The 106,722-nt window shown below is 39.6% G+C and overlaps 2 protein-coding genes across 5 annotated transcripts; one reads left to right on the top strand and one right to left on the bottom strand.

The window, feature by feature from the left end:
* The first annotated feature begins 38,354 nt into the window (after nt 1–38,354).
* Nox1 (NADPH oxidase 1) lies at nt 38,355–64,538 on the top strand. The gene is made up of 13 exons (XM_051141315.1): nt 38,355–38,438; nt 42,037–42,132; nt 49,658–49,768; nt 49,982–50,066; nt 50,385–50,536; nt 50,639–50,820; nt 50,909–51,041; nt 54,515–54,607; nt 55,961–56,196; nt 56,402–56,564; nt 58,426–58,572; nt 58,759–58,883; nt 64,221–64,538. The coding sequence occupies exons 1-13, from the start codon at nt 38,394–38,396 to the stop codon at nt 64,345–64,347; spliced, it is 1,695 nt and encodes a 564-aa protein (XP_050997272.1). The 5' UTR covers nt 38,355–38,393; the 3' UTR covers nt 64,348–64,538.
* A 2,251-nt stretch (nt 64,539–66,789) lies between these two features.
* Cstf2 (cleavage stimulation factor subunit 2) lies at nt 66,790–96,775 on the bottom strand. 4 transcript variants are annotated; one of them, XM_051140993.1, is made up of 16 exons: nt 96,488–96,775; nt 95,248–95,326; nt 94,802–94,971; nt 94,079–94,215; nt 93,440–93,559; nt 93,193–93,330; nt 89,307–89,430; nt 85,437–85,499; nt 82,088–82,147; nt 81,746–81,847; nt 81,250–81,391; nt 80,212–80,396; nt 79,726–80,018; nt 71,493–71,603; nt 70,628–70,753; nt 66,790–67,409 (listed from the first exon to the last, which is right to left on the bottom strand). In XM_051140993.1, the coding sequence occupies exons 1-15, from the start codon at nt 96,543–96,545 to the stop codon at nt 70,631–70,633; spliced, it is 1,905 nt and encodes a 634-aa protein (XP_050996950.1). In that variant the 5' UTR covers nt 96,546–96,775; the 3' UTR covers nt 66,790–67,409; nt 70,628–70,630. The 4 variants fall into 4 exon arrangements, with proteins under 4 accessions (XP_050996950.1, XP_050996949.1, XP_050996947.1 ...); XM_051140992.1 differs by lacking the exon at nt 81,746–81,847 and adding an exon at nt 96,031–96,220 and having other exon boundaries at nt 96,488–96,773; XM_051140990.1 differs by lacking the exon at nt 81,746–81,847 and having other exon boundaries at nt 96,488–96,774.
* Nucleotides 96,776–106,722: the final 9,947 nt, after the last annotated feature.

The raw sequence follows: 106,722 nt of genomic DNA, 5'->3' as shown, positions 1-106,722 counted from the left end.
GGGATGGGGGTAGGTTTGATCATTTGCTTCTACACCCGTTCAAGTTGAATGGGAAATTGAAAACTATGGATTAGTTGTGGCTCCCATGTTTCAAGAGCTTATAAACAATCTGATGTGAGCTCTTGCTAACACTGTCCAATTTTACCAAAGCTTTGCTTTTGAATTGCCTCCCTGCTTACTCTTATGTTGGGAGAACTCCATCTTCTAAGTAATGAACTGTTACCAGTTACTCTATTTCCTCACATGTCTAGTGTGATTTTACTAACTTCAACTGCTTTGGGAGCTAAAAACATTGGCTATTTAGTTCAGGAGAAGAACATAGTAATTTTGAGACAGCAGCAGCTTCTTTTTACAGCCTAAACTCCTTCATACCATTTTATCACGACAGAGTCTCAGGTTGTCATATAAGACTGACGGACTTCAGTTAATTAGAGAGAATGTGAAGGACATTATTAATTCCAAAAGAAGATCGACTCTTTAGATCCCAAGCAAAAAATTTTTTTGCCTAGTGATTTGTGCCCTCAGTTAGAAGCAGGGATGGCATTTGGAATAATAATTTGGTGTATAAAAACATGTGAATCAGCTACTTAAAGGGAGAAACTATGGGAACAGAGGGACACAGGGTAGAAAAGAGTGCCTCGATGCCAAATCAGGCAAGTGTTTCCGCCAGGTCTCCTCCCAGCCATGGTGACTTAATATCCTAGGAATGAAGAGAGTTTAGGGATGGGGTGTGGAGTAATTCCTAACCTGAAAAACCTGCTGCCTTCACCCAGAGAAGGGAGAAGAGCTGTGACTGATACATTATAGAAATGAACCCTCAGATGCTCCTCTGTGGTAGTCTTTCTGTTGCATAGCTACCTTTCAGATACATAGAGGAAGTGGAGAATATGAGAGGGCGGGCAGGGGGCAAATGCCCACTTCCATTTGCAAACACATCTGTATACACTCTCTTTTTGCCTTATGAAGTTCTTTTTTTTTTTTTTTTTTAACTTGGGCCTTGCACCTGTTAGACATGTGGTATACCACTAAGCTACAGACCAATTCCTTTTTGATTTTTTTTCTGAAATAAGGTCTTGGTAAGTTGCTAAGGCTGGTCTTGAACTCACTGTGTAGCCTAGGTAGACCTTGAGTGTTCATTCCTTATGTCTCAGACTCCCTAGTAGCTATGGTTAGCAGACCTGCACTACCAGGCCCAACTATATCCTCTGAAATCTTAAAGAAGTGCAAGGTACAGTATATATGGACAAGTCTTGCTTAGTGAAAGAGGATACACAGATTAGACCAACAATGGGATTCTGGGAAAGGAAGACAGAACTATGAGGTTTGGGGAAAAGGACTACTATAGCAATAATTTCATTCTAGTAGTCAACATGCTCTCTACAACCATTCTCACAGTACCGGTAATTTTGGTAGATAAGTTTGGGAAAGTCAGCATAGAGGAAGGTATAGTAAATAAATCTAATCTAATATAAACATTAAAATATTCTTATATTTTTATAATATATTTATATGTTCAATCCTCACAACTCTTTCAATACAGTAAGGTATTTGCTATTATAGAAAGTCTACTTTACAAGCAGAGTTTAAGTGTTTAATTGTTTCACAAGTATTTTAAAGAGTATGGACTCACAACTGTGAGGTACTGTGAAAAATGGAAATAATAGCTTATATATTTATGAATATGATATATATATATATATATATATATATAGCATGGGACCAAGTGCTTTAACTAGAGATAGGGTATCACTCTACTCCCTGGATGGCCTGTAATTTTCTATGTAGATCAGGCTGGCCTTGAACTCACAGAGCTCTCTCTGCCTCTGTCTCCCTGTTAAGTACTTGGGTTAAAGGTATGCACCACCACACTCTGACCAAAAGATTTGTGTATATTCTATATTCTATTGTATTTATATGTTTAGTCCTCACATCTATCTCAATAATGTAAGATATTTGCTATTATACCAAGCCTACATTAAAGGAGAATTTAAGGCACAGCAAGGCTAAATGAGTCACACTCAATGTTGAAGCCAGTATCAAAGCCAGGGTTCAATCAGGACCTAGGCCTCTATACTTGATGAAGTGTCTGTGAAAGTATCTTATAAGTTTCAGGATTATTTTCTAGAATATATTTAGGTCCATGACAAGCATTCTTGTAGACCAACATGTCTTACCAGAAGACAACATTCAATTCTATCTACAAAGATCCTGAGATGAAAACTGAATGTGTGTTCCCAAAAACCTGCAGGTTTGTACAAAGGTGTGGGCGAATGGCTGGTAAAAAAGCTCAGTCTCTTCTTAGTTTCAAAGCTTTGTCTCACTTACGGGTTTTACTTGTTTGTTTTGATTTTATTTTAAAATATGATCGTGCTCCATAGCCTATGCTGGACTCTATGTCACTATGTAGCTAAGGCTAGTCTTAACCTCCCAATCATCCTGATACTGTCTCACAAATGCTGGGATTATTGACATCATGATAATAGGGAAGACTATGCAGGCATGGGAGCAGTGATTATACTGAAAATCTATTTATGGATGTATTGTGTATGTGTGTGCATATGTGCCTCACTGTACCTGTAGAGGTCAGGGGACAACTTTTGGGACTCAGTTCTTTCCTTCTACCATGGGTTTCGGATTTAAACTTGGGTTATGAAGCATACGCAACAAATGCTTTTATCTGTTGAGTCATTTTCCTGGCCCAGTACTGGAACTCTATGTATTGTCATCTCAATTTTGCTGTGAGACTAAAACTTTTCAAAAAATAAAGTCCTTTAAAAATCCTGGAGCACAATGTTGAGAGTAACAGTCAGCTGTGGTAATATGACAATTGAAGTGACACAACAGCTTTCACTCTAAAATAGTCTTTAGAAAACTGATTCTATATATTAAACTATATGCTAAATAATCCTAAAATGAGCTGTTTGGGTTCTTACCCACCTGTAGCACACTAAGCAGCCTGGATTCTAACTTATCATCATTATTTGTAAGTACTTTTTATTCGCTATCCTACTGGTTTCCTTTTCATTAAGTTAAAGAAAACTTTACATATATTATTCTTATGAAACTTTTCCTTTTCCATCCTCCCTTCTTTCCTCTTTCCTCACTCCCTTGTTTTGCATTCTGAGAATCATACTTGAACAATAACTCCATTTAGTGAGTAACAACAAAAATGTGGGTGGAATGAGTTGTTACATACTCTTTTTTTTTTTTTTTAAATCAATTCTTAGTTTGGAAAGAGACTAGGGAGATTATTGGATATTTCTCCTTTTATTAACTAGTTTTGGATATTTGGATTTTTATAACACTTCCTATGATATTTATAATTAAAAGACTATACTTCTTAAGAAGTAAAAAATAAAAACACATAAAAATTGATTCACACACAGCCTGCTTCCACAATAGCTTCAAGGTTTGGATGAAGAGAGGCATATACTTCATAGAATGAACTAGAAATAGGAGGCAAATTGATAGGTGCCTTTGAAGTCCTTACTAGATACCAAGGTCCATGTTGAATCATTTATAGACTTCCATTTTATTATCACGGTGCTCTTATGAGGTAGATGTTCTCTATCTCTGTTTTTCCTTTTTCCTTATTTTTTTCTTGGTTTTTTGAGATAGGGTCTCTCTGTGTAGTTTTGGCTGTCCTGGACTTGCTTTGTAGACCAGGTTGGCCTTGAACTCACAGCGATCCATCTGCCTCTGCCTCCGTAGTACTGGGATTACAGGCGTGCACCACCACACCCAGCTTATCTCTGCTTTTCGATAAAGACACTGAAGTCAAGAATGACTTGTCCAAGGCCATATGGTTTCATCTTCTACATTTTTGACTCCATGATTCAAGTTCTTCCTATTGTACCACACTGCCTCTCATAGATGATGATTGTCATGATCTGGACTGTGTAGGACTGAAGGCAGTGAGCATTTTATACTCAGCTTTGGATCTTTAAATGGGATGAGCTCATTCACATACTACATAGAAAAGAACAGAGGAAGGGTCGCTTTTCAATAATTCCATGTAGGGGCCCTGACTGGGTGCAGATGCTCATAGCATGGGAAGAAAATGCCTACTGTAGGTTTCTCCATCCAGATGTTTATGGCCCAAAGATTGATCCTGTACAGAGACTGCTATTAGCTAAACCTACCCCTTGACTCAACTGTATACCATAAACTGCCTTCTTGATTCAGTTGTTTGCATAACCCTGCCTTTCTGTCCAACTACATATAGCAAATATGCTCCGCTTCTGGGTGAAAGGGATTGTGGCTTCTCCATCAGAGATCACAGTCCACCCTACCCCACCTTCATTATCTTTTCTCCCCACTCAGGTCAATACCTAGAGCTATGCTGGACACAGCAGTCCACGTTTGTTTAACTCAGTATATAAACCTTCCTCCTGTCTCAAGTTGTAGGGGTTCCTATCTTTCCAAAGATGATCTTTTGCTTTAAGTCCTTAATGTATCATATTTTGTACAACCTGGAGTTTCCTTTTCTTGGATATCTTGGTGTCTTCCACTATGGACAGTTGGTTTTTGTGCACATGAGACTTCCGTGAAAACTTACCCAAACCAGCTTGTGGCTTAGCTTGCTCTAGATGCTTTCCTCCCTCTACATCCTCCTTGCTTTCTTGACCCAATTGGCTCTACATCTTTGCCTTAACCAACATCTCTGCTTGACTCACTTGTTTCCTCAACTTACTTTTTCTCACCAGATTGGCCCACTTTCAAGTGAGACATTCTTCACATCAGCATCAACCGCAAAGTGTCCACACTGGCTAGACAAGCTTCTCTAGCTAGACATGAAGGGATGCCTGAACAGGGATAGTCAGAATACTCATCTTCTCTCGGAAGGATATGTAGGAAGCCACGTGCATGTGGGGCGGGACCAGAATCCAACACCAGAGCAGAAATGCGATAATTTAATTAAGAATGAAATTGAAAGTTGAAATTGTAAGAAAGGACAATAAGTAACAGGGCAAATTTGAAGTCTCTAGGCCTAGCCTCACCTAGAAACCAGTGGGACTCTGGGCACTGACCCAGCAGCAGAAGGAATGTACATTCTTGGCTGTAGTGGATACATCTGAAGGAACTATGAGGTTTTATTTGATAGTCACAGGAGTAGTATCAGTCAATGAGATAGAAGCCAATGAGTAGAAGGGAGCACAACAGAAAGAATGATTCAGTTTTGACTGAGGAGATGAGGACGGGTTCATGGGAGATATGAAGTTTTAACCATGCCTTGAAATATAAATAGGATTTTCTTTGGTGATGCTGGATGGAGACGTATTTTAGCAGAGTGAACAAGTGACACCACAGAGGTGTCATGGTTCATCCCAGATGTGTTCATTGACCATCAAGTGCTTTCCATATGCAGTGTTTTAGGGATGAGGCATAGAGATTAGGTGGCAAAAGCACACTTGGAAATAGGAGAAATGCAGAGGGTCCTAAGATATGAACTAAAAAGACTTATTCTGAGTCAGGCGTGGTGGCACATACCTTTAATCTCAGCACTCAGGAGGCTGAGGCTGACAGATCTCTATGAGTTCAAGGCCAGCCTGGTCTACAGAGTGAGTTCCAGGACAGCCAGGGCTACACAGAAAAGCCCTGTCTCAAAAACAAAACAAAACAAATAAAAACAACAACAATTAAGAACAAACTTCTGAAGTGGAAGAATAAGTGAAAGCTTTAAAATTCACATACAGAAATTCACATTTTGTAACAACACATAGTCCTGTGACTTATCACTTGGGTACATGTCCCCATCACCCCAATCAATCATAGAACAACACGTAGAACTGATCTGTTCTCTGTTCCTACAGTTTGTCATTTTGAAAATGATGACAAAACACATAAGCTCTCAAATTGAAGGCGGCCTTTGAGGAAAGGAGTGACTGTGTGAGGGCTCTTTCACAAATGCGGCTTTGGTTTTTGTGTAAAGGATGGCTGGGGGAGGGCAAAATGAGACACTAGAAGACCAGCTGCAAGAGTTCAAACCAGAGAAGATTGTTGCTGCATGTGGAACATATTCATTAGAGGGAGGCTTTTAGCTAGTGAAACAGCTGTGGGAAGAAAATGAAATGAAACTCAGTCATGTTAACATCTCTATACTGCTTTCATATATTTTTGTATGATTACCAAGAGCATATAATAACACACACACACACGCGTGCGCGCGCGCGCACGCACACACACCCTGTAAGTGGGCTGCAAAAGAACACATGCGTCATACTCCACATTCTATTTTCTGAAAACTATGTATATGTTGTTTTCCCCAGAAAAATGCCTACAAGGTGTGGAAATTGTTACTGCTGCATCGTGGACCTAAAGGCGACGGTTTTCTTTTCTAACATTCTACACTTTAAACAGCTCCATTTGCTCGCCTGCCTTTCCTGGTCCCCAACCCCGATGCTTCAAGAGTAAGCAGCAGAACAGGCAAAGCAGGCACACTCTTTCATCCCTGGATCCCTGGCCATATGGTTGCCACAGCACATTTTAACAACCGGCTATTATTTCTTTGTTACTGAGGAGAGAGCTGTGGTATTGTGATTTCAGCCAGATTCTACAGCTAATTAAGGGTAATTCAAAGAATGGAGTCCAGAGCTTATAGCCCTGAGCTCACATTTATTTTCATCAACTTTTTAATCATCAAAAATGATCAAGCAGACATGAAGGAATAATACAGTAGACTTCCATGTACCATCCCTTGGCTTCAACAATAGCTTTTCCAAAATTTCCCTTTCATTAAAATTTTTTCCAGGGCCTTGTGAATGCTAGGCAAGCAGGCTACCAATGAGCTACACTCCAATTCCATTTTGTAAATATTATTTCACTTAGACACCAATTACTATTTCATTTCCACATACTTACTTAGAAGATTTAGATAAAATTTAAAAAATGATTTTAGCATACATCTGTAAGTAAAGATTTTGTTGTTATTTAAAAAGGAACTACTATGCCATGAACAGGCCAATGGAAATTAATAATAGTTACTTTATTCTCTGTCAATAATCCAAATTTTTTAGCTGCTTTCAAGCTCTCTTTGCACACTGAGCTAATTTACACCAGGGTCCAAACTAGGTCTACCAACTGAACTTGGTTAATGAAGTCTCAATTCAATTTTATTCTATAAAACTCTCTTTCCTTCGCTTTTCTTTTGGTTTCAGAGACAAATTCTCACTGTGTAAACGAAGTCTTAATTTACTCTCTCTTCCCTTTTCTTTTGTTTTGGCTTTTTGGAGACAGGGTTCCACTGTTGTTCTGGAACTTATTATGTAGACTAGGCAGCTCTCGAACTCACAGACATTTGCCTGCCTCTGCCTCCTGAGTGCTAGAATTAAAGGCATGTGCCACCACTACCAGCTTCTCTTCCCTTTTCGATATCACTGATATATTTTGAAAGATCTGGGTCCCTTATTTTTTGAAGTAGAGTTGGGATTTATGAAAAGACATGTTTAAAAATTAATTTTTTACATATACATTTATATTATTACACATATGTAAATAAACTACATACAGCAAGAAGAACCACGAAACAATCAGGAATTATATATATGTTACATTCATAGTGTTTTGGCTATTTGCATTTGGCAAACAAGTAAACATCTTTCCTATCTTGGGGACATTTTAAAATATAGATTGTAAGCACAAGAATCAACAAAGAAGCTCTTGGAAAGAGAGTGAAGGGTGATATAGACTAAGTAAATTGATATGGGAAGATCCAATCTAAATGTGGCCGGGGCCATTCCATAGCTTAGAGTCCTTTGCAAAATTAAAAGGAGGAAGCAAGTGGAGCTTCAGCATTCCTTTCTCTCTCTCTCTCTTACTCTCTCTGTCTCTCTGACTCTCTCTCTGTTTGTCTCTGTCTATCTCTCTGTCTCTGTCTCTGTTTGTCTCTGTCTGTCTCTCTGTCTCTCTCTGTTTTTCTCTCTCTCTCTGACTCTCTCTGTCTCTCTGTCTCTGTCTGTCTCTGTCTCTGTCTCTCTCCCTCTCCCTCTCTTTCTCTCTCCTGTCTCACATTCCAGCTACCATGCCTTACCTGCTTGAATGGACTGTACCCTCAAATTGTGAGAACAAATAATAAACCTTTTATCCTGAAGTTTCTTTTGCCAAGTATTTGATTTCAGCAAGAATAACTAATACAGGTTCCCAAGAGATAGTGCTATGGACTTCCTCCTTTAGTGCATGGTAGCATATTATGTCAACCTCCTTGTTTTTTTAAACAATGTTTCATTAAAAATTTAATATATACATTTATATTATTACACATATATATAATAAGCTATCTATAGCAAGAAAAACCATGAAACAATCAGGAATTATATAAATGTTACATTCATAGTGTTTTGGCTATTTGTATTTGGAAGCCTTGAAGAAAGCATCTTTCCTATCTTGGTGCATCTAAAATTCTGAATGTAAATCAATCTCCATCACATCTTGTCATTATCAACTTAGAACATCTATCTAGACATAAAAACATCTTAACCCCTAAACAACTAAGCTTCATTATAAAACCAAGCTACCTGGTTTTCAACCTTAATTTTGATTAATAATACTGTTCATCAGTGGATGGGAGATACTGGCCCAACTCCTCATTGTAGAGATCCTTATTAGGGATGTAGCTCAGTTCATAGAGTGCCTGCTTAGCATGTGTGAAGCACTGGCTTGGATCCCAGCACTGCATAAATTGAGTGGTTGGGGCTGAAAGCCTGCAACCTCTGCACTTAGGAAGTAGAAGCAGGATGATTAGAAGTTCATGCTTGGCTGGACCAGGCCTGGGATACCAACCTGGCACGCATGAGAGCCTGCCTCAAAACAAACAAACAAACAAACAAACAAAATTCCTATCAACTTACCTAATTAATCATTGCCTAGACCCACTGTTTCATTAGGGAATTGCAACATGGTGATTTTTTTTCTAATGCCAATGTTTTTTTTTTTTTTTTCCTGTTGGGATTCTTCTATAAATATAGGTACTTTCCCTCACCAGCTATCTCCTTACTCTGAGGCACAATGTATTACATAGAAGGTAACATGAGTGCTTCCTTTTTCCCAGTATGCCGTTGCAATAGCTCCGGGAAAGTAATAAGTACCTTTTTAATTTGTACTAGTTATTGGCAAATTTGCTTCTTACAGTTTTGTTCCAGTTTGTATTCCCACTACAGACCTCTTAAGAACTCTCTATAGACACAGTATGACTCAAAGCGGTAATCTGGGACTTTTTGCTTCACTCATTTCACAGACATATTTAGAGTTTATGTCTCTTATTTTCCCTGTGACATACCTTGCATTAAAAACAAATGAGTTGCCTGGTTGCAGTAAGGAAACATTGGTGGCAAGCTTTGTCTTGTTGTGACCCACTTACCAAACTGCCTCCCTGGGGCTGGAGAACATTCCGGAACATATTAAACAGCCTTGACTGACAAGAGTCCACATTGTCTGTGTCTCCACCAGCCATGCAGGTTTATTCCTGCACTTTGTGTAAAGAAGGAAACATAATACATGCATCTTTACATCTCCCTTGAGTAACTGTTTTCTGGTCATCATTATCAATTGAAATAAGCCCATTGAAGACTCTCCAATCACAAACCTTTTTTTTTTTTTTTCTGTTCATCTTGTGCCTGGACGGTTGCACTTACTCACTTCCTCATGGTCTCGCTCAGAGTTTCCTTGGAGCTTTCGCCATCTTGTGGCAGGACAGCAAGTATGAGAACTCTTCTGAGTTCTAAGTAAAGAACACAAGGTCAATATTCGTTACCGCATTATGTTCGTATATGTGTGGTCTTTTACATTGTCTATAATTTAGTTCAAAGTACTTCAGTTTCAGTGGTGTATCATATCTTAATTTATTTAAGATGTATATTTTTCACACTTATCACCTTTGAATCTGGTGTGAATTTTGCCATTAATATGTCATAGTTTAATTGACAGCACTATTTTTTTTCTAGTTTGGTGCACTGATGAGTAATGAATCTTATAAACCCATGATATCTGCCTCAAAGAATCAATTCTTTAATAAAATATTGCATTTACCTACAAAACCATCATTTGAACGTCTATCTTGGGTTGAGGTGGTGGAGGTAGGAAGAAGGGGTACATTTGGAATATATTTTGAAAGTGAGGGAAGACTATCTATATTTATTTATATTGATGAACCATTTTGTAGCTCACTTTATTTTTATTATATTTTATTCACATTACATTCCGATTATAATACCCTTGCTCTTATCTTACCGTTCCCACCCTTCCTCCCTCTTCCACCCTATTCCCCTCCCCTAGACCTCTGACAGGTGGCATCCTCCTCCCCCCACCATCTGACCACAGCCTATCAGGTCTCATCTGTATAACCTGCATCCCCTTCCTATGTGTTCCCACAGGGCCTCTCCACCAAGGGACTAGAGATCAACTCGTGGGCACCAGAGTCTGTGTCAGAGGCAGTCCTCCGCTCTCCTCTCCCCTTCCACACGTGGAGAATGAGCTGTCCATTCTCCTATATCTGAATGGGGGTGGGTCTAGGTTCTCTTCTTGCAGTTTCCTTGGCTGTTGCTACAGTTTGTGCAGGCCACTCTGGGTTGTAGTTCACTTTAAATTTGTTTTAATCCATAGTCAGGAAACGACTAGTCACTATTTGATTTGTCTTAATCAAAAATATACTCTAAGAAGTGGTTCCTTAGTATTTAAAGTATCCCACCCAGGTGTTCACTCCACCAGTGTAGCTACACCTCACAATATTTAGAGTCTTCTATTTGAAGCCTACACTGAATCAAAAGGTCTTAAATTTTTTGTGTGACCTGTATCCCTTTGTCCAAGTGATGAACGTTTTCTTTTTGTTTTGTTTTGCTTGAGATAAGGTCTCACTATGTGGGTCTTGCTGTCTTGGAACTCTATACAGAAATCCACTTGCCTCTGCTTCTCAAGAGTGTAGGGACAAAAAAGAGTGTAGGGACTAAAGGTGTGTACTAGCATGCGTAGCCATTCATCAAAATATTAAAAATACAATTGATGACATATTAATGTGTGATTCTTCCCCTTAGCAATAACACAATATAATTGACATAATATAATATTTCAAGAGTATAGGAACTGTTTTTACATAATTTATTCATCACAAAATGATCAATTCAAGCTAATTAACTTATCCATTACCTCACATAGTTATTGTTTATTCTGAGAACACTGAAGCTCTACTTCTTAACAAGTTTCAAGTATATCATACATTAACGTGATCTATAAGTTGTAATGTGATATGGTAGATCCTTAGTTTTCTCCCTATGTGTCTTTCCAACCCCCTTTTAAAAGACTCTTTTGAAGTAAACAACAGAATTCCATTCCTTTTAAAGGCTATATGGATTCCATTGTGTGTATTATTTTCATAAGATTCCCTTCTTTTCAAAGGCTATATAGTATCCATGTTGTATATTCTTCATCTAATCATCAGTTGAGGAACAATTGTTTTTTACTCCCTGGCCATTATGAATAATGCTGCAATACACAGAGGAGTGATGATATCTCTTCAATATATTGATTTCATTGTCTTTAGGGCAATGAATATATATATATGTATATATGTGTGTATGTATATATATAATGCATACAGCAGCTTTGATTTTATTTTTTTGAGGAATTTCCATACTGCTTTCCATAATGACTATACTAATTTACATTCTTAAAATAGTGTGCAGGATTCCTTTTTTTCTCCATCCACACCAGGATTTCATATCATCTATATATTTAAAAATAATAATCATTGTTACTGGAGTACAGTGACATCATACTATAGTTGTGATTTGCATTGCTTTGTAATTTGATAAATGTTTGAATGTCTTTTAAGAAATGTTTATTAATGTTGCTGAGCATTTAAAACTAGTTATTTGATTTCTTGTTATTGGGTTTCTTTACATATTTTGATTATTAACTCTTTATCTGATATACTGTCTGCAAATATTTTCTCCCATTATGTAGATGTCTCTTTCACTGAGAAGAGATATTTTAGTTTGATATAATGGCATTCATCTCTTTTCACTTGTGTGTCCTGTACATTTTGAGTTAAATGAAAAAATGAATGTCATGGAGCTTTTCCTTTATGCTTTTTTCTAATTCTTTTGCAGTTGTAGATAATAGATTTAAGTATTCAATTTTTGAGTTGAAATGTTATACCGTGTCACAACTGTCCTCCTAATTCATTTTATATGTAGGATACAATTTTTGTCAATACCATTTATTAAAGCAATTGTCCTTTCCTCATTTTGTGTTCTTGGTTCCTATATTGAAGAACAATTAACTATAAATAGGTGAACTCATTTTCATGGTCTCTCTTATGTTGTATTTGTCTGGGTGTCTGTTTTTATACTTGTACCATACTGTTTTTAATAATCATACCTTTATAGAATATTTCAAATGCAGATATATGCAACTTTGTATTTTTAAGTCAAACTTTATCTATCTATTCAGGAACTTTTGTGGTTCTATGTAAATTTTAGGATTTTTTTTCTATTTCTGTCAAAATACCTAATTGGAATTCTGATAGGGGTTTCTGTGGTACTGTGAGTCTTAAAACAAAACAAGACGCACTTTATACGTGGATACCATTATCAAAGACCAAATTCAGTACAGGTTTATATATAAAAGTTGTGTGGGTTTGTGTGTGTGTGTGTGTGTGTGTGTGTGAGAGAGAGAGGGGGGGGGGGTCAAGGGAGGGAAAGAGAATGTGGTTTTGAATTAGGGCGCCCTCTATGGATGGCTAATGTTCATCCCAGAAGCCATAGGTTATTAAACAAAAATCCCAGTGCCCGGTATGGGTCACTTCCCTATGAATTGTTGGTCAGGGAGGTCCCAGAGGACCACCAAAAGTATAGGATGTTGTCAATGCCCTTAATGCACACCAGAACTGGGTTGTAAGACCATATTTGCTGAAGATACCACACGTTTTGGTTACAAGACATAGAGAAATCAAGCTGGAACCGAACTGGAAACCTTCTCCCTGCTGGCAAGCTTTCCTAGTGCTGGAAGGTGCTATGTGAGCTGCTGGCGGCAAAAGTTCATCAACAGCGTCACTAAGCTGTGAATCTTGCAAACTACAACTGTGGTCTGCCAGGAAAGACGTTATCCTCTGGTGCAGTATTGGCATGTCTGTTTATAGGGGTAATGAACTACTTTCTGATTATATTGGCTCTATAAATTTGATCAAGAGCCCCTGGTCATGAATATCATACACACTAGGGCGAAATCCACTACTATTGTTTTGGTAAACGGTCATGTTTAACTGCCTTCTAAATACAATTTATTTTAGTACTATGTTTGGCCTTTATCAGAAAGCTTCTAATTGCAGTAGATGGCAGTTAATGGAGAAGCTTATAACTAGCCCAGGTACCAAGAATAAATGATGCTGAAGTACTTAGTCTACGAGGGACATCTATATCATACTCTCTAAGATTCTGAGGACATCAGGGAAGAGGGAGAGAAAAGAATGTAAAAGCCAGAGTATAAAGAGATTTGCAGTAAAACAATGCCTTCTTGGCTTTTTGGCCTCAGTAGCAGAAGCAAGATGACAAAAGGAATGTCATCCTTTGGAAAGCTTTGCAATAAGATGCACATGTTGTGCCACTGCTATGACCCTAAGGCCTACCACCTTCAGAAGTCACCCTGCCAAGCATATGAGAAAGTATAACTGGAGTGCCAAGGCTAAGAGATGAAACACAATCTGGACTAGGTGGATGAAACACCTAAAAATTGTCTACTGCAGGTGGATTCCATGAAGGAACAACACCTAAGCCCAAGAGGACAACTGTTGCAGCATCCAGTTTATCTTGAGGATTTCAGTCAGTCATAAAATAAATGCTCTGGTTTCAAAAAAACAAAAACAAAAACAAAACCAAAAACAAATAACAAATAAAACCAAGATGTCTTCTGGATACTACATAGCCATTTGCACTCATGAACTCACCTCAGCTGTGGCTATTTGTATAAGACAAAGACAAGATTTGGCCCATCAACATATTATGAGTTGAAGAAGGGCCCATGAAGCCATATTCCTCCCTGAGGAAATTTGCAGTGCAGTTAATTGTTGCTGAGGAGTTGTCATTTTCTTTAACAGCATAGTCACTAATAAGTTGTCCTTGCTCCACTAAATAACCACCCAGCCACGCTTTACTAGCAACTCATAATTAAAGTTAGTTGGTTGTACACAGAAAGACAGCATGAAAGTAGAAGGGGCTTGTTAGGAAGAAGAAAAGGTTCAGCAGGAGAGGGAGAGAAAAGAGAGAGGGCAAAAGGACAAAAAATGACTCAAATTCAGTGTATGCATGGATAAATCTATCAAAGATTCAAAAATTGAGAGGAAAGCTGGAATTTCCCTAATTGGCTTTCATAGTAATAAATTTGGCATTTCCAGGAAGGAAGGAAGGAAGGAAAGAGGAAAGGAGGAGAAGGAAGGGAAGGGAAAGGAAGGGAGCCAGTTACAGCAATGAACTGGAAATGGATACTAGAGGATCCCTAGGGATTGCTTGCCAGCCAGTCTAGCTGAATCTGTGAGTTTCCACTTTAGTGAGAGACCCTGTCTCAAAAAATAAGGTGGCCAGGCATGGTAAAGAATGCTTATAAATCTAGCCCTTGGGAGGCAGAGGCAGGCACATGTCTATGAGTGAATCTGCTTGCCCCCTTTGGCATTCTGGCTCTAAGCATCACCCTGACCTTTACTTTTACTTTTTGTGTGACTGTGTTCGCATTCTCCTTTTAGTAAGGGCACTAGATTTAGTAATAGACTCCAGAATAGGAGCCTAGACTCCTCCCCATCTCGTCTTAACTAATTGCATCTACAGTTATCCTATTTCCAAATGAGTTTCCACATTAGAAGGGGTAAAAATCCAGAGACCACTAGGACGACCAAAGTTAGAATTGAGAGTCTGTTATAAGCTGGCCTGCCATAGCCTAGAGAGAACTGCTTCTCACAGAGCAGTCCCAAAGGCATATTATAGGGAATTTTTAAAGACAAAGAACACAGAAAAACTACATCCTGGTTGGCAGTTGCTGGGGGAAGCAAATAAACAGTTTAACAAGAACATGTGGTTAGTTGGGGCATTTAGCTCTTTAAAAAAAAATTGTTCACTTTACATCCTGATTGTAGCCATCTCCCTTGTTGCCTCCCAGTGCCCCCTTCCACCCTCATATCCCCTCCCTCCCTCCCCTAGTCCTCAAAAAGGGGAGCCCTCCACCCCTAAAATCTGACCTCAGCCTATGAAGTTTCATTTGTACTCCCTGCATCTGTTTCCTCTATGGTCTGGAAAGGCAGCCCAGTCAGGGGTAAGTAATCAATGAGTGGGAACCAGAGTCCATGTCAGAGGAAGCCCCTACTCCTGATATTACGGGACCCACAAGGAGACTGTGCTGCCTATAGTCTACATCTGAGCAGAGGGTCTAGGTCCTCACCATGCATGGTTCTTGCATCAGTCGCTGCAGCATTCCCTCCTCTGCCCAGATTTGATGGCTCCATTGGTCTCCTTGTGGAGCTCCTGGCCCCTCCAGGTCCTTCTATTCCTTGAGAACAGGATTGGGTGCTTTCCCATTGGACTTCTCAGAGCTGGGGTAGACTCCAAGAGACAGGATGGAGAACCCTTTGTGCTGTCACACTAGTATATCGGAGTTATGTCTTTAACTCTGAGTTCTGGGAAGATGCACACCTGCCTGACACTGACCTTGCTGTTTCTTCAGCACATTGTGTTGATTTTCATCTCAGGTCCTTTGTATATGCTGGTCCTCCTGTCTAGAATCCTAAAGAAATGTGACAGTTTCCATTGCGGCCTACAGAGGAAATTCTTCCATATGTAAACTCCTCTACAGAAGCTGTTCTTGATCACCCTGTCTAAAACAACCCCTCTACTACATACAAATCATTATTGACTCCATTTCCTGTTTAAACTTTCCTTATAGCACTCATAATTGCCCCAAATGATATGTTTATTTGTCCCACCTAGAATGTAAGTTCCATGGTAACAGAAAGCTTTCCCATCTCATTGACTTCCATATCAGCCCTTTGCACAGTGCCGTTCTGATAGCGATTTTTAAGTAAATGTTTATGTATCAATAAAATTTTATCATATATAATTATGTGTCAATAAAATTAATAGACATAAATTAGATCACCTAAGCTTTATAAGCATTTATATACTATAGACTTTAAATTATATATTTGAATTTATTTTTTTTTGCATTTCTTTTTTAAAATTTTTTTAATTTTATTAATTTATTCTTGTTACATCTCAATGTTTATCTCATCCCTTGTGCCCTCCCATTCTTCCCTCCCTCCCATTTTCCCATTATTCTTCTCCCTTATGACTGTTCCTGAGGGGGATTACCTCCCCCTGTATATGCTCATAAGGTATCAAGTCTCTTATTGGCAACCTGCTGTCCTTCCTCTGAGTGCCACCAGGTCTCCCCCTCCAGGGGACATGGTCAAATGTGAGGCACCAGAGTACGTGAGAAAGTCATATCCCACTCTCCACTCAACTGTGGAGAATGTTCTGACCATTGGCTAGATCTGGGTAGGGGTTTAAAGTTTACCTCCTGTATTGTCCTTGGCTGGTGCCTTAGTTTGAGCGGGACCCCTGGGCCCAAATCTGCCTATCATAATGTTCTACTTGTAGGTTTCTAGGACCCTCTGGATCCTTCTACTTTGCTATTCTCCCATGCTTCTCTCGTTTAGATTCCCAATAGGATGTCCTCCCCTCTGTCCCATTTTCCTGGTAAGTGAAGGCTTTTGTGGGACATGCCCCTTGGGCTAGTATGCAGATATAAGTGAGTATATACCATTTGATTCTTTCTGCTTCTGGGTTAACTCACTCATTATGATCATTTCCAGCTCAATCTATTTATCTACAAATTTTGGGAATTCCTTGTTTTTAATAGCTGAGTAGTATTCCATAGTGTCTATGTACCACAGTTTCTTTATCCATTCTTCTACTGAGGGACACTTAGGCTGTTTCCATATTCTGGCTATTATGAATAAGGCTGCTATGAACATGGTTGAGCAAATTTTCTTGTTGTGTGCTGGAGCATCTTCTGGGTATATTCCAAGGAGTGGAATAGCTGGGTCTTAAGGAAGCCCTATTCCCAGTTTTCTGAGATAGCAGCAGATAGATTTCCAAAGTGGCTGTACTAGTTTGCATTCCCACCAGCAATGAAGGAGTGTTCCTCTCTCCCCACATCCTCGCCAGCATGTGGTGTCGCTTGAATTTTTGATCTTAGCCATTCTGATGGGTGTAAGATGGAATCTCAGAGTTGTTTTGATTTGCATTTCCCTGATGACTAAGGAGGTTGAGCTTTTCTCTAAGTGTTTCTCAGCCATTTGATATTCCTCTGTTGAGAATTCTCTGTTTAGTTCCAAGCCCCATTTCTCAATTGGGTTATTTGGTTTGGTGGTGTTTAATTTCTTGAGTTCTTTATATATTTTGGATATTGGACCATTATTTATTTTATAATACAATCATTTTAGAAAAATTTTTACTCCATTGGGAAAATTTTTATATATTGAATGAACATCAGATAAGTGATTTGTTCTCTGAGTCTCTGGAAAGTACAGTAGAGCAAAGTTTTCTCTGAGGAAAATCAGGCTTATCTCAAACTCTTAAAGCCACTTATTTCTCACATTTGAAACAATGTAATCTTGTCATGGGACCAATTATAAAACAATAAAGTAAATATAGTTCTCTCTCCCAAAGCTCCCCAGTTTTTACTTCCTCATGCTACCAGTAAACCACCTGATGGCAGTAGAAAGCAGAGCCAACTGAAAAGAGGTCAGTCTCAAGACTCATTTGCATGCTGTACTCAGGTGGGAGTGGCTCTCTGGCTCGCTTCAACCTTCCAAGCTCTTTCTGGAGACTAACTAAGCACATGTCTTGATGGGCCCCAGCAGACTACATATTATGAAAATGAGAATTCCTTCCAGTAGATCAACTGGCTCAGGAAAAGCTAAGGAAGTTCAGCTTTCTAAATGTTTCTAAATGTTAAGACCTAAAGCACTGGTTTTTATACTGTTCCTCAGATTTGTCAGTGGAGAATTGGTCCCCATATGTCCTGAGCTTCCTGAAGCAGACCAAAGAGCCCAGTGGTTTCCCATCCTACCTTCCTTCTCCAGGATGTAGAACCAATGACAGGTACGAAGAGAAATTGAAAAGACTCTACAAAGACTTCTGGGGGTTTCCAGTTGTTTTTGAATTTCCCTAACGATTGGAAGAGGACTCTGGTCGGCATCTTTGAACTTTATCTAACTGAAATTGGGCTTTTCCTGCAATAAAAAGGGAGGAGTCATTTGTAGTGTGCTTTGCAAAGACTCAAGGAAATTCAGGAAAGAAATTTGATTTTAAAAACTATTTCCTACCAGAAAAATCTTTAAATGAAAGAAAGAAGGAACTGAACCTATTTTGTGAGATCAAGTCCCAACCGGTTTGCATTCAGTATTTTCCCCAACCTACTTATACAGTGGCTTTTAAAACTTTGTGGATTATAAATATTTTGAGCAGCACATCTTAATGTACACATGAATCAACTACTGTTAATATGAGAATTCGTATTCTGTAGATCTGTGGAGGCTACAGTGCAGTTGACCCAGTGTGTTATTTGACCATTTATTTGACCTCTGGCCCATCCAGCTGTGTAATGCCCTTAATTATTTCTCCATCCTTCACTGAATTACCCCAAGTTAAAAATTGCTTCTTGCCAGATCCCTCTGTTCTCATACTACCCTCAGAATTCCTTCTCCTGGGTTCCTTTAGTGGGAAACCAATGACGCCCTGAGTGAATGTGTGTTCATGTCAAGGACCATGCCTCAGACACATGGGTCAGGTTCAGAAGGATGGCAAAGCTTTCCTCTGGTCCAAGTGTAAATGTTGATCATGCCTGTAAAAACTAGCAATGGTAGCTTTCTCCTCTTGAGACTGCTCACTTACAAATACCTATTCCACAGAGTGGTGGACTTCTCCTCCCTGTGCTGTATGTAATAAGGGCATGCACTGCGATTCTGGATTGCTGTATATAATTGGTGTCCTCCATCAGAGTGAGCACAGTCCACGCAACCCTAGCAGTTTCGTATCAGTGTCTCCCTGTGTGTCCTTTCTTGATTATCTCACTGCCCAAGTCAGATTCCTAGGACCAAGCCACACTGGATGTGATATTCTTTCTCTTTGAACTTGCTCTCTTTGAAAATTTGAGTAACAGGAAAAAAAGAAAATATGAATACCAGAAACATGGCAGTGGGTAGATGAGTCATCACCCACCACTTTCTTGGTCTACTACTACCACCACCAGCATCAGCTGAGAATGAAATCTAACCATTGAGAGCAGAGGTTTTGTTTTCTTCTTCTTTTTCTTTCCATTTTATTATTTTATTCATAGTACATCTCGATTGTTAGCCCTTCCCCTGTTTCCTCCCATTCTTCCCTCCCTCCCACTTCCCCCCTTCTCCCCTCCCCTATGTCTGTGATTGAGGGAGACCTCCTCCCCCTATATATGCTCTCAGAATATCAAGTCTCTTCTTGGTAACTTGCTATCTTTCCTCTGAGTGCCGCCAGGCCTCCCCATCCAGGGGACGTGGTCAGAAAAGGGGCACCAGAGTTCGTGTGAGAGTCAGATCTCACTCTCCATTCAACGGTGGAGAATATCATGTTCATCAGCTAGGTCTTGGTAGGGGTTCGAAGTTTAATGCCTATATTCTCCTTGGCTGGTGCCTTAGTTTGAAGAGGACCCCAGGACCCAGATCTGCCTGTCATAAAGTTCTTCTTGTAGGTTTCCAGGACCCTGTGGGTCCTACTATTTCCTTATTCTTCCATGTTACTCTCGCCTAAAGTCTCAATAGGATGTCCTCTCCTCTGACCCACTTTCTTGGTAAGTAAAGTTTTTCATGGTACGTACCTCTTGGACTAGTGTTTTGATATAAGTGAGTATATTTGTCTATTTTTGCTTCTGGGTGAACTCACTCATTATAATAATTTCTAGATCAATCCATTTGTCCACAAATTTTGGGAATTCCTTGTTTTTAATAGCTGAGTAGTATTCCATCGTGTAAATGTACCACAGTTTCTTAGTCCATTCTTCTACAGAGGGACACTTATCTCAAGCTGTACTACAGAGCAACAGTAATAAAAACAGCATGATACTGGCAAAGCAATAGGCTGGTGGATCAATGGAACTGAATTGAAGACCCAGAGATGAATCCACACACATTTAGTCACTTGATTTTTGACAAAGAAGCCAAATCTATTCAATGGAAAAATGATAGCATCTTTGACAAATGGTGCTGGTCTAACTGGATGTCTACATGTAGAAAAATGCAATTAGACCCTTATTTGTCACCATGCACAAAACTCAAGTCCAAGTGGATTAAAGACCTCAACTTAAAACCAGAGACATTAATTCAGTTAGAGGAAAAAGTGGGGAAGAGCCTGGGACACATAGGCACAGGAGACAACTTCCTGAACAGTACACTAACGGCCCAGGCCTTAATGTCAACAATTAATAAATGGGACCTCATGAGGCGGAGAAGCTTCTGTAAGGCAGGAGACACTGTTTTCTTCTTCTTAAAGGACTAACAATGGTGGGAATTTCATACATCCTAGGAAGACTGAGAGAAAAGGCTATTTTGGAAGGGGAAAAGGGAGAATAAAACTTCAAATTTCTCAACAACAAATGGATATAATTTAGGGGACTTCTCATCTGACCTACTTAACTCCTTGAGCTACCTCTCATCTGCTTTGATCTTATTTATTTATTAAAGCATAATTGTCTTAATTTATAAGTGAAATCTTGCAACTTTCAAATAGTTATTTCATAGTTTTATCCAAATGCATGTCAATTCTAAAGCAATGGAAGCAGCAGAGATCGGACTAATAGTTTCCTTAAAGATAATAGTACGTTATATAATATTAAATGAAGCTTTAAATATTCTGACACTATTGGATCCATATTTGCTTAGTAATTCTCTTATAACTCAGCTTTGTAGATCTAAAAGTATCCATAGTTTTTTCAGCCTGCAATTCACCCAAGAAAGAGTTTCATAAGAGATGAGTTTGCCATACAAGAGATGTAAAGGTCTGCCTAGTCCACCATATACTATACTCCAAAGGTTTTCACAACCCTTTGCTGCCTCATTGAACATAGACTTCACTGATAATCATGTTAACTTGTTAAGCCAAAGGATACTCACATTACTCAGTGATGGCAACTCCATCAAATAGGCCAGCTTGTAATCACATCTGGCTTGCAGCAAAAGAAAGTCTAGACTGATCAAATGCTATTAGTAGGAATAGGAAGTGGCCAGTAGAGTAGGGGTCAGGACAAGAAAGGCTATGACAGACCCAAAACAATATAGAGATGAATGGGAATTGAATCCATAGCAATAATGGAGAAGATATACAAGAAAATACAGCTTCCCACTTCTTGCAGTCCTTGCATTACAAAGATGAGAAAATAAGTTATAATGAAGGAAAATACATTGGAGCCTGTAGTTTGGTAGATTCTTTTAATAATTATTTTCTGCGTATGGATATTTTATCTGCATGTTTCCACAGGCACTAATTTTATGTCAGGTACCTTCAGAGGCCAAAACAGGGCACCAAATCTCCTGGGACTGGAGTTCCTGGCTGTGAACTAACACAGGTCTTCTGCAAGAGCAACAAGTGCTCTTAGCTGCCAAGTGATGTCTCTAGCTCATTTGGGAGATTCTTTTTTTTTTAATTTTTATTTTTATTAATTATTCTTGTTACATCTCAATGGTTATCCCATCCCTTGTATCCTCCCATTCTTCCCTCCCTCCCATTTTCCCCTTACTCCCCTCCCCTATGACTGTGCCTGAGGGGGACCTCCTCCCCCTGTATATGCTCATAGGGTATCAAGTCTCTTCTTGGTAGCCTGCTGTCCTTCCTCTGAGTGCCACCAGGTCTCCCCCTCCAGGGGACATGGTCAAATGTGAGGCACCATCATTTGGGAAATTCTTAACCTTTTAATCATCTAGGACTTTTCCCTTAAATTTTGGTCATAGGCTTTATTTTTTTAATGCTATTAATATATTTTTAAAATAAAATTGCCATGAACCTAAACAATTTTCAAATTGCGGAGTACAAAAGAATGTCCAACAGCATTATTAGAATCAAGGAGACTGACTTAGATTCCAGAATAAAAACAAACATATCAGTCAAATTTTGTACACATAACAAACATAAAAAAATAAAACAAAACATGATCATTACAAATGTCCAGCAGCTGGGTGTGGTGGCACACACCTTTAATCCCAGCACTTGGGAGACAAAAGCTGGCAGATCTCTAAGTTTGAGGCCAGCCTGGGATATAGAGTTCCAGGGTAGCTAGGCTTACACAGAGAAACCCTGTATTGAAAAAGCAATAAAATAAAATAAAATATGTCTTGAAATAATAAGTATGAGCTATTAGGAATAAGTCTATAGCAAAAATAGACCATAGGTAGTTAAATAGCCCTTCATGGAAAGATATTTTAAAATATTAAATTTCTGTGTCCTGACTCTGGGGTACAAGGTTACTCAGAAGAACCAATGTAGAAACTCATGCATGATCTGGGCTTATAGGGATCAAGAACTGAAGCATTGAGTATTTTACCCTACTTACAAGCTAGTAAGTAAAATGATTACATTAGGAATGCTGACAAGGCCATGATCAAAGATAAAGGGATTTATTACTTATAGCATAGCAGCTAGCACGAGCTTCAAGGTGGAGTTTGTTGGCTAGTCCTGCCTTTCAAGTTTCACAGGGCCTAAGTAAGCAGGGCAGAGGAGGGGCAGATGGATCCTGAGCACAGGGTGGTTTTACTTTGTTGCAAAGGAACTCTGGGCTTGAGAAATTCAGTGATAACAAACAGAGGCATTCCCACTCTTGACTTGTGGGAAGATCAATGGTCTTTCTTCTCTCAAGGCTGTTTGCGCCAAGTGAATGTAATCAGTGCTCAGAGTAGGTCACAGCCTTGTGTCTTGGCATGCTCAGCAAGAGTTTCAGGAGGGCAAGAGATTTGTGGAGGATTATTTCTCCCAACAAAGGATGCTTTAGGATATTGTAAGGATATATATATATATATATATATATATATATATATATATGAAGTAGGTTGTTGGTGACAGAACAAACTATTATTGTAATTAAAATGGTACAATCACCATTTGGGAACCAGCTTCACCCTTACTCCATCAGTTTCACTCCTAGGTATATGTGCAAAAGAATGGGGCTCAGATGTTGAAGTAAAACTTAGCATATAAATGTTCATTGCAACACTATCCATAGCATCCAGAAAATGGAAGCAGCCCAAACTTGCCATCAATGGACAAAAAAGCAAAACTCAATCATGGAGTTTCTTTGGGGAAAGTAAAGGTAAGAAAGTCAGGTACATACACTGACTTTGATAAATCTTGAGATCATTCTGCTAAGGGAAAGAAACCAGACACAAATGGTCATATATGATGATTGCATTTATATAAACTGTCTATAACAGGCAAATCCACAGAAGCCAAACGTAGATGCCATAAAGCTACCAATTATTGCTAAAGTCTGAGGGAGGTGGATGGAAGTGGATTTTTCTGGTATGGTGTTGAAAATATTTTGGAACTGGATAAGTCAATAATTGCACAGTGCTGAGATGTGCTATATACCACTAAGCTATACACTGAAAAAATGTGTGTATGTGAGCCGTGTGTGTGTGTGTGTGTGTGTGTGTGTGTGTGTGTGTGTGTTGCCCTCAGAGGCCACAAGAGGTGGTCATATACCCTAGAACTGGAATTACTGTCATTGTCATCTGTCATATAGTTGCTGGGAAGCAAACCTGAGTCCTCTGCAAGAACAAGTGCTCTTAACTCCTGAGCCGTATCTCCAGCCCCCGGACTACAGTTAAATGGTTAAAACGGAAGATTTTATGCTATGTGCATTTTATTTTTAAAATTTATTCATTTATTTAATAGATGTATTCATTTTATGTCCTGATCACAGTTGCCTTCCTCCTCTCCTCCCAGTCATACCTTCCCACCCTTTTCCCCTTTATCCCCTCCCCTTCTCAGAAAAGGGGAACCTCCTCCCTTACAAATCCACCCTGGTGCAGCAAGTTGCATCAGGACTAAGCACAACTTCTTCCATTGAGGCCAAACAAGGCAGCCCAGCTAGGGAAAAGTGATCCAAAAGGAGGTAACAGAGTCCATGTCAGAGACTGCTCTACTTGCTAGGAGACCCACATGAAAACCAAGCTACCTGTTAATTACATATGTGTTATGGGCCTAGGTCCGATCCATGCATGCTCTTTGGTTGGCACTTCATAAAAATATCTTATTTACATATAGACATCGCTCACCTACACAAGTCAGTTGGTAACACTCTGCAGCAGAGCAGGACTTCTGAATACAGGTCCTGCCTGTGAGCACTATGGAGACAGCACGCTGGGTTCCAGCTCCAACACACCTGGGGTCATCTAATCCATGCAGTAATTGTTTTTATCCTCTCCCAAATTCCAAATCTTCTCTGGATTTCAAAGTAACTTCTCTCTCTCTCTCAATTTCTTCTTCTTCTTTTTAAAAATAACGATAAAAAAAATCAACAGAGCATAAAATGCTTCAAATCATACTCACTTTAAAAATTCAGACAATCTTACATACCCTTGGTAAGGGAGGATAAATATTTGCATTTAGTTTGCAGAACACTCTTTCCTCTGTGTGAGCTGAGTGCTTCTAATGTAAGGAAGGGCAATGATCTTTCCAAAGGGTTGCACTTCCTTATTTAAAAGGCTATTCACTTACATCCTGCTTTCTATATGACAAAAGATTCCTGAATCATTTACCTCATGTGTGTTCATGGTAGAGGGTGTGGCTTGTCAGCCTTTGTCCTGAAAACTTGCAGCCTTATCTTCTGTCCCAGACAAAGCAGGAAATTCATGCCTATAAATAGAGTTGCAGAGACGTCCTTTCTTACCGTACTTGCTTCCTTTTCCTATCACCACCATAACAAGTTTTACCGTCATCGATGCAACACACATTTATCATCTCACAGCTCTGGATGCCAGCAGTATGCAGAGTAGCTCAGAGGGCTGAAATAAAAGTCTTACTAGGCCATGTTCTTTGATGGACATATGTCCAGCTCATGAACTACATGAATTCCATGACAGCTATGCACGTGATGGCACAACACAAACCATTAAAAACCTAATTCAAACATAATGCATTTTCTCTTGTTTTTGGTAACTTGATTGTATGATCCTTGAACATGAACTTTATAGATGACAGTGCCTTGTGGCAATGTCAAAAGAGTGGGCATACAAGCTCAGAAGAACTCCCTCTTTTCTCCAACTTTGAGAGGTGGCCTGAGGTCTTTGGCTTCTGGGTTCCCTCCCCAATTTTGAAAGTCAGAAATAACAGGGTTTCTTCTCATACCTCAGAATTCTGCTTCCGTCTTTGATTTTAAGGCTTCTTGTGCTTGCTCAAGCCATCCATCTACTCTGCAGTCATCACCTACCTTGAAAGTCAGATAATTACTCTATCTTAAGCCCACTTGCAACCTCCATTCCTTTTCGCCTTAGAAGGCCACATATGTATAGGCTCCAGTGCTCACTTAAGATGAACACATCTTCTTGGGGTGAGAGAGGCATACTCCTGCCTATGATACCACTACTTAAAATTTTTATTGAGTATGTACAACGATAGAAACTTTTATGTTCAGACATAAGGAATGATGTGGGTAAGCCAGGAATAATTTTGAAAAGAGTAAATAACAATGGAAATTTTCATAGGTGCAGAAGATATAAAAAGAAAAGAGAAACTTTTGGTATGAAAATCTAAGAGTATGCCACATGACCACTGAGGTCATCAGAGAAGGATTCCTAGAGGACAAGAAACTGGTTCAATGTTTGGGGTTATTTTTGGTGAGGGCATTCTGTGTCTTGAACCCAGGGCCTAACCCTAACCCACTGAGCTATATTGTCAACTGTTATTCTTTTTTTTAATGTGCTGTTTGTTTTAATAACATGACATTTAAAAAAAATAGGTAAAATTAGTTTACAGAGAATGCCCTACAAACAGTTGCTGGCCAGGGCAGGCAAGGGCACTACGTTGAAGGGGAGCACAAGGGAGCTTAGTTGGACAATGGAAGTGTACTGTGTCTTGTTGACATGTTGGCCGCTTGAGAGAATGGCAGCAAAATCCATCCAGTTCACCTGAGATCCATGCCTGTTTTCACGTGACAAGGCAGAATGTGGACAATAAGGATGCTGACCATGCCAGGAGCGGGAGTGCACACCTGCAATCCCAGCGCCTTTGGAGGCTGAGGCATGAGGCTCAGGAGCTGGGATGCAGGCTGGCCATCCAGTTGGTTTTCTGTCAACTGTTATTCTTAAAGAAATGGTATAAAACTAGATGATGATGATTATATTTATATTTATTTTTTAAAAAATAAAATATAATCACATCATTGCTATTTCTGAGCTGAGCAACTAACTCCAGTCTCATGTATCCTAGGATGACCTTGAACACACTGTTATGTAGCTGTTATGTATCTTCTGATTGCTGGGTCTGAAGATATATATCACTATCCGTGGCTTGTGTAGTAATCCAAGGGCCTTGAGTATGCAAGGTGAGCACTCTCTCTACCAAGTGAGATGGATTCTTTATCCACAAATAATGGTTTTTTGTGTCACAGAAGAAGAAACTAAGGCCTACAGAAATAACACTTATTTGGGAGTCAAATACAGATTTATCACATCACATGTACTTTGATAGAGTGCTAATTTGATGAAGTTTTGTTCCATTTCTATGAGGTGAAGAAAACTGAGTTCAAATGATTGTACATCCATTATTCACTCTCATGCTTCTGGGCTGAGTTTTTTCTCCCCACTGTGATCAAGGCCAAATAGTGCCTTTACAAACTTTATAACCTAAAAAAAAAAAAAAAAAAAAACCAAAGAGATCATCATCTATTACAATCTTCTATGAATACAAATAAAAACAAACAACAAAATAAATACAACTAGGTATCACTAGTTTCATCACCAAGACTATTTAAATGTCTTTTGTTTTGTTTTGTTTTGTTTTTCAAGACAGTGTTTCTCTGTGTAGCTTTAGCTGTCCTGGACTCACTTTGTAGACTAGGCTAGCCTCGAACTCACAGAGATCTACCAACCTCTTCCTCCTGAGTGCTGGGATTAAGGCGTGTGCCACCACACCCAGCTAAATGTTTCTTTTAAATATACCAGCCATCATGTTCTTTGCTGTTGTTGAATTTATTTCTTAGATTTTATGTGAAGTTGTTAAATTAGAAAATTCAGAGTCATCCAAATAGAATTGAGTATTTTTAAAGAACAGCTATTAGTTGAATGTTTATTGGGCAATCATTACAGTCATTACATTCTGGAGTTGCCTGGTTTCTCCAAAGGAAATCCACAGATAGAGTCACCACTAGTCCAAATGGCACTCAGGATGCTTTGCATTTTCTCCCCCAATACCTTGAATCAGTTTCCTTTTCCTTCACATCTGCATTATTGAAACTAGAACCTAAAGTGAAATACTCACAAACTTTGGTTGTGGTCAGGTTTGTGAGAACCCAACAAGAAGTCTGTACTTAACAGAATCATAATGATAATTTTAGATGTTATCTTTAGTTAACTAAGTAAATTGTTTTCTTATGGTCAACTTCACAAATAAATATTTAAGGGTTTTTTAAAACTTTTTATCTGTTATTGAAAGTAGATTTGTTTCTCATATACTATATCTTGATTATGGTTACCCCTCCCTCCACTCCTAGCTCCCCCTCACCTTCCCTTCCCTATGGAGCCACTCTCTTTCTGTCTCACATAGAAAAAAAAACAGGTTTATCAGATATGACAACCAAACACAACAACATAAAATATACTATGATTAAGCAAAAACTATCATACTGATGTTGGACATAGCAAGACAACAGAAGGAAAAGTGTCCCAAGAGAAGGCACAAAAGTCAGAGACCCACTCATTTTTCACAGTCAGGGGTCATATAAAAATACTAAGCTAATAACTGTAATATATACACAGATAACCTGGTGCAGACTTGGACAGGTCTTGTGCTTGCTGCTTTAGGCTCTGTGAACTCATATGCATCTTGCTTAGTTGATTGAGAGGGCTTTTTTTTTTCTCCTGGTGGTCACCATTCTCCTGTCTCTTACAATCTTTCCACCTGTCTTCCACAGGATTCTCTGAGCTCCAAGGGGGAAAGAATTGGTGAAGACCTCCCATTTAGACTCTCTGAATCTGTTCCCATCTGCTGCCAAAGTAAGCACCTATGATGATGACTGAATAAGTCACTGATCTATGAGTATAGCAGAATATCATTAGGAGTCATTTTATTGAATTTTTAGACAAGTAGTGCTCAATTTTACCCTAGATCTCTGGGCTATCTAGTTTCTTGTCTTTGGTTATCCATATAGGGATGGGTGTAGATTCCTTCTTGTGGAGTGGGCCTTGGATTAAATCAGACATTGGTTGGGCACTATCACACATTTTGTGCCACCATTGCCCTAGCATATTTTGCAGACAGAATAAATTGAAAGTCAAAGGTTTTGTGGCTGGGTTGGTGTACACATTTCTCTTTCAGTAGCCTTCAGAGTATCTTCCCACACCAAAGAGTCTAGAATTCAGGGGTAAAGGCTCCATGAAGTAGAGGCATCAGGTCTACTTCTCCATGTTCAATGAGTTGTGTGGGTGTTGTCCTCAGCAATGGGATCTTACTGTCAGTTTTCAGATAGCATCTTTTTGTCTTAGCAATAACTTGGATTATTTGGGGATTTTGATGGAACTGTCTTGGCCAACAACTCAATTGATTGCAACTTTGTCAGATCACTGGAAGCCTTGCCTTGCTACAAGAGATGGCCAGTTGAGACTCTGTACCCACCCCCACCCCCCATTACTCGGAGTCCTCATCTTAGGATTACCTTAATAGATTCTAGGAAATTTCCACCGAACTAGGTTTCCACCTCCTTCCCCAAATGCCTACACAATTCCAGCCATCTTTCCCTGGACTTTCTCTCCAACCCACCTCCCTCCTAGATGATTCCCCCACCATGCTCATTCTACCCACTCCTAGTCTACCCATAAAATCTATTCAATTTCCTCCTCCCAGGGAAACCCTGGCTCACCATTGATATTGGGAGGTATCAATGACCAATGATTGTTGATTCCTGTTATTTCTTTGTTTTTGTTTGTTTGTTGTGATTGTGGTGGTGGTGGTAATAGTGTGTGTGTGTGTGTGTGTGTGTGTGTGTGTGTGTGTGTGTGTGTATACCCTCTTATGATTGGTGGTCTGGATTTTTTGTTCCTTGTGTTTTCTTGAGCATGTTTAACCTCTTTAGGTTGGGGTTGTCCTTATAGTAATTTCTGTAGGATTGGATTTGTAGATAGATATTGTCTAAATTTGGTTTTATCATGGAATGTCTTATTTTCTCCATCTATTTGTAATTGAAGCGTTTGTTGGGCATAGTATTTTTTACTGGCATCTTAGGTCCCTTAGAGTTTGTAGACATTTCTCTAGGACCTTCTGGCTTTTAGAGTCTCCATTGAGGAGTCAGATATAATTCTTTTTTTTTTAAAGGTCTGCCATTATAGGTTACATAATCTTTCCCTCTTTCACCTTTTAATATTCTTTCTTGGTTTTGTATGTTTAATGTTTTGATTATTATGTGCCAAAGAGAATTTCTTTTCTGGTCCAGTGTATTTGTTGTTGTATAACGCCTCTGTACCTTGATAGGCATCTCCTTCTTTAGGTTAGAAAAATTTTCTTCTATGATTTTTGTTGAAAATATTTTCTGTGCCTTTGACCTGGATTCCTTTTTTTAAGAATCACATTTTATTTATTGAGATAATGGAACATATTGCCCTGGCTATTGATTTTCTTTTTATGCCGGTGTCTTGGCATCTGGGTTTGGGATGATTAAAGATCTACTAGGTGTTGATTCTTTGATTTGTCTTTGTTAGGTGGGTATTTTGTTCCTTTGTTTCTGTCTCGTTTCCGGATTTTTGGAGAAGGTAATGGCTGTGTGTTGCCTACTCATCTCTTTGTTCCTGGGGAGTTCCTGCTGGCTTTGGAAGCTGGGTAACTGGCATGAGTTGAAGGAAGGAAAGTTGCAGGAGAATATCTTTGTGATCCCTTGGGCATGAGATCAGAGAGGAAAGGGAGAGGTCACAGTAGGTTTCCAGCTCTAGAGTTGGTAATGAGAATAGGGGATCTCAGGAGCAGTAGGAAAGGTATGGGTCTTACTCCAGCCTACTTATTACCCTGGGAGGAAGAGCCCTTGGTTTATCAGGGAGTGCCTGCTAGAGTTGAGGTCTGGGAGTAAGCACAAGTTGGGGGAGGAAGGGCAGGTGTGTATGGTTTGTGGGATCTACAGGAGATATGGGCAGGATAAGACAAGGTTACAGTTGTTCTATTGTAATGCCAGAGAAAAGACTGGGGCATTGGACCTGGGAGAACAGAAAGAGGAGAAGGTCTGCAGGCAGCTTACCTGGTTTTCTGGCAGATATGGCCATCATGTTCTTTTAAAGGGTCTTGGAAAAGTTGCTTTAGGTGTCCTATGGGCATGTTAACATCCTCTGTCACATAGTAATTCCTGGAATTATAAAGTATAAAGCTAAGTTTAAGACAAGTGATGAATGAGACATATGATCAGGACAAAGAATAGTCAAGTAGCCAGGCTATGGTGGTGCACCCCTTTAATTCCAGTACTCGGAAACAGAGGTAAGCAAAACTCTGAATTCAAGGCCAATCTGGCCCACAGAGCCAATTCTAGGACATCCAGGGTGACGTGACACAGAAACCTTCTCTTGAAAACAACAACGACAAAACAGTCAAGTTCTGGAAGGGCTGTCTGTGCATTTACAATGTATAAGAATCCATCCACTAGCCACGGATACCACTGACGTACTCTTGAAGTCTCCGGGAAGCAGTCCAGTTCAAATTTAATCAATGTCAATAATCTATAAACCTGGGAAATGTAAACATTAAGATTGTAGGTGAAAGAATGCAGTGTGGGGGTAACTGTCATAATACTAGGAGCTGATGGAAGGAAAGTAATTTATAGAGAATTTATGGAAATGAGAGGCTTTCTGGTAAAAGAAAAGTGTTTTTCATTGTCTAAGGAAAAGAGGCTTCAGATTAGAGGCATGACTGTTATAGTTGAGTCAACTATATAATCTTCTTGTTAAATGATCTTCCTGCTTCAGTGTAGTAGTAATTTTCCATTCGGATCATTTGACTATCTTAGTTCAGGGTCATTGATAACCAGCTTATCAACTGACTTCACCAGTGGCAGTGGGGGCCCCAAAGCCTTAGACATAAGGGTCCATTTAGCACAGCATACATAATTCTTTAGGGAATAAATATAAGTTGAGATAGTAAAGACCATGATGAATCATACAATCAAGGTTAGAGGATATTTGAAACATATTTAATTCACAGTCCAGCCAGTACTGATTTTATTTTATTTTTACAAATACCTAGGCCATATAGCTAGGTTCTTCTCTGACTAGCTCATAACTTAACCCATTTACACTAATTTACATTCTTCTACATGGCTGGTTCCCTGGGCTCAGGTACTGTGCTTTCATTCTCCTCACATCCTGCTGTCTGGAACTAGCTCTATCCCAGAATCCTTTCTGCCTGTCAAATGTCCCACCGATTTCATGCCTCAGCCATAGACCATAGGTTTTTATTGACAGGCATTACATCCATACAATACACAAGAGATTTCCATTTTTAGTCAAATAAAAGGCTCTTTTGTTTCAATAATAAACTAACATACAATAATAATGATGAAAGAGTTATGAAAACTATTAGGTAGGATTTACATTCATAATGTCCTGTCCCTATGCATTTGACAACTTAGGAGAAAGTATTTTTTTCTTTAAAAATTTTTTTTTAATTTGTTCACTTTACATCCTGATTGTAGCCCCCTCCCTCATTACTTCCTGATCCCACCCTCTATCCCTCATACCCTCTCTATTCCTCCCCTAGTCCTCAGAAAGGGAAGCCCTCCTCCTCAAACATCTGACCTCAGCCTTTCAAGTCTCATCTGGACTGTCTGTATTTTCTTCTTCTGTGGCCTGGCAAGGGTGCCCTGCTAGGGGGAAGTGATCAATGTGTGTCTATGTCAGAAGTAGCCTCTACTTCCCCTACTATGGGACCCACAAGGAGACTGTGCTACCTATATACTACATCTGAGCAAGAGGGTCTAGGTCCTCACTATGCATGGTCCTTGGTTGGTGCATCAGTCTCTGCAGCACCCCTCTCCTCTGCCCAGATTTGATGGCTCCATTGGTCTCCTTGTGGAGCTCCTGACCCCTCCAGGTCCCTTTATTCCCCAGCTCTTCCTTAAGACTCCCTGTGCTCTACCTCTATGGTAGGCTCTCTTCCTGTTCCTTCTCTTCAACTGCTTCTGGTGTCTATTCCATTTTCCCTTCTGAATGAGAATTAAGTATTCTCTCTAAGGGCCTCCTTGTTATTTAGTTTCCTTAGGTCAATGTGGTTAGGTTGTAGTGTGGTTATCCTGTATTTTTTGACTAATATCCCCTTATAAGAGAGTATATTTCATGCATGTCTTTCTCGGTCTGGGTTACCTTGCTCAGGATGATCTTTTCTAGTTTTGTCAATTTGCCTGCTAATTTCAAGATTTCCTTGTTTTTTTTTTTTTATAGCTAAATAGTATTCCATTGCGTAAATGTACCACAGTTTCTTTATCCATTCTTGAGTTGAGGGGCATCTAAGTTGTTTACAGATTCTGGCTATTACAAATAAAGATACTATGAACATAGTTCTATGTTCTATGAGCAAATGTCTTTGTTGTATGGTGGAACATCTTTCAGGTATATGCCCAGGAGTGGTCTGGCTGGATTTTTGACAAAGAAGATAAAACTATACAATGGAAAAAAGATAGCATCTTCAACAAATGGTGCTGGTCTAACTGGATGTCTACTTGTAGAAAGATGTAAATAAACCCTTATTTATCACTTTGCACAATACTAAAGTCCAAGTAATTAAAGATATCAATATAAAACCAGACACACTAAAAAAGTGGGGAAGAGCCCTGAGCTCACTGGCACAGGTGACAATTTCTTGAACAGAACACCAATAGTTCAGGTTCTAAGATCAACAATTAATAAATGGGACCTCATGAAACTGCAAAGCTTCTGTAAGGCAAAGGACACTGTCAACAGAGCAAAATGAAAGCCTAGAGACTGGAAAATATTTGTACCAACCCTACATCTGACAAAGGGCTACTATCCAAAATATATAAAGAACTCAAGAAATTAAACACCACCAAACCAAATAATCCAATTAAAAATGGAATTCAGAGCTGAGCAGAGAATTCTCAACAAAGGAACATCAAATGTCCAAGAAACAGTTAAAGAAATGCACAACATCCTTAGCCATCAGGGAAATACAACTCAAAACAGCCCTCTGATTCCATCTTACATCTACCAGAAGGCTAAGAGATCAAAAACTCAAGTGACAGCACATGCTGAAGAAGATGTGGAGAAAGGGAAACACTTCTCCACTGGTGGTGGGAGTGCAAACTGGTACAACCACTTAGGTAACCAATCTTGTGCTTTCTGAGAAAACTGGGAATAGTTCTATCTCAAGACCCAACCATACCACTCCTGGGCAGTGCTAATATTTTTACACAAGAAAATAACTTTCATTGGACATCTCAAGTAAAAACGAAGCCAGTACCTCTTTACGTCTTTGAATACTAGAGTTAAAAAATTTGCTTTAAATTGAAATAAAACATGCTATTTCTGGAGTCTTCATTCTTTTTTTTTTTTAAATTAATTAATTTTTTCTTGTTACATCTCAATGTTTATCCCATCCCTTGTATCCTCCCATTCCTCCCCCCCCCATTTTCCCATTATTCCCCTCCCCTATGACTGTTCCTGAGGGGGATTACGTCCCCCTATATATTCTCATAGGGTATCAAGTCTCTTCTTGGCTACTTGCTGTCCTTCCTCTGAGTGCCACCAGGTCTCCCCCTCCAGAAGACATGGTCAAATGTGAGGCACCAGAGTACGTGAGAAAGTCGTATCACACTCTCCACTCTTAATGTCTGAACACATACCAATCTAAAGCCAGGAGTAAATTATACATAGATTCCTATCCATGACAAATCTCTTTTCAAAGACACATTTCCTGAAGTCCTTGACTCCTCTTAATATAGGATGTCTCAAATTCTGGTCACCCTCCCACACATACACTTGGGCTTCCTCTTTTAAGATGTGGTCTTTGGCTTCTCCAATGTTCTGTGCAACTTCCAAAAGTAAGTCATTTTGTAGTGAGTCATTAAAACAACACTCCATCCCAACTTCCTTTGTGCATGCTTCCTTTTGCATTGAATGCCGTGAAGCTGCAGGGATATTGGATCTGTGATATATTTATCTTTGGTTTAGGGCAATATGAACTGTGTGCGTTCTTGAACACTTCTGTGTACAATTCACTGATTTCCAGATGCCTTGGTGGAAGAATTATTTCCATAAGTACTCGTAACACCTGCTGTTCCAATTTTACTCTGTACTGCATAAAACACAAAGATGCAGGGGTGTTACCCAGCTAATGAAAATGTAACTTTTATGGATTTAGTGGTAGTGAAGAGATTTTCACCTTAAAAAAATAAATATAAAATGCTCTGTATATTGAGCTATACCTTTACAATGAGTGAAACTTTTATGGTGTACAAAATTATACATTAACAAACATGTTAAAACATGCTATGGTTTCTTCTTTTAAATTAATAGTGTCTTTGTGTATAATGTAAAATAAGACAAGGATATGTATGCATCTGGGTATCTATAAAACTGAAACCAAAAATATTACTTAAAAGTCAACTAAATGAATTCCCTTGTGATTTTTAAATTAGATGAACAGACATGAATATTTTCTGTGTTCAACATTTTACTTGAAGTTACAGTGAAAGAAGTCACTCAAGAAAAAGAAGAGATACAGAAATCACATAGGAAGGAAACTACAATTAGAGGAAGGAATGTAATTAGGTTATTTTTATAGCAAACCTAGTACAGAAATCACATTAAAATTTGGAAGTGAGGGTTGGAGAGATGGTTCAGTGGTTAAGAGTACTTGTTGCTATTATATAGGAGCTGGGATCAGTTTCCAGAACTCATTTGGTGGTTTACAACCATCCATAACTCCAGTTCCAGGAAATCTGAAATTCTTTTTTACATCCATGGGCACCAGGCACAGACACACAGGCAGTCAAAGCTTGCATATACAAAATAAAAATAAAATACTTTATGAGCAAATTTAGTAATGTTGTTGTATACAACATTCAGTATGTGAAAATGGTTATATATTTATGTAATAGCCATAATGTAACATGTATCATTTATACTCTCATGAAAATACAAAGCACTGAGCAATAAAATTTGCATAAAAGTTCAAAAGGCCAGGGATAGGCATGCATAATGGCAGTTGAGGCAAATTGTGAGAGTTAAATAGAGAGATCAAGAACAAAGTCACATGCAATAAACATTTCATACATGATGTACGGCACTAAAAAAAGAAAACATTTCAAAAATCATTTTGGACTATTTAGTTTTACATGTAGAGAAATAGTATAACAACATTTTTCTTTATACAATATGTAAAAATTCAACAGCAGCAATTAGTACACTCTAATTTTAAAAAACCACTTAATTACACTGATCCTAGAAGATCCAGGTTGCCAAACCAAAAACAAAATGCCAGATGTAGGATACCTCCCCTCAGGTTGTTGTTGCCCCAAAGACCCCCAAAGCAATTCAGGCTCTTGCCATTGATTTTGATCACCCACCAAAACTTCATGATTAAATTCAATTGTTAAAGACACCACATGCTTTTGTCACAGGACAGAGGAATATCTAGGTGGTATTGAGCAGAAAGCTTTCTCTTTACTGGCTAGCTTTCACAGTACCACAAAGTATGATGCAGGCTACTGGGGTGGGGAGTCTTACTCAGCTGTGAAGCCAGCACGGCAAGACATGCCCACAGGCACAATAGTGACTAGATGTTACATAACTACTTTCTCATTGGATTTAAGGCCTGATTCCGCTACCTCATCATGACAGGAGGAAACACATGCCTACTACTGTCAATCTGTCCCAAGAACCCATAGCTGGGGAACTCAGAGGGCCAAGAAGTGAACTTATGATGATTATTTTCATAAATAGATGCAGTATCAAACTGTCCTCTTCATATTATATATCCATAAGACAGTGCAGCTCTCAGACCTCATCAGAGAAACTTTTTTGGGTAGTGGGTGACAGTTAACACAGAAAATTAACAACTGGTTAAAGTGCAGAGGAGTGAGTGTGGAGTGCTCAACCACAAATGAGACACCAACATTTTAAGCCTGTCCCTCAAGGCTAAGGAACTGTTGGATAAGAGGTGGGGGAGATTGTAAGAGCAAGAACTCAAAGAGGAGCTGGGAGTTGTGGCACACGCCTGTAATCTTAGCATTCAGGGAGGCAGAGACAGGTACTCTGTGAGTTGGAGGCCATCCTGATCTATAAAGATTGGCAGCTCAGGATTCATGTGGGTTCCCTAGTAAGGGGAGGGAGCCTCTCTCTGACATGGACTCTCTTGCCAGCCTTTCAATCACTTCCTCCTGGCAGTACTGCCTTCCCAGGCCACAGGGGAAGAGGACACACTCAGTCCTGATATGACTTGATGAGCCTGGATGTGGGGTGGGTGGAGGGTGGGAAGGGAGTTCCTCTCTTCTGAGTAATAGAGGAAGGGATATGAAAGAGGGAAGGAAGGTGGGGCTGGGAGGTGAGGAGGGATGGGGCTACAACCAGGATGTAAAATGAATAAATAAATATATTATTTTTAGAAAGCAAAGTAAGTCCAGGACAGCCAAGGCCACACAGAGAAACCCTGTCTCAAAAAAACCAAAACCAAAAGCAAAGAAGAAGAAGAAGAAGAAGAAGAAGAAGAAGAAGAAGAAGAAGAAGAAGAAGAAGAAGAAGAAGAAGAAGAGAAGAAGAGAGAATGGGGTAACCATGAGTCTATGGGACACTTAAATTGGACTCAGTGGGCTGTAAAAAAAAAAAAAAAAAAGAAAGCTGATATGAAGTTTGGGTGGTAGGGATAGATCTGGGAGGAGTTAGGAGAGGAACAGAGGATGAATATGATAAAAAAATACCTTGCATGCATATATGAGGCTCTTGAGTTTTTTTGTTTGTTTTCTTTTGTTTGTTTTTCTAAGATAGAGTTTCTCTGCGTAGACTTGGCTGTCCTGGACTCACTTTGTAGACCAGACTGTCCTTGACTCACAGCGATCTTCCTGCCTCCCCACGTGCTGGGATTACAGACATGCATCACCGTGCCCAGCTTGTATGAGGCTCTTAAAGAATTTAGATATTAATTATGTACAATTATTCTGTAATTCACAATATATGCTCTGTGTACTCTTGTGTGTGTATCTCAATATTTTAGAAAAGGAACAATTTTACTGCCCAGAGCTCAGCAATGAACTCTAGCCTACCTATCATCGTAGAGGTCGATAACCTCCCTACTTTTGAAAGCTCCACTTTTTTTAAAGAATAAGGTCTATGTTTCTTATTTTGTCCGTCAGTCCAGCCAGTGAAATCCCCCTTAGCATGCTTGTCATAGCCACCAGTCAGGGATTATCCTGCAGAAAAACTGGTCTAGCCGAAGTATGATCTAGATGGCCACTGCTGTTATGGTACAGCTTTTGAAGGGTCAGCTCTATGAAGCTTTCTTGGTCTGGGAATCTAAGTCAGTTTCATCGACTCCTTGCTTACTGTGGAAGAAGTCCTGTTTTTGGCCTCCATTATTGCATAAAGTAGGTATGGGGTGCACCCTTATAATCCCAGGAGGCAAGATCAGAAGCCCCGTGTCATCCTCAGCTATCTAGCATGATTAAGGTCAGCTTGGCTACATGAGACTTTGTCTAAAAAAAAAAAAAATAAAAAAAGGAACTTCCTTAAACACATGGTTCCCCTTCTACTTCTCTGGTAGGTCTCAGCCTAATTATGCTACTCATGAAAGCTTAAACAAATGTCTTATAAAGAAAAGCAGAGCTTTATGAAATCATGGTAAGATTATCAGAGAGACTATTTTGACATAAGAAGACTGATATTTCCTGAAGAGATGAAAACCTCCCCAGGGAAAACCCCTGTGGTTGTCATAGGCAGGGCTTGTGTACCCAAGCAGATAACACAGTTCCGTCTGGAGGAGGAAGGCAGAACACACTTATTCGTTTTGGAAGCTTTGTGAGTAGGTGTGCGTTTTGGCATCATAAAGACTCATAGACTTTGAGCTGGACAGAAGTCTATCCTGAAGGACCTCTCCAGGATCCAGATTGCTCCTCTGGAGACTCCAAAGCCCCACTTGACAATGGGAAACTGGCTGGTTAACCACTGGCTCTCAGTTTTGTTTCTGGTAAGTGGTATTCCATTCCCTATTGATTAGGAATGTTAACTAAATAAGAAGACATCATGTTTGTTAACATTTGTGAAGTTAGTGCAAAGAGAAGGCATCTGTAGCAGTTACTTGGCTTTTTTAAACCAGTTATCATTTAGGAAAAGCCAACTCTAGGCTAGATGAGAGAATGAAGGCAAGTTATTTGCAGGTGTTCATGTCGCCAAACCATGAGGGCTTGAAGTTGAAATTTATTTTCATTTTCCCCTCTTTTCTCTTTTGTCTGACTTCCGAACTGTTGACATGGAGCCTTAATTTCTCTCTATCTTCCCTATACTGCTGCCATGAAGATTTCATTAAAAAAAAAAAAAAAAAAAACAGAATGGTTGGGATGAAAGTGATCTTTGAGATCAGCCTGACCCAGCAATGCTCAATAGAAATATACTGTGAGTCACTTGCGGAATTTCTAAATTATCTCCCACTTGTGATGAAAGGATGAAAAGAAACAGATGAGATGTAAGCAATCTAATTCATGCATACTCTTTCAGCATGTAATCAATATAGACAATATCAATATAATTTCTATTGTTTGGTTGTTTCTGGGCTGTTGGAAGACCGTGTGTATTTTAGATGCACAGCACATCTCAATCAGAATTAGCCACATTTCAAGTGTTTTCTAACGCCATGCTGACAGCTAGCTTCTTTATTACACAGAGCCGATATAAAACAATCTCCTGAGTTTTATGAAGGAAATCAATCCAGATGGCACACAGGGAATTGGAAAACTATGACTCAAACCCAGTTCACTGGTATTCAGTCCAGAAGTTGTTCACCATTTCACTCACATGAAATATTTTTCTACACACACACACACACACACACACACACAAACCACACCACCTCTTTTCTTACATCACTCTTCCTACATTTATAAGTCACACCTAAGTGTGAGGCTTCCATGTCCTTCCTCACTCTTTTACTATTTGATTTCTCTCCTGGAGTTCTTGCTTTATTTTTATTGCTTTTCTCAAGCCCTATAAGACTTTTCAGGAAGTACAGGTGAAAAGTATGCAATGACCTTGGAAGGATTTTTATTTAACGTTTAATGAAAATGCAACAGCTTGTGTTAATCAGGCTATCTCACGATTTATATTTTTAATACTCAGTGTCCCGATTTCGTTCCTTCTGCACTATAACAGAGAGATCATTAGCTTAGGAGACGAGAAATCTGACAAGTACTTTCAGTTCTGCTACTGATGACCCTGACCAAATATTATTCTTTCCAGACTTCAGGTCCTACATAGTGTGGGTGGTGATAAGATCAGTTAGTGGAGGAATCGGTGGTTAAATGAACTGATTAGCTTTGGATAAAGGCTGTTTGGTGCTCTAAAAGCCATGGCAGCCATACCTCTTTATTATTTTTTGGTTGGGGAAATTCATCATTTACAGGGATGAGTCATATTTAATTCTCTGGCTTCTAGTTTCCAGCCTTTTTTTCTGCAGCTCTGCTGGCAGGCTCAACTTCTTTTTTCTGGCATGTATTCCTCTGTACTATTTTAAAATAACGAATACATTACTCAAAAATTTTTTTACTCCTCTTTCTTCCCAGGTCTTGGGCTTGACCTTTTTTTCCATCCACAATGACTCCCAGATGTTTCTGTACCTCACTTGCCTTGCCTACAGGTGACAGTGGGCTGATGCAGGGTTTCATGTTCCATCCTGAAATAGTTTCGCTTCCCCCAAATGAGCTTTTCTTTTCTGTTCATCAAATGCATTTTCCTTGTTATAAAATTTGAGTAAGGACTGCCTATGACTCTGTTGCCTGCCTTTGGAGTTGTTTTCTCTACCTGGGCTGCCTTGTTGGGGCTCAGTGGGAGAAGATACCCTTAGTCTTGCTATGACTTGAGGTGCCAGGGTGGCTTGGTACCCCTTGGGGGGCTCTTCTTCTCTGAGAAGGAGAAAGGGAATCACAGGGGAGGGGACATGGAAGTGGGACTGGGACAAGAGGAGAGAGCAGGCTAAGATCAGGCTGTAAAGTGATTGATTAAATAAATAAATAAATGGGAAAAACCAAACCAATCAAAACAAAACAAGAATACTATATTTACATCATTCCCCTCTCCTCCCTTCAACTCCTCCCATACACCTCTCCACTCCTCAATTCATGGTCTCTTATTCTTTACTCATTCTTGAAATATCTATGGCTTTCAATTTTCCTTTTCCATTGGCATCAAAGAATCTCTAAAATATATTCAACTCTGAAAAGGGATTCTGAGCAAAGGAGGCAGGAAGGAGTTAATTGAATGCTGTGCCAAGGGAGGGATGGCAGAAAGACAAAAGGCAAAAGAAGAAAAGAAGGAAGCAAGGGAGGGACAAAAGGAGGGAGGGAGGGAGGAAGGAAGGAAGGAAGAAGGAAGGAAAAGAAAGAAGCAAAGAGTTTTCTCTGCTTTGAGGTAGATATCTCATTTTACAAGTGAAAGTATTGATCTAAGAATTTAAATCACATGTCTAAGGTCACAGAACTACTAAATGATGGCACTAGAATTAGAGCCTCAGATGTCGGCCTCCAACGTTACACTTAGAAGCACTTTACTGTCCTGCTACAGGTCTATGAGTGGTCTGTATCTAGGGAATACGAATGGGCATGTCCCAGGTAAGACCCTTTACCTGTGCACTGAAATGATTCTTAGTGGTTTGGGGTCAGGGATGTATCAAAAGGCATCCCAGTGCTACAGAGATCTGCTATGTTGCAGACTAGCACCTCCAAACTTGGGATAGAGCTATGTTAGTTCATCTCCATGGCAACACATAGTGGGTTCCAAATTGTCCTCTTAGCTAATGTGAAGAGGTTTGGACAGGCACACACAGGCCTCACAGCTCACACAAGTCCAACACAATAGGCTAATTTGCAAAAAAGTCTCACAACCTAAAAACAGGAAAATATATGTCAGGGTGTAATTAAAGAGGCAGGCCCATCTGGGAAGGGTTTAGTCTTTTTCCATTGGGTATTGTTTTAAAGATGCTAAATTTATTCTTTGTTTCTTCAGAAAGTCACATCTTCACTTAGCGCCATCTTTTTGATGCAATAGTTTGAAGGCTCCAGTCTGTCTGGGAACTGACAAATGTTTGCGTAGAAAGCTGGTTATGTATTTTAGGCTTTTGTAAGCTATTTGGTCTCTGTTCCAGCTACCCACCTTTACCATTGCATGATGAAAATATCCATAAGCAATATGGACGAGAGTGGCCAACCCAATCCCACTTTATATATAGCCGATGACATTTGAAGTTCATAAAATTTATATGACATGATGCATTAGCCTTTTGGTGTTTTCAGTCATTTAAAGAACAAAATATAAACACTATGAGTTTTCAGGACATGGAAATCTGGTAAGGAACCAGATATGGGGCCTGAGCCACAACTTTGCTGTTCCTGCTCATTAGCATCTAATGCATGTCTCAGATTGTTTATTCTGAAGACAGGTTAGATACTGGCAGGACAGTATTAAAATTAAAGTGAAAATAGATAAACACAAAATGCTCAAGATGTGCATATTATCTCCTCTCTCTTTCGTACACCTTTCCCAACTACCCCATATTCCTTGCCTGTTTTTTCTTCTAGGTTTTTTGGTTGGGGCTGAACATTTTTCTGTTTGTGAATGCCCTCCTAGATTATGAGAAGTCTGACAAGTACTATTACACGAGAGAAATTCTTGGGGTGAGTGTTGTGATGTAGAGAATTTCTATGTTGAATTTTTCCCCTTTTAAAGATGTATTCTTACTGTATGACCCATGATGGCCTACCTCTTGTAATCCTCCTGCCTCAATCCCCCAAACAGCTGAGGTTATAGGCATGTGTCACCAGGCCTGGCTACTGTTTTCTTTTGTTGTTGATGTTTGTTAAAATATTCTATTTCTGCTCCTTCCTGACCCAGTGCCTTGATTTCTTCCAGGGCTACGTTTACCAGGTGGAAAATGCAGGATGCTCACTGAAATTTGAATTTCAGATAAATGATGAGTCTTTTTTGATAGACCTACACTTATATACATTATATGCATAAGTATATACATATGTATACTTATATGTATAAGTATACAAAAATATTCACTTTCATGTAAAGTTTTTTGTTTTGTTTTTGAGACAGGGCCTCCTCATCTGCCCCTTGGCCTCCAGAAATCTAGGACTAAACATATGTAACACCATGCCTGGCTCCATATGAAGTTCTAATTTAAGTGAGCATGAAATATTTTTACTTGCTCAGTTTGATGATGAGTGCACTCCTCAGGCCCCAAAAGGAAAACACTAACTAAGGAAAACTTCTAGACAGTGATTCACAGCTGGTTTCTCAAAGCTCAGGTGATCCTATAGGGTGCCAGAAGGCTGACTAGACAGAACTCCTGCCTCTGCTGCCACTTTGGCCAGAGTTGCTGCAGGAATTTGCTGAGTTTGCTGAGCTATAGATATAAATTGTAGGACAAATAGCCTGGTATGCTGAAGGCCTGGGTTCAATTCCCAGAGCTGCAAAATAATGTTTTAAAAATGATAGGTAATAAAGGCAAATAAAAAAGAAAATAGAGAAATTAAAAAAGAGTATCTTTGTTGGAGCTTGTGAGATGAGAAAAGGCAATTGCCACTAAACCTGATTACTTGAGTTTGATACCCGAGAAGAACTGACTCTTGCAAGTTGTCTTCTATTTCCCCGAAATCAGATTTGAAGTTCCATTACTACTGAAGAACCTCCCTCTTTCTTTTGTTGTTGTTTGTTAAAAATCTTCCATTTCCTTTGCAGGTAGTTAGCAATTGGACACAGCTTCTGAGTTAGGGATCGGGGCAAATGTCCACTTCTCCTTTCAGCTCTAGGACCCCTTCTGAGGCAGATGCATGCAGGCAAATAAAAGTAATTAAAAATTAAATGAGAACTTAGAAACCACAGCTGTGGTTTAATGCCTTCCTGTGACAAAGAGGGATACCTAGGGGTTTCAGAGGGTGAAAAGGAGGGTGTGTGCTGCGGCAGGACTCGAAGCCTAGAGAAAAGTCGGATTATCTCAGGGTATGAGCAGAAATGAGAAGGCTGGAAAGGTGGCAGATAAAGTGCAGAAAAGGGGGCAGGGTTAGCTGCATACACAGGCATGGATGTGGCCAGGAAGGAACCTGGAGGTGAGGCACCTTGGCACGACCTGCTTAAAACACTTTCATCTTGATGGAGCTTTATCTCATTAGCTCTCCACAAAGACTCAGTGTTCCTATGTCAAGGCAGCTCTCCTTAAAAAAAAATCTTTTTCTTGCTATAATCAAAGAATACAAAAAGTAATCAAAGAACACATGTTGAGATCACAATGAATTTGAAAATCTGTTCATTGCTTCTCTCACCCTGTGGTTTTCTATTTTAAAAGTTCATTCTCCATCACCCTTTAGAAACTAAAACTCCAAGGGAAGTGTTAATTTGTCTTAAAATAGCTTTGTATTAATAGAATGATGCAATAAATATGACTAATTATTAAGAACTTCATGACCAAAGAGTCAGTTATGGAGAAATGAGTCATACTGATATCCTTTGGCTGTTTTGATTTTTAAAGCTCTATTTAAAATGAATTATAGGGCTGGAGAGATGGCTCAGAGGTTAAAAGCACTGTCTATTTTTCCAAAAGGTCCTGAGTTCAATTCCCAGCAACCACATGGTGGCTTATAACCATCTATAATGAGATCTGGTGCCCTCTTCTGGTGAGCAAATTTACATGTGGACAGACTATTGTACAAACAAATAAATCTTTTTAAAAAATGAATTATAGACATAGAGAACCATTCAGGAATCTCATAAAGACACTAAACTGAAATCCATAATATAGATACAAAAGACGTGTAATATAAAAGGAGAAATATATAAACATATATTTACTATATACAAATTAAAAAAATAAAAATAATATATAAAAATTTAAAAGCTCTGATAGGACATTATGAGACAAAGAATCTCCAAAGATGCCATTGAGTTCATTTTCTGTTGGCCATCTACTACTGGGCATGCAGCCTACCCTTAAGAGTAGTTGTTTTCCTAGTGAGACTTCCTTAGAGGAAACCATTTTCATTTGTAAGTGGTTAGCTCCTGGACACAGTTTCTAGGTTAGGGATGGGTGTGTGTGTGTCCATGTCTCCTTTTAACTCTAGAATCCCATCTGGTGCCCTGTAGGCCCTGCACTTGCTACCTCAGTCTCTGTGAGTTCCTATGTGCAATGTTTCTGTTGCTTTAGAAGGCCTTGTTTCCTTGGTGTTCTCCATCCCCTCTGGCTCTTCCTCTTTTTTGTCTCCTCTTAAGCCAAGTTACTTGAGCCCTGAGGGAAGGGATTTGATGGAGACATACTATTTACAGCTTAGTGGCCCACTCTCCATTTCGTGCACCTTTTCTTGAGGTCCTTTCCTTTTGTTTGTTTTATTCTATTCTATTGTATTAGTTTTTGCTTTATCATAACATTATATTATATTTGCTTTGAAGTCTGTTTATTTTCTAACAAGAGAAGGAAAGGAGGTGATGGATCAAGAAGGGAAGGAAGGTGAGGAAGAACAGGAAGGAGTAAGGGAAGGGGAAACCTTAATCAAGATATATTATGTGAGGAAAGAAAATTATTTTCAAAAAAAGGAAAAACATAAAAGCGAATTGTAATGATGCCATTTTCAGTGAGATCAAAGTGTGTCAGTAACATGCGATAACTCTCTTATCCTACTCCACAGAGACCACCACTATTAGTAGGTTGCTGCATCTGTAAACAAATACATCAGGCACACACTTTGTTTTGTTTACCTACTTTTGATTTTAATATAGTGAAAGGTGTTCTTTTTTATGTATGCATTTACAAATACAGTGAAACTCACATTTTTTTAATTCAGTAAAAAGGGATCACACTATAGATACTGGATGGAAATCACTTCCTACACTCAATGTGTCTTTTTATGTGAGTGTACTGTAGCCAACTCATCCCAGCGTACAATCGCAAGCATCTCTTCCCAACATTGCATTAAGGACATCAAGCTGGTATCTCAAATCTGCCGTGTTTATGTTAATCCAAATAGGCAGATACAAGAACTGCAGAGGCTCCATTTAACAGGCCTAAAATGTCTGTGGACAGTTAGCAGAGGAAGAGACAAAGAAAATGTAGTGTATACACAACAGAATTGGGTTATTTGCAGGAAAAAATGAATGCAACTGAAGATAATTATATTAAGTGAATCAAATCAGCCACAGAAAGGCAAATATGCAAGTTTTTTTCTCATTGGCAGCTCTCAAGTTTTGTGTGGGTAAATAAATCCATACATGTGAGTATGACATGAAAGTAGAAGTAAAACTGTCTGCTGTTTGGAAGGGACAAAGAGGATCAAAAGGCAGGGAGAAGGGTGAGAAAATGAATGGTAGTAAGGTATGCATACGAATATGATCAACATTCAATATGCTTGTACAAAAGAAAACTTAAAAGTGAACAAATTGCAGCTTTAAAAACTAGCTTAAGCCAAGGCACAGTGGTACACATCTGTAATCCCAACGCTCGGGAGGCAGAGGCAGGTGGATCTCTGTGAGTTCAAAGACAACCTGGTCTACAAAGCGAGTCCAGGAGAGCCAAGGCTACACAGAGGAACCCTGTCTTGAAAAACCAAACCAAAGCAAACAACAACAACAAAACAAAACCAAATCCCAGCATTCAGGGAGGCAGAGGCAGGCGGATCTCTGTGAGTTTGAGGCCAGTCTGGTCTACGGAGTGAGTTCAGGAGAGCCAAGGCTACACAGAGAAACCCTGTCTTGAAAAACCACCACTGACAACAAACCAACTGGCCTTTAAAGTATCTACAATGTCTACATGTTGGACGAGAATATCAGACCTTTACATTAATGGTACATAATTGATTTAAGAATTACATGGGGTATTTAAAAATTCATTCATTCAATTAACTATGAATCATAGTAAATAAGGAACAGAGGAAGGAGTTTAAACTCATAGTAAATGAGGCCTTAGTGACCACAGTATTTCAAGAACATTGGTTTATATAGAGAAATGAATATACATTGAGATAGTTTCATATGCTGCGACAGGGAGGAATAAAACATTTTTTACTTTTTTAGAGTGGATTTATTCCAGAGAGATAACTACCACAGAATGTGGAGATATGAAACTGTAGTCATATATTTTCAACCCACTTACCAATTTTAGCTTCAAGAACCCTCTGTGACTCAAATAAGTTCATGGTCGGAGCCAATGTGGAAATGCAAGGTCTCTGGGATGAGCAGAGAAAATTTCTTCTGCAATGGGACAGGATGTCTCTACCAAAAACAGCCAGAGTGTGACTCAGCAGAGCGAGAAAACACAGTCCGCAGGGAGTGCAGTAGAAAAGCTCTTGTTCACTGCGCTGCTGCCTACACAGAAAGCTATTATGGACACTAGATCTTGACCTGGCTGGCTTTACTGAGGTCACACTGTCCGGAGTTTAGGTTGTATGGAAAAATTGGTTTGCTTTTTTCTTTTCTTTCTTTTCTGAAAAAATAATTGACTAAATTTCTTCCTCCCTCCCTCCCTTCCTTCCTTTTTCAAGTTACCATATAAAGTAAAAGGTTCCCATTATGGCATTTTCATACATATATGCCCATTTTACTTTTATATTATTCATCTTCCTTCTACAGTGCCATCCCCAATCTCCCCTATGCCCAATTTGCTAGTTTCCTAACTCTTGAAATGTTCCCTGTTCTGCTTTTATGACACAAGCAATCTATTCCTTTCTCCTTTTTCCTACCCCCACCTTACTTAAGATCTCTTCAAATGGTTCTGTTTCTACTTTTATTGCCTGCACACACATAGACAGATACACAGAGACACATGCATGCTACAACAAAGGTCATTTCTTTCTTTCCACCATGTGTGTCCTGGGGATTGTCAGGCTTGGCAGTGAGCACCTTTACCAGCTGAGCCATCTCACTAGCCCCTGAGAAACTTTTTTGGTTTTAAATAATACCATTTCCCAAGTCTTGGGTTTGTACCCTGTGTTATTAGAGTCTTTTTGCAGAAAGCCCATGTTTATCTATTGAGGTAGTTTTTACTCTGTCTTCCTTTAGCACAGTCAGAGTTTGAGGCCTTACATTCAGGTCTCTAATCCATTTTGAATTGATTTTTTTTGGGGGGGTACAGAGTAAGTAATATGGATTTAATTTCATCCTTCAACAGCTGTATATTCAATTTTCCCAGGACATTTTGGTGAAGAGGCTGGCTTTTCCCCAATGTATGTTTCTGACACTGCTGTCAAAAATTAGGTGGAGATATGTATATGGATGTAGTTCTGAGTGTTCTACTCTATTCCATCACACTATATATCTGTTTTGTAAAATTATTGTCTCTGTCTCTGTCTCTCTGTCTCTGTCTCTGTCTCGCTGTCTCTGTCTCTCTCTCTCTCTCTCTCTGTGTGTGTGTGTGTGTGTGTGTGTAGGTATAAGTGCTTCTGTGCAAAAGCCAGGAGATAATATCACGTCTTCTGCTCTACCACTCTCCACATTATTCCTTTGAGACAGGGCCTCTCACTGAACTGGAGTTAGACAGGTGGCCAGCAAGCCCCAGTGAAACTCCAGTCTCCACCCACACTCCCCAAGTTACAGTTACAGGCGAGGCTCTCCTGCTTGGCTTTCTGCATGGATACTGGGGGTTGAACTCAGGTCCTCATACTTACATAACAATGTTCTTACCTGCTGCACCATCTCCCTATCCCTTTATATAGGTTTTGTGTCATTGTCATTACTATACCATTTTTGTTGTTATGATTCTGTAGTGTAATTTGAGATCAGGTTTTATGAGGCCTATAGCATCATTCTTTCTGCTAAGAATTTCCTTGGATATTCAGTCTCTTTGTACTTCCATATGAATTTCAGATTGTTCTTCTCTAATTCTGCAAAGAATGTCATTGGAGCCCTAAGGAAGACTGCATTGAATCTGTGGGCTACTCTCATTAATATAAACATTTTAACAATATTGATTTTCCCAGTCCATGAGCATCAGAGGCGTTCCTTTATAATTATTTAAAGGGGCTAAGAAATTGTGACTTCTTACCCATACTTGTCTTTTTAGTTAGTTGTTTATAGGCACACATGTAGCACTCTCTAATTATCTGAATTGCAATGAAAAATAGCCTGGCTGTTCCGTCCACTCAATTACTACTATAGGATTGTCAAAATGCACAGCTATCAGTGTAAAAAGCATAAAGCAACTTGGAGACCAGTTGTATAGAGCTGATGGGTTGAGTTCAGCTGCCATGCAGTTGAGTATATCGTGATCCTAGACCTTTTACTATTCTTATTTATGGTCCCTGTTCACTCAAGGAAATCATCCTGAAATTGTGCATGTAGAAATTACACTTTCTCATGGAACAGTGCTTAACTAGCATGCAAAAGGCCCTGTGTCCCATGCCAAGTACTGAACAAAGAAAGGCTTGCTTATCTGTCTCTAGATATATTTAAGAATATTTCTCCAAGGGTTCCATTTTAATGATGTCTTACATAACTGGTTATTTTTTTTCTATACAAGCACTACTTTCTTATAATTTCAACATTTACAAACACAGAAAAGAGTATAAAATCGTCATCGTCCATGATTATACCTTTACATATATGCTTTAGTTAAAGTATATAAAAGTGCCGGGCGTGGTGGCGCACACCTTTAATCCCAGCACTCGGGAGGCAAAGGCAGGCAGATCGCTGTGAGTTCGAGGCCAGCCTGGTCTACAAAGTGAGTCCAGGATGGCCAAGGCTACACAGAGAAACCCTGTCTCGAAAAACCAAAAAAAAAAAAAAAAAAAAAAAAAAAAAAAAAAAAAAAGTATATATGCTCTCCAAGGCTGTTTTATGAAGGGTAAACAAGAAAATCATAATTAAATGCATGAAATAAAAAGACCCACTGCAAAATATTGTATCCATAGACTGTATTTGCTAATGTGGAATGACTAAATCTTGTTCTTGTTCACATTAGTAAATACATCATCCAACATTTCCAAACCACTCTCATGGGAATTTCTCAATTTAATTAGGTTCAGCACATTTGGCAGAGAGATTGGCCTGGTGTGCTGGTTACTGAGAGAAGGTGACTGAGAGTTGCAGGAAGCTGCCCCGCCCCATCCCCCCACTGTGTCTATTTGCTCATTTTAGAAAAGCAGACCAGACTAGTCCTCACCTGCTAGATGCTGAGATAAAGCAGCAGTCTCTTTTTTTCCTCCTCTCTTCCAGACTGCCTTGGCCTTTGCCAGAGCATCTGCTCTCTGCTTGAATTTTAACAGCATGATGATCCTGATTCCTGTGTGTCGGAATCTGCTGTCCTTCCTGAGGGGTGCCTGCTCAGTGAGTTCCACCTGTTCTTAGTTCAACTATCACACTAAAGAAGGAGTACCTGGAGCTCAACACCAAGTCCCTAGGAATGGAACCCAGAGGTCTCCTTTGGTGAATAAGGATAGCTGGGTATTGCTATGCTGTGGCTAAGATGTGTTTGTGTGAATTAGTGGGTTTCTTAAGACTGGCTGGTGACACCTGACCAGGATGACTTTGCATTTGTAGTTTTGCAACCGCTCACTGAGAAAGCCATTGGATCACAACCTCATCTTCCATAAACTGGTGGCATATATGATCTGCATATTCACAGGTAACTCAGGCAAAGCATGCAGCCATGAACAACAGGTGATTCAGGGTGTAGTGTCATTTGCCTGGGCATATAAACATTAAGAAGTATTTAATGAGTGCCTAGAACTATTTGGGAGACACCTTTTTAGACCCATATTCATGGAGTATATATTCTGTTCCTTTGAGAACTGAACAGGTGGGGGAAATATTTTGGGTCTTTCTGTGTTGTTGGGCATACTGTAGACTCAGCATTCTGCTAGGCACTATAGATGGAGGTCTTCTATTACAGTGGATGTATGGTTGCCATAATGTTCCTGACACCTACCATCTTTCCACTTAGCTATTCATATCATTGCACACCTATTTAACTTTGAACGCTACAATAGAAGCCAACAAGCCATGGATGGATCTCTTGCGTCTGTTCTCTCCAGTCTATCTCATCATGAGAAAGAAGTGAATTCTTGGCTAAATCCCATAAGATCACCAAACACGGTGAGATGATTTTATGCCAAAGCATGGGTATCTGGTCATGATCAGGAAGATTATGGTATTCTTGGTAGATTTTGTGCCAGGCTGATATTTCTCCTTTCACAGACAGTGATGTATACAGCATTTACCAGTATTGCTGGCCTTACTGGAGTGATCGCCACAGTAGCTTTGGTTCTCATGGTAACTTCAGCTATGGAGTTCATCCGTAGAAATTATTTTGAGCTCTTCTGGTATACTCATCACCTTTTTATCATCTACATCATCTGCTTAGTGATCCATGGCCTGGGGTAAGGTCTTCTAATCCCCATCCTCATGTTCCCATTTCTGATCTTGCAAACTCCATTATCATAAACTGTCCTACTTTGTATATTTCAGTGGCATTGTCCGGGGCCAAACAGAGGAGAGCATGAATGAAAGTCATCCTCACAATTGCTCAAATTCTTTTCCCGAGTGGGATAAGTATGAGTGGAGTTGCAGACGGCCTCATTTTGTGGGGCACCCCCCTGGGGTAAGAATGCTATGGAGGAAAGACAGTCTTCTATATTATTATTATTATTATTATTATTATTATTATTATTATTATTATTATTATTATCATCATCATCATCATCATCATCATCATCATTATCATCATCTCATTGTTAGTTCCTTCCTATGAAATATACCTACAAATTTTCAAAATCATTTGCAACAGGCAATTACAGGGACTCTTGAAATAGAAAGGATTGATGTTTGCTATGTGTTGTGGGACCTCCGTATAGAGGTGAGATTATTGGTAAGATTTACTAGGCCCCAGTTTTGCTGCCTGAGATAGATGATCTCTGAGGTAAATACTATTTTCATACACATTCTGGGACAAAAGGACTAGAATTACATAAGATGAAGTAAAGTCACAATCATTAATTAGTGGATCCTGCATTGAAGTCGAGGCTTTTTTATGAGTCCAAAGATGAAACCTTTGAAACCCTAGTCAAATTTTCATGGAGAAAAATCAAAGCATCCTTGAAGCAGGCTATGTTTAATGTTATAGCATGCTTAAAAATTATTATTTCACAGTTTTTATGAGGGCATGTAAAGTGCTTGCTATACAGGAATAAAGGCATGAGTTCAGATTCTCAGCACACATGTAAAGAGAGGGGGCATAGCTGCATGCCCTTGTAGCCCCAGTACTGGGGAGGTAGAGACAAGAGGATCCCTAGTGCTTGCTGGCCTGTCAATCTAGTCAAATCGGTGAGTTTCAGTCTCAGTGAGAGACCCTGTGTTAAACAATAAGGTGAAAAATGATTGAGGACCTTGGACTTGATTCTCAACACCACCAAAAATAATTAAATAAAAATATGAATAGATAAATGAATAAATTCAAGGAATTCAAGTTATAGATATAGTTTACCTTTGCTCATAACATTTGCTACATTGAGGAATCAATCGAACTAAAAGACTAACTTGTGGTGCCTCAAAGTATTCAAAATGATTAAAATCTTTAAATAATATGACAGATAAACATAGAGACTATGTGATGTGTATTATGTTATCTATAAGTTACTATAGATAACTAAGATTGGAATATATGAATCAGTGTTTGCCAATAGCCTGGTGTCAAGGGGTATCAGGACTACTCCACAAAAACTTTATTGTTATTCAGTGAATTCTTACATTGTAGAAAACCACAAACGTACCCATCTGTGATTGTGACATAGCGCACTCATGACAAGTACCTATCTGATGCCTTTCTTTGTATTGCCACTGGACATCCCACTGCATGAGTTAGTTCTACTGCTGGAACTAGTTTCCCATATTTGATTCTATCAAGTAACAATGTGAGTTTTCCGTTTGTTTGTTGTTTTTTGTTTTTGTTTTTCGAGACAGGGTTTCTCTATGTATACTTGGCTGTCATGGACTAACTTTGTAGATCAAGCTGGCCTTGAATCCACAGTGATCCGCCTGCCTCTGCCTCCTGAGTACTGGGATTAGAGGCGTGCGCCACCATGCCAAGCTTCAGTAACAATGTTATTAGCAGCTTAATACATGTAGTTAAACATATATACAAGTAAATTTATGGAATAAACTCCCAGAGTCAGAATTTTCAAGGCTGGTAAACACTGCCTAATTTCCCTCTACAAGTACTTATACATATGTATATTCTCACCAGCAGTGTATAAGGATATTTCTCCACAATCTGGTCAATGCATTCTGTTTGGAGATTTTTGGGTCCTTACTAATATGTTGTTATTTTAAAGTATTTAAAAATGTATGTCATCTATCTATGTAATTATAGAATGGCTGTAGATGGGTAGAGAGGCCACAGAGTAGTTCAAGACTTTCAAGGTGGCTTTACTGAAAGCAGCGGCAAAAGACTGATACTGCTACAAAGAGGTCTCTGTGGAGATTAGGTAGTAAGTCCAGTTGGAGAGTTCCTGAAGATGGCTCAAGGCAAGCCAGAGGATCATAACTGAGCAGGGCTTCAGCACTGAGTCTAGCTGGAGTTGCTAGGTTCAGGACCATGGAGGCTGTGGAGGTCAAGTGAAGGTCAAGTCTAGCTAGATAAATGGGTGGATGGACAGGTGGCTGGGATTAGAGTGGCCCTATCAACAGTGGGCACTTAACCGAGATGAAGCCTCTGGGACAGTTGGAAATTCTCTACCTTTCAGTCCCTCGATTCACATATGCAATGGTCAGATGACACGTCAGTGGTGGGTCTGCCATTGCAGTCACCCTGTTAGATGTCTCGGTCATTATGGAACCTAGGTAAGGATATTGCTTATCAGTGTATTTTCTCCATAGAGTGATGGAGACACATTAGACTGGCCTATTTTTGAGGTATACTCAGGTCCAGGACATTCTAAGGGTGAGAATACCAGTTTTGCCACCCAACTGTATTGCTTTGTTTTTTTTTTTTTTGTTTTTGTTTTTTTTTTTGACAAACATTTACAAAAAGGTAACTTAACAATTCACCCTTTAAAAATTAGAAAAATAACACATGTTTATTAAAGATAGTTTAACAATATAAAAATAGAACTGAATTGTATATAGTTATACAACCTGAGGCAATCCCTCTATTCCATCAAGGAGTCTTTCCTGTACTGTCAAATATTCCTTTCAGACTTTTTTTTTTGTTTTTGTTTTTTGAGATAGGGTTTCTCAGTGTTAGCCTTGGCTGTCCTGGACTTGCTTTGTAGACCAGGCTGTCCTCTAACACACACTGAGCCGCCTGCCTCTGCCTCCCGAGTGCTGGGACTAAAGGAGTGTGCCACCACTCCCGGCTCAAACATTTGTTTTAAAACTTCTGTAATGTGCCATTTTACTCATTTTTTCTTAGTAAATATTTTGGCCAATATAGTTGTCACAGGCTTTATGCATATGCAGACTGCTCTGAATCCCAGTTAATTCTGGATATTTATTACTGAAAGTTGGCTTCCAACTTGACAGACTAAAGTGGTACTGTGTTTTTAAAATATCTGTTTCCTTTTGTTATTTGTGCTGTTTTGTGGTCCTGAGATAGAAGTCAAGTTTAGTGTACTCCTACTAGTAGCATTATGTTTGTTTGTGTGTGTGTGTGTGTGTGTGTGTGTGTGTGTTATATTCCATCCCTCACTTTTGATTTTGTATTTAATCATTTGTTTCTATTGTGTACTTACTTTTTTCATTTTTTCCCAGAATAGACAAATTTTCTTATATTTTCAAAAATTTAAATATAATTTAAAACACACACATGCACCCTAATGCTTTTATTTTTGCCATCTGCTTCCTGATATGACCTGTAAATTTCAGAGAATGACCTATTTAATTAGTGACAGATTGATAAAGAAAACTATTGTTTTTGTATGTGTTTCCATTCTAAGCTTGCTGAAATTAGTGATTTGCTAGTGATACACAGTAGAGAAGGTGATACATGTGTGCTAAGTGAGGAAGTGAACTGCTATACACATATGTTCTAAGTCAGAGATTTGAGGCTAATTTCATTCCTTCCCTATTTTTGTATAGTTTTGGAAGTGGATCCTTGCACCGATCATACTATACATCTTTGAAAGGATCATTCGCTTCTATCGCTCCCAGCAGAAGGTTATAGTTACCAAGGTAAAGAAATAGACATTTTCCATTGCAGTGAGAAAAGTTGTCTTCTACTTGGTGCAGAACTGAATTGTCATGATGTTCACCCTGAAGGCATAAAAAGGATATGGGGGAGGAAACTTCCTCACTTTCTTCAGTGCTGGACAAAACTATGGGAAATAGGGCTCTGGGTAGAACCATTAGTGTGGGTTGCCCACGGATGTATTTTGTTTTGGGTACATGGTGATTACTTAAAGGGTGAACTGAGACTGAGGGTATGTCTCAGTGCTATTCTGCTATACTCAAGGCCCTGGAACTGTTCTTGTGACCTAAAATAAAATAAAGAAGTGGTTAGCATCATTTTAAGAAACTGGCTAGAAGTTTTCCCCTTTAAAACATTTTTTGGAGACTGGGGAGATGGCTGAGTGGGTAAGAGCGCTTGCTCTTATTCTGTTCCCAGCACTGACATGGAGGCTAACCATCGCTTGTAGCTCCAGCTCCAGAGAACCTTATATGGTTCTCTGGCCTCCATAAGCACTGCAGGCATGTGGTGCGTACACAGATGAGCAAGCACCCACAGAAATAAGAATAATCATTAAGAAACACAATGGGGGGCTGGAGAGATGGCTCAGAGGTTAAGAGCACTGACTGCTCTTTCAAAGGTCCTGAGTTCAACTCCGGGCAACCACATGATGGCTCACAACCATCTATAACAAAATCTGGTACTCTCTTCTAGCCTGCAGGTAGAATTCTGTATACATAATAAATAGATAAATCTTAAAAAAAAGAAACACAATGGGATTTTATTCAGTTATGAAGAAGAACAAAATTAAGCCATTTACAGAAAAATAGATGGGAACTGGAGATTATCATGTTATGCAAAATAACCATTTTCTCTCATATTTGGAATAAATAGGACAAATATAAATGTATAGAGTAGGAAGATAAAATAGAACTCTGAGTGGGATGAAGATTGTCGCTTGAAAGCAGAATGGTGACTATTGGGCGAGAATGGGAATCAGTAATGCATTAATGGGGGGATGTGGAGCAAACATGAGCAAGGTACACATAATATATTATATGTATTATATATAATAGCTATATTACAGTGTTATATATTTCATAATTAAAGCCATTATTTTATATGATAACTAAAATATAATAGTATTAAAGGCATTTTAGCTTCTCTTGATGACGCAGAATCTCAGTCCCACACCACAATCACTGTGTGGGGCTACATATTGGCTTAGGGAAACGGAAAGTGGTGCTTCCTTCTGGAGTGGCCTTGGCCTCACAATGCAAGTAAGAAGCACTCAGGTTTTACTTTTTTCTTGTCATGTTTGGGGTTTGCCTCTAATGATCTATGTGCTTCATGCACAGGTTGTCATGCACCCATCAAAAGTCTTGGAATTGCAGATGAGAAAGCGTGGCTTTAGCATGGAAGTAGGACAGTACATATTTGTAAATTGCCCCTCAATTTCCTTCCTGGAGTGGCATCCCTTTACTCTGACCTCTGCTCCAGAGGAAGACTTTTTCTCTATTCATATTCGAGCAGCAGGGGACTGGACAGAAAAGCTCATAAGGATATTTGAACAACAGCAATCACCGATGCCAAGGTAGGTCATTGAGACCTTCAGAGACTCAAAACAGGATGCCGGTTAACCAAAAAGAGAAAACAATTCCTTGTTGAAGTGTAAATTGGATAAGAGAGCCTGTGATTAAAATAAGTGGGCTGGGGAAGCAGTTTGTTTCTGGGAGGATGGTAGAGTTTAAGGATGGTGATGAGTCTTCATGCATCCATTGCCCTCTCTTGTTTTCTAGGATTGAGGTGGACGGTCCCTTTGGCACAGTCAGTGAGGATGTTTTCCAATATGAAGTGGCTGTCCTGGTTGGGGCAGGCATTGGGGTCACTCCCTTTGCTTCCATCTTGAAATCTCTCTGGTACAAATTTCAGCGTGCGGACAATAAGCTCAAAACGCAAAAGGTACACTCCCACATTTCACTATTTCCCTGGCCTGGGCCACCATAGCCTGAGTGAGGTCGCATGTTTGATAAGGGGGCCAGGAGGACCTATCTAGAGACAGAATTGAATCATAGCTGAATAGGGCAGAAGTGGCTTTGGGGTCAGGGGATGCACTAGGCCATCAGTCTAGCCTGTTGCTGCACAGCTGGCCTCTGCACCTCTGCAAAGACGCTTTGGTGGGGTCTAGGCTGCTAGAGACCGGCCTGTATCTTGTCACTTCAGAGGCCATAAAAGAAAAACACTGCCCGATGTATTGATTCTCTCTGCAGTGCTCTAATCCTGCAAACTAAAGTTATTCTGCTTACCCAAGGTTGTTCCTATTAAACCATTTTTAGAATAGCCTTTTATAATCTGGACAGAATAACTTTTAAGGTCTATGATTAAAAAAAAAAAAAAGAACCCACGTCTCACAGTAGAAAAACAAAACCCAAAACAAACAAAAACAAAACAGCACCCCCCCCAATGGTAAGTGCTCATTACTCTGTCAGTGCAGCAGGGTTCTTTTTAAATTTTGCAGTTTTATTTTTATTTATTTGAACTTTTAATTTTTACTTTAAACTTTTTCATTCTGCTTTTAGTTTATATTCATTATACATACTATTATTTCACAGTGGCATTTCCGTTAAAGTATATCATTTACAATGACCATATTTGCCTATCCCCTTCTCTTTCTCCTTTCTCCCCTAAATACTCCTCATTCTATTTCCATCTCTCCAATATGAGATAAAACTGGCAATGTTTGGCTTTCTGAATCTGCCTTACTTTGCTTAATATGATCATCTGCCTGTAACAAGGAAGATTTTGGAAGGTTCCTTCAGTAATGGAAATTTGTCTGAATTCTGGACATTTGGGGACAAGGACTGTGCACAGGGACAAGGAGGGCGTGGGCGTGGGCAAAGAGGGCATGGCCAGAGACAAGGAGGGCGTGGGTGAGGACAAATAGGCATGGGCAGGGCCAAGAAGGACATAGGCGGAGACATATAGGCATGGGTGGAGCCAAAGAAGGTGTTAGCAGAGTCCAAGAGGTCAAGGAGGGCATGGGTGGGGCCAACGAGGTCATGGGCAGAGAAAAGTAGGTCGTGGGCGGAGACAAAGAGGCGAGTGGGCAGGGCGTGAGCAGAGACTATTAGCCTTGCCTGACCTGGACACACTTTGTAGACCAGGCAGGCCTTGAACTCAGAGGTCTCTCTGCCTCTGCTTCCTGAGTGCTGGCATGAAAGGTGTGAGACGCCACCACCACCAGCAGATAGAGTACTGATGACGTAACCAGGCCCCACCCCTGAGTGGGCGGGGCCAAGGAGGGTGTCGGCAGGGACAAGGAGGTATGGGCGTAGCCAAGGAGGGCATGGGTGAAAACAAATAGGCGTGGGCGGGGCCAAGGAGGAGTGGGCGGAGCCAAGAGGGCGTGGGCAGAGGCAAATAGGCGCGCTCGGGAGCCATGAAGAGTGTGGGCGGGGCCAAGGAGGGCGTGGGCGGGGCTAAGGAGGGTGTAGGCGGAGACAAATAGGCATGGGCAGGGCCAAAAGCGTGGGCGGAGCCAAGGAGGGTGTGGACAGAGACAAATAGGCATGGGCGGAGCCAAGAAGGGCATGGACAGGGACAAGGAGGATGTGGCCCGAGACAAATAAGCGTGGGCGGAGACAAATAGGCGTGGGCGGAGACAAATAGGCGTGGGCAGGGACAAATATATTTTTATAATCTCTGTATGTTACACACACACACACACACACACACACACACACACACTCACACACACACAGAAGCCTGTCATTACAGTGTGAAGAATACTTTAAAAGTGTATGGACGCTTTTGCTCATTTCAGATCTATTTCTACTGGATCTGCAGAGAGACAGGTGCCTTTGCCTGGTTCAACAACTTGTTGAATTCCTTGGAACAAGATATGGAGGAATTAGGCAAAATGGATTTCCTAAACTACCGTCTCTTCCTCACTGGCTGGGATAGCAACATTGTGAGTTTAAATCAAACACTGATTCCAATTTCAAATGTTAAGACAAAATATAGGGCATGCATTCAAAATAAGCATTTCTTATTGATTCTTACCTGGCCTCATCCTCACACTGAAAGTTTAAAGTGGCTTAAGGAAAAGGCAGCTTTCAAATGTGGGCTTTCTAATTTTATATGTCTTTGTTTCCAGGCTGGCCATGCAGCATTAAACTTTGACAAAGCCACTGACATCCTGACAGGTCTGAAGCAGAAAACCTCCTTTGGGAGACCAATGTGGGACAATGAGTTTTCTAGAATAGCTACTGCCCACCCCAAGTAAGTACCTTGTCCTCTAGTTAATTGAATGTGCAGAGTTAGACTTTAAGTATACTGAGCACACCTGGGGAAATGTCTCTGGGACAGAAAGGGCCAGCGAAATAGGTTATCAGGTAAAGGCATGTGCCGCCAAGACCTACATGGTAGAAGCAGAGAACATATTTCCTTAAATTGTTCTCTGACCGCCACACTCCAGAGTTCCCACTTGTTGAGCTCTGACAAACCTACACACACACACACACACACACACACACACACACACACACACACACACACTGGGTTTTTAGTAAACTAAGAACCATGATCTTGGGGGCTGGAGAGATGACTTAGAGGCTAAGAGCCCTGGCTGTTCTTCCAGAGGTCCTGAGTTCAATTCCTAGCACCACAGCGTGGCTCATAACCATCTACAATGAGATCTTGTTAATGCCCGGCTGGTGCTCTGGAGAGGGTCCAGGGTAGATTCTCTGGTATTGGATCGCGGATGCCCTTCTAGTTTACTTTATCTCTTGGGTGACCAGAACTGATGACTCAGGCAACTGATCAGGATTGAAAGAAGAAAAAGGAAAGAAAGGGAAAAAGAGCCCAAGGTTTCTTCTCTAGGGACTGGCTGTACTGCGGCTGAGGAGAACTTAAACTGACCACCTTTTTTCCTATGGCTGAGGCTGTAAAAGCGGCTTCTGGTTAGAAACTACACGGGGTTGTAAAAGGAGGCTCTTTGATCTGTAGATAGGCCTCTTTGCGGAGATTTCCAATAAGCTGCTGTAAACTTAGGCTTATTAGCCGTAGAAGGCTGATGCCCCTGAGTCTGCTAACTTATTTGCTAATCTACAGAGACATAAGAAGTAAGAGAGAGAGAGATAGAAAATAAAACATTCACACACATAACTTCAAAAGAAGAGGACAAGGAGAAAAGGTGGATGAAGTCAGGCGTCTTAACTTCAACTGAAGTTAAGCTGCTCAATCTTTTCTCCTCTGTTCTCCCTCATTTTCTCCTCTGTTCTCCTTCATTTCTCTCTTGTTCTCCTTCATTTTCTCCTCTGTTTTCCTTCATTTCTCTCTCGTTCTCCTTCATTTTCTCCTTTGTTCTCCTTCATTTCTCTCTCGTTCTCCTTCCTTTTCTCCTTTTCTCCTGCTCACGTTTATTGTAGCCCATATATATATATATATATATATATATATATATATATATATATATATATATATATATATACTTCTGAGAAAAGGGAATTGCCTCATAGTTAGAAGAGTACAATTAATCACAAAAGCAGGTGAATTCTAAAATACAACAGGTTACATGCTTTAAATCTAAACATTTCTTATCTATGTATCCATTATGTAAGTTCATGGTGAGTTCAAAATGATGAAGGTTGGCAGGGTCTAAGGTTAACAGGGTCTGAAACTTACAAGAGTATACAACCTATCAGTTAGGATGGACCTGACTATACATTGTCCAGCTATCTCTTAGTTCATATGAGCTCAGGACAATAATTTTGTCTGTCTTTCATTCTAAGAAACAGAGTAAATTCAGACATCTCTAGGTAACTTCATTCCACATAGGTTCACATGGAGTTTAAACAAATTTGGCTATATTTATGGTCAAATACCAGGATTCGTGGTGCCATCTGCGGCGGAGGCTTATCTGAAGCCACAAATCTGCTGGTAGGCTATCCTAGTGAGGCATCTGGAGGTTCACAAAGGTATTTATTGCAGCCATAAACTAACTTTAACTTTTAAAACTATTTGAGCCAAATCAGCAATTCCATAATCAGGGATTAATTTATCTGGATAACAAAAAGTACATCTTCAATAAGATCCTCTAGGAAGTTTGCTCAATCAGAGCTGGTCAGTACCCAGAAGCTAACAATTCACACCAATGCCAGATGTATTTATTTTTGTTTTTTTGAGACAGGGTTTCTCTGTGTAATCTTGGCTATCCTGGACTCGCTTTGTAGACCGGGCTGGCCATGAATATAGTCCTGGCTGTCCTGGACTCACTTTGTAGACCAAGCTGGCCCTAGACTCACAGTGATTCACCTGCCTCTACCTCCCTGGGTGCTGGGATTAAAGGCATGTGCCACCATGCCCTGCTCTAATGCCAGATTTCAGAGAGATGCAGTAGTGTAGTGCACAACTGACAGGGTAGTCAGAGGTTGGAAGCAGTTCTGGGGTGCATCACAATACAGACCTTGCAAATATTGGATCACCTCCAGAGATCTCTCATGCCTCCTGGACTTTCCCAAATCAATGGCTCCTGACAGCATGTCAGAGGCTGGAAGCAGTTTTGGGGTACATCGTGGTATAAGACCTTGCAAACACCAGATCACCTCCTAGACAGCCCATATGCCTAGTGAGCTCCCTGAACAGGGCGGCTCTTGGCAAGATCTGGTGCCCTCTTCTGGTGTGCAGGCAGAGCACTGTATACATAATAAATAAACAAATCTTTTTTTAAGGGCCATGACCATGTAATTGATGAAAAGCTATTCACTGTCCCCATAAATCTCTATCTAATGAGCAAGATGAAGAGAATTTGCTCTTAAAGACAGTACTGAACAAAACAGAAAACTAGAGAAGTTCACATACATTTTAGGGAGTGGGGTGCTCAATGATCTCTACATAAAGTGATATGATTTAGGGCGCTCTATTTAGTTCATTGACTAACAGAGCTTAGTCTTTTGAGACAGGGCCTCATATATACCAGGCTGGTCTCTACAACTACATATGTCTTGATATGGAGCTGATGATGATCTTGAATTCTAAATCCTCCTACTTCCATGTTCAGAGTACTGGGATTACAGATTGTGCCACTATACCGAGTTTTCTGGAGAAGTTTGAGACATGTTAGAGCATACACAGAAAGCTGATGCTCTGAAACTGACTGTTCCAATGGGAAAAGAAGAGGAGGGTTTGGTAACTGCCATTCCCTGCCCCTCCCCCAACAAGCTGGCACGGGAAGAGCAATCTATCTCCACAATCGTTCGTTACTCTTAACTTTCTGTAAATTTGGCTATTACTATTCCAGAACAGGTTGAAAAAATTGGATGTGGTTATTTAAAATAAGTATACATTCAAAGAAGAGATGCAGAGAATTAAAAGTAGAAAAATTCACTCCAGGAAACAGGTCTGTGGACACTTCAGGGAAGGTCAAAGGACAAGAGGGACACAAAAAAGTGAACAGTAAAGTCTTCCTGAAGGCATTGGTGAGAGCATGTAGTGACCAAAATTTGGGTGATCGTGGGTCTCACCTCTCATTTTGACACTGTTGAGATGTGCTGGAGTTAAAATTCCTTCTGATCTTTATGGCACATATATTACACCATAATTAGGGTCACAAAGAGGAGAGGTGGGAGAAGTTGAGATGTACAGTGTAATTAGAATGCTGCCTTTGGCAGGATACCATCTTCACAGGTGCATCAAAGTCTGGGGTGGGATAGGTCCACAGAAGACAGTTTATACAGCAGTGAACTGTATGCTGTGTGCTGGGCAATCGTCCATTTATTTTATATTTTTAATTCTTAGAGCAACCCTGGATAATAGGTGCTATTTTTATTCTCATTTTCAAAATGGGAAACTCAAACAGAGAGGCTGATAAATGTATGTAAAATGACACAGTTGGTATGTCAGAACTGGCCAGGCAGACCGGCTTTGCCTGCAGTAGGATGTCCATTCAGGAAGAATCAAATCCTTGATTATTTGGCAGAAAAGAACATGAATACCAGCCCAAGTGAAACAAAGTGAGTTTAAGTATTTAAACAGAGAATCATAAAGACCAAGGACAGCATACAGTCCCAAGACACGGACGCAGGCTTCGCAAGAGAGCTGCATCGATGTCCCTTTACAACTATACATATACTATACAAATACAGTGTGGAAGGGTATAATTTACATGGTTTAATAATTAAGCAAAGATTAAAATTTAGGGGAAGTTTAGAAACTGAATAAAAAGCACATGAGTTTCTTGACTTTCTTAAGTTTCTTAAATGTTTTTCTTTTGTAAATGATGCTGTCAGGTAAGGTATGAGGCAGATCTTATACGGCAAAACTCAAGGAGACAAACATTTTAGCTAAGTAAACAAAGCCTATTCATTGTTTTACCATTGTTTAGAAAACCTTGCATTATCTCTGTAGGTCATTTTGGCTTTATCATGTGGGTTGAGGTTTCTTCAGTTAGCATAAAAGGCAAACCAGATCTTAGGGGCTTCCTTCCGTGCTAATGTTCCCTTAATTTCCCCTATCATTCTACCCTGCCTCCACCCCAGAGCCTAACACTTAACAATGGTTTTGTATCTCTGTTGTAGATAAAATGGGGGAAGACCGAGAGCATATTTAGGACTTGGGAACAAAAAGGTTAAGAAAAAATTTACTTGGAAGAAAGCAGGATTTTAACAACTGAATTTAAGTGTTCATCAGCATGTACTAATTATATACAATGTTGTTTCATTATATTTTCACATATGTATATAATGTATTTTTATTTTTATTTATTTTTATTTTTTGGTTTTTCAAGACTGGGTTTCGCTGTTTAGCCTTAGCTGGCCTAGACTCACTTTGTAGTCCAGGCTGGCCTTGAACTCACAGCGATCCACCAGCCTCTGCCTCTCAAGTGCTAGGATTAAAGGCGTGCGCCACCACCGCCCAGCTCCTATAATGTATTTTTAATTTTTTGAAATTTAACATAATTACATCATTTCCTTTCCCTCACCCAACCCTTCCCATGTATCCCTTGCTCTCTCAAATTCATGGCCTTTTTTTGTTACACACACACACACACACACACACACACACACACACACACACACACACACACACCACCCCTATCTTCCTTTCAATATCTTAAATAAATAAGCACAACCTGCTTGGTCCACTTAATGTTATTTGTATGTGTATGATTTCAGGGCTGAAAGCTTGGATTTTGATCCTATTCACCTCCTATGACCCTCTTTTTCCTGTGCCCCTTCTGCTGATTTCTTTCATTCGTCCCTGTTCTACTTTCATGGTTTTTTTTTTTTGCCCTCTTTTGGTGACCCAGTGAGTTTAATTAGGGCTGCTTCCAGGAGCATTAGCAAGCTACCAGTAGAGGCACTGAAAAAAACGATGAAATGACTCTCCTTCCCCCCAGCAACCATGACTACCAATAGCTCCTCAGCTAGCGGTGGGACCTTGTGAACTCAGCCTTCATTCAGGACAGAATGATGATGGACCCAATCACACAATACTTGTCTGTAAGACAGCTGAGTTTTTGTTGCACATTGTTGGGAGTAGCAGGGGGCTGTTCTTCATTTTCACTACTATCATCAGCTCCGTTGCCTCTAAGTAATTACTAGTGCTCTATTCCTACAGGTCCGTGGTGGGGGTTTTCTTATGTGGCCCTCGGACTCTGGCAACAAGCCTGCGCAAATGCTGTCAGCGATACTCAAGTCTGGATCCTAGGAAAGTTCAATTCTACTTCAACAAAGAAACTTTCTGAATTGTAGGAAGAAGCACAGTGTACTTCTGCACTTCCCTTTTCTCTTCACCAACTTGTGGGTCAGCTACTAGATAATACTGTGCCTAAAAAGAACTTCACTCCCAACTTTTAAAAAAGTTTGCATTCAGCGTCATCATACTTGAGCTTTGTGAGTCCGAGAGCAAAAGAATAAATCACAATAACTGTAAAACACATGAATTGGTTGGTTGGTTTGTTTGTGTAGGGAAAATTCTTAAGTCCTTCCGGGAAACCTATCTTTAGCTGAGCTTTGCTGGTTGACTCTTGCTCAATTTAACTCAGGTGCTTTGATTGATCCCTGGACTTTGGTTAATAATCTTCCCTCCCACATGTCCCTCACAGAAGATTTCTAAGTAGAGTGAGTTTTAAAATATTTATTGAAGCCATGACAAAACAATAGTCATAAATAAGCACAATTATCCAGATTCCCACTCCCATATCATATCCATTAAGTACATTGTTACACATTATCTTATCCAGTGTGACCAATAATTTATACTTTTTGTCAAAAAAATTGGAAAGGTTTTCATCTTATTGAACAATTTTGCTTAATTTCCCTAGGCTTTTTGTCTGAAGTAGATTAATTGTATAAATTTGTATTATAATTGGAAATCAAGTATATTGTCACTTTGTATTGTTTGAAATAACTGGAAAGGCCCGGTCTACATCATGTGATAACTTTAATTTAATTAATTAATTAATTTAGTGTTTCGAGACAGGGCTTCTCAGTGTTATCTTGGCTGTCCTAGATTATTTTGTAGACCAGGCTAGCCTCAAACTCACAGTGATCCGCCTGCCTCGGCCTCCTGAGTGCTGGAATTAAAGGTGTGCGCCACTGCTATTTTTTGTTAAAGGGGCTTGTTTATGAATGTCTGGTATAAAAAGAAAATAGTTTATAAGTCTGACTATTTCTGGTCTTACTCGATGAGGAATCATTTCCTGGATGTCATTCTTTTTTCCTATAAAAATGTTTCTTTTCCCTATAAACCAGGACAATAACCACACTGCTCTGGGATGTTAGTCATGGTGAATCACAAGAAAAAGTTGGTCCAGGCTCCTCAGAGGGAGAAAAAAAAATCCCACACTTCATTGTACTCAGGTAGCTGAACTCAGATTTAGCAGATTGAATCTACAGACTTAGCACCAGATCACTTATTTGGTCAAGAGTGAACACATTTCTCTTTCCAATTATCTAGGCACCTATAGCTTGAAGGATTAGTGGGGTTATTTTTCAGTCACATGTCTGAATATAATAAAGGCAGCTCATGAACCTGGGGTAGCTAACTGCATTACACCAATAAAACACTGTTAAGTGTTTCCATAGGGATGAATTGGGATGCCACTGCTCTTGTCAATTTATTCCCCGACTGTCTGCAAACCAAACTAAGTTTAATGAGGCATTGGGAAAATGCACACTAGGATTTCCAGGATACGGTTTCTATTAGACAACTGCTTACCAAATAACTTCAGCTTCAGTATCTTGATTTGGAATTGATTGTGTAAAATCCAAGTTCCTAACTAGAAATATTTTCCTCTTGGTCTATGCATCTAAATATACTGAGGCTTTTAAGTCATGACAGCTGCCAAAACCAACATCAATGACTGCTTATGCAGGAGGCACAGAAGGTAATAAAAACAATGAACTGCATGCATAATTAACATCCTGGTTGAACTGAGGATGAGTAGAATAGGCAGGGAGTGCTTTCTGTTCTGCACTTTTCTTAATAGGTTAAAGTATGACATATCCAGCAAATTTTCACTATAAATATATAGAGTAAAATCTCCCAACTTTACTGTCTTTGCATTCTTTTGCTTGACCCGTTAAGCTATGTGCTATTATGCTTTATATGCCTAAGTAGTGATTTTAAATCACCTGCCCATAATTCTAACACAGAGGGTAGGGTTCTGGGAACATAAATAAGCTCAAAAGTAGTTCTAGTAAACTTTACCAATTATTAAGGCAACTCTTTAAATGTCATGAGCTTGACCTGGTGGAGGGAAGCCATGTTCCTCCTTAATGCCACTATGGGAGAACAAAAGGCAAGGTGACCTGCAGGTTAACAGGCTAATGATACAAATTACCTTACAAGTAGGTAGTAATTAGAAAGAAGCAGGCAACCACAATAGACAATTTGCTATCCTGTGCTCTATACTTGGTCCTCTTAAAACACTTAAATATGTAAAGGTTTTAGGGTTTTCTGTTTGAAGATCTTGGAATGAATTTAGTTACAAGACCGAAAGCTTTTCAATTTTCTGAAAGGTGGGATGAAATATAGTTTGTTCACTTGATTTTCTTTATTAAATCTGAACACGTGGAAAACTAGTGGCTTTGTAAACTTAAACAGTCAGCTACTTAGAAGAGCTTTCAACAGTCTGTCAGGTTGTTGATAAACACTCAACCCAGTGCCAAACCGATTTTTATGTTCAGACCTGCTACTGACAAAACAATACATTTTCATAATTGGCTTTTCTTAAACAAAACACACTGCTGTGGTACACTTTGCTTGTTGGCCTTCTCCTTTTACTTCTAAACACGTGCTTGTTTCTCCCAGAAAATTCAGAGACCTTAGAACATTTTCAAAGGGCAAAGTCTTATTACCTTGCTGAAAGCAAATTCAACAAAAAACAGTTACTAAAAACATTGTTTCTGAGAAATTCTCAAGTATCAGTAAGAATAAATGTTTATGCTAATGTAAGAATAGAGCTATGGCAATATAAGATTAAACAATAATGCTGCAGTAAGAGTAGAAAAGAGCTAAGCTTTTACCCTTGATGTTTAGCTTTTGAAAAGCAAAAGGTTGTGTATATCAATTTGTAGTATGTTAAACTTGTGTTCAAAGTTTATTTAATGTCACAGAAAATATACAAACTAAGACAACAAAATGAACTGCTTTCATCTGGAGAAATGGTGATGCAAGTCCTCCACCTGGCACCAATTTGAGTCATCTGGAGGGGCTAGGGCACAGATGTCACCATGTTTTTAAAATTTCAACAATGTTCTGGAATTGTATTTCCAGTTTTGTTGCCAGGTATTTTTTGAGAACCTGTAAGACAAAGGTGGGAGAAGGCTATTACAAGTAGATTCCTCTTTCCTATACTTCAGGAGAAAACCATCCCCCCCCTAAAAAGGAAAAACAAAATGGATTGAAAAAAGGGAGGATGTGCTGAAGATAAAATAGCCTTGTGTCCTGTTTCTCAACCTTAGCATTACGTGGACATATTCAGCCAAAGTGCTCTCTCATAAGGAGGGAGGGAGAAATCCTGGGTATCATTATGGGATGCTGAGGAGCATCTCTGATCTCTACCCACTGAATGACAGTGGCATACCACTTTCTAAAGTTGTGACAACATAAAATGTCTATAGAAATTGACAAATATACCACAGCTAGATAAACCTCTCTTACTTCAAAACTACCTTTCGTTCTCCTTCTTGTACATATATATGTATACATGAGGACAAAGTTCTAAGTAAGCTCAGGTGATAATAATCCTTAGGATGGCCATCCACCTGGTTTTTCAACTGGTTGTCTCATTGGTACCTAAGGCTCACTGATTAGGTTAGGCTGGCTCCAGCCAGCCCCAAGGATCTTCCTGACCCTACCTCCCCATCTAAGATTACCAGAGCGTGCCAATGCATTCACCTTTTCATGTGGGTTCTGGGCTTGAACTTGGGTGCTCATGCTTGTGTAGTAAGCACTTTAGGAACTGAGCTATCTCTCTAGTCCAAGAACTACTTATCTGTAATAGTGATAAATAAGCCTGTGTGGGATGGCAGAAAGAAACTAAAATTAAGTTTACGATGAAAAGTCAATGCTTTGGCCACAATATGCATAAACACCAGTAGAGAGTTTGCTCACATAAACTCACAGGTGTACTTTCACATCCACTGCTATAAATGACTGAGTTGTAAAAGCTGAATACAGCTTGTAGTCTAGTTCACAGTAATATACCAAAGACAACTGCCTGGCTTTCTACTACAAAACAATGAGTGTAAGATGTTATCACTGAGGGAAGCTGTGCGAAAGGTACCTGGGGCCCTATGTAGGATTCTCCCAACTTCCTTTTATAAGATGTTGGGTTTTTTTGGGCTTTTTTTGTTTTGTTTTTATGTACACAGTGTTCTGTCTGAATGTATATCCGCAGGCCAGAAGAGGGCACCAGATTTCATTATAGATGGTTGTGAGCCACCATGTGGTTGCTGGGAATTGAACTCAGGACCTTTGGAAGAGCAGCCAGTGCTCTTAACCTCTGAGCCACCTCTCCAGCCCCTCTCCCAACTTCCTATGACACTATGATCACTTCAAAAGGTTAAAATAAAAACCTGTAAAATCTTACCCTGAGATCAGTAAGCAAGACAAATAAGATGCATTTTTTTGTTTAGTTTATTTGAGACAGGGTTTCTCTGTGTAGCTTTGGCTGTCCTGAACTAGCTCTGTAAAACCAAGCTGACCTCAAACTCACAGACATCTGCCTGCTTCTGCCTCTTGAATGGTAGGATTAAAGGCATGTGCCACCTTGCCTGGCTCAATAAGATATAATTAAGATTACACAATGAAATAACTTTAAGGAATACTTCTATTTTTACACTCCAAAACCAGTACTTTCCTCACACTGTAGAGAATGTCTTCTATGACATAATTTTTAAAAAGTAAATTCCAATGACTATTATAGTTCATAGTTTTAATTTAGAAAATAGAATGTTCGGAATATATGGGAAAAAGGTAAAGTAGGAGATATTAAGTGCCTACTTAGCCAACCATCTATGATCACTTTCAATTAGAGTCCAGTTATGTAATGTCTCAGTAATATAAGATGTATATTTGTGGTTTGGAAGCTTGAAAGGCACTACAAATATGGACTACAGTATAGTTAGTAAGACTGCTAATTATCATAAGAGTTCACTGTTATATGGTAACATGTACAAGGGAATTATTAGACATGAGATAAAAAGTAAAAGTTCCAAAGAAGACATTCCAACAGGTATTGAACAGTATGAATTCTAAATTGCCTTCAGAGAACAGAACTGTTTATGAAATAGAAAGATGTTAGGAAATACTTTTGAAAAAAAAAAACAATATTTATACATCTAGTTTGATTATATGATTATGAGGCAGGTATACTTGGATCTTTCTTACCTGACTGATGAACAATAAAAATAATGGTAGTGTATAGTCACCTTTGAAATGTAAAGAAACTGATGATGACAGGGACATATACTACTTTAAATGGCTTGTAACAGAGAACCATCAAAATGCTCATTATAAAGGCTGGGCTATAGCTCAGCTGGTATAGCGCATGCCTCGAATGAATGAATCCCAGGTTTGATCTCCAGGACCTCAAAAACAGAGTGTGGAACTGCATGTCTGTCACCTTAGCATTTGGAAAGTTGAAGTAGGAAGACCAGAAGTTCATGGCCATCTCAGCTACATAGTGAGTTCAAGGCTAGCCTGGGCTATAAGAGACCCAGGCATGCATGCTCGCACTCTCTCCAAACACACCAGAAGCCTAAAGAGTAACATTTTATTGAAATGCTTCTAATTTCCTCCATTTGAAGGAATGGTCTGGAATAAAACAACTGGTTATGGAATGATACATGCCAAACGTTTTGTTAAGTTCTGTTGGGGGCATGAGATTTAGGAAGCAGGGCCTTTCACCTTTACCAACCTATCTTCCTTCCTTCTTTCCTTTTATTTTCATTTATTTATTACATATGGGTGCACATGTGAAGCTGTGTGTGTAGAGGTCAGAGGACAGACTGAAGAGACTTGGGTTTGCTTTTCTTAAAAAAAAAAAAAGGTTTATGTATATAGTATTCTGCCTGCATGTATGCCTGCACGCCAGAAGAGGGCACCAGATCTCAGTATAGATCTGTGTTCTCCAGCCCTAGTGTGCTTTTCCATCGTGTGAGTCCTGTGGTTCAAACTCAGTTCATTAGAACTGGCAACAGAATTGGTAACTTTATTGGCTTAGCCATCTTGTTGGCCCTACCTTTCACTTTCTACATTCCTGTGTCTTATTAATATTGGGAAACTGACATTAAATTTATCATTAGAAAAGGCTGAAAATGATTGTACGTAATTCAACAACTGAACAAATGTTCTACAAACTTACTCTATCCCTCAGAGGTACTTACTACTGAAGGATGAAGAGAGCCTAGTGAAGACTTAGGATCTTAGAGAACACTATGTTGTTAAAGGTCAAAGTTATGTACTTCAAATACAGAAGGACCTAGTCCTGCCCAGGTGCCACTCAATCATCTCACCTTTCAAGGTGCCCCAGTGGATTTCTGTATCTGTTCCTTTAAGATAAGGATGCTCTGTCTTTGCTCAGGAGGCAGCATGGCAATCTGGTCTGCAGTGAGCTGAAGGACCTGCATAATCAAAGCAGCCTGTGCAGGGGAAAGGAGAGTTGTGAATTTCAAGGACGAGTCAGAAAACCTAATAAAACCAAAACACCATCAGCTTCTGTCCAAAAGGCTATTGTTGTGGTATATGAAACAAAATGGGAAAAGGGAGGGTATGTCACAGTCACACACACTCACAAAGCAAACTGTAGGGAAGAAAGAAAGAGAACATCTGGGAAGAAAAGGCACAATGAAGAGTCTAAGATTAAATGGTGCAAACAGACACCTCAGGAACTCAACGTTCCTGTACACTAAGATAGTATCTGTAAGCCCTGGTGAGTCTGAAGTTTTTAGTAATATTTTGAGTTTCTCCTTTTCATACATTCAATCCTTTCTACCAGACACAAGCTCCCAACAATAGCCAAGTTTAGCAACAGAAAGATACACTTGTGGTGAATCTGCTATTGCTTTTGTAGGGATTTGGCAGAAGCAGGAAAGGGGGATAGAAAGGAGCTTGGATTCTTAGGTCTGTTTCATTTGCACAGAAAAAAAAAATATACCTGCCATTTGTAGATAAGTTTGAAATGTAAAATAAGTTATCAGTTATATTCATTTAAAAACTTTAGGATCAAGTCCCCCAAATGCTCAGCCAAAATCATTAGAGTTCTATGTTAGAGTAAACATCACTTTGAAAGGCACTTTGAAGACCCAGGATCTTCATGGTAACTGTGAAAAGATCAAAAAGACTAGATTTGTGCACGGGGATGTAGTCAGTGATACTTACCTTCTCATGATCCTGGGGTGTGACCTGGCTCTGTCCAGGACTAAAGCCACCAGGCTGGCTTCCACCTTGTATGTTTGCTCCTTGTATGCCTGCTCCCTGCATGACTGGGACCTATGCGCACAAAGAAGAGAGCAAACAGAGTTCCTGATGTCCATGGAATCTCAATACAGTTAACAATCTTGACATGGATAAGAGTAAAAATAGAATTAATGATCTAAAGATCAGCTTATACTGTTAGCAAAAGCAGAAGGGAGTGTTTAGCCAAAGATCCCTTAGTACACACATACTTGCTTATAACAGGTCCAGCATCATTAACAAAAAATACCCAGTGCAGAAAAAAGGTACCAAATTAACAAAACTTAGCCAAATGAGCCAAGGAAAACTGCGAGCACTGGAGATATTAATGCTCAGAGGAAACACAAGTCAAGCCGACAGACTTTAAACAACTGTATACTGCTCTGCTGGGAAGCTACATTCACAAGACTACTGCCTACCTCTAGTTCAATCATATAATGGTAGTTATTCTTAAAAGGCTCTATCCAGTAAAACAGAGATGGTCAGTGTCAGGAAAGGCAGAAAGTAGATAGGAAGGTTCTGGGGAAAAGACACTATTAAGCCAACATTTGTTTTTTAGAGATTCCTTAAAACACCAAACCCAACCCCAGAATTCCGGATACCCCTTTGAATGCTCAGAACATGCAACAGTTGTGTAAGCTTTTTGAGTTTTTAAAAAATTTTATGTGTAATGAGGTTTTTTTTCTTCCATGTATGTCTGTGTACCACATGCATGCCTTAGGCCAGAAGAATGTGCTGGATCCTCTGAAACTGAAGTTACAGATGGTTATGATCCACCATTTGGGTGTTGAAAACCAAACCCAGGTCTTGTACAACAACAGGTGCTCTTAACTGGGAAACCATCTCTTTAGCCCTTGTTTTTTAAAGAGGTTTTTATAGAGACCATAAAGCAATTTATTCATGCTTAATATAGACCAAATATTACTCAATATAATATAATAAAATACAACTATAGCATATTTATTGGTATTTAGGACAGTTAGTGGGCATGTCTGGGACAGGAGTCTACAGGGGTGACCCTAGATGACACTCCTAGCATCTGGGGATATGGAGCCTGAAGTTACCACCTTGTATAGCCAGGCGGGACTTCCATTGTAGAGATAGGAATACCAGTGGAGAGAGGGGGACACCGTCCCACCCATAAAAACTTCAACCCAAACTTTGTCTTGCCTACAAGAAGTGTAGGAATAAAGATGGAGGAGAGTTTGAGGGATTGGTAAACCAATGACTGTTCCAACTTGAGAACCCCCCATGGTAGAGAGCCAACCCCTGACACTATTAATGAGACTCTATTATGCTTGCAGACAGAAGCCTAGCATAACTATCTTCTGAGAGGCTTCATCCAACAGCTGATGGAAACAGATGCAGAGACCCACAGCCAAACAATAGGCTGAGCTCAGGGAGTTTTGTGGAAGAGTAATAGTAAGGACTGAGAGAGCCAGAGGGGTCAAGGACTCCACAAGAAGACCTACAGAGTCAAATAACCTGGGCCCATGGGGGGCTCATAGAGACTGAACCACCAAGTAAAGAGCATGCATGGGCAGGACCTATGCCCTCTACATATAATGTGACAGATGTACAGCATGGTCATTATGTGGGGACCCTAACAATGGGAATAGGGGCTGTCTCTGGATTCCTTTCCCCTAGCTGGGCTGCCTTGTTTGGCCTTAGTAGGAGAGGATACAATTAGTCCTGCTGCGACCTGAGGTGCCAGGGTGGGTTGGTAGTGTTTGGCTGCCTCCCCTTCTCTTAGAAGGAGAGGGGGGCTGGGGAGCCATGCAAGTAGGATGGGGAGGAGAGGAGGGGGGCTGGGATCAAGCTGTAAAGTAATTAAATAAATGGAAAAAATAAAATATTCCTATCGTTTTTTAAAAAAGGAGGTTAGTGAGTCCAACCCTTTGGAACTCAAGGAAAATGTCTCTATGCACCTATTATAACTGTTAGATGGGTGCTATGCTTGCATGATGCTCACACTCAGGTTCTTAATATTTTTTGTAAACAAATTTTTAAGAAACGTGCTACTCACGTCCTCATATTACAAGCAGAAAAGTATAGAAGAAATACAGAGAAACATGCTAGAAATAGATGATGTGGTAACAATATGAAGAACCAGGTAACAATCCATCAGCAAAGAGGACAGATACCCCAAAGGAGAGAACTATGAATTATATCATAACATAAATAATGAATATTTCCACGTTGACTTTGAATAATCAAAAATGATTGTTTTGTGGTTCTTGCTGTATGTAGTTTATTGTATTTATGTGTAATAAGATAAATGTGTATGTAAAAAAAGAAAACTAATAAAAAAGGAAAAATGATTTAAATATTTTTCTTGCATTTAATGCAAGAAAACAGGAAGCATAATACATCCATTTTTCACTAAAATAGTTTAAACAACTACTTTCAGAATAGTTCTTTCACCTGATGTGATGGTTTGAATAAGAATGCCTCCACCCCCCCCATAAGATCAGATAATTAGTGCTTAGTCATCAGGGAGTGGCACTATTTGAAAGGGTTAAGCCTTATTGGAGGAAGTGTCACTGGGGTGGGCTTTGAGGTTTCAAAAGTCCATGCTAAGCCCAGTATCTTCCTCTCCAGACTGTGGATCAGGATGTAGCTCTCATTTATTTCTACAGCATACCTGCTACGATGGTGATAATGGACTAAATCCCTGAAACTGAAGTCCTTTATTAAATGTTTTCTCTTATAAGAGTTGCTGTGGTCATGGTATATCTTCATAGCAACAGAATAGTGACTAAGACAGAAATTGGTACCAGGAACTGGGATGTTGCTATGACAGGTCTGACTATGCTCTTTGTTAGAAGAATATGAAAGACTTAAAGCAGTTGGATACATTAAGCAGGGTTTAACGGGCCATCCTAGTACAAACATGGAAGACAGTGGTGCTGAGGGTGATTTGAACTGTGGGTGTCTGGCTCAAGGGGTTTGAGAGAAGAATGCTAGTATTTGGCCCAGATACCATTATTGTGGTATTTTGGCAAAGACTGTAGCTGGTTTTGGAGTGTTAAAAAATCTGCTTCAGGCTAAATTCAACAGTTTAGGATTACTGGTTTTGGCAGAGGAGATTTTGAGACTGCCAAATATTGGCTGGGTCACATGGTTATTAGTGGCTACTCTTATGCAGATCTATAATGAAAAGGAGCATGCTGAGCAAAGAAAAATTTAAAAATATACAGTTTAAGGAGCATCAGAAGTAAAATGGAGCTAAGTCCAGTGCTCAAGGAGATAAAATGTTTAAAGAAAAGCTTGATGCTAAATGAAATGAAGGGAGTGGTGACTTCAAAGCAAGCTTCAACTTGGGAAAAGGAATTAGACAAGCAGTAAAGGAAACCATAAAGAGAAAGCTAATGAAAACGTAAATGAACAAGGGGGCCTAATTCCAGCCCCAGAAGAGGCTGAACTTGGCAGCTTCCGCCACGAGTGGCTCTGGCTTCAGAGTCAATGATATAAAACAGGGGTTGTGGAATATCCCTCCAAGGCTAAGAAAAACTGCTGAGGACAGGCATGTGCCAGAGGTATCCCTGTATGGAGGCACAGAGGCTATTGTGTGAAACTGTGAAGGTGAAGACTGGATTTCACTGGAAACCCCAATATGTTGGAGATGCCAGAGTCCTAGGATATCTGACAAGAAGATCTGCTAAGAGGGAGTGGGTCCAGCCCAAAAGTGTGCTGTAGTCAACAAAGCTGAAAGGAGTTGAAGGTCAGCAGAGTTCTTTGACATCGGACATGAAGATGTAGAATTTGGAGTTTACCCAGCTGATTTCTGGCCTTGTTTTGGACCAGTATTTTTCCACCATGTTCCTTTTAAGAATGGTAATGTATTATTGTGCCATTTTACAAGCATGTGATCTGATTTTTTATTTCGATTTTACAGGTGGTTACAGTTACAAGGTTGCCATGAGTCTCACAAGAGACTTTGAACTTTGGACTTCTAAACAGTGTCAAGACTGTGGTATACTATGGGGACATTTGAAATTGACCTGAATGCTTTTTTCCCCATTATGATATGGCTATAAACCTATGGGGGGCAGGGAATGGAATGTGGTGACTTGAATAAGAATGGCCCCCATAGGCTCAAATATGTGAATGCTTAGTCCCCAGGGAGTGGCACTATTTAAAAGGACTAGAAGTCTTGTTGGAGGAAAAGTGTCACTGGGGATGGGCTTTGAGGTTTCAAAAGCCCGTGCCAAGATAGTTTCTCCCTCTCTGCCTATGGGTCAGGATGTAGCTCTTAATTACTTCTCTAGCATCATGTCTGCCATGCTTGCTGCCATGATGGCAATGGACTAAACTTCTAAAACTGTAACCAAGGCCCCAATTAAATGATTTCTCTTATGAAGAGCTGCCATGGTCATGGTGTCTCTTCACAGCAATAGAACAGTAACTAATACACCTGGAGTACTCACATGAGCAGCTCTCTTCCAAGCCACTGGATACACGAGGCAGTGGTACATCTTTATATAGAATGCTAAAATATCACCATTGTTCCGTCTATATTGTGTCAATTGATTGATCAATTATGGATCTGAATCACTTCTGGGTAGTCACTTGGGAATTTACTAATACTGACTAATATCAGCCTAAGGCACTATCCAACACTGGCCAGTAGAAGTTTCTGGGAGTACCTGTTCTAGCAGGTTAAGTATTAGCAAGATTGGCCACACATCTTGGTTGGTCTAAGACAGATCCAGTTTATGCTTTTGTCTCAGAGTAAATAATTAACAGCATGTTCATTCTCATATGCATTCTTCTTTGTATGACAAACTATATTTACCACCCTAGTAACAACAAGCTTTTTAGCTACAAGCTTTTAACTGCATGGATTAGCGTTAAAATTAAAGTCTGATTTAAAGTAATAAATGAAGGTCATATTAAGTTAAAAAATTCCAACAATCATAAAAAGGATAAAAGTGGAAGCTACACTAAAAATATCAGATAAACCAGATGTGTTGGAGCATACCTTTAACCTCAGCACTCCAGAGATAGAGACAGAGACAGAGACAGGAAGATCTCAGTGAGTTCAAGGCCATGTCAGTACATATCGAATTCCAGGTCAGCAGAGCAACGTAAAGAGACCCTGTCTCAAAAAATAATCTAATAAAGGCAATTATCTATCCCAAATGAGAGGTATAAGAAAAGAAGGTGAAGTTCATACAGCTTTTATAGATGGATGCATTATTTATGTATTTATTTGTATGTAAATGTATTAGTTGTTAGAAACAGAAAAAGTATCAACATTAAGTTCTTATTTTATTTACCTTGGGTCTAATTGGCTTTATAGACTTTTAATAAAAACTGTATTAGGCTGGGATTATAGCTCAGTGGTAAATTATTTAGCATTTGTGAGGCTCTAGGTCTTTTTTTTGACATTTTTTATTAATTTATTCATATTATATCTCGATTGTTAGCCCTTCCCCTGTTTCCTTCCATTCCTCCCTCCCTCCCACTTCCCCCCTTCTCCCCTCCCCTATGTCTGTGACTGAGGGAGACCTCCTCCTCCTATATATGCTCTTAGAATATCGAGTCTCTTCTTGGTAACTTGCTATCCTTCCTCTGAGTGCCACCAGGCCTCCCCATCCAGGGGACATGGTCAGAAAAGGGGCACCAGAGTTCATGTGAGAGTCATATCTCACTCTCTACTCAACGGTGGAGAATATCCTGCTCATCGGTTAGGTCTTGGTAGGGGTTCGAAGTTTATTGCCTATATTCTCCTTGGCTGGTGCCTTAGTTTGAGGAGGCCCCAGGACCCAGATCTGCCTGTCATAAAGTTCTTCTTGTAGGTTTCCAAGACCCTGTGGATCCTACTATGTCCCCATTCTTCCATGCTACTCTCGCCTAAAGTCTCAATAGGATGTCCTCTCCTCTGACCCACTTTCTTGGTAAGTAAAGTTTTTCATGGTAAGTATTCTTTGGACTAGTGTTTTGATATAAGTGAGTATATACCATTTGTCCTTTTTTGTTTCTGGGTGAACTCACTCATTATGATAATTTCTAGATCAATCCATTTGTCCACAAATTTCGGGAATTCCTTGTTTTTAATAGCTGAGTAGTATTCCATAGTATAAATGTACTTAGTCTATTCTTCTACAAAACCAAACAGCCCAATTGCGAAATGGGGCTTGGGATTTAACAGAGAATTCTCAACAGAGGAATATCAAATGGCCGAGAAACACTTAAAGAAATGCTCAACCTCCTTAGTCATCAGGGAAATGCAAATCAAAATGACACTGAGATTCCATCTTACACCCATCAGAATGGCTAAGATCAAAAACTCAAGCGACACCACATGTTGGCGAGGATGTGGAGAGAGAGGAACAGTCCTTCATTGCTGGTGGGAATGCAAACTAGTACAGCCACTTTGGAAAGCTATCTGGTGCTATCTCAGAAAAATGGGAATAGGGCTTCCTCAAGACCCAGCTATCCCACTCTTTGGAATATACCCAGAAAATGCCCTACCACACAACAGGGACATATGCTCAACCATGTTCACAGCTGCTCTATACATAATAGCCAGAACATGGAAACAGCCTAAGAGGCTCTAGGTCTTAGTCTTAGCATCACAAAAACCAAAGCAAAACAACCCTAGCATTAGAAAGTAAAGAATTCAAACACTAGCAGAGAAAACAAGAGCAAGATACCAGCCATCATTTCCAATGTCTTTTTCGATGGAATGGTGTATAGACTTATTTAAGCACAGTGTGCAGTTAATTGGTGTCTGTCTCCTCAGCTAGTATGTCAAGACTTTGCTACTCTACCTGTAGGGCTATGCTTGGTATTTAGTAGATGTTCAACACGTAAGTATTGAAAGGATGTATTAAAAGCTGTATTATTTTGAGGCTACTGACCATAGAGGGTACAACAAAAATCAAAGCCTACAAACATTCTTTTTAAAGCAAAACTTGAAATACAACAGAAAATACATTTTTATATTCTCTCTATATACCAAGAAAAATCACATTTTTTCTCAAATTAAAGAGAATCAGGCAAACATCCACACTCACAGACACATGCAAATAAAACAAAGACAGAGTAGCATTAATAGAAAAGCAAGCTGTATTTTTTTCTCTGACAATTTTTTAGTAAAGTGAATTGGCCAAGTCACCTGACTTTCTGGCCTTCAGCTTCCAAACCTATAAAATAAGAGAACTGGATGCCGAACAAGGTGCATTCTACCTTTGATACTTTTCTCTCCCCATCCCCAATACACTGGAAGAAAGAGAAACACATGAAAATCTCGGAAGAGAGAAATGGAGAAATGAAGGCATCAACATATAGAAACTTTGGAAGATACAGGTATTCCATCTTCCCACAACCAACTGGAGATGATACATGAGGAGGTGACGACTACAAAGTATCGCAGACACACAGCTGGAGTGAACTGAGTGAAGGAGAGAGAGAAGAGACAGACTGTAGCTCCAGAAGTGTATGCCTTTTCTATACTACTGTTCATTTTGATGCTGTGATGACAATAAATCCACATAGGTTTCTGTCACCCTGAGATGATCTAAGTGATGTTGATTTGTATATCCGGTACAGATGAGAAAAGTGACATATTTTAAAGCAGAATGTACCAATATTAAAATTTCAGTCACATCAGCATGTAAATATCCAACAAAGAGAGAACCAATACAAACATCAGTAAATAAATGGTAACAAGACCCAGATCACACAGCTAATAAATGTTAAGACCTGGATTTCAGCCATTCAATCTGAATCCAGAACCTGCACTGCCAAGAACCATAGTGCACAGTCATTGTACATATAATAACTATCCATTAATTCTTCTCTAATTTTGAATGCCCTGGCCAAATAAGAAATTCTAGAATGTAAAATTGACATTCTATAGCTTTCATCTATCTGATGTTGTTTTTTTGTTACCTAATGATGATCTAAATCTGTACAATTTCACGAGTTTTTCTGAATGAAATAATCACTAAAATTGTGAACCAAGTTTCTTGTTTTGGGTTAGGTAATTAGAGGCTAGAACACTCTTCCCCTAAGGAATATGAAAAAGTCAAGAGAACCTAGTCTTTCCTTTCTAATAAGCAGATTCAAGTCAGAAGACAATAAAAATCAGGCTCAGTAACCAGTACCCGAATACATTAAGATTTTATGTACATGCTACAAGCATTACCTGTCTGGATCCTTGGGGAACAACAGCCCCCATGTTCATTGGATTCGGACCTTGGATTCCACTAGGTATAGGTCCTCTAGGTCCAGGTACTGGGCCTCTAGTATCCATGCCTCTGGCCTCCATGGCACGGGCCTCCATGGCACGGGCTTCCATGGCACGGGCCTCCATGGCACGGGCCTCCATGGCACGGGCTTCCATGGCACGGGCTTCTAGTCCTCTGGCATCTAGTCCTCTTGCCTCCATGGCTCTGGCCTCCATCCCTCGTGCATCTAATCCCCGGGGATCTCTTCCACCTAGAAAGACATAAGAAAACTAGTGTGTAGCTACTAACTTCTAGTCACATTTCCTCTCACCTATGAGACTGTTTCCTTTCTAGTTTTTGAGATTTGTAGGTAAATAGGAAAGATTCTTGCCAAGACTTTTGTCCCATATTAGAGCTGAAGACCCACAACTACCATTTGGCCTTCTGATGCAATTTCCTCTTACCTCTGGCATCCAAGGGTGGACCCCGTTGATCTAGCATGGGTCCTCTGGGCTCTGCCATTAAAGGCCTGGGCTCAGCTAATGGACCTCCTCTCATGTCATGTGGGGGTGGTCCACGGCCTTCATGGCCAGGAACATGATGCATGGGTGGGCCCTGATGAGGTGGTGGTGGTGGTCCCAGGTAGGGTCTATAGATGAGAAAAGTAACATATTTTAAAGAAGAATGTACCAATGTTAAAATATCAGCCAGATCAGCATGTGATCATGCTGCAAAGAGAAGACTGATCCAAACATCAGTAAACAAATGGTAACAAGAAAACAACATCAGATAGATCAAAGGAAAGTTATAGAATGTTGATTTTTTTTTTTTTTTTTTTTGCATTCTAGAATTTATACGGCCAGGACATTCAAAGTTAGGAGAGAATTAATGGACAGTTAATATCTGTACAATGACAATGCAGTACAGTGCTTGGCAGTGCAGGTTCTGGATTCAGACTGAATGGCTGAAATCCAGGTCTTACCATTTAATAGCGGTGTGATCTGGGTCACTAACTTAACCTCTATATGCCTTACTTTCTTTATCTGATAACAGGACTAATAATTCTCATCTCTAACTTTGTGGGGCTGTGGATTGAACCTATGGCCTTGGGCTTAATAGGCAAGTGCTCTACCACTGATGTTACACCCCTACCCTAAGGCAGATTTAATGAAATGATCTGAGTTAGAGAAGAGCCAGAGGTATGATCACTGCCAACATCAACAATTATTATTATAGTACCATTATCTCAAGTTTTCTTTGTTCAGGTATATATTACTAGAATTTTCAATCTCTGAAAATACAGTAGTCATGGTTGGCTCAAAGTTATCTTCTTAACTATACAATTATGCTTTAGGAAAAGTACTTAGTCTTGGAGACTGGCTACAAATACTTCTTTATCTTCGAAGTAGGCTAACAGGTCCAACTGTTCCAGAAAGAGTTTCCATTCAATGTAAGGAAAACTCTGAACTTCTCAAGCTGTTTCCTTCTGTATAAGTACTTACCTAGGCTCTACCTCTCCAGTTACAGACATTAAAGTCCCTCCCCGTGGGTCATTGGGAGCATCTCCTAACAGACCACGAGGAGTTGGCACGTTGGCAGGCAAGGCTCCCCGCTGCATAGCTGCTCTGGGGTCTTGCATTGGCACTAACGGGAAAACAGACAGGGAGTTACTGCTGTGAAAGACACATAAGAAAACAGGAAATGACTCTATACCACTGACAATATAATTCAAACACCTTAGAGTGGGTGAAAGCTCACCACAGCAGAATCCTCTTGCAGCTCAAGAACAGAAGCAGGGGTGTAAGGCAGAGTCTGTGCCATGTCAAAGGTATGGATGGAATTATATATATAAAGACCAACCTGACAAGGACTAGCACTATGACCTGAAGAAACTTATGCTCCTGGTCTTCCTTCTAATCAACCTTAGTTTAAGGACTAGAATCACAAAAGCGAGGTAGGGCCTTGACAATATCAACACTGTCGTGGCTCTACAAGAACCTGCTGTCTCCTTACAGACTGCTATTCCATCTACGCCTCCTGACACCAGGAGGGAGGGAATAGAGCCTTGGACAAATGCCCATACCATCCATGTTCTCTGCCCTGTGTGAAGAGGTCAATCTTAGACTTATGGCCTCAAGAGGAAAAAAAAGCTACAAAAATAACAAAAACTAAAAACTAAAAAAAAAGAAAAAAGAAAAAAGAAAAAAGAAAAGAAAAAAGAAAATCCCAATACTACCCTTTGGGGTTTCTGAACATGAGGATGACTGCCAAGCAGTTCTTTTCCTCTCAATGCCCCACCCTGAACACAAGTAAAAAGTAACCCACAGATACAATGGGTACCTTGTACTCGCTCAATTGATGCAGGCCCGGCAGGTCCCACGGGCGAGTGCTGTAGGTTTCCTAGGTAAGCAGTAAGTTCAAAAGGAGAAACAGCAGACACTTAAAATAGCTTGAGCACACATGGAAACATACACATATAGAGACTGGAGATGTACATGTCAGTAAGAAGCCAAGAGTTTGTTAGTTTGCATGAAACTACAAAACTCCCTTATGTCTTATCCAAACAGTTCTACTTCGACCTACAGGTTTCTTAAAGGAAACCTATGGGCTGGCTTATATAGACCAGCAATTTTGGACTCTTCTTTCTGTTGTTATATATTTTCATTTACATCCTCCTGTATCATTATTTAAATAAAATAAAGAAGGTAGAGGAAAAATATATTTTCCAAAGCAAAACATGAAAGGAATTGCAATGAATGTGATGTGAGATTTATTACAAAGAGCCATAACAGAAGTGGGGCAATACTAATTTTGTCTTATTTTAAAGTCCAAAATTTTCTGTTAAAAAATATCACATGGGAAAATGAAGCTGATGATTTAGATGAGGAAAGAGAGTATCACTCTTCAAGGAATAGCCCATTACAGCAAGTCTATGATTATAAAAAAAATAACAAAGTTTAATGAGTTGACGAGATAACTAATATTATAGGAGGTGGGATAGCAAGTACTGTCTCAAGCATCTCCTGTCACCATTACAAACACATAAACCAAACAAGAATTCCAGGCAAAGTAAGACAAAGCTGGTCACAAATGAAAACGTTCTTGTTTCCTTTGCTGGATACGGAAGGAAATTATTTTTTAAACTCATCTCATTTTGTTTTTTTGTCAATAGATCCTTGAAATTCTTTCAAAACTCAAGTCAATTCCTTTTGTTAATTCTTACAGAAAGATGGGACTAAAGTGTAGTAGGAAGAAAGATGTTTGTGTTAAACAGCTGAGGCTACACTGGTAAGACTGATGGCCTGGGAAGAGGGACAATTAATGGAAGTCTACGCCATTCTTTAGCAAAGATACTGTGGAGGATGAGTACAGCATGTTCTGACAGCAGTTATGGGATGGGGAGTGCACAGCAGCACAGAAGCATGGGCTGCTTTTGAGAGAAGAGACGATATGTGGCTAGACGTTTTGTCATGCTGCCACTCTTCTGATAAGAATGCACAAACCTTATGTACAAACCATGGGCCTGTTTCTTAATATTCTGCTTTTGAAATGGGTTTCTCACACTTAAAGAAATGCTCAACCTCCCTTAGTCATCAGGGAAATGCAAATCAAAACAACTCTGAGATTCCATCTTACACCCCTCAGAATGGCTAAAATCAAAAATTCAAGCAACACCACATGCCAGCGAGGATGTGGAGAGAGAGGAACACTCCTTCATTGCTGGTTGGAATGCAAACTAGTACAACCACTTTGGAAATCTATCTGGCTGGTGCTATCTCAGAAAACTGGGAATAGGGCTTCCTCAAGACCCATCTATTCCACTCCTTGGAATATACCCAGAAGATGCTCCACCACACAAAAAGGACATTTGCTCAACCATGTTCATAGCAGCCTTATTCATAATAGCCAGAACCTGGAAACAGCCTAAGTGCCCCTCAGTAGAAGAATGGATAAAGAAACTGTGGTACATTTACACTATGGAATACTACTTAGCTATTAAAAACAAGGAATTCCTGAAATTTGTGGAGAATGGATTGAACTAGAAATGATCATAATGAGTAAGTTAACCCAGAAGCAGAAAGACTCAAATGGTATATACTCACTTATATCTGGACACTAGCCCAAGGGGCATGTCCCATGGAAGTCTTCACTTACCAGGAAAGTCGGACAGAGGGGAGGACATCCTATTGGGACTCTAGGTGAGAGAATCAAGGGAGATTGGGGAAATAGAAGGACCCAAGGGTCCTAGAATCCTATAGGTAGATCATTATGATGGGCAGATCTGGGCCCAGGGGTCCTGTTCAAACTATGGCACCAGCCAAGGACAATACATGCAGTAAACTTCGAACCCCTACCCAGATCTAGCCAATGAACAGGACATTCTCCACAGTTGAGTGGAGAGTGGGGACCTACTTTCACACGAACTCTGGTGCCCCATATTTGACCATGTCCCCTGGATGGGGAGGCCTGGTGGCACTCAGAGGAAGGATAGCAGGCTACCAAGAAGAGACTTGATACCTTATGAGCATATACAGGGGGAGGAGGTCTTCCTCAGTCACAGTCATAGGGGAGAGGAGTAAGAGGAAAATGGGAGGGAGGGAGGAATGGGAGGAGACAAGGGATGGAATAACAATTGAGATGTAATACGAACAAATTAACAAAATATATTTAAAAAAAGAAATGGGTTTCTCTTATAGAGAATCATCTAAGAAAAATATTAAGTCCCTTTGGTCTGTCTGAAGCAATCTAGTCTCAACACAGGAACTTAATGAAAATTAAGAAGAGTATTTTGAAAAGTAATTCCGAAATTAACAGTGGCAGTATAGAATGATGGGAAGAAGGCAGATTTTGGATTTAGACTTCAATCTAAGTCATAAGATTCAGGCCCCAACACTCAGATATGAATATGTACTTACCTCATCCCATTAAGAAACTTAAAACTCCTGTGCTCCCATCTCTTTACCTGTAAAACTGAATGAAGCACTGCCCACTAACTCAGAGAGCAGTCTACAAAAACAGAAGTAATTGAGCATATACAATATAGACTCATCTCTCCTGTTTTCCATTTTCTCTCATTCTTTAAGTGAACTATTTTTCTTTAAACTCTAACAACACGAGGAAAGAATGCAAATATTCTCGAAGAGTTGCTGTGTTTTCACCACAGCACAGGAGATACTTTCCAACTATGATTTATAGACTTCTGCTTCCCTCCCAGTTTGCTATAGGATTTACATCTTGTCATCTACAGACCCAGTCATAAACTAAATGCTAACTATTAAAATTTCTTATAAAGTCAATCGCTACTCATAGACTGAGTGAGACCATACCAGTGGAGTTGTTAAGACTATCAGGAAACAAAGGATGCATTTGCCACATCACCAATTCTTATAAAGCTAGGCTCTATATCCTTTATGGAAAATCTGGACCAATAGAACTTTTGGTGACAATAGAAACATTCTACATCTGCAATGTTCAATGTGGTCTTCATTAGCACATGTGGCTACCAAGCACTTGGAATGTAATTACTGTGCCTAGGAAATCAGTGTTACGCTTTTATAATTACTTTGAACTTAATTTTAATTAACTTAATCTTTAAATCACCACTAGTGGTTAGTGGCTGACATATTAAACAGTGCAGACATAAAATATTTCCATGTCTAGTCTATATTCATCTGATATTAGTGTTTACCTTGTCCTCGTTCCATGGGCACTGGTCCACCTCCTTGCATTCCAACTTGGGCCGGCATGACTCCTAGAAAATAAAGGGCAAGGAGAAAACATAAATTGGGCCTATAGAAAAAACCCAACAACAGTGGCTGAGTTTATAAATGTCATCATTTTCCCCCACAAGGAGAAACCTATTATGGAAGGTGGTAACTACCATTTAACAATGCAGTGAGACAGAAGATGAAGTTTTTCAGTTTATGTTACATTTCAGTGACAAGTTGAGCTCAAAAGTATTTCGTCTCCTCAATTACCAAAATTGTGGCAGGAAGAACTTTAATGCAAGAAAACAATGCCTCTTACCCAAAAGCCTCTTCTCATGGGAGACAGTATCACTCTTAGGGTATTTTTATTAATGTGTGGGTATATTATCTAGTTACAACAAAGCTTTTGGGGGTGGGGATACAGCTGACATTTAATGAGATGGTGCCATGGATACTAGATGGCCTACAAAGTATGATACAATCTCACAAAATCAAGGCTGATCTTGTGTCTGATAAAGCTTTCAAGTGTCTCACTGAACTTTCATAAAAAGGAAAAGCTGTCTGCTGTCATCTCAACCTAGAACCTGCATCTGTTTTATTTGTGAACACAAAAGTTATATGCACTGTTTTAGTATATATTCACTGACTTTTTCAGAAATGCAATTACTGAGTAAATTATGGAGACTACAATCTGTTTTAAGAATTTTAGTATGATTTTTCACTATTTAGGGAAACCACATTAATTGTCCTTGTGGCATTTGAATTACCAAAGCAAGCCACTATAACTGTTTACATTTTTAGTTTTTACACTTGTGGGATAGATGTAAACACTTATTACATTTTGTTTTCTAACCATACCTAGATGTTTACATATTAATTTTTAAATCATAAATTAATTTTTGTTGGCTCTGTTTTTTTAACAATTAAACTTTATTATACAACCCAACTATCTTACATAAGAAGGAAAAAAGGTTAAAGGGAAACAAGAGTGAACCTTCTGGTATCCGCTCCACTGGACGGGTCACTAGGTGTCTCTGGCCTGCATGCTGGTCCAGCCTGTTCGCCGATCCTTTTCCGATCCATGTGCCTCTCAAGCTCGGTCTGAACCTGCTGCCTTTCTCGTCTTCTCTGTCTGCCTGTCTCTCACGTGCAAGGGCCGGTCCTGCTGCCTTTCTCGTCTTCTCTGTCTGCCTGTCTCTCACGTGCAAGGGCCGGTCTCCTCCTCCCATTGAGGGTCAATTAGAAACACAATAATCCAGGTGGAGTCCCTTGGTCTGCTTCCTGAATTCCAGGCCCAGGATGGCTCCACCCAGTCTATCTCAAGGTTAATTTCAGGGAGTATCAGTGGTATGTTCAAGGGCAAAGCCCGCCAAGACTGCTTTCACCTGTGACAAAGCTTACAATCCTTCCTACAAATTTTCTTTTAGTTTTTATTTGTATTATAGTTAAGGCATTATACTAATTTTTTGAAGTCATATTTCAAAGGTTGTATCATCTATGCACTACATTTCAGTAAAGCCAGTGCAAAATATCTGTTACAAAAGGGGGAAAGTGGATTTAACAGGGTTGAGAACCTATGATCTACACTAACCAGATGGGGTATGATGACTACTATATAAAGAATAATCACGCACCACAAATCCTTGTCTGGTCCCTTCCACATAGCAATAATTCTCTTTTCCTCAAAGGAGCAAGATATGCTGTTGAGTGGGGACAAAAGGCAAGCTGATTTGTTTGCAGTTCATTAATACTTCCTTAAAATAGAAAGTACATATCACATTGTCCCTATTTCACTGAACATGCTAAACACTAAAAAAATGTTATGGACTAAGTACCAAAAGAACTGGGTGCTAACCCAGATCTTGCTACTAAGTAACTGTGACTCTGAACAAAAGTACTACATTCCCAGCTTCCTTATCTAAAAAAATGAACAAGCTGTTCCACATAGTAGTCCTCAGAATGTGGTCCCCAACCGGACAAGCCATATCAGTACCAAGAAGAAAAAAATGAAAACCTGAAAATTTGTAGGTTCTGCACCTCAGATTTATTATATTATAGCTTGGCAGCAGGCACCATCAATCTGCATTTTATAAGCCCTTTAGGTGACTCTAACACACATTAAAGTCTGAAAAACATTGGTCTAAATGATTTCAAAGCTGCCTTCCAGCCATAATGTTCCATTCCATTGAATCCAGACCAATCACCAACAAAATACAAAGGCTTAGGATCCAAGGAAAAGATAGCAGAAGGCATTATGAGCATAATTTCCCACATAAAGAAATCATTACGTAACACCTCTATTTGTACAGGCTAAATTCCCAGTGGTGGAGCTGGTGGTCAGAGTGTATATATCTTTCATGTGATACTACTTTTCTGAAAGGTTGAAAACCTGTCTATTTCTACCAGTGATATGAGTACAATTTTCTTTATAAATACTGTCCTTTTCTTTGAAACTTGGCACTGATGGGTTCCTTATTATTACTTAATTTGTAACCCTCACAAACTATAAATGAGGCCGTTTTTTTGGCCACCTGGGTTTGTTCTACGAATCTCTTAAAAAGTTTCTTCTACTTTTCTATAGCTTGTTTCCCCTCTTATCAATTTTCAAGGAGCTTTGTAGGCCAACTCTAAAATTTCCATAAAGTTTTAATGAATTCATGAATATAAACCCTATAAACTCTAAACATTCCTTGAAAAGTGATTAGTTAAATTTTATAGATATGCTCAATTTTTGTCTTTTGGTTCTCTTTTTTGGGGAAGGTTGTTTTGATAATAATTTTTTTACGTCTGGTGCTAGGGACTAAATATGGGTCTTCACACATGGCACACTGAGCTATAACCCCATACCCATTAATTCCCTTTTCTTGGTGTCTTGTGGTTTATTTTTTTAATTAATAGAAATCCCTTTATTTTTAGTAATATGGGTTTTTAAGAATACTCTTTTTCCTTTAGGTACTACCTTTATTATTTCTCATACTTGTTTGTATCAAATATATATATACATAATACTTTTTGTTTTAATTTACACTACACTACTCATAATTTTTATTTCCTCTTCAAATAGTTACAGTATGTTCCTTATTTTTTCAAGTCAAGATTTCCTCCCATTCACATTTAATTATTAATTTCTTACTTTACTGGTTTAAAATCAAACAGCATAATCTGCAAAAAAATCTCTATTGCCTCAAAATTGTTAAGCATAACTTATGGCTAAGTAATGTGGTCTTTTTTTCTCAAGTATTCTATGGTCATTTGAGGTAGGGGAATCTATTCTACAGCCAAAAAATATAAGGTTACCTCTAAATATTAAGTGGAGCTTGTTGACCCTATTAATTGTCTCTTGAATATACACAGCTATTTTTTTTTATTCAGTAGTGCAAGGCTATTCAACATGTCTAAAGAAGGTACTAATCAAAAGTCTATATTGTTAGCATTAACATATGTCATGTTACATCGTGACAACATAAGCACAGAAACAGAGAACAGATATTTAAAAATCTCTATGGCAGTTGGCCAGTGTTGTTACATCCAAGTGTGTGACCACTTGTCTCATTTAAGAGCTCATTCAGCTGGAATTGGTGGCATATGGCTCTAATCACAGCACTTGGGCATCTGAAGTAGGGGGATTGCAATTTTGAGGCTAGCTCCAGTTACAGAGCAAGATCTTTTCTCAAAAACAATACAAAACAAAGAAGAAACTATCTAGTTTCCTCAGCCTAGAATACATGTTATAGCAATACATTTATTTTATATCAATATCCTATTGTGAAATAATTGACTGCACTTCAGCAGTTACTACTATAAAACCTCAGCCAAGTAACAAAATGGTAAAGACTCTAACTGAAAGTTACCTGCAGGGGCTAAGGAACCAGGGCCAGGTCCTGCTACAGCAGCTGTCATTTGTACTGGGGCTGGGACTCCACCTGGCATAGAACCTTGCATCAGAGGAGGTGCGCCATTGACATGCATTCCACCCTGACGAAGAGAAAAACAAGTATGAGCACGTCTCTGTAGAGACTCCAAACATTTAGTCTTGGACTTAAGTTTCTCTTAAAATTGGAAGCTCTAATAGTCTGCCAAACATTTATATGACATGTCTTCCATAATATTAGTTTTATCACATACTCTGAATTCCACAGAAGCAAATTGTAGTACACAACTTGAGCCTGGTTATGTGAACCCAATTAAGATGACACATGTACCTACTGTACAGACAGACAAGCATTCCTTATCCACATGGCAAGGCAGCAAATAACAACCCATTCTTGACTTCACTGACTGGTGCCTAACAATATGTGGTTTTAAAAAAAGTGCCTTATACCAAAGACAAAAAATGGTTGAAGATTTCAAAAAAAAAAAAAAAAAAATCTTGCTGGCACTCTGTAGTTTAAGATGAAAAAAAATTTCATTTGTCCAAGCTTTAGTAACTTTTGTCCTTGGATTAACTTTTGTGTGTGTGTGTGTGTGTGTGTGTGTGTGTGTGTGTGTGTGTGTGTGTATGAAGTTTTTAATAATAAATTTCCTGAGAGAAAGGGAATGTAATCTTTTCACAGAGCATTCCCTAGGGAACTATGCATATCTTTGCAATGTAAAGAACTGCAAAATAAATAAATAAATAAGTAAAACTTTAAAAAGAAATCAAATACATGAGCACCAAAAAGAAGAAAGTTTGGGGGTCTCAGTTCAGTAGTCCTCTCTCTTTCTGCATGTTTGCAGTCTGTGTACAGTGTGGCACTTTAACAATAAAGAAGTGAGGATGGAGTTTAAAGTGGAGATGCTGCTTGTATCTGCTGCTTCTTAAGCCAACAGCAGTGGTTTATCTGCTAGATATGGTCCAAAGCAGCATGACTCTAAATGGATCATGATTGGTTCACATGATCATGCCTAAACTCATCACTGTGAGTGGTGATGGTAGAGGAGAGTGAAATGCATTAGCACCTTGTTTTCTGCAGAGATACATTTTAGAACCTCTAGTGGATGTTTGAAGCCTTTGATATTTTTAAACTTGTTTGTATATCAAGGTTCGATTTGGAAATTCCCAGCAATAACTAAAAATATAAAAACTACAGCAATATACTTTAATAAAAGTTATATGACTATTTTAAAAATCACATGCATGTTCACTGTAACCAAAACTAAAACAGGTTGAGATTACACTAGCTTCAGAGTCCAGGTTTGCCACTTATGATTCTTTTAGAGCAGTTGCATTTTCAATCTTAGTTAGTTTTCCATTTCTGCAAATGAGTTATTCAGGACAGGGGGCTGATAAGCTACTATTCACTGGCTAAATTCTTCTTGCTTTTCTTTTTGTTGTTGTTTTCTGAGACAAGGTCTTGCTATGTAACCCTGGCTGTCCTGGAACCCCCTATATAGACCAGGTTAGCTTCAAACTCAGAAATCCAGGTGTCTCTGCCTCTCAAAGTGCTGGGATTAAAGGCATGCACCACAAAACTGGCTAAACTCGTAACCCAGTTAAGCTGGGTATAGTAGCACATGTCTTTAATCCCAGCATTTGGGGAAGCAGACAGGTGGATCTCGGAATTAAAAGGCCAGCCTGGTCAACACAGTAAGTCCTAGGACAGCCAGAGCTACATAGTGAGACCTGTCTATAAAAACTCCCCGCCCCCAAACTTATTGTGTTTATATGTACACCTTGCATGTGGAGGTCAGAGATCAGAAGACAACAACTTACATAAGTTTCCTTTTTTTGCTATGTGGCTCCTGGGGATTGAACTCAGACTGTCAGGCATTGCAATAAGTACCTTTATCTACCGAGCTATCTTGTTAGCCATCCACCCACCCACCCATTTTATGTGTGTATACTAATGGCACACTTGAGGACAATTTGCAGGAATACATTCTCCTTTCACAACGTGGGTCCCAGGGACTGAACTCAGGTTGTCAGGCTTGATGGCAAGTACCTTTACTTTCTGAACCATTTTGCAGGACCCAGTCTTTTTGCTTGTTTTGTGAGGCAGGGTCTCAAAATAACCCAGACTGGTTTTAGTTTTGCTAGGTAGCCAAGGATAACCTTGAACTCTGATCTGCCTGCCTTTACCTTTCAAGTACTGAGGTTATAGGTATACACCACCATACCTGTTTCTATCAGTGACTCTATAAGTAAGGTTTTTCTGGAATAAAAATCACATTTTACATGTTACAGAGATCATGCAGTTTGTGAAGCCAAATATATTTACTATTTGAGTTTCTGAAGAAAATATTTACTAATCTTTGCCCTATACCATCACTGGATTCATCCACATTATTTATCTTTGCCCATCTGATAGGCAAAAAGGGTGGCTTATTTTAGTTTATATTTATCTTATTTTAAGGCTGAACGCTTTATTTTTTTAGTTTTGTGAACTGTTTATGCCTACTACTCATTTTGGCAGTTTTTGTTTTTGTTTTTTTTTACTAATTTATAGGGTGTTTTTGCTTCTGAAAAATAGATGTATAAACAACATATTCTCCTGTGTGGCTTTCTACAGTTACGCCATATATATTTTCTACTTAAATGACTGACTATTCAGAATTCATTTTTCGAGACAGGGTTTCTCTGTATAGCCTTGGCTCTCCTGGACTGTATAGACCAGGCTGGACTGGAACTCACAGCACTCCGCCTACCTCTGACTCCTTGAATGCTGGGATTAAAGGCATGTGCCACTATGCCCAGTTGACCATTCAAAATTCTTATACATGTTTAAGATGCTTATATTTGGGCTGGAGAGTTGGTTCCATGTTTATAAACACTTTCTTCTCTTGCAGAGGACTTGTGTCTATTTCCCAGCATCTACATAGAAACTCAAAATCGTTTATAACTCCAATTCCAGGAAATCTGACATTGTCTTCTGGTGTCCTCAGATACTGCATGCCCCGAGTGCAATTATACACATGCATAAAAACAGATGGCCATAAAACAAAATAAATCTTCAAAATGTATGTATCACTATATTGTACTATTTTTGTATTTCACTTAACAGTTTGAGAACTTATGTTGATATCCATATGGAAGATGTTTCCATATTTACTCAGTATCACCTTCTGTTGGGTGTTATATTTTTTAGTTATCTGTGTTGGTATCTCCTATTCTTGCCTACCTTAAAGCTGTATGGCATTAGGTTTCTAAAAGTCATTCCTATTGATACATGTACTTATCTGTTTATAAAGTTTTCCATTAGGTAGGTATACCAAATTTTCTCCATTTTCCATTAATGAGCATTTTGTATGTTTCCAATATTTTCATTGCTGTTATCATGTGGCAATAGGCATCTCTGAGCATGACCAAGCATTATTTCTTTAGAATTAGCCTCTGCACATGTCAACCTTTAGATGTATCAAGGTTGTATGTCTGCAGGGTTATAATCATGCTTTTGAGCATGTGCTTTTTCCTTTGTCACTGCTGAGAATGGAGACAGTAAGAGTGCCTGCCTCATTTTGCTGCTATGAGGGTTAACTAATGTAGGATATTGAAGTGATAACATAGTGGCAGATAATACACCTACCAAAAATTAGCTCATTAGAAAAGGGTTTCCAGGAAGGATCTCTTTGTTTTATACACTTGGAAGTGAATCTACATTTCTTTCAGGTGGGCATGTGCTCTGCAATCTGGAAATTGCTTTTATGCCTGAAAATTTTAATTACCATCTCTGATTACTGCTGTTTCTTCTCTCAATATTCTCCTGGAAAGAAAATAACATTTTAAGACAGATAAAAAAATGTTGTGGAATAATGCCCTACCAAAGACTGTGCCTGAGGGGCCTGAGGATTCTGCTGGTTCATTGAAACATTGGGTCCTGAGCCAGGCCCGGCAACATGGACTGGCTGAGGATTGCCTGAAATCAGCGTTGGGATATTTGTCTGGCGATGCAGAATTTTCTAAAAAAGTAAAAAGATAGATGTATGAGCTCTTGTCTGTTTAACAAGCAGTTCCTATTCCACTCAAAGATTACCCTGTTAGTTCCACACAAGAAGCAGAAACACTCACCAGGGCAATCTCAGGATCCACAATTCTCATCACTACCTGTGCTTGTAGCAAAGCATAAGCCAGCTGTGGATTCTGAAGCAACATGTTTCGTGCTTCCTGGGGACTATTCTGGACACAGAGCTGAGAAGATAAGAAAGTTCATCTTCAGGTTCAATACTAAAAAAATCTGACAGTGATTTGTGCCATTCTCATGCCCTGAATCACTACTGATTTTCTTTTTGAGACAGTATCTCATGGATCCCGTTCTGGTTTTGAACTCACTGTGATTGTTGTGCTTCAGCATCCCAAGTGCTGGGACTATAGGTAAGTAATACCATGTCGGTGACTGAGCACTGACTTTGACATTGAACACAAAATCTTGACCATATCAGGCAAGAAGAGGAGGAGGTATTTACTGTAATATTACTGTACCATTATCACTTAGGGAAAAACTACTACAATTTAACATCTATAGTGGATACAGAAACATAGCTGGATTGTTTGGACAGGTCCGTTTGTATATAAAAATACCTCTGCGTACAAAATATGGAGGAAATAGTGTCTACAGACTCAACTATTTAAGCTCAGAGGATTATATCCAGTAAGTCCTTTGAAAATCTGATGTAAATTGTTTTGTTTATAATTAATGCTTCCTCCTACCTTCATTTGTTTCATCAGCTCAAACATCTGTTCTGGCGGAAGACTGGCAACTGCTTTGCTAATAGATTCAGGGGCATCCTCAGGGCTGATGGTCTCTCCATAAGGTGACTCTATGACAGGCGCACCAGTGCCAAGGCCTGATAAGGAAGAAAGCACAAGAAAGTCAGGAAGTCCAAATTACAACCTATGTCATTTTCCGTATCTATTGTCCAGGGCTGCTGTAAGCACCAAGCAATAACTTGAAACTCTCTGGGGCTGAGATGGAAGCCACCTGAAAACCTCAGTTCTGTGAAGGAAAGTGACAGTCTAGCTTCCATTCTTAGAGGAAAGCTAGGGCAGGGATAATGGCCATCACTGACTTCCTGGACAAACCACTTCCGAAGAAAAGCATTGAAACAGACAAAGATGTTAATTTCAACAGAGAATGTGTAGAAAATGCCTTTAGTATCCCAAGCAGTTACTGATCTGGCAACACAGTGAAGTAGCTGATGGCTTGGTGGACCTGAATTTCCTTAAACTGGAAATCAACTCTTAAGAAACAGAAGGGTTTCTACAGCCAAGCTTCTTAAACACAGACATCCCTCACATAGACTCCTCAGGGCCTAAGAATCTGTTCATTCAGCTAACCACCTCAGCATCATCTAAAATGTCACTACAAATAAAAACCGTCCGTTCTTTCATCTTCACTAACTTGGAATGCATATGGCTTGGATTTCTACTCACTCTTCAGTTCTTCTTTGTTCTTTTCACTGGCAGCATTATCCACTCGAAGCGCTCTCCCACTGAATTCACGCCCATTCAGGTTCCGCATGGCACTAAGTGCTGTCTCTTGGTCTTGGTATTCGCAGAAGCCATAACCCTTTGGTTTTCCTGTCTCCCTATCATATACCAATCTGAAGAGCAAAACCAAGATTCAGGAACAAATGCTACACACACGCACGCACGCACACAAACACAAGCTTCTGCTAACATGGCCATGTTCTAATTTAGTCCACTGTAAGATAGATACATACCCTTCAAATTCCGACTGCCTTCTTGGTTTTGAAACATTTTTAATGAAAGAAATCTTTCAGGTAAGACTAGATATGAATTATAGAGCACGCACATTTAGCTCCAAATCTGTGACTTTTAAGAGGCTTACAAGAAAGATTCTCGAAAGAGGATCTCACCTGAAACTAACAACAGGCCCAACCTCAGAGAAGATGTCCTTCAGTTGTTCTTCGGTAGCTTCATAGGGGATGTTTCCCACTAAGGAAGAGATAACACATTACCATTTGGGGACAGCAACTGAGCTCTTCAGTGAGCAAGTCAATAGCAGGCTTTCTATCCCATCAATACATATGTAACAACTGACTGAACACAGTGTTCTTCAAAACCCCGACTTCTTACGTAGCTTTTCAGCTCTCATAACAAGGCAAATGAGCCAGAGACTAAATAAAAAAATGGTATCTTTCAAACAGTTCTCATATTGATATGACAAATAGACAATTTACCCCAACTTTGATGAAAATAAACGTTTAAGAACTGGTATTTATCCAAAGCACTGTTAAGTCGTACCAGTGACTACTAAAAATACAAATTAAAAAAGGGAGGTGTCCATGTTTATTTCCATGTATACATACATTTATGGAGGAATAGCCATGAATAAATATATCGAGGAATGTTTAAAAATTGTTCTGAACTGTTTCATCGTGTTTCTTGTAAACAGTGCTTATTTGTTATTTCTGTTTTGAGAAAAAAACTTGTTAGTAGCTCTGGCTGGCCTTGTTATATAGCCTGGGCTGGCCTTAAATTCGAGGCAACGCTACTGCCCCAAAACGTGCTTTAAAAGCTACGCACATATTTTAGAAATAACACATTTAAATCCTAAGAATTGATAAGTTTCACTCCTCTAGAATCTCCCAGAGCTTTAATCATTCATTCATTCATTCGTTCATTCATTCGCAACCCACCTCAAGATGCCAGGTGGCCGCTACCACTATGGTTGGATGAAACGTTACAAGTAAAAAGCAAGCGATATTACGCGTTTATGAGAGGGCGGGAAGTGGATATGGGGGTCGATGGCTTCAGAATAAAACCTGTATTTTGGGCTAGGAGAAGCAGCACGGAACAGGGACGCTCTGTTTCCACGCACCTTTTCTCCTAAAAAATAACTGAGAATCATGAAGGGGAAAACGCAGAGAAGACAAACGCTAGAGTCTAGCTCCCTGAACCATACTGCGGAAAACCTCCATACCTAGGGGCCGAAGTGGGGGGAGGGATGGGGAGATGTCTGTCTGCCCACGAGTACACCAGGCTGCCGCGTCAAAGGACAGCAGCGAAACCGTACGCCCGCCCGGACACCCGCTCTAGATGGGGACCGCAGGGGGCGTCCCTCCCTGAGTGGAGGCGCCACCGAAATCCTCTTACCGAATACAGAGCGCAGAGAACGATCCACCGCAGGATCTCTAACAGGCAAACCCGCCATGGCTCACCCCCCGAGTGGCTTCCGGTGCGCCTAAACACACTTCCGTGGGAGAGCGAGTGCAGGACCCAGCAAGCCTCCGTTTGGCAGAAGCCGAAAGCACCTGGACTGAACTGCCTTGAATCCTGCTCCCTGGCGTCACCTTAGCGGTTCCCGTCTAGCGTTTTGCACCGGAGAGGGGCAACAGCCTGCGGGAGGGGCAATGGCCCAAGAAAAGCTGGGTGGGCCGCATGCCGAGGGGGCGGGGCTATGCTAATGTGAAGTCTTTGCGCTAGCAGGGGCCTTTCTCCGTCACTTTCACTGGCGCCCACCCAAACATTTGTAAGTCGCAACATAGATGGCTGCAGCAGCTTTACCTTGGTAACAGGGATGTCATTTGCTAACAGGCCAGGCACTTTCATCTCAGTTCCGTCCTACTAGAAATGCTTGGGCCCGCCCCGGTCGCATACGTCCTATTATTTAGTTGAGGCTTAGCTGTACAAAGGGAAAGCAGAGACAGTCTGGAGAATGAGAGATTTACAAAGTCTGGTACCAACATTAATAAGAGAGCCTACAGAAAACAGATTGGGCCCTCTCATATAGTCCCTGGGTTCTAGATTCTTATGGCTGGCACCCTGTGGCACTGGACATTAGCTGGGAAGCTTTTGGAAACAGTGGAAAATGCCATTGCCTGGTTGGTGGTGTGCTACACTGTGTGCAAGCTCCTGGGATACTGCAGGAACAGCTGCTAACCTGCAACTGGGGTTGGAGGATATCCAGGCTAGGCTATCTTGAGGAGAATAGGATTAAAAGAACAGTAAAAGGAGTTAATAGCACTGCCATCAGAAAAACTTAGTATCTGGCAAAGGAAATCAAAAGTAATAAAATAGGCACAAAATTGGAGGCATGAGCTTAAAAATATTAATTCCACGAGCTGGGTATATGGCCCGTTGGTAGAGTGCTTACATAGGATGACACATGGGGCCGTAGATGAAGTCTCCAGAAAAACATACATCCCATATCAGAAGTCTGTGTGCTTTAAATGTGAGGAATAACTTGGTCTCGGTGGTCTCTGTCTTTCTGTCTCTGTCTCTCCCTCTCGTTCCCCCCTTCCACCTCCCACCTCTCTGCAAAATCTGTCTCACGGGGAGTAATTCTGGTAAAGAGGAAAGTTGGAGAGTATCACTGGTACCATTTACAACCACTATGTGACCAATAGAATATCTTCTAAATAATAAAAGTGCTCAAAGCCAGGTAGTTACAGCTCTATAAGCGGCATAGTACCAGAATTTTGGAGTCACAGTTCAGTATGGTGAATTGTTGCTAAATGAATGTATGGCTAAGTGAATTTCTCACCTAATATTTTCAAAAGCCATATGGACTAAATATTTACTTGAGATATGTGTAACTAAGAATAGATGTTTTCTTGGACCTCCACTCCAGTCTAAAGAGTGAGCTTTTACACAAGAAACTGGAGAAGCATTTCTCAGTGAGTACCTTTGATGGAGCTCAGGGCTGCGCAATTTGGGAAACATTACAGTTACTGAAGTACATCTATCACACATCCATTCTTTTTTATCTGTTCATTTTTTGTTAATAGCTACACAGCTCTTACTGCAAGACCAAGAGTTCGTTGCTCAACTCTACCCCTTGTGAGAGAGGACACTTGGAACCACACAGGAGTGTGTTTGGTTTCTGGATGAGTAGTGAAGTGCTGCTACTGGAAGAAGAAAAGCCAGAGACAATGACCATACTGTCACATCCAAAGTTCTACTCAATGGACTCCTCACTCCATTAGATGCCAATATTTCTTTGAGAAACACTTCATATCAGGTGTCCTGGAGAGAACAGACCCTGGTTCTAACAGGCGCGTTGTGTAGTCAGGTTTGCATGGATATCTTCTACTTTAGCTCTTTCACAACTATGCAGCTACTTCTAATCAAAGCTGACATTTGTAGGTATTTTCTCTGTCTCCTACTGTATCAGTTTTTGTGGGGGGGGCATGGAATTTCTTGGGCTCACAGACAAGCACTAAGGGAAGCAGGAATATTAAACACACAGTGTTGTCTCTTCAAGGGAAGAGATGAGTTACCTTTTTTTCCCCCAAAAAGGCTGGAAGCAAAGGTGGTTAACAGTCTGGTTAACAGTCTGGCTGCACTCTGTGTGGCGGAGATGATACCAGGTGCTATCCAAGACCTTTATCAGGAGCTTGCTTTTCTCAGTCGATCTATCGAACCCATCTTCCTGGAAGATGTCCCATGTACTTTACAAAGAGTTTCAATATAGTCGTGTCTTAAGCTTTGTTGTGCACATGGAACTGAATTATTTCTAACCAGTAAAAATGTCACCAAGTTGTGCTTTTTATGGTAGGCCTAAAATTAACTGCCCCATGTGTGTCAGACTCTCAAAATTTGAACCAGTGGCAGCTACTTGGTCGTGTTGAACCTTCTTGCCCTGTGGATCATTACTCTGCTGGCCATGGTAGTTGCAGAGAACCCACCACCACCGTCACTGCCACCGCTTCCACTGCTATGCTTTATATTGCTCTGCAATATATTTCCACAGAGCCATAGTTTATAACAATATTCATTTGTTAGTTCACACTTCTGTGGGCCAGGAGTCTGAGTGGGATATGGCTGGGTTCTCAGTTTTAATTTTTCACAAGGATGAAATCAGCGTGTTGGGCTTTATGTGGTTTGTCTATCTATGGAAGACAAGCAGCTTTCAAGCCCACTTATTGTCAGGAAAAAAAATTGTTTCTTTGTGGTCATAGACTGTGTGGTTCTTGTTTCCTTGCTCTCTATTGTCCTGGGGATTTTAGCTTTAGCTCTTGCATACAAATGCTTCTCTCTGGCCAGTGTATAGGGTAACTACATCGCAGAACCAGCTCTTGTGTGCACAGACTTTTCCTGGGGAGATGCAGCACACATATCTGAGTCACTTGGGAAGAACAGTCAGTTGGTCTAAACTGCTTCTAGGCAGCTTGGCTTGTTTCTGCTTCTTCTAAGCATTTGGTCTGATCTCAGATTGTCCTTTGCAGCCTGGCTTATTTGAAAGTCCTTTCTGTACTTTGGTTTGTCTAAGAAGGACTCAGCAATTTGGCTTGTTTACTCTTTCAAAGAAGGGGAATCTGGTCAGTTTCAAGGACTCCTGGAGCAGTTTTGCGTTGTTTACTTTCCTGTTTAAGGAGCTTCCTTGCAGGATGGAATCTTAGAGAAAAGGGCTTGGAATCTTAGTTCTGTAATCAGCTGGAGACTATTCAGCTTGTATAGGGTTTCTGTGTCTAGGCTAGGCTCACCTAAATGCTCTTTCTCCATATTAAAGTCAACTATGATGGGCCTGGAGAAATGATGGAACAGTTTAGATCACTTGCCAGGTGTGGTTGCACATGATGGTAATCCCAGCACTTGGGAGCCTCAATCAGGAGGAGGACTCTGGATTTGAGTCTAGCTTGGGTGACATAGTGAGACACTGTCTCAAAAAATATTTGAGTAACTTACTTTAGGTTCCACAATAAGAAGCTGTGGCATGGTTTCTTTGGTGCCAGAGACTGTGTAAATGCCGTTTTTACTCCTCCTAATATAACTGAGAAAATTTAGATAGCTCAATATGCTTTATTACCATCTTGGGAAAATAATGTTAAGCATATGATCTTTTGATGGTGAGTAGATAGCTCATAGAGTAAAACCACCAAGAAAAGATTGAGGAACTTAGCCAGAATTAGTTCTGCATCACCAACCATCTGTGGAAAATGTACTGTATGTACTATCACATCAGCAGCTAGGCTGACTCTAGTAGCTATGCAAGAGGAGGTGGTGCAAGGGTATATCCTAACTGTTTGCTGTTTTATCTTTGGATTTTCTGCATAGGCTGTGAATTAGTTACTCTTAGCTCAGCGCCTGCCTATTGAGAATCTTCCCATGATTGGCACATTCCATGTGTGACATTTATTTTGTCATCAGTTTATCGAAAAGTGAAGACACAAAGTGAAACAGCTCATCCTCTTGTAGCTGTTATGTTTGAGAGCTAAATTAGCAATGATATGGATGTGATATTAAGAAGTAGGAAAATATTAACAAAAACATTTATACACCAGTGGAATTATATTGGATAAAGTTACTTGGGGGCTTTAAAAAGATAAAGCAAGCAAGCAAACAAACAAACAAACAAACAAAAAACAGCAACAAAAGAAATCAAAAGCCCTAACAGAGAATCAAAGAATTTGGGAATTGTGGTGGTTTGAATGAAAATGTCCCCAATAGGCTCCAATGTTTGAATACTTGGTCCACAGTTGGTGAAAGTGTTTGGGTAGGTTTAGGAAGTGTGGGCTTACTGGAGGAAGTACATCATGGGGACAAGCTTTGAGCTTTCAAAACCTTCATGCTGTTCCCAGTGTGCTCTGCTTCTTGCTTCGGGCTCAAGATATGAGCACTTACCTATTCTCAGCATCCACTGCCTGCTGCCTGCTATCCCTATACCACCATCATGGATTCTAAACCTTTGGAACTGTTAGGCCAAATAAACTCTTCCTTCTAAAAATTGCCTTGGTCATGGTGTTTTATCACAGCAAAACAAAAGTAACTAATATAGGAACCTATCATTACGATTTATAGGATTGAAAAATTTGTAAGAAAATCCTGAGTCCTTATCCAATCTTGTTGATGACATCACAAATTTTGGATGATATTTATTTAAGCAGTAACATCCAAATCTATAAAGGTCCATAGACTTGGAATTTTTTTTTCTGCTTATACAAGAAAGTCAAATTTTCGACACTGAGATAAGTACCACCTCAGAATTTGTGCTTGATACATGTCTTAATCTCCTCAAAATTTGTTAATTTCATAAGTGAACCAAAAAAATCATGTTCACAAACAATGAGTGTAGCAAACAGATTTGGTGGCTCATGTCTCTAATTCCAGGAGTCTTGGAAGTAAGGGATATCCCTTGTTTGTCTTGCAGAGACTATATGGAAAGGAAGACATTCTTAGATACAGTGGTGTTTAAATAATTCTAGATGAAACTGGTAGCGAGAAAAAATGCTCAATGAACAGAGCCTGCAAGAAATAAGGAGGGATGTGGCTTAGAGGCAATATAGTGTCTGGTTGAAGGTCCCAGTTGTCTTTGTTTTCAGAAATACTGATCCTACTTTCTGCACTGCTGAATTACCATATTGGTTCTACAGCAATGTGACTACATTTTGATAAGACTGGAGGTTTTAGCCCTGTTATTCCAGAATGAACCAGAATTGCCCATTTGGGTCTTTTGAGTTTTATCATTTTTATTTATTAGTTAATTAATTTTGTTCTCAATGCAAGCTGTGTATATTTCTCTATTCCATTTCCTAGAATTTTGGTCCATCAAAGAAGGTTCTAGGCTCTTATTCCATATCTTTATCTTCAACTTGTATGTGTGTCATGAAAAGTGAAGTGAGTTTCTTGTATATAAATATACACTTGGGTCTTGCTTTCTAAGCCATTGTGTTATTCTGCCTGAATCAATTGGAAATTTTAATTCACTTATACCTAAAGAAATTATAGATAGGTAAGGCTTTATTACTGTCCTATTGCAACATGCTCCCTGGTTTTACTGTGGCTCATCTTTCACTCTCTTACAGTCCTTGTGTCTAAGTGACTCCCTAGAGTAGTGTGTTTTTGACTGTTTGCTTAGTATTTTTAGCTGTTAGACCAAATAAACTCTTCCTTCTCTAAATTGTCTTGGTCATATTTTATCATAGCATTACAGAAGTAACTAAGAGACTTTTTTTTTACCTACCACACATTTTTCTCAGATTTTTCCTGCGTGTGTGTATATATATGTGTGTGTGTGTGTGTGTGTGTGTGTGTGTGTGTGTGTGTGTGTGTGTGTATCATGTGTGTTTGCTGCCAATGAAAGTCAGAAGAAGGTAATCCCTTGTAACTAGAGTTCTGGAGTTACATATGGTTATGAGGTACCATGTGGGTGCTGGGAACTGAACCTGGGTCCTCTGCAAGAGCAGAAAGTGCTCTTAACAGCTGAGCCATCCCTTCTATAGATTTTTGTTTTGGGTTCTCACAATACTTACAGAAATCCATTTTGATTAAAGCAGGGTATTTTGAGATGAGTGTAATGTAACATGACCATAAAGATAAACAAGAGAGAGAAAATATTCTAAAAGGCTAGATTTGCATCTGTTGCTTTCTACTCTTTGATTATTATTTGTTGTTGTTGTTGTTATTATTATTATTATTATTATTATTATTATTATTATTATTATTTTGGTTTTTCAAGACAAGGTTTCTCTATTACACAGAGCCTTGGCTGTCCTGGACTCACTCTGTAGACCAGGCTGGCCTTGAATTCACAGAGACCCACCTGCCTCTGCCTCCTGAGTGCTGGGATTAAAGGTGTGTCCCACCACGCCAGGTTCTTATTCTTTGATTAAAAAACAAAAAAAACAAAAAACAAAAAACAAAGAAACCAATATTGATGTTTTAACCCACAGTTTCCCACTATTACACAAATGCTCTCTGATTCTTGAATTGTGATTATTTTTTATTTTTGAGGTAATGTCTCATATGTGGCCCACCTTGGACTCAAAATCTCAGCTTTCCAACTACTGAAACTGAGGTCATGGGTTACCATGCTTGGTTGGATGATTTTTAGATGTTTTATTAGTATACATTAATTATATATAAGAATGGGTAAATTATGACATTTTCATACATATACATATTTCAGTCATATTTATCCCTGTGACCCTCTTTTGTCCCCACCCCACTCCTATTAATCCCTTTTGTCTTCCCAACTAGACCCTTTTGACTTTCATGCCTCTTTTTGGTAACTCAGTGAGTTTCATTAGGATTGTTTACAGTAAAGGCAAGAGTTTGCTTACAGGATCACGGGCACCATGTAGTGGCTTTACTCTTTTTTTTTTTTTAAATAATCATATTTATAATACTATAGAAAAGATAAAAATATTTTAAAATATGTTATCTGAGACAATGAAGATATCCACACTGGAAACTGTGAACAGTGAAGAATTAAAAAATGCAAGTAAATATAATTCTATGTTCATGACTAGAAAACAATATTAAATGACCACTTTTCACAAAACGATGTATGCACTCAGTGAAAAATCCTATACAAATTGGTGAATATAGGCAAGACTTATATCCAGCAATTCCTCCTAGCTAACTTGATTGGACTGAAAGCACACATACCTTCAAAAACAGAAATAGTAAATGAATGTAAGGATATTTCTAATGCACATCAAAAACCTTTAAAAATCAGCAAAGACCAGTCAAATGTCTTCAAAATTTCCTAGAATTGTATTTAACTGTTGGGAGAGAACGTTCATAGAGAATGTTGGTGTGCACACCACAGTGCAGGTGTGGGGGCTGTAGACTGCTTTGTGGAGTCCACTCTCTTCTTCCAGCTTGAGATGTGCTCCTGATATCAAAGAAAAAAGAAAAAAAGAAAAATGGTAAAAAATAAAAAACAGAACTACATTTACATGGTGCGTGATTATGAAAGTTGGTTATGCTATAATAAATACATGAAACCAAAAAGAAACACAAAAGACTGCATGAAATTCCTATTTTTATTTGGCTATAAAAATAGCAATATTAGCAACAGTAAGAAACTCAATCACATTCATTTTCTGTACAATACACTCATTGTAAGACACTCAGCTTCCAGTTTCAGCCGTGCTGTTAATGTGTCTTCCTACAAGTGAAAATCCCAGCCACTTCAATATTTTAAGTTATATATTTACATTATGTTTTATAAATTTGATTATTGTTAGAATTTGAATGATAGTGATAAAATATTGTTAAACATGGCCTTTGGATAAAGCAAAGAGTTCATCTTTACCACCACAAATTTGTGAGAGCTTGGGCCAGCTAGATGGGTCACTGGGAAAAAGTGCTTGTTGTGCCTTTACTCTTGAGGAACATGTCTCTCTGTCCTTTCATTAACTGTTATCAGCCAAGATATCCTCTTGGAGGGCTGGAGCCCCATGAACTAATCTTTGATTGCAGGGCATTGACAGGTAGTAATCTTGTGCACATCTTATGCAGACATGTACTGCTTCTGTGACTTGAGGGATGCAATAGCAACATGATGCTCAGAAGTCAGTGTTGCCACTTGTCCACTTGCTTCCTCCTACCAACACATTTCCCATTCTTCTTCAGTGTTCCCGAGCCTCATAGGGAAAGTGCTGTAGAGGCCTTGGTTAGGCTAGGCACCCATGGGGCACCTCCTCTGTGTTCTTTAACTACTTCTAACTCTGTAATCACAGCTGAACATGTAAAAAAGGACTTCTCTGACCCAAAGGACAGCGGCACTAGTCTGTGCTTATAGTCACATTGGTGGCAATGTGACAGGCACATCATGTTCATTTGGACACAACAGCAGTAGCTCCCCCACTAAACCTATGACCTCCCCAGGCACTCCTGTGGAGTGGGAATCAGAAAGCTATTGGCTGACAATTTTTTTCTTTTTAAAACATTTTATTACTTTTTTGGAATCTCGTAAGTGTATACAATGGAACATCATATTCTATACTCTTGATGCCTCCAACTTCTCCCCTCCCCTCAACATTCCACTCTCAACTCCAGGTTTTGTTTGTTTTTTTGTTTTTTGTTTTTGTTTTTGAGACAGGGTCCCATTATGTAACCCTGTTTGACATGATGCTGGTTACGTAGACCTGCCTGACCTGGAACTCACAGAGACCTACCTGCCTCTGCCTTCTGAGTGCTGGACTATAGACATTTATCACCATGCCTGGCCTCATGTCTGCTTTTTGACACCCCACTGAGTCCCCTTAGTGCTGCCTATATGTACATGGATGTGAGACCATGCTCGGGAGCTTGGGAAACCTACAAGTGGACACATCTGCAAAAAGGACGACTCTGCCTCTCCCAGAGACTACCCACTGCCAATAGCTCCTTGTCGGAATGTGGTCCGAGAATGGAATCCTGTGAAGAGGTTTCTGAGGGCTTGTGAGAAAACTACAAGACTCCAAGGCAAGAGTCCTGTGACCCTAGCTTCCTCAAAACCACGGAATTGTTCTCGGGTTATGCTTTTGTCTCCCTCCCAGCTGTAGTGGATAGGAGTGAGTTTACTTCTGATTATTTGTTACAACTGGCTGTTGTTACTCGTTTATATGCCTCTATGGAAAACCATGTTTCTGGCCATGTGTGGTTTGCCTTGTGATTGGACACCTTTCTCATGTGACTCCTCTTAACCAGGATTTGAGTTGGCTTGATCTTTAGCCTATCTCTTACAACTTAAACATGTTACTATTTTTATTTATTTATTTTGCATGCTGACTTACTTGTAAAAGTAATTTTGTTCTCCTGGCTCAATTTTTGTCTGGGAGGCTTTCTGCCTCCTTCTGTTAACCTAGGCCTAGTCCTAGAAGCTTCTTGCCTCCGTACAAGCTAACCTAGGCCTGGAACGTTTTCAGCCTCTGAGACTTAATGCTGAATGAGCTCACCCTTGTTCTTTCTGAGCTCTGGGCTGGCTGGTTCAACTCAGCTGTTCAGGCTCAAACTCTTCTCCCAGCTGACTTATTTAATCTGGTTTCTTTCTCAGCCTGGAATTGCTCTGCTTGGCCTCAAACTAACTCAGTGATCTACTCTAATTTCCTGGTTTCTTCTCATTTCCTGGCTTGTTCCATCTTCACCTGAGTTCCCTTTCTCTCTGCAACCCATCTCTCTGTTCCTGTCCTAGTAAAACTTCCTCTTCTCTCTGAAAATCTGCCACTTAAGTAAGTTTCCTTCCACTCTCTTCTCCTGAGCATTGGGCACATGCTGTTTTGTCACATTTTATGCCACTCAATTAGACATCACTTTCAAACATGGGTGCTTCCTTCTACAAATTAGCTTCACCTTCATTTAGGATTAAAGGCATGTATCACCACACCTGGACCTAAGCTTTTCTTTACTTGATATTTGCTCTATACCAGACTGCCCTTGAACTCAGATCTGTTTGTCTCTGTCTCCTGGATTAAAGGTGTGTTTGTAGTCCAGCCAGTTCACCCAGACCCAGAAGACCTTTGGATGCGATCTCTTGCCAGAAAAGCCAGGTTCTGAATTAACATTCTTATACACTGACTTTATATAGATAATTGATATTTTAACAGTAGTTACTCTGAATTTGACATCACTCTGGTAGTGTTGACAACTTAACAAATCTGTCTTTGAGCTCTTAACAA

The sequence above is a fragment of the Acomys russatus genome, chromosome X (genome assembly GCF_903995435.1).
Source record: "Acomys russatus chromosome X, mAcoRus1.1, whole genome shotgun sequence".
NCBI classification, from domain to species: domain Eukaryota; kingdom Metazoa; phylum Chordata; class Mammalia; order Rodentia; family Muridae; genus Acomys; species Acomys russatus.
The sequence above is the reverse complement of the archived record's forward strand: the minus strand, read 5'-3'. Positions and strand labels throughout refer to the sequence as shown.

Coding starts and splice junctions, on each gene's coding strand:
- Nox1 (XM_051141315.1), top strand. CDS start 38,394: ATGGGAAACTGGCTGGTTAACCACTGGCTCTCAGTTTTGTTTCTG. Junction 56,565..58,425: donor ATAAGCTCAAAACGCAAAAG/GTACACTCCCAC, acceptor TGCTCATTTCAG/ATCTATTTCTACTGGATCTG. Junction 58,573..58,758: donor CTGGCTGGGATAGCAACATT/GTGAGTTTAAAT, acceptor CTTTGTTTCCAG/GCTGGCCATGCAGCATTAAA.
- Cstf2 (XM_051140993.1), bottom strand. CDS start 96,545: ATGGCGGGTTTGCCTGTTAGAGATCCTGCGGTGGATCGTTCTCTGCGC. Junction 95,327..96,487: donor TTCTCTGCGCTCTGTATTCG/GTAAGAGGATTT, acceptor TCTCTTCCTTAG/TGGGAAACATCCCCTATGAA. Junction 82,148..85,436: donor GCCCATGGAACGAGGACAAG/GTAAACACTAAT, acceptor CTGCTTACCTAG/GAAACCTACAGCACTCGCCC.